The sequence below is a fragment of the Camelus dromedarius genome, chromosome 27, assembly GCF_036321535.1.
Source record: "Camelus dromedarius isolate mCamDro1 chromosome 27, mCamDro1.pat, whole genome shotgun sequence".
Lineage (NCBI taxonomy): Eukaryota > Metazoa > Chordata > Mammalia > Artiodactyla > Camelidae > Camelus > Camelus dromedarius.
In genome coordinates this window covers 8,012,501-8,134,895 of record NC_087462.1, presented here as the reverse complement: position 1 = coordinate 8,134,895, position 122,395 = coordinate 8,012,501, and the positions used below count along the sequence as shown (strand labels likewise).

The window sequence follows — 122,395 nt, the reverse complement described above, 5'->3', positions numbered from 1 at the left end:
GCCTCTTAATTGTAGATTCCACCCTATAGCCCTGCTGACAACAGAGTTTTGGACATGTAGTTCCTAGAGGTGCAGACTTGCTAGCAGATACTTCAGCACACCCAAAAGGGTGAAACGTGGAGATGGTAGCCAGAAGGACTCAGGGCAAGGAGAGGTTGGAAGTGATCTTGAGCCATGGTGGGACTTGGACCCCGCTCCAGATGTCCCAAATAGCCCCCTTATTCCATGAGGTTATCCCTTCCCAGATGTCTCTTAGATTAGGGCCTTCCCTACAAGGCAACAGACGTTAGGTGACAATGTTGAGCCCTGCTGATGAAGGGGATCTTTTAAAGTAAAGGATGGAGCAGTATTCAACAGTCAAAAGAAATGAGCTACAAGAAGACATGGAGGAACCTTAAATGCATGTTGCTGAGTGAAAGAAGCCAGTCCAAGAAGGCTATAGACCGTGATTTCAACTATAGGACATTCTGGAAAAGGCAAAACTATAGAGGCAGTCAAAAGAACCACTGTTGCCAGGAGTGCATAGGGGAGGAGATGGGAAGGAGGGATGAACAGGTGGAGCACAGGGGATTTTCAGGGCAGTGAAACTATTTCGTATGATGCTGTAATGATGATCCACGAAATCTTGCAGGTGTCAAAACCCATGAAACGTGCAACACCACATGAACTCTCCTGTCAACTGTGGATTTCAGTTAGTAATATGGATCAGTGTTGGTCCATCAATTGTAACAAATGTATCACACTAATGCAAGATGTTAATAATAGGAGAAATTGGGGAGGTAGGGAAATTGCGCTATCTGTACTCTGTTCTGTAAACATAAAACTGCTCTAAAAAATAAAATCTACTGATTAAAAAAAAAAGTAACTAGTGGCTGCTTGGGGCTGGATCCTGCTCCAATGTGCAGGTATTCTCTGATGAATAGAATGAGCTGATTGCTTGAGCTGCCATGGGTGTACCAGGCATTGAGCTTCCAGGCCCTACGGCTGGCAGCCATGAACTTCTCATTTTGGGCAAACTTGGGGACTAGCCTGGCCTGCTTCCCTTATCAACCTCAAGGATCTGTCTCCAATACCTGAATGCCCTTGGCAAGAACTACCTTGGTCTCTCCTAGATTAGTAAGCAAACTGGACCTTGGTTTCACCATCTATAAATGGGGATATAATATGTAGTAGTCAGGACAGCTTAGGTTATGCTACATAACAAATAAGCCCAGCTTGCTGAGCTAGAAAAGGCTGTGTTTCCAGGTTCCAGACATGCTGCTTGTCAGTAATCAAGAAAATGGAACTTTTTAAAAATTGAAGTATAATTGATTTATGATGTTGTGTTAGTTTTTGGTGTACAGCATAGTGATTTAGTTATTGTTACAAGCTATTGAATATAGTTCCCTGTGCTGTACAGTAGGACCTTGTTGTTCTATTTTGTATCTAGTAATTTGTATCTGCAAATCCCAAACTCCTAATTTATCCCTCCTCCCCTTTCCCCTTTGGTAACCATAAATTTGTTTTCTGTGACAGTGAGTCTGTTTCTGCTTTGTCAATAAGTTTATTTGTGTCATTTTTTTAGACTCCACAGGTAAGTGGTATCATATGATATTTGTCTTTCTCTGTCTGACTTACTTCACTTAGTATGATAATCTCTAGGTTCATTCATGTTGCTGCAAATGACATTCATTCTTATTTACGGCTAAGTAATATTCCAGGGTGTGTGTGTGTGTGTGTGTGTGTATCACATCTTCTTTACCCAATCATCTGTCAGTGGACATTTAGGTTGCTTCCATGTCTTGGCTGTTGTAAATAGTGCTGCTGTGAACATGGGGGTGTGTGTATCTTTTCACACTGGAGTTTTCTCTGGATGTATGCCCAGGAGTGGGATTGCTGGATCTCATGGTAAGTCTATTTTTAGTTTTTAAAGGAATCTCCAGACCATTTTCCATAGGGGCTGCACCAAATTACTTTCCCACCTACAGTGAAGGAGGGTTCCCTTTTCTCCACACCCTCTCCAGCATTTATCATTTGTGGACTTTTTAATGACCATTCTGGCTGGTGTGAGGAGACACCTCATTGTAGTTCCGATTTGCATTTCTCTGATAATTAGCAATATTGAGCATCTTTTCATGTGCCTATTGGCCATCTGTGTGTCTTCATTGGAGAAATGTCTGTTTAGGTCTTCTGCCCATTTTTTGATTGGGTTGTTTGGGTTTTTTTGTTGTTGAGTTGTATGAGCTGTTTGTATATTCTGGAAGTTAAGCCCTTGTTAGTCGCATCATTTGCAAACAGAAAATGGGACTTTCAAAAGACAGTCAGTTATATGGCAGGTCCAAGTTTACGGCAGGTCAGCGTGACAGGGCAGATATTTCTGAGTCTCCCACTGTAGAAGCAGCAAACCCAGAGCTGCTGAAACTTTTGTAAACACGGCCACCTGCCCCCTGCCTGGCGCCAGAGAAGACAACCGGATTGTTCCCAACCCAGGCTCTCCCAGCATCCACTCTCCCTGTCCCAGAGCAAGCCCTATTCTGTCCTTCTCTCCTCCCTGCCCCACATTTCTTCAGAGCTGGAGGTTAATAAACTCATCACTGAGGAGCAGGGAACACATCTGCAGAGGTTTTAATTATAGCAGAAAATTGGCCCAATTGGTATTTAACGTAGAGTAAGTGTCAAGTTAACTGGTCAGGGCAGGAGTTGCTGAGGTTTGCGTGGAGGCGTCCTGGGCCCTGCCTGGCTAGTCTTCCCTGGGAACCAGCGAGGGCAGGTAAGGGGCATGGTTTTGGCTCTCTGGAGACAGCAGGGGGACCTCAGAGACCCTGGAAGATGAAAGGAAGCAGCCTGGGGTGAAGAGGTGAAAAGACATTTCTGGAACCTCAGCTCAGGGCTCCGCTGTCTGGCCTGGGGGTTTTCCTCCCTTGTCATATTTGACCTCTGGCTCTTAGAGGCAGCAGTGGAGGAGGGGTTGGGACTTCTACAAGGAGGGTGTCAGAGGAGCTGGGAAATGGGGTGGAGGTCTGCAAGGACTTGAGGGACTGGTCTCTCAGAAGGTCAAGGCTGCAATGAATAAATCAAACTTTCTAAGTGAGGATTGCGGGAGGAGAAAGTTTCCTGGTCCCCTCATTCAGCCTGTTGTGTCTCCCCCAGAGGACATGATAGAGAAAAACCTTCCAGGAAAGCCAGTGCTCAAGAGAAAAAGAAATGAGGGGGGAGGGTATAACTGAAATGGTAGAGCTCATGCTCAGCTTGTGTGAGGTCCTGGGTTCAATCCCCAGTACCTCCCCTAAAAAAATAAATAAGTATACCTAATTACCTCCCCACAAAAAATTTTTAAAAAGAGAAAGAAATGAAAAGCCACAAACAAGAAGAGCCCCAGTCAGAGGAAACAGGATAGGAGAAACCCACCACACTCAGAATCCACTGCAGTTTATGAATTTTCCATACATTCCAGGCTCCCAGGTTGACTGTGTCTCACCCAGAGAAAGAGTTTAGAAATAAGAGCAGAGACTCTGGAATCAGACTGCCTAGATTCTAACTCTGACTCTGTCAGAGTCACTAGCTGGGTGCCTGAGGGCTGAGTACCTGTGTCTCAGTTTTCCCATCTGTAAAATGGGTGTGTAATTTCTACTGGTTAGTATGGACCAGGTTGGGCTGCAGAAACAAAGAAACCTAACATCTCAGTGGCTGAAAGTCACAAAGTTTAGTTCTCACTCATGCTTCACATCCCTTTGGGGTTACTGGGGGGAGGCTTTGCTCATCACAGTCACTAGTGAAGCATTCGCATCCTGGAATGTTCTGAATCATTGTTGGCTGTCACGCCAGAAGGAAGTAAGAGTTTGGAAATTTCGTGCACAATTAAATGCTCTAGTGTGGGAATGACAGGAAGTGATGGAGGCAGGATTCAAACCCAGGCTGCTCTGTCTTCAGAGATTTTCAAAATGTCACCCAGTGGCCTCTCTGAGGCTGCCTTTGTGCTCCCCATGTGCTCCCCACCTGTCCCACCCCCCTCTCACAAGCACACTTCCCCCTTGACCCAGCCCACGGGAGCAGGCAGCCCTGCAGAGCTCCCGGTTTTCCCATCACCCAGCCAGAGAGCTCTTCAAAGGTGGGAACAGAGGCCTCCCAGGAACCCAGGGAGCTCTTCACCCCCTGCCAGGAATGATCAACGTCACAAGGGCCCCCAAAGCACTGGCAACTCCAGTGAAAGTCCAGGTGTCCTCCATGGACGCAGCCTAATTCCCCCAGCAGAGTCCAGCCAGGCCCCAGGCCAGGCGGCTTCCTCCCGCAGCTTTGGCTTCTTGCCAGCTCCCAAATCCTCATCCAGCTCCAGTGGGGTTGGTGGGAGGCCACGGCCGGCCTGGCCAGGAAGGCCCAGGGACCTGGGTTCCATAGCCACAATGGCAGATTCCCAAATAGGGGAGAGAAATGGGCAGTGGGGTCCTGGAGCTCTGACAGGCAGTGGGGAAGGAGTGCCAGCCTGGCCCTCACCCCCAGGGGGATGTCCCCGTGTACCCACCACACACTGCCCCTCCTCTGTTACCGGGGGGCCCGAGAAATCCCACGGAGCGCTCCGCTTCCCAGCCCTCATTCCTGTGAGTTAAACCCTGCCTGGGGCTCCCCGCCCAGAAAGGGCAGGAAAGGAGAGTTAAGGAGGATTTAGAGACCCGCCCGCCTGCTGAGAGATTAGATGAGATCAATATTCAGAGGGCTGCTCCAAGATCCCCTCAGAGGGGCTCCTTAAGACCCATGACCCTGAGAGGTAATTAACAGGCTTGCTGGGGTTGGGCCAGAGCCCCCCACCCCCCACCCCCGCCCTGTACCCAGCAGTCCCTCCAAAGCTGGGGCTGGAGTCCTGGCTCCCTCTTCCTCCTCCACACCAGCCCTGCAGGGTTAGAATCTGGGTTCTCTTCTGGCGACTCCCCCGGGAGTCTGGAGGGATCATTGAAATAGTCACTGTCATTTATTGAGTGCTTGCTGTGTGCCGCTAAGCTTTAGTTAGCTGCATAGCTCTCACCACAATTCTGGGAAGCAGGCTGCTCTCACCAGGTCTACTTCTCCGATGGAGAAACCCAGGCCCAGAAAAATAATGCCGCCTGTCTCAGGTCACATCATAAGTAAATGGGGAATCTGGATATAAAATAGATCAACAAGTTTCTTCTGTCTAGCACAGGGAACTATATTCAATATCTTGTAGTAACCTATCATGAAAAAGAATCTGATAACAAATCTATGTATATGTGTTACTGAAACATGATGCTGCACACCAGAAACTGACACATTTTAAACTGACTATACTACAATAAAATTTTTTTTTCTTTAAAGACGAATCTGGGATTCAAATCCAGGCCTTTGGGGTCCAAAGCTTGGGCCCTCACCCTTCAGGACTACAGTTTCTTCTGCTCTCTCCCCACCCCGTGACCTGCCCCAACTCCTAGACAAAGTAACACCCATAACACCACCATATTGTCCCCCATCATTTTTCTGGCACCTTTAACCATCTGGAACTCAACTGAGCATCCCAATGCAAGGAAAAAGCATCTATACACTGAGGCACATTCCACAAAGTCTATGCATCAGCTGTGAGCTCCAGGAAGATGGGGATCCCATTCATATTGTCTGGAGAAGCATTATGTCTGGCATGTATATCTTGGTCAATATATCATGGTCAATATATCTTTGTGTAGTTGAATTGGACTGATGGGTGTGGGCCTTACTTATGGCCTATTTACCCATAGTTTAGACACAATAATAACTACCATAGTAATTGTTTCTGTTAAATGGGTACAGGGAGCTACTCAAGGTGGATAAACCAACAGTGACAAAGGCAAGAGATGGGAAGAAACCCTGCCTGCACCACTTACTAACTGTACCTTGATTCCTCCAGCAATAAAATGGGTTACTATGAGGGTTACAGAAAATTATGTCTGTCAAGAGTTTAACATGGTGCCTGTGCTCAGATAACTTAAGCATTGACTTGAATTTGCGAGGGGGCCAATGGAAAAACTAGAAAAACAGATACAAGTTCTCAGAAAAGCATGGCAGCCTACGAACAACCTTGTGAGGTTTTAGGACTATTGGAATGAGATCAGAACTTGTTTCTGCCACATAAAGGAGGGCTGACATCCCATTAGCTACAGAAAGCCTGAATAGGTATTTGAAAAACTACTGTTGATATACATAATAAGAGCTGACAGGGTATTTGTACCTCCCAGCAATCCAATGAAGTGGGTACTATGATAACCCCATAAATAGATGCTGAAACTGAAGCTCACAGAGGTTAAGAAACTTGCCCGAGATCACATAGCATATAGTAGTCAGGCTGGGACTTAAGCCCAGTTCTGCCTGACCCAAAGTCCTGCCCTGAGAAAGACTAGAAGGATAAACACTTAAAAATCAACAGGGATTTCCTTAAGGCTGGAAATGTGGGCAAACTTTACTGTCTTTGGGTACATACTGAGTGTATTTCCTGCTCTGTATCCTCAGTGGAAAGCCACCAGCCCGTTTCACATCTGAGCTGAAAGCTTGGATAGTTCAAGGGTCCAGAATTTCTGGGATCCTGGAGAATGCTCTCATCTTTGAGGGAACTTGAGCCTCAGTTACCTAATCCATGAAATGGGTATGATAATGGCTCTCCTACAAAGCCATTGTGAAGGTTACATACATTATTACACATGAAAGTGATTGGCACAGGACCAGGAACATAAAAACAATAATAGATTTATCGAGTGACAGTCTCATGCTAGAAGTTGTTTTAAGCGCTTTTCATGTGTTAATCCATTTAAGTCCTCACAGTAATGCTATAAAGTAGAATTATTGTCTTGACTTCATAAAAGAGGAAAAAGAAAGGTTAGGGAATGAACTGAATCCACACAGTGAGGCTGCTGGACCCTTGACCTTTCTTTCCTTCTGACTCCAAATGCAATGCCCTTTCTACCTACACCCACCATCTCCCTTAGGAAAAAAAAAAAAAAAACAGATGAACAAACAGGACGTCAAAGTTGGGAAAAAAATGATATATCTTGAGGGGGTTTTCTAGGACCTACGAGGGCTGGTAAAACCCAGGGATCAGATGTACCCCTTCCCTCTCCATTTTTAACCACTGTCTGGGTTCCACTCAGACCCTTGTCTCCAAACTAGAGGAGTTTTGTGGCAAAACAGGTGGGGGAAGCATCTTCAAGATCAGAGGGAAGGGGTACTCTTCTCTTGGCTCCCATTTCACTTAAAAAAAATCTTTTTCTTCCAGATTTTATTGAGATATAATTGACATACAGCACTGTATACTCTTGGGGGCCGGTGGTAATTAGCTTTTCTTTCTTTCTTCATTTTAATGGAGGTACTGGGGATTGAATCCAGGACCCTGTGCTTGTGAGGCATGCGCTCTACCACTGAGCTATACCCTCCCTGTCCCATTTCACTTTTAAGGGGGAAAAGCTCCCCATGCAAGGACAAGGAGGCTGAGCAGTGGGTTCCTGGGGCCTCACAGCCCCGCTACCATGGCAACCAGACTCACTAACAGTTTCTGGTACAGGAGTTGCCTGGACCCACAGCTTGGGCTGGGAGAGAATGAGGAAGTAGAAGAAAGGAGACCTCAAGAGCTTCCCTTTGCCCTCAGACTGGACCACCTAGGGCCATTGGAGACTAGAGGCTCAAGTCACCGCAGGGACATGGGGGTGGGGCACGCCCACCCTTGGACTTCCCTCCTGAATCTGAGGCAGCTGCTTAAATTTTCCAACTTTTGTCCACACTGGAAGACTGCTGTGAAATGTCTGAGGAGGGAAGTGTCAGGATTGACCCAGCATCTGAGTCACATACTGCTCTAGGGGATGTTTTCTTTTCTCTGTTTTTCCCTTTTATTATTTTTCCTTTGAGTGAGGTATAATTTGCATATGGTAAAGGGCTCAGATTTTAAGTTTCAGCTCAATGAATTTTTGCATGTTATATACCTGTGTACCCACCACCCAGATCAAGAGAGGTCCATCCCACCAGAAAGTTCCCTCGTGTTCTCTCCTAGAAGTCAGTATTCCCCAATCTGACTCTGTCATCACAGATTAGTTTTGTCTGTCCTTGAATTTCATATAAATGGAACCATCCAGTGTGTCCTCTTCTGTGTCTGGTGTCTTTCATGTTACATTAAACCTGTGGGACTCATCCTTGCTGTTGCAAGTTTTATTAGCCTGTTCTTTTTCTTTGTTGTGTAGTATTCTACTGTAGGGATGAATCACAATTTGTTTACATACTCTGCTGTGGATGGAGATTTGAATTGTTTTCAGTGATTGGTTACTGTGATTAAAGCTGCTATGAACATTCTTGCATGTGACTTTTGGGGAACACAAATTCATGTTCTCTGTTGGGTAAATAAATACCCAGGATTGGAACTGCTGGGTCACGAGGCAGGTCTATGTGTAGTTTTACGAAATATTGCCAGTTTTCCAAAGTGGTTGTACCATTTTACGTTCCCACCAGCAGTACATACAAGTTCCAGTTGCTCTTGGCAACACCTGGTATCAGCATCCTTTCACTTTAGCCATTCTGGTGGGTGTGTCTGATAGTTTATTGTGGTTTTATTTGCATTTCTCTGATGACTGATGACACTGAGCTTTTTTTTTTCATGTGCTTATTGGTCATTTTGATAACTGTCCAAGTCTTCTATCATTTTATAAATTTGGCTGTCTTTTTCTTATTCACTTGTAAGTGCTCTTTATATGTTCTGGATGTGACTCCTTTGTCAGATATACCTGTCAGATATATTGCAAACATTTTCCTTCTGAGGGAATATGTCCTACTGCAAATTATCTCCCCAGGTTTTGGACTGGGAATGGCCACAGAGCATGCAGCCAGATTATCCTTTTTAGGTTCCAACCTCACGAAGAAGCAAGGTGCCCTGGTTTATTGAATACCTGTGATATGCCAAGGACTTTACATCAGACATACCCTTACATAGTCACAACACTCAATTATTGAGTCCACTTACTCAACACATATTTGCAAATAGATACCAGATATTGTGGGACACACTGAGAACAAGAATCAGGGTCTAAAAAGAGACTGTCTTCCAGTGGGGAGTGGTGAGGCAGGCAGCAAACATGACACAAAAACAAGGCAATATCAGGGGGTGAGCGTATAGCTCAGCGGTAGAGCACATGCTTAGTATGCACAATGTTAAACTAAATAATAAATAAATAAACCTAATTACCTCCCCCCACAAAAACCAAAACAAAGAAAACAAGGCAATACAGAAGGTGGGAAGTGTTGGAAAGGTGGTGGATGGAAAGTGACCAGGGGTGGTGGGGAAGAGCCCATGGAAGTGACATGGAGCAGGGGCTTGACGAAGGGAGGTAGAACCAGGCATGTGAGATCTAGGGGGAAGGGTGTTCCCAGAGGAGGGAACAGCTAGTGGAAAGGCTCAGTGGCTCTGGAGTGGAGTAAGCAATGGGGAGAGGGGTCCAGAAGAGGCTGAGTGAGGGATCTGGATTGAATCTAAGAGCCATAGGAATGGATGGATCGCAGCATCCTGAATACTCAGCCCTGAGAGGGGTGAAGGCAGAAGGAAGGAGTTCAAGGCAGAGGCAACCTAACCACAGTAATCCAGGTGAGCCATGACGGGGGCAGGACTAGGGTAGAGGCCACAGAAGCGTGTGAATTCAGGTTCTTTTTGCAGATGGTTGTTATCATCCTAAACGTAGAGGAAACAGAATCTCAGAGGGGTTAAGTGACTTGTCCAAGGTCACATAGTTCTGAAACGGGAGAAAAGGCAAGAAAATCCAAGTCTGACTGTTCAGTTGTATGCAAGAGATCCTGTTGTGGGTGGCGTGACCTCAGGAAACCTAGAGATGTGGGGATCCAGAGTGGTGGTAGAGTATTAGGGGGAGGGGGCCTGAGACCCAGAAAAATCCACCGTTCCCTTTGTTGGTCCCTACTGGCCCTTGGACTGCACGGCAGACAAGTGGCAAGCTGCACATTGAACTGAGATCCAGCGGGGAGATGCATCAGAGGTGTCCCAAACTAGCCAGGACCCGGTATACCCAGCGTGGCCCATGCGGAGAGATGACGGGGACCATGGGTCCTCACTGTAGCCTGGAAGCCCTGGCTGGTCTTTGCGTGGGGAGGGGGTGGGGGGTTCCGGCGTTGCGGCTGCCAGCCCCATTAGCACCACCGTCATTATCCCAGGTTTATGTTTATAATTCTCCCCTCCCCAGTCGCTCCAGCATCTCCCCTGGCTGCAAACTCAACTCCCCCGGAAACAGCCGCGGAGTCGCCTGCCACCGGGCCATTAGCACGCAGGGAAGGTGGGGGGGGGGAGGGAGCAGTCAGCAGGGTGGGGGACCGGGAGAGGACGAGAGAGGAGAAGGGAGGCGGAAACTGGAAAGGATGGGAGTGAGGTGGCAAGATGGAAGAGAAGAGGGGAAGAAAACCGGGCTGGGAGGAAGGCGGAGTCACGGCGGATTGAAGGGTGGGGAAGACACGTGTCCCAGATGGCTTGGCCACAGAGAGCGGGCCCCAGGGGCAGCCGAGGGTCTTCTGAGCCCTTTCTGGCCAATGTCAAGGCCGATGCTCGGTGCTCACAGTCCAGGAGTTGCTAGAAAAGCTCAAGCCCGAAACCTCTTCTGGGAACCCCGAGGCTGGCTGCCGCGCTCACGGCGTCCCCCTGCGGAGCGAGTCCACCTGCGGGGGCTGCCCCTCGGAGCTCGGGGATCTGGGGGTGGGAGGGTCCTGGCGGCCGGGCTCTCGGCCTCGAACGACGACTACCGCCACCCCTGGGGTGGCCCCCCTCTCTCCTCCAAGTCCTGCCCCGCCCTCGAGCCCTGGAGTGGGGGGGCCGCGAGGCCCCTCTGTTCCGAGGGAAATCAATGCCGCGTTAATGTAAGACCTCCAGGCGGGGGTGGGGGGACGCCTCATAAAAGATGCATTGTTTCGCCTGCACGCTCGCCGCTCCCTCCCCTGCATCCTGCAAGATGGCGGCGGCCCCAGCGGAGGGCGCGGAGCCGAGCCCGCCGGCCCGGGGAGGGGGTGGGAGGGGGGAAGTGCGGCCCTCTCTCCTGCTGGGGAAAGTGGGATGAGAGGCTGGGATGAAGGAAGGAAGGGAAGGGAGAGAGGGAGGGAGGGAGGGAAGAGGGGGTTGGGAGGCTGGGAGAATGATGGGGAGGCGGGAACCCGTCAGAGGGAGGAGGGGGGGCTGGCGGGGGTTGAGGGGGGCGGCGATGGCTGGGAACCCGGAGGAGGGAAGAGAAAGGCAGCCCAAGGAGGCGGCACTGAGAGAGGCAGGAGCGCAGGCCAGGGGTGGGGGTGGGTGGAAGGGAGGCAGGGGAGAGGTGAGGAGGTGGGAGGGCAGGGAGCCAGGAAGGGAGGCAGGCTGGAGTGGGAGGGGCGAGGGAAGGAGAGAGACAGGGAAAATCGGAGTAAAAGGCAGTGAGGGGAGCCCGGACTGGAGGGAAGGGGCAACTCCGCCCCCAGCTTGCCGCTGGGCTCCACCCCGCCCTCCAGCCGGTTCCCCTCGCTGGCTCCTTCCTGGTTCTTGGGCACCAACCCCGGTGAAGATGAGCAAAGGAACGAGCCCCCACCCCACTCCCAGCCCCGCCCCACATGGAGGTGGCTGCGCCGCATTGGCCTGGCACCCTACCCTCCTTCCCATCCTGGCACCAGGAGTGCCAAACTGAGAGGAAACACCTCTGCATCCAAACCTCCTCCACCCATCCATGCCCGGGGGCTGGCAAGGGACAGTACCCCCAGTGTCTCCCAACTCAAGGTCTCCAGGGATGACCCCAAGGAGCTCCGCCTTCCTTAGCAGGGACTGATGTATGGGTCCATCAGCATCCGTCCTACCTTCAGGAGAGGCATGCCAAGGTTCCAGAAAGGGGAAACTGAGGCAGAAGCGAGCCAAGAACTCAGTATGGTCTCCTTACCCTCCAAGGGTCCTGCCCTTGGTCCCCATACCACCCTCAGTGCCACCTCCCCCTAGCCAACTCCCCCATCCTCCCTGACAACCACGATGAGAGTTGCAAGCCCCCCTTCCCCACTCCAACCTTCCTGCTTCTCCATAGGGGAGCTCCTGAACGCCTGAAAATATCTTTAAATTAGGAAAAAGAGCTAAGCCGCCAGGGTCCTTTGGTCTATTAAAGGAGGAGCAGAGGCCACTGGTGCCCCCACTCCCCCTTTACTCTGGTTTTACATTTGAAGCCCAGACAGCGGATCCGGCTGGAACAATGACGGGTCTGCCCAGCCGGCCCCAGCTGCTTCCTTTTCAGTGTCCCTGTGCCCCCTGCCAGGTGTGCCAAAATTAGGATGGCTCCCTTCTCAGGTCCTTTTCATCCCCCACCCCAGGGGCTCCTGGGGCTTCCAAGGTGCTAATGAAGCTCCTGTCGCTGCCTTTTCTTTAAGCAGAGCCAGCCTAGGGGGACCCGACCATGCCAGAACGTGCCTGGAGATTTGTCCTCGATGAACTGCCCCCGATGGATTCAGGTTCCGTGCTCAGTGGGGGTCCTCATGCAGGACCCTCCCTTCCCCACTCCCTGCTCCTCCTGCCCCTCTGGGTCCTGGTGACGCACACCTCCTCCAAGCAGCCCTCCCAGCCTGCTGTTGGCCCCCAACTGTTTCCCTTGGGGTTTGCCAGTGGGGTCAGGCTACCTGGGTTCAGATCCAGGCCTCCCCTCTTTCTGACTGTGTGCCCCTGGGCAGCTCAGTTAACCACTCAGAGCCTCAGTTTCCCCACCTGTCAAATGAGGATCATTATGAAAACCTATGACATGAGGCTTTTATGATGCCGAAAGGAGGTCATATGTGCAAAGTGGGTACAAGAATCCCTAGGCCTGTTGCTGCAGCCACATCGGCCCGTCACTAAGCCCCAAACACACCCAGCATGCTCCCACCTCTGGGCTTCTCACCCCTGGCTCCTTCTAGATATCCTCACAGCTCGCTCCTCCCTTTATTCACATCTCTGCTAGTCTGCCACCTCTTCAGAAGCCCCTTCCCTGGCCACTTAGTGATCACCACATTGTTTACTGTCACCTATTTTATTGCCACCTGACATTTTATTACTTACCTGAGCTTAGGCCTGGAACGCAAAGGTCTAGCTTCAAATCATGGTTTCACAGTTATTGGCTGTGTGATCTTGGACATGTTACTTAACTTCTCTGAGCCTCAGTTCCCTCATCTATAAAATGGGGACAGTAATAAAACCTACCTCACAGCTGTTGGGATGAATAAGCGACTTAGTAAATGGAAAGCCTTCCGAACAGTGCCTGGCCCACACTAGGTGTTATCCCTAGAACCAATATTGTTTCTATTATTTCTGGGTACCCTCTCCCCTTCCCTCCAATCCCCAGCCCCAACTAGAATGTAGGCCCTCCTGAGGGTTAAAACTTCAGGGCCCAGTATTCCTTTTAGTCACAGCCGTATTCTCACGGTCCAAATGGCCTGGTAGACAACAGATGTTCAATAATTATTTGTTAAAGGGATGGATAAATGAGGTCCTGTCTGAGCCTCAGTTTCCTCATCTGTAAAATGAGATGATAATAGCATGTACTTCAGAGATGCCGATGATTTCATGAAATAAGTACTAGTGTTACTATTTTTAGCAATAATTCACAATGAGCCTACTCCATACTGCCTAGTACCTAGAGGATGCTCAATGTACTTGACCTAGATGTAGAGACAGGGATAATTGTGGGAGACACATTTTATTGCCTCCAACATTCTCTCTTGCTTGCTTCTTTTGCTAATAGAGCACTCGCTCATTGAATGGAGATGTGTCCTTGCTTCTAGTGGTGGCTGAGTGACAGACTTTTGGTCAATGAGATCCACACAGAAGTTGGCTGGGGGATTCAGGGAAGGGTGAGCATGTTATTTGAGACTTGGTTGCTTTATCTATAAAATGGGGATTAAAACCAGTAACCAGCTGGGGTGAGGAGCACACCACTGGTCTCGAGGGATATCTAGGTGACCATGGGGACCTGGGCGGTGCTGGCCTTGATGCCGTCTGACCACTGGCTTGCAGCAGCACCAGGCACCAAACTCCAGATTGTTTAGGAAAAAGCAACCTTTTGGTCTAAGCCTCTGCAGCTCAGGTTATTCTGATACTTGCAGCCCACTGCATTCCCAAATGATGATACTGAATTTTTCTGCATCTCCAAAAATGCTCAGCCTATGGTAGCTGTTCATTAATTTTTTTTTAAGTTAACAAAATGCGGAGTGAGGCTCCGGCACTGCAACATAAAAAAATGGGAAAGTGGATGCATTTAACTGGGCCCCCGTGCAGCCCAGGGAGAGGTGGCTACAGACTGTGTATCAGGGAGGGAGAGTGTTACATGGTGAATTGTGTCCCCCAAAAGAGATATGTTGACTTCCTCACCACCCCCCAGTACCTCAGGATGTGATCTTCTCTGGAGAGAGCCTTCCATGTTGCAGATGTGTTTGGTTAAGATGACATCATACTGCAGAAGGGTGGAACCTTAATCCCATATGTCTGAGCTATAAATTTATTATAAGAAAAGAGACACAGGTACACGACAGGAGAATGCCATGCGGTGATGGAGATGGACTGGAGTGATGTGTCTACAAGCCAAGGACACCAAGGATGGCTGACAACCACCAGAAGCTGAAAGAGGCAGGGAAGGATCCTCCCCTAGAGCCTTCAGAGGGAGCATGTTTCCACCCACGCCTTGATTTCAGACTTCTGGCCTCCAGAGCTGTGAGACAATACACTTCTGTGGTTTGAAGCACCCCCACACACACACCCCCGCACCCTCCATTTGTGGTACTTTGTGATGGCTGGCCCTAGGAAACTAATGCAGGAGGCTCACTCTGGTTTTCAGCTCTGTGACCTGGAGCAAATCATTTGTCCACTCGGGGCATTTGTTATATTTAGCACCCTCTGCAGGCCCAGGACACAAAGAGGGACAACAAGGGTCCTTGGTCCACAGATACAGCATCACTCCACGTGCCTGGAAGCCCTTCCAGACTTCCAGAATCTCCCTAGGCAGAACTAACACATCCCAGGTGCCCTCAGCACAGGTTTAGGTGGCTGCTGTCATTGCTGCAGATTTAAGGTTATCGATGTCCTTGTCTCCCCAGCAAGGTGGGAAGATCCCTGAGGGCAGAGAATGGCCTTTTCATCAATGCAGCCCAGCATGACAGAACCCTCTTCTGGACAAAACCAAGGTATGCAAACCTGCTTAGGTCTCAGGCACTCAGAAATGCCCCATCTGGTGGAAAGCAAGAGCATTCACTTGTGGGACACTTGAGACGAATCTCAATGAAGACTTCACTGAAACTGCCTGGGTTCAAATCTCAGTTTTGCTTCGGACTGGCTGAGTCACCTGTAGGTAAGTGGCTTTGTTGCTCTGTGCCTCAGTTTCTCTGACTGTAAAATGGGGAACAGCCCTACCTTAGAGTGCTATCTCAAAGATTAAGTCTTTAATCCATTTTGAGTTCGTTTTTGCCAGTAGTGTATGTTTCATTCTTTTGCATATGAATACCCAATTTTCCCAGCACCATTTATTGAAGAGATTGTCTTTTCTACCTCGCATCTTTTCAGCTCCCTTGTCAAATATGAGTTGATCCTACCTGCATGGGCTTATTTCTGGGCTCTCGATTCTGTTCCATCGGTCTATGTGTCTTTTTTTTTTTTTAAATACCAGTAACATACTGCTTTGATTACTATAGCTTTGTAATATAGTTTGAAATCAAATAGGGTGATGCCTCCAGCTTTGTTCTTTCTCAGGATTTCTCCAGCTCATTTAAAGAATTAAGTGAGATCATGCCTGTCAGATACTCAGAAGTCAGAGGCACAGAAAGAATTTCTTAGTGAGTGTTGGTGCCACGCACAGGTGGGCAGCACTGGCTGAATGTGTGCATGGAGGAAGATGTAAGGCCAGCAGGCTGCCCCCAGGGGCCAGAAGGGTCACACTAGTGGCCTAAGAACTATCCTTTTATATCATTCCCTTCCTTATGCAGGTGCAGGAAGGCAAAAGGGCTGACTGACCTACGGGTTATGAGAGACCCAGTCTAGCCTGACTTGACACCTGACTTCACTCCATCATTACTGGTGCGCCAGGATCTGACTTATGATTTAAAAGCCCTCTCTGGCTGTGGAGAATCAGCTGGATGGAGACTGGTGGAGAAGAGGGATCCTTGCTTGAATGAAAGGCAAAGACAAGGATAGCTTGGCATGAGCTGGTGGCAGTGCAGATGGAGAAAGGTCTGTGGATTCAAGATAGATGTTGGAGTTGGCAGGGTTTGCTAAAGGACTGGACGTAAGAGGTGAGAGAAAGGGGGAGTCTAGATGGATCAGGTAGATATGGTCTCTGTTTATGTGCCTTCTATGTCCCTGTGGCATTCAGCATTTCTAGTTACTTATCACCATGTAACAAATTACTCCAAAACCCAGTGGCTTAAAGCAACATGCAACTTATTATTTCAGGAATAATAATCCAAATGTGGCTTAACTGGGTGCCTCTGGCTCAGAGTCTCCCACAGAGCTGCAAGCAAGATGGTGGCTGGTGTGTGACTGCATCACTCCAGTCTTTGCCTCCGTCTTCACGTGGCCTTTTCCCGTATGTCTTTGTGTCTGTCTCCCTTCCTCTTCTCTTCCAAGGATGCTTGTCAGTGGATTTAGAGCTCATCCTAACCCAGGATGATCTCATCTCAATATTCTTAATTTAATGATACCTGCAATGACCCTCTTTCCAAATAAGGTCACATCTGCAGGTACTGACAGAAGGAATTTGGACATATCTTTTGGGGGGCCACCATTCAACCCATTACAGGGAGGAAAGGAACAGGGCTGGGGGTGGGTAGGGATGAGGGGGTGACCTAGACAATCCACATGACCTCTCAGAGCTGCTTTTTCCAAATCAGCAAAACAAGGACTGTCACTGGCCTTGAGACTAAGAGGTTGAATAAACATGGAATAGTCACGGCCACGTCTCAATACAAGAGAAGCCCTCTCTGCCCAGAAACAGGGCAAATGCCCCCAGGTCTGTGGCCACTGACCCAGGCCCGAGATACATGCCATTCCTTGGCACCCACCTGGCCCTCACCTACACTGGACCTCATGACTTTTCTCCTGGGTCTGAGCCTGCACCACATTCTTTGAAACCTCAAGATGTTGGCCTAGAAAGTTCCCCAACCTGGATGACATTTCCTCCTGCCAGTTTCAGCTTGAGGGTCTCTTCCTTGGTGGGTGGGGCCTTAGTTATGCCAAGATTCCATTATCCATTCTATCACCCCATACACTCTACCAAACGGTTTCCATAATTGTAATTACCTAGTCTTGCACAACTAAAATTTTTTTTTCACTTCAGAGTTACTTATTTTAGTTGAAGTATAGTCAGTTTACAATGTTGTGTCAATTTCTGGTGTACAGTGTACGGTTTAAGTCATACATACACATACAGATATTCCTTTTCATATTCTTTTCATTATAGGTTACTATAAGATATTGAATATTGTTCTCTGTGCTGTGCAGTATGAACTTATTTATCTATTCTATATATAATAGTTAGTATCTACAGATCTCAAACTGCCAATTTATCCCTTCCCACCCCCTGTGCCCTCAGTAACCATAAGTTTGTTTTCTATGTCTGTGAGTCTATTTCTGTTTTGAAAATAAGTTCATTTGCACAATTATTTTCAGATGTCAATCTCCCCCCTTCTAGAATGTGGGCCTGGGAGACCACTGTGTCGCCTGCACCTAGCTCAGGTGTAACACACACACACACACACACAGCAGGTGCTCAGTAAATGTGCCCAAGTTTCTGAAGGAATGCCTTTGTCCAGGGGGATATGCTGGTCACCACCCAACCAGACAGGTGACTTGGTGTCTCAGTGGATGTTCTGGAGTCTTCTCTGAGGTGATGGGAACATGGGGCGTGCACACATGCGCACACACTCAGAATGAGCCCCTAGTCCCCAATTTCTTGACGGATTCCTCCCCCCACCCGGGGCAGAAAATGAACCATTATTAAAACAGCACGGTGATCGCTGGGGGAACCCATTTGCAGCGATTTATATCGTGTCACCGGCTGCCGACAGGAAATGGGAGGAGAAGCGTGGGGTTTAAGCACTGGGTGAAGAATCGCGTTCCATCAGAGGAAGAACAGATGGGTGGTTTTTTTTCTCTCCTCTCCCCTCCTGCTCAGGCTCCGAGTCAGGAATCCACATCAGCCCTGGGTTTGTTCTCCATGTGATGCGGGCGACTCTGGGAGGAGGCCCTGTCAGGCTGCTGGGCCCCGGGAGCAGAGAGGGGCTTGGGACCCACCCAGGATCCCCTGTCCCTCTGCCCACTTCTTGCTCTGTCACCTGGGTGATTGGGCCGCCGGATCTGAGCCCCTTCCCCCAACCACTTCTTTTAAGCTTTACGTTTTCTTATCACCACCTGGATTTTCCCTCTTCCTTTATTTCCTCCCTCATCCATTGCCCCTTTCCTTGAAGGCAGTATCACATCCTGTGCCTTCATCGCCAGAACGGAACACACAGCAGTTGCTCAAATATCCGCAGACGTGGGCTAACCCGCTATTACTCGGCGCATCGTGTCCTGACATTGGTATTTATGACCCCGCCCTCCCCACCAAGCTGTGAGCACACGCAAAGCAGGGGGCTGTTTCATTTGTTTCACTCATTTATGGATCCACGGTCCTTCTACCCCCTAAAGAAAGCCTGATTCACAGCCAGCTTTGGGGTGGGGGGAGACACGAACGTGACTGAGTCATTTGGCTGTTTAAAAGCCATCAGTGACTTCTCTCCTTCAAAGTTGAAACCTGTTAGCGTGGCTCCAATGGCCCTTCCCAGTGTGGACCCAAAACACCTGTTCAGTTTCATCCCAACACTCCACACCTGCCTGGGCCCCAGGCGCTTTCCAGTCAAACCTGCTGGTTGATCATTGGTCCTCATCTCACTCACAATGCTTTCTTTGTGCAGCCTCCTCTCTGAAGCAAGCAGTTTCGGCACTTGGATGCCCTGACCCCTCCGTGTCCACCTCTGGAGCCTGAGGGTGTGACACCCAGAGCCCAATCCAGCCCACAGAGGTGATTTGTTTGGCCCATGCAGCGTTTTAAAAAATGGTAATGAGTTGTCAGCTTTTAAATATCAGGCGGCTGTTGCATGAAAATCTGTATTCTTGGCTTTCCATCAAGAGTGGCAGCCTCTGCGTAGCTGAGGGCACATGCCCAGTGAGAGGGGCAGCCCACCCTGAGGAGAGGGCACAGCTTTGCCCATTCTCATGTGGTGAGTAGTTAAGGGGACTCTGGACCCACACAGAATCACTCAGCTTTCCTGTTCTGGAATCTTCTGCTTGCGCACCTAGCCTGGTGTCCCGGGAGGCTGGGCTGTGTGGACCCCACCCACAGGCTTCCGGGTCCTCCAGCTCAGGTTGGGTTTAGCCAGTGCAGAGGGTGGGGGTGGGGGACTGAGGGGGATGTTCGTTTCCCAGTTGGACCCCCCACCCTGTGGCCTCTGTGGGCCACCTGCATGCCTGTCAGAGGTCACAGGTCTTCCCATCCACACAGCCTGCGGTGTCTCCAGGTTATGGCAATGGCTCCCTCCCCTTGCGTTTCAGGCCTTGGGGTGCTCAGGACTCCCCACTTTTACTAGCCCAAGGCATGGTATTATTCCTTGTGGTTCCCTACCATCTGTCCCCATTTTGTAAATCCATCCCTTCACTGAACTCTGCTCAAATTACCCAACTTGAATGTACCATCTGTTTCCTGCCTGGGGCCCTGACTGTGATACAGCCTCTCTGCCTCAGTTGACCCACCTCGTAAATGGGAACAATACCTGCCTCTAGAGTTGGTGTGAGGATAAATGAATTAATACGGTGTCAGGAGAGGGCTTAGCAAGTGCTGATCAATGTCAACAATTAGTATGATTCTTTGCCACAGTCCTCACCACTCCTTATTGCCCCCCCACACACCCATCTGAAGGTCACCTGCTCCATTGCTGACATGGTCATCTCCTTGACTTGGCTGCTGTCCTCTCTTGGTTGTGATGTGCCCCAGGCTCAGCTCTGTGTTGTCACCTCTGCTGTCGAGAGTTCCCAGGCCCTCCTCCACCCCACCACATGTCCATCTATCCATGCTGTCCTCCATGAACGGTGACCCCAGCATGCTGAAGTGATCTGTCCATGTATTTGCCTTCCCCACTGGACTGCGAGCCCCTCCAGTGCCTTCATAAATGTTTGGAGAATTGAATATCGGGGCCTGTATTAGCTCCCTAGGGCTGTGTTACAAAGGACTATAAATGGGAGCACTTAAAACAAGGAATTTATTCTCTCACTGTTCTGGAGGCCAAAGCTGAAATCAAGGTGTTGGCCGGGCAGTGCTCCCTTCAAAGGCTCTAAGGGGGGGATCCTTCCTTCCCTCTTCCAGCTTCTGGTGGTTCTTGGCTTGTGGCCTTGTGGCTCCAGTTTCTGCCTCCATCTGCACATGGCCTCCTCTCCTCTGTCCTCGCCCCTTCTCTTCTCAGGACATGTGTCTTTGGATTTAGGAGCCACCCTAATCCAGGGTGATCTCATCGCAAGAGCCCTAATTACTGTTTCCAAATAAGGTCACAGTCCCAGGTTCTCTGTGGACGTATCTTGTGGGGGCCCTCCTTTGGCCCACCAGCTTGCTTTCTCTCTTCACTCATCCAATTTGTGGAAGCCTGTGGAGACTCAGACCCCAGAAGCCCAGCCCCTGGCCCACAGTGGATGGTCCTCCCACCTCCCCACCCGCCCCAAGGCTGGAGGTGGGAATGAGGGGGCAGAACATAGGTCCAAATGTCACCTGATAGCTCTCTATTTCCAGTGCAGGCCGAGCCCTCAGGAAACCTGCTCCTCTGTGAGCTGCCAAAAAGCTGGGGTGAGCCCCCACCTTCCCCCCAGCTCGAAGAGAACCCCCCTTCCTGCTGCAAGCACTGCGGGGGTGTTTATCATCCCTCCGTGGCGTCAGGCTGGGCTGAGCGCTTGTCATTTCTCTTCCACACGTCAGAACTCTGCACTCCCTTCAACAGTTCGCAGGCTGGCCTCTGACCTGCCTGCGATTTCTTTCCAGGGCTGACAGGTTGGGTTAAGAGGGAGCGCTCCCCTGAGCCGAGACATACTTTTTTGCCTCCGAGCTGCTTCAGCCCTCTCCTTGCCAAGAAGGCCCACAGCTCTCCTCTGCACTTTCTCCGGACAGACAGAGGCCCGCCATCACCTCACTTCCCATCATCCCCTCCCTCCGTTGCAAAGTGGCCAAGCTGGCCCAGGGACCAGTCTTGTTCTGCCTGTTTGGGTTAACTCTTTTTTTTTTTTTTTAATGATTTCTTTTTTGAGGTAAAATTCAACTAAGATAAATCTTTTTAAAGTGTACAATTCAGTGCATTTTTATATATTCAAGTGCTATGCAACTCTCACCAGTATCTAATTCCAGAACATTCCCACTACCCCAAAGGAAACCCGTACCCATTAGCAGTCAATCTCCATTACCCACCCCCTCCACCCCCGCCCCCCGGCAACCACTAATCTGCTTTCTGTCTCTATGGATTTGCCTGTTCTGGACATTTCATATCAACGGAGTCATATAATATGTGGCCTTTTGTGTCTGGCTTCTCTCACTCCGCATCATGTTTCTGAGGGTCATCCACTTTGCAAGGTTCACTCTTTTATTGTGAAGCACAGACCTCTTAAGAATACAGCTCTGTGAATTTTTAAAATATGCTCCACCCTGATCACCACCACCTAGCTCAGGATATAGAATATTCCAGTCCCTCAGGACCTTCCCAAGGCCACTTCCTGGTGAGTGTCCTGCCCCAAAATATCACTTTCCCAGTCAGCGGTCCTCACCTGAAGGTGATTGTGCACTGCCCCCTACAAGGGACATTTGTCACAACTGGGCAAATGCTACTGGCATTGAGTGGGGAGAGACCAGGGATGTTTCTCAACATCCTCCATGCAGAGGATAGGCCCCCGACAACAAAGACACGTCTAGTCCTAAATGTCGATGGTCCATAGTTAGGAAACCTTGGGCTCCACAGATTACTTCTGCCCACCTTTGAATGTCATAGGGATGTGATCACGCAGTGCATCCCATCTGTGTCTTGCGTGCATCACGCTTAGCTGCATGGGGCTGTGTATGCGTTCGTACTTTCTCATTGCTGCATCATATTCCATTGAATGAATAGACCCCGATTGATTTCCGTTTGCCAGTTGATGGCCACTTGGCTGGTATCCGGCATCAGGCGACGGTAAAGCTGCTATGAACATCCGTGTACCTGTCTTTTGGTGGCGTAAGTGCCCATTCCCATTGGGAATAAACCCAGGAATGGAATTTCTGGGTCAGAGCAATTGAACTTTAGGTAGATCAGTCTGTGAGAGTTAAAGCTCCAGGAATTTTGCCCCAAACCCCCAACTTCTAGCTTCTCTTAAAGAATCCATGCTGACTATTCCAAGCCTGACTTCCCACATGGTAGCTGTCAGCTGGAGCTGAGTAGTAGCAAGCGGCTGCCGGCTTAAAAGGGGGTGCATCTCCAGCTCCCCACAGCTGTCACCCTGCCTCCTTGCTGCCTCACACCTGCCCCATTTCCAGTTTTGTTCCCTGGATGGCATTTGGCATTGCAGCCCCCATCCTGGGCCCATGCAATGTCAGGAATCACTTTTTACCTTCCTGTTCCCCTGCTGCAGCCTGGGCCCTGCTGGGATTTTTCTTGGAATCCCCTCAGAACCTCTTCTCTGCCGGGATCACCAGGGTCTCCTGTCTTCAGCCGGTGGGTTCCTGCTTTCTGCTTACAAGTCACTTCCCCAGGGCAGCCTTCTTTGAGCCCCTGGCTGGGGAGGACCTCCCGCTTGAACTCTCCAACAGCCACTACCTGTCTTCCACCCCTCACATCGTGGATTCATGCCAGTGTCCAGTCAACCAGACTGCATCTGTCTCGTTCATTGCCACGTGCCCAGCATCCAGCTCAATGCACAGTGACTACTGGCCATGAGGCCTGCGCATGAAGGAGAGAGAGGGGTGAGCCCTCGTGCCAGGTTGCAGAAGCAAGCTGGGCTGCTGGGAGCTTAACACGCACACCTCACTCCCCATAAGCTCTTTCCCCATTGCTGGCGCAACCAGTCAAGGCCTGAGAAACTATCCTCCCAGCACCGCCCCCCACAGTCCTTACCAGCCAAGGCTGGCAAAGTGCAGGGCCCCCTCCCTGGGATCCTCAATTTCCCACAGGCCAGGCCCACCCCCCAAACATCCAAATGTCCCCCAGTCTCATCCCCTTCACGTCCAGGACTCCCCCTGACTCCTCACCTGCTCACCTGTCTTCCCGCCCCCAACTTTGCTCTGTGCCCTCGGTAGTTTCATGCCACCTCCTCTCTCTGCCAGGCCCCTCAGCTCTCCCTCCTCACCCCTTCTCTCTCCCAAGCACCAGCCACCATCTCCTTCTCCTCCTCACCTCTCCAAACTCCGCAGGGCTTTTTTCCTTCTCCCTTTCAGCAGCCCCCACGTCGGACACGTCCAGCTCTCACCCTTCAACCCCACTTCGTCCCCTCACCCCCAACCGCTCACCTAGCCCTGCGCTCTTCCCCCCTACTCCCCTAGCCCCGCGGCCGCACTTCCAGTGCACCTGGGGAGGAAAGAGGCGGGGCCTCCTCACCTGGCGGCCGCAGAGCGGCAGGGCAGCGGCCCCTAGCGGCTGGGGCGGGAAGCGCAGCCCAACTGGGAATGGACCACCATTCATTCCTGCCTGCCTGCTGCTCCTCAGACTGGACCCTGGCGGCTTCTTGGACTCTTGCTTTCTGGGAGTGAGGAGGGTGGAGTGTTTGCAGTTTTCAGTAGTATGATCAAGAGGGGACATTTGAGCAGTCCTGATGGCGGGAGGGGTGCAAAAGTTAAGGGGTCATATTGGCTCTGTCCCTAGGATATGCCTCAAATCTGACCACTTCTCCCCAGCATCCTGTTCCAGGCTTCCATCGCCTCTCACCTGGATTGATTATGGAGGCCATCTCCCCAGTCTCCTGGCTACCTCCCAAATCCTCCCTATAATTTTGTTTTAAATGAGGTAAAATTCACATAACATAAAAATAAAATTAACCATGAACCATTTAAAAGTGAACTATTCAGTAGCATCTAGTACATTCACAATGTTAAAATGTGCAACCACCACCTCTATCTTGTTCCAAGACATTTTCCTCATCCCCAAAGGCCACTCTGTATCCAGTTGCGGTCACTCTTCCTCCCCTCTCCCCAGCCCCTGGCAATCACCAACCTGCTTTCTGTCTTTATGGATTTGCCTATTCTGGACATTTCCTATAAATGGAATCATACAACACATGACCTGTTAGGTCTGATTTCTTTCACTCAGCATAATAATGTTTTCAAGGTTCGTCCACATTGTAGTATGTATCAGAACTTCATTCCTTTTTATGGGTGAATAGTATTTCCTTGTATGATTATACATTTATTTATCTGTTCAACCACTGATGGGTATTTGGGTTGTTACCGTCTTCTAGCTTATGTGAATGGTGGTGTGAACACTGGTGTATGAGTACCCATTTTCAGTTCTTTTAGGGACATAACTAAGAGTGGAATTGCTGGGTCATATGGGTAATTCTGTGTTGTATTTATTGAGGAATTGCTCCTATAATCTGTTAAACATTCAAATAAGAACATGCCATCCCCCTGCTTATAGTCCTCCCTTGGCTCCCCAGGTCACTGAGAATCTAATCCAGACCCTTCCCACAGCTTCTCAGGCTGTGGCTGGTGGTCCCACCAAGCTGGCCCTCTTGCTCTTCAGATATTCCCATCTGTTACAACCACAGGACGTTTGCACATGCTGTTATTTTTTCTTGGAACACCCTTCCCCCAGATTTCACATGCTGAGCTCCATTCAGCTTTCAGGTCCCTGTTCAAATGTCTCCACACACACCCCACCACCACCTCTGGCCATCCTAGCCTAAATCATACTCATCCACATCCTACCTCATGATTCCTCATTGTTTTTCCCTTCATTGATTGATCACACCCTAAAATTTTCTTCTCGTTAATCGTGAATCATCAGCCTCCCCAATAAAGTGTCAGCCCCAGAAGGACGATGACTGTGTCTCTTATTCACTGTCAGACCCTCAGCTTCCAGAACAGAGCTTGGAACCAGGACCAGGGTGAGGCAAAAACCTCAGCCCTTAGGAGAAATCATATTTTAATGCAATACTTAAAAATATCAAAATTCATGTGAAAATTCATGATGAACAACCAAATGTCAAAATCTTCAAGAAAAAGGCAGCATCCGTTTTCCCAACTTTCATTTTCCCCTCAGGCTTCAACGTGGCTCCACACGGCACTCTTATTGATCCTGCCTTTATTTTAAAAGTTGATTATTTTGGTCCATGTGGATTTCTTACATGAAATTTGTGGTTTCTGAAGTATTGCCTTGCAAATAACAATAGAAAATATTGCACTGCAATATCATTTCTCTTGATCACTGAGGTTTTTGGTGTCCTCTTTTTGTGGCCCAGGAAGTGCCTCATTCGCCTCACCCCAGCACCGGCCCTGCCTGGAACCTCGGATTCTCTCCCTCCATCTGTCGGTGTCTGAGGATGAATGGCTGAGCCAGAGGGAAGCTGGGAGCCAGGCAACCGCCAACACTAGCTCAGCAGGGCAGCAGCTCCAAGCGAGGTCCTGGGTCAGGCAGTCCTGGCTCAGAAGCTGACTCCAATTTTAACTACTTGGGCAAGTTATGGAGCCTCAGATTTCCCTCCTATAACATGGGGAGAAAGTAAGCACATCCTGGGGTGATCATAAAGAGTAAATGAGACCCGTAATGTTAACTCGGATCACTTCTCAGCCAGCCTGGGTCTCTCTCCCCAGCCACCAACTTGACACCTCCCCTTGAATATTTGTTAAACCAAGTGGAACTCCTGGATCTAACCTCCACAACCGCCCCTCCCTCCAGGGTCTCCATCCTTCCAAGTGCTTTGACTTGCCTCCTTCCCTCACATCCCACTTCCAATAGATCTGCTCCACCTTCAAAGTACACCCAGAATTCACCTACCCTCGCCTCCACTATCACCTCCCTGGTCCTACCCCAGCATTAAGCACCTGGTCCAGTGCAGTCACCTCCTCCTTGGTCCCCCAGCTTCTGCTCTTGACCCCCACACTCTGTTCCCCTACAATGGCCAAAAGGCACCTGTGAACATCTGAGTCAGGGCATATTCCTCCCTCTGCTCAGAACCTTCCATTTCTCCCAGCTGACTGAGCAAAAACCGGTTCTCCCCACAGCACACCAGGCCATCATGACCTGGCCCATCGCCTCCCGACTCTCATCTCTTCCTCCTTTTGCCCTGACTCACTCCTTCCAGCCACACAGGCCCTCTCACTGATCCTTTGAACACATCAGTTTCTGCCTCAGGACCTTTACATGAGCTATTCCCTCTGTCTGGAACCCCCTTCCCCTAGACCTCCCCACGACTCCTCCCTCGTTGCTTCAGGTCTTTATCCAAATACCATCTTCTCAGAGAGTTTTTCCCTGACCTCCTCTATCTAAATTGCAGCCATCATCACCACGTCTTCTGCCTTCATTCCTTAATTCTCTTCCATAGCACTTATCAACATCTCACATCCTCTATCTTTTGTCTGATTTCTCATCTGTGTTCCTGATTAGAATGTCAGCCCCAGGAACAGAGAAACTCATCTGCTTTGTTCTCTGCTGTGCTCCCAGCATCTAGCACAGTGCCTGGCGCACAGTAGGTGCTCAACACATCACTGACTGCACACCCGCCACTCTGCCCCAAAGGCAGCAGTTGGAATGAATCCCTGCCCACACAGTATCTTCCCAGTTCAGTTCTGAAACTTCTTTACCTGGCTTTTTAATTAGGTTAGGGCATAGGATGGGATGGGGCTGAGACACTGCCCAAGATGGGGATACAGGGAGCCTCCAGGGGAGCCAGGGGCACACAGAACCCCACCAACCCAGCCCTCAAGGCTTGGACAGGCTCACCATCCACTCCCCTAACACCTTGCTCCCTTTCCAGGGCTAATTCCAACATGCTTTCTGCGTCTGCCTTACCCATGAGGACAGGAATGCCTAGTGGGTTCTAGGAAGAATCAGCCGATGGTCAAGGGGAGAAGGGGCCCAGTGGGCCCAGTGGGCAGTGGAGTTCTGGGCAGTAGAGTTGCCCTGGTTTCCTCTAGCCCAGAAACTGTTTCATCCCCACCCCAACTACCCCCCCCCACGTGTTCCAGGTTTCCCCTCCTCCTCAAGACCTAAGGGAACCCAAGGGAGGACACCCGTGACTGAAGGCACCAGGCCTGTGGCAGAGGACTCAGAGCACTGCGGACAGGGGATGAGGCGGGGAGCGTAGCACCAGGACAGTAGCATAGGGGCCTGAAACAGTGGGCACAACACATGGAGGGCACAGGAAGAGGGCAGAGCGCACGGTGAACGGAGCTATCAGGTCTGAGGCCAGGGTGCTCTAGGCGCTAGGCGCTCAGACTGAAGGGTCCCCTTGACGGCGGGGGATCGGTACGTGAGGTGTCCTCGGCGTGTGGCAACCTGGGTGTGGGGGTTTTCTGGCACTGGGTGCACGGAAAGGTGGTATGCACAGGACGCTGGGTTACGCTGGGCGTAGAAATCCCGAGGCATAAGGTAGGATGCTCAAAGCGAGGAGCGCCCCGGGAGTAGGGTGTAGGGCGTCCTGGGCTCGGGTACCGACACGCGCGGCACTGGGCACTCGGGGCGGGGACGAGACTGCGCGCGCGCGGACGTGTTAGTTCCCAGAGCCGAGCTGCTGGCGCGGCCTCCACTGCGGCTGCGCAGCCGAGGGTCTTGGGGAGAAGGGGCGCTGGAGCTCTTTCGCGCAGCCAGCCTCTTACTGATTCTTCGCCTCGTGAGCCCGCGAGGCCAGAGGGCCGGGATAGAATGAAGGCTAGTGAACCGATCCCGGCCATAACCAGGGGCGCTCCGCTGACCACCGGCTCTGGGAGAAAGAGGAGGGGCCGGGAGGGGGTCCTGGCCGGGATTTTTCCAAACTGAGCCGGGTAGGGGGAGGGGAGTCCTTAAAGCATGCTACCCCTTCCCCTCATATAAGTTAAAGACACCCCTCTCGCAGCCACTTAAGAATGCAAGTTAGAACAATCTCCCAGGCACACTCATAGGTTCCTAGGGTCGCTCCACAGAGGGAGGTGGGTGGACTGCTCAGGGCTGGAAGGTGGGGTGGTGGGAAGATGCTTAGAGCCAGAGGACTCTGGAGATGCTCAGCTTTCCCTGAACTGCACATTCTTCCCCCTTTCAATCCTTCTGGGTTTATAGAAGCCTGGCCGTGTGCATATAGGGGAGGGTGTCCTGGTTGCCCCCATGGCACCGCCCTGTCTCCCCAGCATCCCAAAGCCTTCCATGGGTCCTACCAGGTGGTGTCGAGATATCTCAAAATGGGAAATTGAGATGTGAAGAGATGGAACCTCTCCCATCCCCCCACCCCTGTACAGCACCAACCACAGATGGATGGGATCCTTTTTGCACCCACCCACCTCTATTTCATACACATTTGGTCCCTCAGACCCAGCTTATGGGCCTGGTCACCTAGATTAAAGGCCCAAGCTGCAGCCATGGAATCCTGGGCGTGATGAAGGAATGAAGATAGTCCACCCACACTTTCCACCCCTTAAGTTTAGGGGCCGAATTTTGTCCAGGCTGTAAGAATCCCTGCCTAGTCCTGAAATGAAGGCTGTCCACAGAAAGCGGAAAGGGGAGGCCATAGATGTAGCCCCTAGTTACCCAGCCAGCCTAGAAGTCTGGTGTCTTCGCCTTTTCCTAAATTCAGCCACCAGGACCTGCTTCTTGGAAGGACTTCTTAGAGGACAGGTTAATTCACTTCCAGATGTTCAGCGTTCTTAGATATTCACAGTTCCCATCCAAGCATGCCCCAAGTTTTGTGTATTTACCACCCCAACCCTGTTACTTCCACACTTTCCCTACTCGTCACCCATTCTTCAGAGCCAAGTTAGGGGGGCAAGGTATTCCTTCCTTGGAGACCAGAGGACAGGGCTAGCCCCTCTCCCCATCCTCAGCCAGTCTCCTTCTTCTAGAATCCAGATACAGACTTGTCTACCCTCCCTGCCCACCCCACCCCCCAACAATTGCCTCCTCCATGTTGGCCAAGATTCAGCCTGGACTTTGCACGAGCTGGCCGATTTACTGTTTAGGCTGCCCTTGGAGAGACTCCCTTCCCCGCGGATCCAAGCCAGGGATTTGCTCCTCTCCATCCATCAGCCTTAGAGTAGCACCCATCTTTCATCAAATGGAGCCAGGAGCCAGGCTTCCAGATCCGCTCTCCCAAGATCCTCACCGGATCTTACCTCTCAGGACCTGCCTGTACCCGCCCACCCTCCAGGATTCTTGCCCCCTCCCCTCCAATTTTTCCTCAGCCCCCACCCTGCGTTGAGCTATCTATTCTGCTGAAGTGCCTATTTTTGGCCTGGGGCCCAGTTTTATAGCCCCCCACCGTGGGCCTTGGCAGTCATAGCTCTGGCTCCGGGGATCCAAGCCCGGGTCGGACTGCCTTCCCCACCCCAGAGGAGGGGTGCGGAGCTCCCTTCTGTGGCCTCAGCCTGAAACCAGTCCCTCGCCACCCTCAGCCAAGTGCCTAGGAACCCGCTGGTTCCTTGCCCTACTTCTTCAAGTCCACCAGCTGCAGTGTAGTTGCCAGGCTGTGGAAATCCGTACCGGGTTTTTACTCTTGCCGAGAACATAAAATTCAATTTTTTCTCTTCCCCCGCCCCCCTCCCAAAGCGAGACGTTTGAGGCGTTTATAGATACTAACCTCCCCGAACAACTCCCTCCCCGCTCCTCCACCCTAGTGGGCTCCAAGCCCTTGTCCAGTTGCCAGGGATCTTTTGCAGGGGTCTTGTCCCATCCTTCATAGTCCAGTCCTGGCTTTGGAGCCCTCCCTCGCCTTTTATTGTAGGTCTGGTCTCCCAGGGTAGCGGCCTCCTCATCGCATTCCCTTCGCATTGCCCCTGGATCCTGAAACCGCTTTTACCTGCCCGCTTGGGCGCAGCCAGAGCCTCGGATCCCTCCGTGCCCAAGTCCAGCCCTCCTTTTGCCCCTCCTTCTTGCACGTCGCTGCCAGGAAGATGGGGGCAGCTCACGCCGCCTCAGCCACTAAGCAGCCCCCTCCTGGAGCCCCCCCCTTGCGAGTCCAGGTCTAGGAACTCTAGACCAGGTCTTGCTTATTCCCTCTCTATTAGGCATGACGCATTACTCCGTCTCCCGAGGAAGAATCCGGACCGAAATTTGCTTGCCCCGGGTGCATTTGGCCCTGTCGCAACTCCCTTCGTTCGTCGCATCTCTGTCTCATCCAACCCGGGTTTTGCGTACCCCTTCCAGATCTCTCATTTCTCCCCTCACCAGGCTCTGCGCCTTTCCTCTACTTCACTACTGGCAAAATCCGCTCCGGGTCTTCCTTGAGCCCGTCTCCCTTCCCCCACTTCCCGTTCCAACGCCGGGATTCAGCACGTCGCCTTCCCTCTCTCCTTTTTTCCAGGGGGGGCTAAGGGGGCGAAAGGGAGGGAAATCCACCCCGGGTTTTCGGGCCCGCCCCGGTGCGCCCGGGCAGGTTGCGGCGACCAGTCCCGGGCGGCGGCTCCGGGCCGGGTTTTTTGTGCGCCCGCCGCCCCCCTCCCGGAGCGGGTGCGCCGGGGAGAGGGGCGAGCAGGCGGCTTGTCATTGCTGGTGCCCCGCGCCGGCTCGGTCCGCGCGTCCTGCGGTGCCCACGGGCCCGGCCCGGCGCCACTCCTCCGGCCACCCCGGGGGCGCGACACCGCCGCGCCCGCCTACAGCCGCGCCCCCCGCAAGCTCCGCGCCGCCCGCCCCCTACCCGAGCCCCCCGCGGCTACTGCGGGGAGCCCGAGCCGTCGGCACGGGAGCTGTCGGCGCTGCGGCGCCCCCGCCCCGCCGTCTGCCGAGGAGGCCCCGGCGGATGGGACCGCGCGGGCCCTGGAGCGGCGCCGCCGGGCGGCCGGGGACTGCTGGGGCGCCCCAGCTACCCCTTTAACCCCTTGGCTGCTGCCGTCGGAGGGGGCTGGGAAGTCGCCTGGGTGCACACGTGCCGCCTCCGTCGGGGCCGCGGAGCTGCGGGGGAGATGCGGGCCACTGCTGGCGCCGCCTCGGGGGGCTCCGCCTTGCCCCAGCCCCCGGAGCTCTGACGCCGCCCCCGCCCCGCCGCCTCCACCGCCTTCCTCCCCGGGAGGGGCGCGGACCCGCTCACCCCCAGCCCCGAGTCTCCGCTGCCGCGAAGGGGCCGCCTTTGGACCTGTGTAATCCGCTTTTTTTTTTTTTTTTTTTTCAATTTTTGGTTGGTGGCGGCGGTGCTGGGCCCCGCCACCCCTCGCCCGTTTCCCTCCCTCCCCCCACGGCCCCGGTTCCGGGAGATGTGCCGGGCGGGGGGCCTGGGTTCACGGAGCCATAGGAGAGACGCGCACGGTCGACCCCGGAGTGGCGCTGGACAGGTGAGTGTCTGCGGGCCCAGGGCGAGGGGGACGCCGTACCTGGGCCAGGTGTGCCGGCCGAGGTGGGGAGGATGGGAACCGGGGCCTGTCCGGGCCGGGAAGGGGGAGGGGATGCTGAAGCCGCGGGTCACCGCACCTGAACGCGAGGGGAACCAAGGGCGGCCTGCACCTCACCCCCACCGGTGAGGGAACCGGGAGGGGAGACCCCCTCGGAGCTTCGGGGGTGCGGATGAGCGGCCGCGGGGTGCCCGTGGGGGGAGGGGACGGCGAGTGTGCCCGCGCGTGGCTGCGTGTGCCCGCGCGCGCGCCAGCCTTTGTGGGGAAGCGGCGCGGCGGTGCCTGCGTGTCCCCGGTGCGTGTGCGTGCGGGTGCTTGGCGCCCTGTTTGTGTAGGTGTCTGGGTGTGAGCGGAGAGGGTGCGTGTGCGCGCCTCGCGAGGGCCCGGGACTCCGGAGGAGCCGTATCGGGGGCTGGCACCGCAGGATGCTGGGCTGGGGGTTGTTTTTCTCTGGGAGGCAGAGGCGCGGGGGATGGGGAGGCGTCTGTCTCGGTGTCTGGCTGACTGCAGCCACCGAAAGCATCTTCCTCTGCGGTACCAGGTTAGGCATGGGAAGCTGTTGGGTTTGAATCACCCGGATTCGGGCTTTGAGGACAAGCCCTCCCTCTCTTCGAGGTTGTTCATTGGGTAGAACGATGGGGTTTCGATTGTCATCTTTCTATCTGAGGGTCCTGGGACAGGAGTCCGTGCCAGAAGATGGTGGGCGGTGCTGTGTGTGCTCCAGCCGCGGCCCAAAAAGTGGCCCCACGGGCGTTACTCCATTGCACCCCTGGCACCCATCTGAAGACAGCACCCAGCCTGCACACAGCCCCCAAGCACATCCCTGTCCCTGGTCTTACAGTCTCGGTCAGCACCCAGCCCCATCCCTGCCCAGCACCTCCCTATACCTTTGTGGTCCACTTCTCCGCTACACCGCCCCCACCCGAGTCATGGCAGCTGAGTGGGTGTCCCTGCATCCCAGTCTTGAGACAGGGCCTCCTTTCCTCCTGGCTTCTGCAGGACCCAGGGCCTGGGTTTGTCTGCCCACATCCAAACATGTGGTGTTCCGGGGGGAGCAGGGGGAGGGGTTCAAAATGGCTGCCAAGATGGCTGGTTGCCTCTACGCCTCTCTCTCTTTCTCTCTCTCCCTCTCTCGGCTTGCCATGTTCTCTTAGCTGCTTCGGGAGTCACTGAGGAGCAGGGGTTGGACAGTGTGGGGACAGGTGTGGGCAACACTTGAGGGTGGATATCTGCTCTGGGCCAGCCACCCTGGACGCTGCTTGGGGAGAGGCAATTGGTCACTGATCCTCTCTCCAGCACCCAAGGGCTGGCATGAGCCTGTAACCTGACCTCAGACCCAACTTCTTCACCCCGGCTAACAGCCTGGGGGCTCCCTGCCGTCCACCTGGACTCCTAGGCCTGGCTCCCTGAATAGATCATTGGGGTGTCAGGATGCCCCACAGAGGGTCGCCGTCTGTCATCCTCTCCATCTGCTTCATGGCCGGGGGCTGAGGACTCTTGGGTGGGCCTGGGTCAGGCTCCAGCTGTAGGGGCAGGTGACTTCTCCTACCTCCCCACTCCCCTCCCACTAATGCCGAATTTATTACTTAAAAGTAGGATGAAAACAGGGAGAATAAGAGAAGGAATACAACCTTCATTATCATATCGAGAAAATTATCCATGATTTTCCTAACTAGTAATTTGCCTGCCATGCTGTTCAGAACTGACTTGCCCATTAATTACAGAGATGAAAAATCATCTGAAAAGCGGAAAAGGGAACTAATTCGATCCCTGGCTGGCAGCAGTGGCCCCCATGCACCAAACCACAGACGTGTGTGCTCACATGTGAGTGCCCGGGCCTCTTGCTGGCATGGCCACCCTCCTCCTCTCCCTCAGTGACCTCCCACAGGACCTCAGGTCATCCCAAGCTCGCTTGTTCTCCTATGCTCCGCTAAGCCCTCCCTCCCTCCACGGGGTACCCATCCCAACCCCCACTTGTGGGGAGTAGGCCTAAGGCATCAGCAGTGCTGACGCCTGCCCTTGGGCACGGAGATAGTACCCAGGGTTGGGGGAGGGCAGGGAGCTGGGGACCAGCGCACCTGGGCCATGGAGCCTGCAGGGAGGAGGAGGAAGGCAGGAGACTCGAAGCCTGGCTTCTATTCCCAGCCTGCCCTGAGGAGCCCCTTGTCCTGGGGCCCCCAGGGGGAGGGTTCAGGGGGGCCCCCTGGCTGCTCTGGAGTCTGTTTGCGGGTCTGGTCCTGGCCTGGGCTCCACCTGCCTGTGCAGGGCCGCCTGCAGCCTGTGCCTGGCATTTGCATCCTCCCTGGGCGCCCAGCCTGGCAGAAGAGTGAGGCACTTCAGCCCCAGCCTAGGCTTCTGGGGGCCTGGGGGCAGGGGTGCTGATCCCAGGAGGCTGTGCTGCTTGGCCCCAGAGTGGGTACCCCGATGGAGAGCAGGAGGAGTGCTATCCCCGCCGCCGTCCCCTCCCACTGGCCATGGGGAGCTGAAGTTCACTGTCTCGGTCCCCTCCTACATCTCCAGCCAGACGTGTGGCCAAGGACACACAGGAGGCTCTGGTTTCTGTGTGGGCTCCTCTCGAGTATTCAGTTTCCAGACGCCAGACATTTCCCCTCCTCCAGACCCTCCCTGGAGGCAGGAGGGGGAAACTCCTGAGATGGGGGTTCCCTGGGTCTGGAACTGGACCTGACTGCACCATCGTTTCTCCTGGGCCGGGGCTTGGCCATTTGATGAAAGAGGAAGCGGGCTCCCAGATGGGAGGGGGCTGCTGAACAGAAGCCTGGGACTGGGTCCCGCTGCCCCTAGAATCCAGTCCTCTGTTACACATCTGCACCTGTGTGTTCCTGTTCTATGTGATTTGGATGGTGACCTGTGAGTGGCCGTGTATCCACTAGGCTGGTCCTGTATTCATAAGGGTCTCCTGTGTGCTGGTGTTTGTGAGTTTTGCAGAGGGGCTGGCCGTGTGTGTGTGTGTGTGTGTGTGTGTGTGTCCATGTCCGTGTGTGAGCTGCTGTCTGCATCTTGTGTGCACCTGCAAGCATGTGCCCAGGTGTGTGTACATGGGGCTCCTTGGAGCGAGGCTGGGCACACCTCTTGATGCAATCCATGAAAATCTGCCAGGTGTCTTCTCCATTAGTTGCCGTGGGGACAGTGCCCAAGTCCTGTCCTCAGGGAGCTCACAGTCTAGCGACCCAAGCAACTTTAGTCGAGGGGCTCCTATCATAGAAGTTGGGGAGAAGTCTTGTGTCTCCCCATCCAGAGTGGTTGGAGTCCCAGCTGGGGAGGGCAGCCCCTGACTCGGGAGGCAGCAGCCCCTGCGTCTTGGCACCCCAGCTATCCCAAGCACGGGGTGTCCTGGGGTCCAGACCTGCATGATCTTCCCTATCACCTCCTCCCCTCGCCCCCTCTCTCCTCGCTGCTCCTCCAATGTGCTAAGCCTGATTCTACCCCAAGACCTTTGCACTGGCCAGCCCTTCACCTGGGGACCCTCACCCAGACATCTGCAAAGCTTTTTGCCCCCTCACCCACTTCAGATGTCACCTCCTCAGTACCTGTACCCCATGCAGCCTCCCACCAGCCTCCTGACTTTGACAGCATGGATGGCTTTTCACACACTCTGTAATTTCCTGATTGATTGCGCCTGTTTGTTTATTGTCTGTCTCCTGGACCGGGATCCAAGTGCTCAGGGAATTTGCTATTTGGTTTGCTTTTGGACACCAGGTGCCTAGACTCAAGCCTGGACCACACTAGGTGTTTGAGAATTCTTAACTGAATGAATGGGAAGGGGGCTCTCAAAGGGCTGGAGACTCCAGGGGCTCCCCATCAAGCTGGTCCCCTTGGGGGATTGATGGCTCCCCACCTGGGGGGGTGACCAGGCCAGCTCTGCACCTGTCCCACACACACACCTTGAGGACTCTCCCTGAGGTGGCCTCATGGGTGCTGCGATATGTGGGGGTGTACTGTGGGCAGGCGACTTCCCTGCCAGGCTGCGTCCATATAGGAATTAGAGCCTGGAGAGCCATGTCGGGGGCCCCCTGCCCTTGAGGGGGGTAGGAACCCCAGGGACAAGTCCTGAGCAGCTCCTCCTCCAAGGGAACACTGACTCAGTCTCTCACACCCATGTTTCACTGGTCTGCCCTGGCCCTGGGGAACCAGCCAAGCTGAAGCCCCCTGCTACCCTCCTCCCATCTCTAAAATTTGGGGAAGATAAAAATTGTAATCAATAAATGCCCAGGCTAAAAATAACCCTGCCCCCACAAAGCTAAAAACAGCCAGGGCCCCTCCCTCAGAGGCGAAAAATACCCCGCAGGTTAGGAGCAGGCAGGGAGGGAGCCCCGTAGGCACTCCTGTACCGTGTCAGAGAGGTGGTGCCGGTGTCAGAGAGGTGGTGCCGGCAGGGGAGGGGCCCAGGGCAGAGTCTCCCCACTGTGGCGTTTCTATGTTGGGGCCACATCATTCTTTGGGGGTGGGGGCTGACCTGTGCATTGTAGAACTTTCCAGCATCCTTGGCCTCTACCCTCTAGACTCCAGTAGCATCCCCCCACCCAGTTGTGACACCTAAAAGTGTCTCCAGACAATGCCAAATGGCCTGGGGAGGGGGACAGAATTGTGCGCCCTCCCAGGTGAGAGCCGCTGCTCTCTGAAGAGCCAGGTAGTAGGTGCTGGAGACCTTTTCAGGCTTTCTAGCTCTGTTGCACGTTCTTCCTCTGCCTCTTCTTCTTAACCCTTTGAAAGGGGCGAAACCATTCTTAGCTCATTGGCTGTGGGCAGTGCCCAGGCCACAGGTGGCTCACTCTGTCCTGGATCACGCCCCACCCCAGTTGCCTCTGGTGGTGGAGGTCAGGGCACCCATGGATGCACCCCCATCAGATAGTGCAGTCTGTCCCCTTCACCTCCCTGCCCTCACCTCCTCCCACTCCCCCATGCTCACTCCCTCCTGGCCACACAGCCACACTGGCTGCCTCACTGGTCCTCAAACATGCAGGTCTGATTCAGCCCCAGGACCTTTGCACAAACTATGCCCGCCATGTGGAATGCTATTCTCCCTGGGCACCTCTGTGGCTCCTCCTTCACCTTCTCAGAGCTTTGCTGAAGTGTCCGGCCTTTCTCAATCACCCTCCTTAAGATTGCATGACACCCCCCCTACACACACGCACACACACACACAAAACATGAGTTCCTCACGGATTGACATCTTTAATGCTCTGTGTCTGGCTCGTCCAGACTGTCTCTCCAGCACCTAGATCAGTGCCTGGCATCTAGTAGGTGCTCTAAAAGAGACATATAGAATTGCTGAATATTATTTCCAAGCCTCATAACCACCACTGTGAGGCTTTTGTCCCGTTTCCCCCCCGGGGGGAAGAGACAGACTGCAGAGGAGGAACGGCCACGTCACACAGCCTAAAGTGGGCACAGCTGGGATTTGAAACTCGGACCCTGAGAACCAGGGCCTCTTCCCTCCTGCACTGCTGAGCACCGTCTCCCCCTCCGTCTGGTCTCTGCATCCCCACCCTGCCCCTTTACCGCCTGTCTCCTGGGAGCCCAGCACCTTCTCCCATGCCCTCTGCCTCAGGCTCTGGCTCCTGTGACAGTTTTCAGCACTGCTCTCCTGTGCCCATGAGGCATATGGCCGGACTATATACACCTTGGGGTGGAAGTGGACCCCGGGCCACTGTGTTACCAACCTGCCGCAGTGAGGAGCATAGAGGAGGTGCCCGCTGGCCTGTAAGTCAGGGAGAGCTTCCTGGTGGAGGGGGCTTCCCAGCCAAGGCCTGGAGGACAAGGAGGGATGAAATGGAGGGGACGGAGAGCTTATGAGAGGGAGGGGCCCGCCTTGAGGTCAGAAAGAAGGCGGATGGCTTGGAGAGGAAAAGGAAAGACATCTGGCCAGGCATGGAGAGAGGAGGCTTGTCTTAGGGGCCGAAGGACTGTTTGTGGGTTTGCGTTTCTACTTGTCCATGGGGCTGGGGAGGCCTGTGAAGGGGTCAAGACCCATGAGACAGGGTTGGAATGTTCAGCACATGCTCTCTCTGGCTGCTTTGTGGGAGAGAACTGCAGAGGGCAGGGAGGGAGGCCAGGAGGCCGGTGGGGGGAGGAGGCCACTGCGGCTGTCAAGGTGAAGGCTCGGGTGGAGGCCTTGAGACAGTAGAGGTGGACCAGTGTGGAGTTTTCGAGACAGAGTTGATATGATTTAGTGGCTAACAGGCTGGAGGGCAGAGGGAAGGGGGGATGGGGAAACTGCAGGTTTCTGGTTTTGACAGCAGGGTGGACCCAGAGAAACGAAGAAGGTGGGGGTGGGGAGCACCCTCTGCTCTCAGCAACAAGCCTCCTCCACTGCCCCGACATACACACACACACAGTTTAATCTCCCCTTGCCAGCCAGAGTCTGTGAGTACCTGAGTCAGGGCATATCTTTTCCCCACTCAGAACCTCCGCAGCTCCCACCTCACTCCCGCACATTCCCTCACTCGGCGCTCAGGCCCTGCTCGCTTGGCCCTGTAAACCTATCCCCACCCCTTCTCACTCTCCCTTCATTCACTGGGCCAAAGCCACAAGCCAGCACATTCCTACCTCAGGGCCTTTGCATGTGCTGTTCCTGCCACCTAGGATACTCTTTCTCCAGTACCTGGATGACTCACCTCCTTGAGACCTCTGTTAAAATGTTTTTGGTGATGTGTTCCATGACTACCCATCTACATTGGCACCCACACACTCCCCCCCACCCCCATAAGCCTGTTGTTCTCCAAAGCACTTGTGACCAGGTGGGGACCAGATAACTGTCCACCAAATGGAAGACCTATCCTGTGGGTCTGTTTCATCTTTGTTCATTAAACAAATTAACAAGTACCCTCTCCTTGCCCAGGGCTGGGCAGGCAACAGAGAGCCAGGCCAACCTGCGATGGAACTTTCCCTGCAGAGTCTGCAGCTGGTGGATAGAAAGATGTTCAACAGCAGAGCCCAGGTCCAATGAGGGGAGCAAAATGTGGAAGCCAGTATGCTGCTGGTGTGGGTACTGGAGGGACCCACACAGTCCTGTCAGGCAGAGCCTTTTGAAGGAAGAAGGAGCAGAGGGTGGGAATCCTCTGTGTATGTGAGAGAGAGGTGTTGGGGGTGAGGAGAGAACAGGCCCCTTGGGAGGCCAGAGCAGAGAAGATGATGAGAAGGTGGCAGGAGACCAGGACCTGAAATGCTGTGTTGAGGCCTCTTGGGCAATAGGGAGCCATAGAGGACTGTATACAGGAAGGGATGTGATCAGGTTTTCACCTTGCAGAGATCACTATGGCTGCAGGGTGGAGATCAGATTGGGAGGTAGTGGCAGATAGATGAGGAGAGCAGGGAGGAGGCAGCCAGGGAGAAGGGGATGCTTTGAATGGTTCCAGCCCCCTGCAGTCCAGCACCACTTGGCAGCCAGAGTGACCTTTTAAAATTTACAAGACAGACAAACCCCACCCTGTGGCGCCAACAGCTAGTGGGAGAGAGATAATAAGCAAATAAGTAAAAGGCGTGGCTGGCGTGCTAGCGTGAGTTCCGTGGCATACTGAAGCCAGAGCAGGAGTGCTGGGGCCAGAAGGGCTGCCCAGAGACAGCAGCGTCTGAGCAAAGACCGGAAAGGGGCAAGGGAGGAGTTACGCAGGTATGTGGGGAGGAGGGAACAGCCTGTGCAAAGGCCCTGAGAGGGGACTGTGCCTGGTGCTAGTGAGTAAGGAGAAAAGTGGAAGGAGGTGAGGGTAGGGAGGGGGTGGAGCAGAGTGTGCTGGGCCTTGTGTGCTGAGGAAGGACTTCGGCTTTTGCTCTGAGCGAGATGGGAGTCTTGGAGGGTTCTCAGCAGAGGAGGGACGAGCTGGGACTCAGGTGCTCACAGGCGCCCTCTGGCTGCTGTTGGGGGAACAGACTGGGCTGCGAGGATGGAGAGCCAGGAGACAGGCGAGGAGAGGACAGAGCTGGATGAGGGGGAGATGATGGGGCTGGACCAGGGAGGCGACCAGGGAGTAGGGGGAAAGTGAGCAGATTCTGACAGAATCTGCTATAGGGATTCCTACGCAGGAGCTGCTGTAAGGATGAGAGAAGCCGGATCCAGATTAACTGTACGGTTCTAGAGTGCCTGGGAGGACTGGGCTGCCCTCTGCTGAGATGTGGGAAGATGGAGGGACGGAGCTGAGGGTTTGGTGGGGATCCTGCCTTCCTGGAACCCACAGCCCCCTTCCTGAAGGAGTCCTTGTGCCTGACACTCTGAGCACTTGCTTCATCTCTGCAAGGGAAATCTATTAGTCTTAGAGTAGGGATGGGGAAATGGGCTCAGAGAGGCCAAGAGCCTGGCCTGAGGCTGCACAGCAGATTCAAACCCAGGAACCAAGTCTTTGTACCTATCCCAGGGCCTGCCACTTACCCACTTGGCTATGCCCAAGAGTTTCTTGGAGGAGGAGGGCCTGGGGAGCTGGGCTCTCAGGTTGCCAAATTTGGGGAGGACTTAAGGCTGCTGGGGAGGGAGCAAGAGGCAGGAGACTTCTGTGTTGAGGGGCCCAGAACCCCCCTGTTGGTGCCCCCCCAGGCATTCAGACTCCCACCCACTCATGCACAGAGGGTTGCCATGGCAACCTCACTCTAGGGCAGGCTAGCAGCACCCCCTCTCCTCCAGCAGCCGGTTCTCCTCCTGTCACCCTTCCATGCCCCATCCCAGGGCACCTGAGGACAGAGCCTGGGCCAGGCCACCTGCCCCTGGGACCCTCCTGCCCTCACGTCTTGACTTGAGACTGATGTGGGGCTCAGCAGCAGGTGTGGGGCCAGTGGGCAGCCGGCATGACCTGGGGGTCTGACACACCTGGGACCCTGTCCCCCTCCTAGCCCTGTTTCCCATGCGCTCACCCAAATCCACTGAGGCCCGAGATGGGGATGGACGCAGGTGTGGGCTCACCGACTTCTGTGGGTGTGGAACCTCCGAGTGTGTCCACTTCTGAGGACACTCAGTCACACAGGTGCAGTGGGGACCCAGAGGAGGGGGTTCTTCTGGCCCCCCAGGTCTTCCCAGCTCTCTGTGCCCAGCCTGGGGTTTAAAGCCCCCCTTGCCAGTTGGATGCCCCTGGGATCTCACTTTCCTCTTCTGTAAAATGTGGGTACACACCCCCCACCCCTTACTAAGTTCTTATTAGGATTAAATGAGACACAGGCATGCAGTACTCAGAATGGAACAGAGAAGTGTCAGCCACTGTCCCTGGCATTGTGGGCAGTTCTGGCAAACTGGAGGTCCCAGCTGGCCCCCGACACCCCATAGTTTGTGAAAGGTTCCCCTGAAGCCATGTGGTCAGGGCCCTGCCCCCATCTCTGCCTCCACCACCCCCTGCCATGTGTCCTGACCCCTGACCCCAGACTGGGCGGCTTTAACGATGGAAATGTATTGTCTCCCGGTTCTAGAGGCCGCAAGTCCAAGACCAAGGCAGGGGTGGTTCCTCCTGGGCGCTCTGAGGGAGACCCTCTCCTCTGGCCTCTGGTGGTTTCCAGCAGTCCTTGGTCTTCCTTGGCTTGCGGACACATCACCCTGATCTCTGCCTCCGTCCTCATGTGGCATTCTCCTTGAGTGTGTGTGTCCAAATGTCCCCTTTTGATGAGGACACCAGTCATACTGCATTAGGGTCCACCCTAGTGACCTCATTCATTTTAACTTGATTATCTCGTTAAAGACCCTGTCTCCCAGTAAGTCCCCATTCTGAGATGCTGGGGGACGGGACTCCAGTATATGCTCTTTTGTTGGGGGCGGGGCACACTTCCATCCATAAGATGCCTGCCCAAGGCTTCAGGGATGTGCAGGCCTGGGTCTCCCAGGTGGTTCCCACCCACCACGTCCCACCTTCCTCCTCGCCCGGGTGCACACCGGGCGGCGGGTGAAGCTCCCTGGGCCCGGTGGGCCAGGAAGAGAGGGAACACAGACTGCAGTGCCCAGCTCGGCTGACTCCATCTTTGAGGTGGGGACAGTTCTGGGGGTGCCCAGGGCTTCCTGGAGGAGCTGTTCCAGGGAGGGGGCTTCGGGGAGCAGCAGGCAGCCCATGGGGAACACTTTCTGTGCCCCTGAGGCACTGGTGCCCTGAGTGTCCCACGGGTGTGCATTCACCTTGTTGGGCAGCTCCCCTGTGAGTTATCTGCATTTTACCCAGAGGAAAGTGGAGAATTGGGAGGTTATGGGAGTGTAAGTTGCTATGATGTGGGGTGGCGGGGGCCCCATGAGCTGAGATCTAAGGGACACGGGTATGGGGACCCAGGCCAAGACTACACAATGGGACCCGGCGTGGCTGGAGGGGTGGATGGGAGGGGCAGGAGCCAGGCGTGTGTGGCCTCATGAGCCGTGGAGTAGGAGCGGGGGCAGGGATTTCAACAGGAAGCGATGTGTTGAGATTGTCTTGAAAAAGACCGCTCTTCGGAAACAGACCAGGCTGAAGGTGCCTTGGAGACGCAGATGGAAGTGTGGACATGAGGAGAGAGATGGGGCTGGGACTCAGATGTGGCAGTCATCACGGTCTAGATAGTGTCTAAAGCCATGAGTCGGGGGGCGGCGGGTATAGCTCAGTGGTAAAGCACGTGCTTAGCACGCAGAAGGTCCTGGGTTCAATCCCCAGTACCTCCATTAACTAAATAAATAAAGCTATGAGGCTGGTTGGATCCCTGAGGCGGGGATGTGGGTGGGGAGAAGGCCTGGAGTCCAGCATCCCAACATCCCAGGGTGCTTGGACGGATGCTCCCGGGGCCCTGACTCATGCTGTGCTGTGACAGCACCCTCCAGTGGGTCCGATGCTGTGCTGGCCTACTGTGTGTGCAGACTGTTGTCCTTTCCAGAACCCTGGCAGATTTGAGTCCCCGAGGGAACGGAGATGAGGCAGGGGAAAGAACCAGCTCAGGGTCACTGGGCATGAAATGGCAGAGTCAGGCTCCAGACCCACACTGGCCAGCTGCCCCTGGCATCTGGCAGTCTCTCCAGCAGTCACCAGATGCTAACCAGTTTAACTCCCTAAGGGAGAGTGTCCTTCAGCCTAGGGTCAGTGCCTCCCCTGAGCCTGACCATGGCTGGAAGATGAGGTAGGGGGAGAAATGAGTGGTGAAGAACTCCACCACCACCACCACGAAAACTCATAAAACCCCATGGAATGCACTGAAACTGTCGAAGGCCTGACCTGGGCAGGGTTGCGACAGATGAGAGATGCTTGTGGGCTGAGGAAGCAGAGCAGGTAGTTTCCTGAAAGCGGGAAGGTGGTGAGAGGGGGCACAGATTGCTGCTGCGGGGTGGGGTCCGGGAGCAGGTCTGCAGGGCTCACTGGGAAATCACCTTCCCATTTCAAGAGACAGGCCTGGAGGTGTGGATCTTGCCCCGTGGGCAGGCCGCTCACATCTTTATTTCTTGAGAACCTGTGCTGAGTCCTTGCCCTCAGGAGCTCACAGTCTAGTGGGGGAGGCTGACAACATGACCTGCTTATAGAAGAAGGTAATTTCAGGTGCCGTGGATTAAAAATGGGGCTAAAGGGCGAGGTGGCGGGAGTGGTCGGGCTGGTGGGGGTAGGTCACTCCACTGGGGTGACCTTGGTGTTGAGCCCTGAGTGGTGAGAGGCTGCTGCAGGTGTGCGGGGTTGCCGGGAGAGTATTCCAAGTAGAAGAACAGCCCAGGCAAAGGCTCGAGCTGGAAGGAAGCTGGAGCTTCTTGGAACAGGACAGGGGCAGGTTGGAGAGGGTCGTGGCACCAGGGAACCAGAGGCGTCTAGGCCCTGGTGAGGAACAGAGACCTCAGGGGAGAGCAGAGGAGGAGGTTAATACTCAGACCTACATCATTAAGTGATCCCTTAGCACTGAGTGGAGGCAGGGAGGCTGGGAGGAGGAGTCCAGAGCAAGCATCCAGGTGTGGCAGGATGGTGGCTTGGTCCTGATGGTGGCACCGGGGGCTAGAAGTGGGCAGGTTGGAGAGATACTCTGGAGGCAGAGCTCATGGGACTTGCTGATGGAGCGGCTTATGAAGGGGAGGGGAAGAGAGGAGGGAGGAATTGAGGAGGATTCTTAAGTTGAGGGTATGAGATTCATTCAACATTCATTGCTCTGTGTCAGATCTGTTATAAGAAGCTGGGAATGGGGTCAAGAGCAAAACAATGCAATGATCCCTGTCTGTGCAGCGGCCCTTCCATAAAAGAGATAACTAGTTACATTTGAACCAAGGCCTAAAGGAGGTGAGGGAGCTGAGGGAGAAGCCATGCGAATAACTAGCAGGCAGGAGATATATGCAGAGGAAGTAACAAGTGCAAAGGCCCTGGGGCAGGGCCTGGTGGGGTTGAGGAATAGCAGGAGGCAGGAGTGGCTAGAGCAGAGGTGGGGTCAGGAAGCTAACTGGGCTGATAGATAGGCTTTCATTTGAGGGGAAAAAACAGTAGTTGGGGTTCTTTTGAGAGATTCCAAACTGAGATTTGGGAAGTATTGGCCAGTCAGTGGTGCTAAGACCGTGGGACAGGCTAGGGTGAAGGTGAGAGGACAGAGCAGGGGGTTTGCACACTGGAGGGCTGGTTAAAACACAGGGTGCTGGCCCTCCTCAGAGCATGTGTGTTTCTAGCAAGTTCCTGGCCAGGCTGGTGCCACCCTTGGAGAACCCGAGTGTAGACAAAGCAGAGGTCCGAGATTAGAGATCTGGGCTTGCAACCTTGAGAGTATCCAGGGGAGATGGAGGGAACGAGAAGGGAAGGAGAGGCTGTGAGGGAGAGGAAACAGTTCAGAACCAGGCTTTGTCACTCGGAGCCACTATGTCTGGGAACAGACAGACAGCGGGGAAGGACTGCAACTCCCACCCTCCTTCACCCTCCCTGGCTCCCCAGGGGCTGCACCCGCCCCTCGCCCCACCTGCCTGTCTCCAGCTTACCCCGAGGGTCCCCCTGAGAGGAAAGAGGGGACTTGGTTGTCCCTGGTCCCCGATCTGTGGCGCCAGCCAGCTGGATTCTAATGAGCTACCAGAGCCAGAGAGACAGGAAGCAGGGGGCTGGGGGTGGGGACCTGGATTCCTGCCCAAGATCGGGAGACTGCGAGCTGGGGCCAAGATGCCTGGGTCCCCCACCCTGGATGCCTCACTGGGTGAGGACGCAGGGTCTCAATTTCGGGCTGGGGAAGAGGCTTCCAGAGAATTGTCCTCCGTGTTGGGGGGTTTGAGGCCTGCCTGGGTGCAGGGGGGTCCTTCACAGCCCTGACACCCTGATGAGTCACCCGAGGGGGGCGCCAGACCACAGGAGGTGCTTCTAGGAGGTACCGTATTCCCGAGGTGCCCAGGTGGGTGGGTCTGTCTGCCGGAGTGGGGATGGGGAGTGGGCAGTGTGAGCCAGAGGTCTTGGAGGGGGATCAGCCTGTGCCCCCAGGGTGTGGCTTCTGTCAGATACAACTGGCCTGAGGGAATTACATCCACTGGCCCCTCTCGGGATTGCAGGATGGAAGCCTTCGGCGGCCAGCAGGAGGAGAGGGGACCAGCCCAAACACCCCTCTTCCTGGGTTTGCTGGAGGCCCCCCTCAGCTCCCGCCTCACTTTCCCTGTCCTCCCCAGGCTGGTGGGCCAGGTCGTGGTGCCCACCTGGTGATGCGGGGCGAGGCCCCCTGCACAGGCCACTGAGCGCCCGGAACACACCGCTGGCCGCCGCCATGGCCCGCCTGGCTGCCGTGCTCTGGAGTCTCTGCATCACTGCGGTCCTGGTCACCTCGGCCACCCAAGGTAGGTGCTGCTAGGGCTGGGGACGGGCTGCGCCTCCAAAACCGTCCCAGGAGGGTGGATCAAACACTGAAATACCTCCCGACCACTTGTTAAAGAGCCACAGCCCCCACCTGGGCCCGGACAGTGGGGGAACCAGGCCAGAGGAAGACTGGGTGGTTACACCCCCGGCACCACCACGCGGTCCCTGGATCAGCCCCCCACCCCCCAACCCAGAGCACTAGGGGTCATCCCATGGGGGTTCCTGGAGCCTGGGATTTGGGCTGTGGCCTCCTGGGACCGGGACAGGCCTTCCCGGTGAGCAGACGCCTTCTATCTTGTGTGTGTCTCTCTCCGTGTGATTACATCTCCGAGGCTCTCGCTGGGAAGAAGGCTTAATTAAAGCATGCCCGCTGACGTTTATTTAAAAACAACTAATTACCCGGCCCGGCCCTATGCCGGCCCCGGGATCCTGTGCACGCCACAATTAGTGCCCCAAGCCTGCCCGCCCACCCTCGCCAATTACTCAATTATAGTCCCCATGGTAGGCCCAGGTGGGGGCCAGGGCAGTTCGAGAGGAGAGGCAGAGGGAAGAGGCCCATTGGCCTTGCCCTTGCCTTGGGTATGCCCCCTGCCTGCCCCTCCCAGCCCATCTGGAGGGCACTGGTGGTGGACCCTGCCCCCCAGGGCCCCTTCACATAGCCCCATGCTCCAGAAAGCCACAGAGGTGGAGGGGTGTTGTTCAGCCATGCCACAGGGCCTTGGCACTGCCCCGACCAACTGGTACCCTCTGCTCCTGGAGCACCGGTTTTCTCTACCCATCTAGGTCCTGCCCTACAGCCCCAGCTGGGCCAGGATGGGCTGCTTCCACCCCCAGACCCCTCTGAGCCAGCCCTCCACCCCCAGCCTCCTTCCCAAGCCCAGAAAGGGCTAAAATTAGATGTGGAGGCAGATGGAGCTAGAGGAACACATGTAAAACTTTCCCCCCAGCGGGACTCAGCTCACCCCAAAAAACCTCAAGGGCCTAGCTGCCAACTCCGCTGGGCCCCCAGCCGGCACTGGAGGGACCAGATCTCAGAAAAGGGACCCATTTCGCTCTGCTGCCATCATGCAGGGGTACCTTTTCTTCATCTGCAAGTGACAGTCCCTACAATGGTGCCTCGGGGCCACTCTGCACCCCCACTCCCCTCTGGCATCCTGCAAGGTCTGGCTGGGAACAGTGTCTAAGAAGGTGGCCGCCCTGCAGGCATGGACTGAGCCGGCCCTGTCTGACAGAGACTAGCTGCCTTAATACTCTTAATGATAACAGTTAATTAGCGGCCTATTGCCTCACTATGTACTGGGTGCACTGCACCCTCTGCTTGGGTCTACGAGGTAGGAGTTGTCAGCTCCTTAGGGAAGGAAATGGGCCCAGAGTTGATCAGTGACTGGACAAGGCTATCAGCCAGGGAGTGGCCGAGCTGGGATTTAAAGCCTGGCCACCTGGCTCCTGAATCCAAGTTCTCAGTCCCTGAATGGCACAGGATGGGAACTGACATGTCACAGTGCAACCCCTCGGAGAACTGGGCATGCCCATAGCATGTTCTTTCATTGTCAGGGCAACTGTGGGAGGTTTTCCAGGTGAAAGCAAGGAGGCCCCTCCCTGTGGCGCCCTCACTGTGCATGGCACCATACCTCCTTCAGATCATTTTCTATGGGGAAGTTATAGCTCTGGTAGAGCATGTGCTTAGCATGCACAAGGTCATGGGTTCAATCCCCAGCACCTCCATTAAAATAAGTAAATACATAACTTTTTTAAAAATCGCCTTATCTCCCCCCCCAAAAAAGTCTTAAAAAATAAAATAAATTAAAAAACGATTTTTCTAGCACAGCATCCTCTTAGGACAGCACTGGTCTGTGGTGATCCGTTTTATAGATCTGGAAACTGAGGCCTGGTGAGGTTCTGGCAGTGGCCGTCCAAACTAGAGCATGTAGCAGAATTGCTGGTGGGCGCGTCGAAGGTTCCTGGTTTCATCCCCCAGATGCTGAGTCAGCAGGCCTGGGTCAGGGGACACAGAATCTGCATTCTGAACGGGATGCTGATACTGCTGATTTCCAGGCCACACCATGCGTGAGAAGCCCTGGCCCAAAGGACACACCTGGCCTTTCAGCTGGGAAGTGGCAATGCCAGGCTCTGTGGTTTCTTCTAGAACATGAGTGCATCCCCTCTGCCCCCTCTGCTCCTTGCGTGGGGCAGTGTGAAGTTGGGGAAGGGCCCCAGGCTACCCTCCCTTCTGATACCAGTTGCAAGTTTGGGGATCCCCCAGACCACCCTCAGATTTGATGATTCGCCTCAAGGATTCACAGAATTCAGAAACACCATTATACTCGTGGTTACAGTTTATGGCGGTGAACAGACACAGATTAAGATCAGCCAAGAGAAAAGGCGCATGGGGCAGCATCCAGGAAAGTTCCACGCACAGGGCTTCTGCTTGTTCCCCCTCAGTGCAGTCGCGGACAGCGGGAACTCTCCTGGCAGCGACAAGTGACAGCGTGCATGTTGTACTGCCTGCCAATTCGGGAAGCTCCCCTGAGCCTTGGTGTCTAGAGTCTTCACTGGGGCTCAGTTACGTAGACCGGGCTGTCCACCCACGGGCTGGCCTCGGTCTCCAGCCCCTCCAGAAGCCAGCAGAAACCACGCTGTTACTGTATGGGTTTCCTAGGGCTCCTGTAACAAAGTACCACAGAGCTGGGGACTTAAGCAACAGAAAAGTATTCTGTCCCCGTTCTAGAGGCTAGAAGTCCAAGGTCAGGGTGTCAGCAGGCTCGGTTCCTTCCGAGGACCACAAGGGAACGGTCTGTTCCAGGCCCCTCTCCTTGGTTTGTCGGCGGCTGTCTTCTCCCTGTCTCTGCATGTCTTCCTACTGGGCGTCCCTCAGGGTCCAAATTTCCTCTGTTTTCCACCGTTCATATTGGATTAGGGCCCACCTTAATGGCCTCATTTTAATCTGATAACCTCTGTAAAGACCCTATCACCAAATGCAGTCGTGTTCTGAGGTTCTAGGGGTTGGAACTTGGTTTCAGCATATGAATTTTGAGAGGGAGGGAAGACAGAATTCAACCTGTAACACACTGTCCAGCATGGCTCAAAGCCCCCAGGTAAGCAAAGACACTCCAGGGGCTTAGGCAGCACCTCCCAGGAGCTGAGGCCTGGGCCAGACTCTCTTTGGGCCCAGCTAATGGCCTTACTACACAGGTGGGCACCCTTAGAAGCCCATTTTGCAGATGAATAAGCTGAAATTCATATAGCTCACATCGTGATACAGTCAGGCTGGAGGTGGCCCTTCTTCGGCAGGGTCTTCCCTCCCCTCCCAGCCCAGGTGTGACTCCCTCCTCTCCTGCCCTCAGGCCTGAGCCGGGCCGGGCTCCCGTTCGGGCTGATGCGCCGGGAGCTGGCATGTGAAGGCTACCCCATCGAGCTGCGGTGCCCAGGCAGCGACGTCATCATGGTGGAGAACGCCAACTATGGCCGCACCGATGACAAGATCTGCGACGCCGACCCTTTCCAGATGGAGAACGTGCAGTGCTACCTGCCGGACGCCTTCAAGATCATGTCGCAGAGGTGAGGGGCCCCACCCCGCGGGTCTCCCAGGAGAAGGGGTGGCAGCAGTCCCTGGGGTCCCTGAGTAAAGTACATGTCCTCCACGTGACCCCCTGGCCAGCGCACCTCGTTCACCTTCAGTCTTCCTTTTACGCATTCAGCGTGTGTTTCCTGAGCAACCACTAGGTGCTGGGTCCTGTGCAAACAGCAGGTAGGACCCTGCTCATCCCCTCACCAGCCTATCACCTCTCAGCCTGTACCCCCCGCCCCCACCAAGAGCCCATCTCCTCCACAAGCTCACGCCAAGATTAACTGGGGGCTTGCAGAGTAAAAGCCATGGCAGGACAGAGTGAGGTGTCATGGGAGCTGAAGGGACAGCCTGGACGTCTGGTCAGACTTCCCTGAGGCGGTCACATGTGAACACAGGTGACAGAAGTGTATGTGCTTTTGGGTGTCTGAGAGAACGCGTGAGAACGTGAGGGAGCGAGGCGGTGTGAGACTGCTTCTCTGCGTGTCTGTAAGGGGGATGCCAGGCAGAGGCACTGTGTGTGCAAAGCTGCAGAAGCCTCTCTCACAGCCAGACCACCTGGAGCTGGTCAGCTCTTCCTGCAAGTTATACCCAGATTTGACCACTGCTTCCACTGCCAAGCCCCCCAGGCTGCTGCAGTATCTTCCGCCCCGTCTCCTTGCCCTTTCTTGCCTGCTATGGTCTGTTCCCCTCATAGCCACCAGAGGGCGCCTGTGAGCACCGAGTCAGGGCCCTCCTCACCCCAGAGCCCTCCTAGGCTCCCACCTCACTCAGAGCAGAAGCCTGAGTCCTCCCCCAGGCCCACAAAACCCTGCACACTCTGCCCTATCCTCTCCCAGCTCTCACCTCCTCACGCTCCTCCTCACTCAATGGGCTTCAGTTACCTGACACACGTCAGGCATCTTCCACCAAGGGCTCCCTCTAGGCCTTTGCACCGGCTGTTCCCGCTGCCTGGAATGCTGTTCCCCAACACCCGCCTGGCTCCTCCCTCCCCTTACTGAGGGATTTCTTTTTACCTAACCTCTCAGTGAGGACTGCCTGACCACCTTGTAACATCACAGCCCCCCACTTCCCAGCCTCTTCCCTGCATTCTCTCTCCTGGTCCTGACTTCCACGCACAGTTCTGTTGGATATTTGCCTCTTTATCACGTCTATTTTATGTCCTCCTTCACTGGGCTGTCAGCCCCACAGGGAAAGGGAGTTTTGTCTGTCACTGCTATGTCCACAGCCAGCTACACCGCAGGTGCTCCCTGAAGTTTTGCCAAATGCCTGAGAGAGTTCCGGGTTCACTCCAGGACCCTGAGCATAGAGGTGGAAAGGGGAAGGAGGCCTGGGTCCAGCTCTGCAGCTCCTTGGGGATTCTAGGCTATGTCACTTGGTGGGGTCAGTGAAAGCTTCCCAAGAGTTTTGGGCAGGCGTGGGCATGGTCAGGTGGCTCAAATGGGTGGGCCAGAGCCGCCTCATCGCCTCCCTCCCACCGTTCCTCTCTCAGACGTCCATTGCCCTCCAGCAGTCTTGTCCCTCTTCCCCACTTCCTGTCTCCCACCACCCTTGCAGGGACAGTCCCAGACCAGAATCTTTTCCGCCTCCCTCCTGCCTTTCCAGGTTCTCCCTGGCCGCTTTGGTCAGCACGGGCCTCACAGTCCATGGTCTCCCCAAGTGCCCAGCACAGCGACTGGCTCAGTCCTGATGCGCCTGGGTTCTGAGTTCCAGAGAGGGGACACTGAGCAATATGGTCACTGTCGAGGGCTGAGGGAACGTGATGGGCTGCTGCACCCCTGTCTTAAACCCAGAGGCTCTTTATATTAGTTAAGGGTGCAGCTCCACTACTCAGAGACACCCCAGAATAAATACAGAGACTTCCACAAGATCAGAGTTGAAGAGACCCTCAGCTCACACTTCTGTCAGTCTCAGCAGCACAGCCCCCACCCCCCTCTTAAAAGCCACGTAACTCCCACTCCGACCTCCCAGGCCAGAACTCAATCTAAGTGCCCTTCCAGCTTCAGCGGAGGCTGGGACATGCCATCTTCTGCTAAAAGGCCAGAGTTTTTGTGGTTTGGGCTTTGTTTTCATCCTTAAGTTAGGGTGAAATTCACATAACATAAAATCCACTGTTTTAAAGTGAACAATTCAGTGGCGTTAGTTATGTTCACAATGTTGTGCAACCTTCCAGAACATTTTCATCACCTCAAAAGGAAACTCTGTTGCCCTCAGCCATCACTCCCCATTCCATTGGCCACCCCCCCACCCCTAGTCCCTGGCAACCACTAATCTACTTTCTTTCTCTGGACTTGCCTGTTTTGGACATTTCATATAAATAGAATCATGAAACATGTGGCCTTTGTGTCTGGCTTCTTTCACTGAGTGTGATGTTTTCAAGGCTCAGCTACGTTGTGTTAGAGCTTGCTTCCTTTTTATGGCCAAATAATATTCCGTTGCATGGATGTCCTGTGTTTTGTTTATCTACTCATCCATCAATGGACATCTGGGTTGTCTGCTCCTTTTGGTGATTGTGTGAATGATGCTGCTATGAAAAGTCATTTTGAGCACCTGTTTTCAGTGCTTTGGGGACTATAACTAGGGATGTCATGGTTGGGTCATAGGTAACTATCTCTTTGTTTAACCTTCTGAGGTCAGTGTTATATTTTTAAAGAAGGGGTTGAGATGAGTGGGTATGAGTTAAGTACTCACTGGTTAAGGACAGGATTGAAGAGAAGACACAGCAGCCCCTTCTGCCCTGTAGCTGTTGGGAAGCTCCCCCAAACTGCTTCCTACACACCCCTAGTCAGGTTGCTTTCCTGCCCAGCCTGCTCCAGAAAACAGACCTTGATCATGGAAACAGCAGAGAAGAAACATCTTTTTGTTATCAGTAAGAAGGCCTTTCTTGCAGGGAGGGTATAGCTCAGTGGTAGAGTGCATGGGTAGCATGCATGAGGTCCTGGGTTCAATCCCCAGTACCTCCTTTAAACAAACCAACCAACCAACCAAATTCCCTACCCCCACAAAAAAAATTTTTTTAAAAGGAAGAAGAAGAAGAAGGCCTTCCTTTATGTGTTAGCCAGCTTCCTGAGAAGTTGACAGGGATTCGAGGGTGTCCCCGTGGGGAATGGAGGATGCAGAGCCTCACAGCAGCGCTGTCCAGAGGGTGGGGCATGTCAAGATGAGGTCTGAAGGGAACACAGGCAAACACCGTGAGCCTTTCATCAATAGCATGTTTGCATAGACACCAGCTCGCATGTGTAGCTTCACATCTTACTCTTCCATGAACAAAGGAGGGGTTTTACGGTCAACTGAGGAAAAATCACAAGGACGTAATGGCACTGGTGACACTCAGATAGGATGAAAGTGATGAAGGAAGGGTAGCTGAGGAAGCAGCTTATGGGAAGCAGTTTCTGGGGCGACACCTCTGGCCCCACCCTGAACTTCATGCCGTGCCAAGGCTGGAAACAGAAGAATCCTGTCTGGTAATAGAGAGCAGGCAGGGAACAGAAAACAACACCCACACAAGGCCCCTGGTGTGATCTCCATGTTCCTTCTCAATTTTGGGGGTGTCCATTCCTTTCCTGACCCTGGAGTTGCCCCCCCCAGCTCCAGGCCTGTCTTTTCCCAGCTCCCTGTCTCTCCTCCACAGGTGTAACAACCGCACCCAGTGCGTGGTGGTTGCCGGCTCCGACGCCTTTCCTGACCCCTGTCCTGGGACCTACAAGTACCTGGAGGTGCAGTACGACTGTGTCCCCTACAGTGAGTCATCTTGTTCCTCATGCGGACACGGGCCCTTCCCCCTCCCAGAAGCAAGTGAGGAGGAGACACCTTGAAAACACACACACACACACACACACACACACACACACACATGGCCAAGGAGGGGGGCGGCAAGGCACAGGGGACGGCTGGGCCTGCTCCCTCCCTTACACATTCTCTTCTCCCAGACACCCTTGTCCACCCGGTGCTGCCCCACTCCCACCCCCAAAGACTGTCCCCATCCACAGGGCACCTTCTCCATCCCTTGTCACCCTGGCCTGCTCACCCTGCGTCTTCACATGCGCTTGGCTTATTTACACACTTCAAGGCCACGGCCAAGTCCTCCACTTGACACACTTACATCTTTCTCTCCTCTCCCTGGACCTTGACACCCTCTAACCCCTCTGCCACCTTCCTCTTCTCACATCCCTGCCCTTCCTGACCCCCACGTACACGCCTGCTCTCCCCTCTCACTCACCCCACTTCCTCTCAGCTCCCTTTCCTTTCTCTTGTCCCCCTCACCCCTCACATGCCCCTACTCCTGCCCCTTCCCAGTCCTGGAAGCTGAACTCTATACCCACAGAGCGGTGGACCAGCCTCTGAGGCCTAGTGGCAGGTCTGGTGTGAAGGGCTAGGGGCATCTTCCACAGATTCTAACTCCCGGCTGTTTGCCCATTACCACGGCAGTACTTCCTGTCTGCAAAGGAAGTGCCACCATGTTGGGCTAAGGGTGGCACCCAGGAAGCCTGAGGAAGGTGATCCGGGGAGCCAGGGGCCTACCATTCTTGCACCTGGCCAAGGGGAGCAAACAGTGACAGGGTCTCTCCTCCTCAGCACCCAACCCTTAACACAGCCCTTCTTTCCGGCCCTCACTCCTCCCTCCCTTTCCCCTCATCCATTCCCTCCTCTCCACCCCCCAGCTTCCTAGCCAACCTGGAGGTAGGGCCTCCAGGCAGAGGGGGGAGGAGGCAGGGCCACAAGGGTGTCTGAGTGTGGGGGGCAGGGGCGGGGGAGCAAGAGGCCCTGCGACTCTCCCTCCTCTCCCCTCCCACCCCTGCCTTCCCCCACAACCTTTGATTTCTCCGCGCAGGTGACCATGGACGTGTTGGGGGAGACAGGATCTCTTATGTGCTTCCATAACCTTCTTTTACTCCTCACCCTTTCCTTTCAGCGACCAAGACCTCCAACCACTTCCTGAGGGGGCCGCCCATCTGATTCTTGAAGCCTCCCCACAGCACTGGGGACACTGCCCACCCCCGTGGCTGGGGCAGCAGGGAAGCGGGGCAGGAGTTGGGGAGCTTAGCACAGTGGAAGAATCAGGCTGGGTTCAAAGCTCGGCCCCAGCTCTTAGATTTTCTGGCTCTTAAACTTGAGCAAATGACTTCATTTCTCTGCACCGCTGCAGGAAGAGGCAAGAGTCTAGGAGGTCGTGTGTGTGAAGCGCCTAGCCCAGGGCAGAGCCTCCTCTTCACCCCCCAGCGCCCAGACCCAAGCCTGGTTCAGGATGTGCTCAGTAATGGTTTGGGTGCCCTTTCCATCCGGCTGAGCCTATACCTTTCTCTGTGATGGTGGGAGGGAATCAGATGCCTTCCCTGGGAAAGACTTCAGAGAATGTGGATGAAAGCCCCTTGTGTGCACTCAGCCACAGGTGTGAAGGGAGCAGTGCCCGCCTTTGCCAGCTGTGTGGCCTCGGCCTTGTCGCTTCACTTCACTGATCCTGCTTCTTCACCTATAGACAAGATTCTCGAAAGGCTGCCCAGGAGGTGCCTAGAGTGGTCCTGGCACCTAGTAAGCACAGCACTTGGCAGTCATGATTTTTACCAATTATTATCATTGCTATTGGTAATCAAAATAAAACTAGTAACAGATGACGCACCCAATTTCTCCCGAGGCAGGTAAGATAAAGGACAGGAAAAAAGTCCCCTGGTCCAAGTGGCGTCCAAAGCAAGTGGCTACCATGCAGGTAAAGAAGCAGGAAAGTTAGAGGCTGTGGGGAGGAGAGGAGCTTAGAAAGCTTCTGGAGCTGAACCTCCTAGTGTGGGCTGGCGGTCATGGCCCACAGAGACTAGGAGGGCTCAGGGGATGGAGGGCAGGACAGTCCAGGGGATGCACAGCCCCCAGTCTGGTGGAAGAGAGCTACCCTGAGCCCTGGGGAGACAGGGGACACACATACACACTGTCACATACACGGAGGATGTGTTAGGGTGTCTGAGCTAGCTCCTGGTCCCAGAAGAAGAGGGTTGAAGTTACAAAGGTGATGGAAGCCACGCCACAGAACAGGGGCCCCAAACGTTTCGCTGAGCACCTCCTGTGTACCAGGCCCTGGATGAGGCGCTGGGAAGGAAGCCAAACACTGCCCCTCCAGAGAGCAAGGCCCTGGTCAGAGGTTCCTGAGGGGCCAGGGACACAGAGCCTGAAGGGGGAGCAGCCTGGGCAGCCATCTTGCCCTGGGCTTCAGAGGCTGGGGTGACCCCAGTGCTGGTCAGGGGTGGGTGCAGGGGCTGCCGTGGGAAGGGAGCTGTGGGTGTGTGGGACCACCCCCCCACCACACACACCGGACAGGCCCGACTAACGCTGGATTTGCCTTGCAGCTGAGCACAGTCTAACCGTGCCCCCTTCCTCCCCCAGGTGCCGCCCGCCCACCCCAGCCCACCCCAGCAGCGGGCTGGGAACTCCCAGCTCCTGGGCCCCCAGGGGGGAAGCTGGGCAGAGAAACTAAGCCTCGGGCTTGCCCCGGGGGAGCGTGGGAGCGTGTCTGTGCCCCCATCTGCTGTCCTGCCCCATCTGTGATGTCCCCTACCCCAGCCTCTTCCCTCTCTGCCTCTGTCTCCCCCACCGGGCTCTTTTGAGGCCCAGGGGGCGCTGCCTGTCTGCCTCTCCATCATTCCGTGTCTGACGCTGCCACCCTCTCTCTGTGTTGGCTTTTTTTGGGTTCTGGGGGTTTGGGGAAACTCAGCTGGACTCTTGCAAGGCCAGCGCAGAAAGGGGAGTAGTTCAGTGTGCTATCGAAGCTGGGGTTACCAGGCCCCAGGAGGCACTGAACCCCCTCCCCTGGGTCCCTGGTTCTAGGAGGGCAGCAGGCAGGGCTGGAGGGGATCCAAATGGTTCCTCCACCCCCCCATCCCTCCCTGGTGCCCCCACTAAGCAGAGCCGCCTCCCAGCTGGGGCTCCCCTCTCCTCAGCCCCTGCTGCACTGAGGGTGCCCCTTCCACTATGAGGGCTCTGTCCACCTGCCTGCACACCCCAACCTCCCTCTCCCCACCACCCTGTGTCTCTCTTGGTCTCTGTCCTCCCATGTGTCTCCCCCTCCCTGTGACTGTCTCCCCGACACCCTCCCTAGAGGAAAGGACCTGGGGGTGGGGGCTGATGCTACCTTCAGGGTGTGGGGAACCAGGAGTGAGGAAAGAAAGGAAAAGGGGGCGTGTTGCCAGAAAAGAAACAAAAGCAATTTAATCTTTTTTTTTCTCTTTTTTTCTTGCACATTTTTTTTTCAATTTGTTTTCTCTCTCTCTTCCGATGCTTAAAGTAGAAGTGGAGCAGAAAGGTAAACGCACTGTTACCAATGCTAACCCCTAACTCAGACTTTGTTTTACCTGTACCATACTTATGTGACCCGCCCTCCCCTCCGGCCCCTTCTTCTCCCCCACCCCTAACTTGGTCCAGTCGCTATCCCCTACCCTGCTGTCCCCCCCCAGTGGGGCCAGCCCTGGTGCGGCCAGGCAACTCCACCCTCCAGACACCTGAGGAAGCTCTTCTCTGAGCTCGGGCAGGACCTTCTGTCTCTCTCTCTCTTTCTCTCTCCCTGTCCCTCCTCATTCCTAGTCCCTCGCCCTTGCGGGGGGGGGACCTGGCCTTCTCTCATACTTCTTTTGCCTCCTTCAGGAGAAGTGTGTAAGCATCCAGGGCGGGTGGGGAGGGAGGGACCCCCTTCCCTGGCTCCCATTTGGGGGCGGAGGGCACTGGGTGAGCCGTCTCTCTCCTCTCTTCTTCCTGCCCCAACTTTTGTAACATGTGTCTGGTTCCGGGGAGGCAGGGTGGAGGGGACACCTTTGTTTTCCTTTTGGGGAGCAGATTCCTCCTCTCTCTCTCTCTCTCTCTCTCTCTGGCTCCTGGTGGCTTAAGTTCCTTCTGGTTTGGCGTTTCCAAGGCCCAGAGCTGTTTTGGAGCACGGAGCACCAGTTTCCCCCACCCCCAACCCCTGTCCTCCACCAGCTGGGGGCCCAGCCCTGGGGAGGGGTGTAAGCTGTCCCCAGCCCTGGGAGGGCAGCCTGCCAAATCGGGGCAAGGGGGCGGGGGCGGGCCTCACGGTGGGGGGAGCGACGGGCGGGGGAGCATTTTCTCTGGTTCTGAAATACTTGCGAAGCTGCAGTCAGGGTTTCTTCTGGGCTGTTGTGGTTAGAGGACCAGGGAGAGGGGGGTGGGGGAGGTACAGGCTGGGTCTGGGGACTTCCATGAGCACCGTAATTTCTTGCTGCCGCAGGTTAAACCTTCAGCAGAGGAGGGAAGCCCCCCGTGGTGTGCGGGGCTGCAGCCCAAAGGCTTGGAGGACTTGGATGTTGGGGATGGTCACTTCCTCCCCTGAAAGTTTTGGGAAATTGACAGTTCTGAGGCATGGGGCAGGGCTGGAAGAGATGACCTTTCAGGATCACTTTTGCCTTGAAATTACGGTGGTCTATGGAGCATCCCCTTTGAGGGAGGTGGGGCGGGGTCCCTCCGAGCTGCTCCCCTCCCCCTTTCCCCTCCCCCATCTCATAGATGCCTGGGCAGCCAGCCCACCACCCTGCCCCTCACTGCACCCCTCCACTCTCCCCACCTCTCTCTCTCCTGGAGTCTCTCCCACCCAGCACCAGACACTCTTCTTGCAGGCCCGGTGGTGGTTTGGATACGGCAGCCTGGGATCTTTTCTCTTCAAGGGGTGGGTGGGAGGGAACAGGAAGTATTGGGAGCTTGGTGCTGGGGAGGGGTCCTTGCTGGCTAAGGCCCCAAGCAGACCCTTCCTCACCTTCTCCCCTTTCCCCAGGGTAACCTCTAACCACATTTTCCTCCTCCATGCCCTTCCAACCAGGCCAGGTTCTGAGACCTCCCACTGCCCCCCTTACACACACAAACACATCTGCTCAGGCGTCACAAAGCTGGCAGGGGGACTCGGCTTGGGGAGAGGGGAGACCCAGGCACAGGAGGAAAGGGCAGAGGCCAGGTGTGCTGGACGGAAGGTGCAGGTCAACCCTTCACGGCACTGGGGACAGTGAGATGGTGGAGCCCCAGAGCTCAGGCCAGGATCCTTCTGGTTCCTGCCCACCTCTGTGCCCCAGGCTCCCCTATTCTTCCTAAAACAGGGCATGCCCCTGGCTGCTTTGTGCCTGGAGACCCTGGGGTCAAACTGTCCCTTATGCTGTGAAGGGAGGGCTGGGTATCCCCACCCACCCACCTAAGCCTGCTGAAGAGTGAGGCTGAAAGTGAGGGAGTGAGGAGCGGATCCTGCCCTGGCCCCGCTAGCCACTGGGGCTGCCCGCCCCCCAAGTCGGTGCCAAGTCCTGGCCCTCGCTATCCCCTTGGGGCCAGCTGCTTTGATGACAGGCCAAGCAGGAGCAGAGAATTCACTGCAGACTCTCACCCTGGCCTGTCCGTGGGTTCTGCTAGCAGGGAGGTGAGAGGGAGGCCCCAGCCATCCTGGATGGATGGATGCCACCACCGTGGGAGGAACAGGGGAGCCTGGTCACACTGACTGAAAGTCCAGACCCCCACTGGGTCAGTAAGGGGAGGCCAGGAATAGGTGGCACTGGGACGTGACTGGGCAAGGGTGGGCAGGCCATTGGCGGCCAACGAGATGCAGTTGAGGTTTTCCTCCTTTTCAGGGAATGGGGGGGTGGGGCGGGGGCCCCCCACCTTTCTGACATCAGCGCTGCCTTGGTCCCTCCTCCCGAGCCGGGGATGGTTGCAGGTAAATCGGGGTCGGGACAGGGGAGGTGGGGGGGGCCTGTTGGGGGCGGGCTGGGTCTTTATCCTAGCACCTGGTTCCCTCCCTTGCCCCCTGTGAGCTGGACCTGGGACTGCCCCCCCAAGGGACCCTCAGTCGGGCCTGGGCCTTGGAGTGAATTCTCTGCTCACCCCCCTCTCTCCTCGCCAGCACTAACCCTTTCTTCCCAGGTGCTCTCCAGCGTGACTCCCTTGGAGCCAGGACCTCGAGGAGGCCCCCTCCCCCACCTTGTCTCTCTTCCCTCCACACAGCTCTCCTTCCCCCTCCCCAACTCTCCTGGGAGTCCTACCCCTCCCCATGTCCTCCCCCCAACCCCTGTGCACCAGTGTCAGTGTCTGCTGCTGAATAAACCCCATGAGAGACCCTGCCGGCTGGGGGCAGGGCTGGGCACCCTCAGGAGGGGCCAGACTTTTCCAAAAACCCTTCCTCAGCTACTGATTTCATGGCTACTGGGTGTGGGGGTGCCTCTCCCACCCTGGAATAGGAGTGCACTCCTGAAGCCCACCCACAATGGGTACGGAAACATCATTCTACCTTGCAATTTTTGCAGGAGGAAGAAAATGGAGTTTAAAAAAAAAAAATTTGTCCTGGTGTGGTTGGTGAAGGATGGGACCCTTGACCCTAGCTCTTCCATAGGGGGCGCAGACGATGGTGAAGGGGCAGGGCTCTGAGTCCCTGGAACCTCAAAGTCACCAGTGGCTGCAGTGAGGAAATCTTTTCCACCCCCCCCCCCCCGCTTTAGGCACATGAGAACGTCTCTGGGATGGCTCTTGCCAAACCCCTTATCCCCAGCCTGTGGGGTCTCTAGCAGCCAGGGAAGGAAAGAGGGGCACCACCTCCCACCACTAACCCTGCTCTTAATGGCCTCCAGGGTTGACATCTCCAGGGAGAGGGGCAGCTGGGCGGGGCAGGGGTCCCAGCCCAGAAACCCCCTTCCCATCACCAGCCCTACCAAGCAACCGTGACTGCAGCAGCAGGAGGGGACAGCTTGGCTCCCCTCTGGCCTCGTGACCAACTTGCCTCTCTCTCTCCCCCTCCCTCGCCTCTGCTCCTCCTCTCCCCATGTCCGCCCCGCCCACCCGCCTGGCCCAGTCTTCGTGTGCCCAGGGACCCTGCAGAAAGTGCTGGAGCCCACCTCAACGCACGAGTCGGAGCACCAGTCTGGAGCATGGTGCAAAGACCCACTGCAAGCGGGCGACCGCATCTACGTCATGCCCTGGATCCCCTACCGCACGGACACGCTGACCGAGTATGCCTCATGGGAGGACTACGTGGCGGCGCGCCACACTACCACCTACCGCCTGCCCAACCGCGTGGATGGCACGGGCTTTGTGGTCTATGACGGGGCGGTCTTCTACAACAAGGAACGCACGCGCAATATCGTCAAGTACGATCTGCGGACGCGCATCAAGAGTGGGGAGACGGTCATCAACACGGCCAATTACCATGATACCTCCCCCTACCGCTGGGGGGGCAAGACTGACATTGACCTGGCCGTGGATGAGAACGGGCTGTGGGTCATCTACGCTACCGAGGGCAACAACGGGCGGCTGGTGGTGAGCCAGCTCAACCCCTACACGCTGCGCTTCGAGGGCACATGGGAAACCGGCTACGACAAGCGCTCGGCGTCCAACGCCTTCATGGTGTGCGGCGTCCTCTATGTGCTGCGCTCCGTGTACGTGGACGATGACAGCGAGGCGGCCGGCAACCGCGTGGACTATGCCTTCAACACCAACGCCAACCGTGAGGAGCCCGTCAGCCTGGCCTTCCCCAACCCCTACCAGTTCGTCTCTTCTGTCGACTATAACCCCCGCGACAACCAGCTCTATGTCTGGAACAACTACTTCGTGGTGCGCTATAGCCTGGAGTTCGGGCCACCTGACCCCAGTGCTGGTGAGGACTGCTCCAGTTTGCTTCCAACACCCCACCCCCAACCTTGGTCCCAGGGTGAGGAGTGCACTCTGACCTCTGGAGGTGGGTTTGGGGAGGCCCTGGATGGAGGTCAGTCACATAATGGCAATGTGACAGAGGCTGTTCTAAAGGCTTCACAGTTGACTCCTCTGATCTTCCATGAGACAGGGGCAGGGTTGTTATTGTCCCCGTTTTACAGATGAGGAAACCCAGCACTGGATGGCTGGGGAATTAGCTTACTTATTTGAGGATTTGGATCCAGGACTCTGGGCTCCTACTTAAGCTGCACTATGTCTCCCAGAGACCTGTACACTTTGAGCCCTGGAACCCCTTCAACCAAAACCTTGAGTGGAAGCCCAACATAAGTAAAACAGAACAAAGCTGAGCTGCTGATGTTGACTAGAACTGGTGGGGGGGGGGGTCCCTCTACAGTCTTGTTTTGCCCCCTCAGCTGCCCTAATCCAGCTCAGAGCAGCCCCTCAGCTCCAGGGAGCTGGGTCTAACCCAAAAGGAGGAACTGAGGTTCCCCAGAGGGACGTGGCCAGGTAAGAGAGACCAGAGGGTGGAATGCAGATGGGAGGTGGCTGTGTTCAGCAGCACCCAGACACCTCCTTCCTGGCCTCTGTGGTTGCTTTCTCAGATCTCAAGAGTATGAATGAGTAAATTTACCACCTTTTGATGCTTTAGATGGTCCCAGGGGTACAAGGGCCCTCTGTGGGCAGAGAGGCCAAGGGAGGTATCCCAGACCCAGTGCAGACCAGGGTATCTTTTTACTTGAGTAGGCGACGGAGACGCTAAGATGCCAGGGACTGCGTGCCCAGACACACTAGGGCAGCGCCTCAAGCAGGGGAGTAACCCTATCTCGTATCCTCTCTCCCTTCTAGGCCCAGCCACTTCCCCACCGCTCAGCACAACCACCACTGCCCGGCCCACACCCCTGACCAGCACGGCCTCACCCGCAGCCACCACCCCACTCCGCCGGGCGCCTCTCACCACACACCCCGTGGGTGCAATCAACCAGCTGGGACCTGACCTACCTCCAGCCACTGCCCCAGCCCCCAGCACCCGGCGGCCTCCAGCCCCCAATCTGCATGTGTCCCCAGAGCTCTTCTGTGAACCTCGAGAGGTGCGGCGGGTCCAGTGGCCAGCTACCCAGCAGGGCATGCTGGTGGAGAGGCCCTGCCCCAAGGGGACTCGAGGTGAGTACTGAAGCCAAAGTTACCTCCACCGCAGCTGGCTTGGGGAATGGCTACTACTGGTCTGGCCAGGGAAGGGACAGGGGACATGCCCAATCGCTCAGCTTAGCATAGATGCACTTACCTTGTCCATCTCTTGCCAATGTGGGCTTTATGCGGGGTCACATCTGATGTCTGCAGCTGGAGCCTCAGAGCCCCAGAGAGCTCCTAGAACACAGCAGCAGCTCAGACACTGCCCCCTCTCCACCCTGTCCCCTGCCTACAATACTAAGCACCTGCTGTATGCAGAACCTTGGGCGGACCCTGCAGGGAGCCCATGGGAGATGACTTGGGTCCTGGGCTTAGGCTGAAATGGAACAGGCCCAGGAGCAGCTGGTGACAAGACAGAGAGCAGCTGAAGTGACGAGAGGGTGGGGCCGGGCCCACACACTCCAGGGATCTGAGGGGAGGATCAGAAGAGGCTTCATGGGGGAAGTGGTGGGGCTTCCGAGATGGGCCTTGATAGAAGGTTCCAAACATGGTAGGCAAAGATGGAAGGGGAGCCAAGAGGGAGGGGAAGTAGGGGTGGCTTATGTCACCTTAGAGTGACACTTCTCTTGACTGTCTGGCCCACTTCATATCTGGTCTTCCGTGTTCCCCTCACCCACTCATCCCTCTTTGTCATCTCCTTTCTCCCTGCTTTGGCCCATTCTCCTCTCCTTCCCTGTGGCTCCCTTCTCTGTTTCTGTCCGTCTGTCCTTACAGGAATTGCCTCCTTCCAGTGTCTACCAGCCCTGGGGCTCTGGAACCCCCGGGGCCCTGACCTCAGCAACTGCACCTCCCCCTGGGTCAACCAGGTGGCCCAGAAGGTACCAGCAGCAGCTGCCCCTCCTAGGCAGGCCGTGTGCTCACACAGCAGGCCTTGGGCACAGCGGGGACAGTGAACAACTGGCGAGACAAACAGGGGCCAGCAGTTCTGGGAGGCAGGACTGTGGGGTCCACTCCTGAGCCTACAGAGGGAGCAGAGAGAGATGGGGAGGGAGAGGGCAGACAGGGAGAAGGGGCAGCAGAGAGAGGGATGAGAGGGGCTCAGCAGGCTGGGTCTGTGAGGAGGGACTGCGTGGGAAGCCAGATGGTCCCTGACAGAGCGCAGGGGCTGACACTCCCGCCTCACGCAGATCAAGAGCGGGGAGAATGCAGCCAATATTGCCAGCGAGCTGGCCCGCCACACCCGGGGCTCCATCTATGCGGGTGACGTGTCCTCCTCTGTGAAGCTGATGGAGCAACTGCTGGACATCCTGGATGCCCAGCTGCAGGCCCTGCGGCCCATCGAGCGCGAGTCAGCTGGCAAGAACTACAACAAGGTGGGGCCTGGCAGCAGGGCCAAGGGGGCAGGGGGCACTGCCCTGGGCACTTAGGAAATATCTAGCCTGGTACCACAGAGCTGCCACCCATGGTGATCAGAGAGGAAGGATGGACCCCAGGCCTACTAGGTCTCCCTTATGGGCTGCCCTGCACGGTCCTGGGGGTGGGAGATCCCTTAGGAGTGGCTCTTGCTCATGGCCTAGCCCCAGGTCAGTAGCAGAGGCAGAAGAGCAAGCTCCCCAAGGCCCAAACATGAGTGTCGGGGTTGGAGGAGTGGGGCTGGGAGGCCAGGCCTGACAGCACCTCCATCTCTTCCTGTAGATGCACAAGCGGGAGAGAACCTGCAAGGACTACATCAAGGTGAGGCCCAGGGGCTTCTGTCGGCCAAGGGGCATCGCACTGGGAGTGGAGGTTAGGACGGGACACAGACCCCAGCATGAGGAACTGGAGGATTAGGGGCAATCACAGCACTGCCCCCCAACCTTGCAGGCTGTGGTGGAGACAGTGGACAACCTGCTGCGGCCGGAGGCTCTTGAGTCCTGGAAGGACATGAATGCCACAGAGCAGGTGCACACGGCCACCATGCTCCTGGACGTGCTAGAGGAGGGTGCCTTCCTGCTGGCTGACAATGTCAGGGAACCTGCCCGCTTCCTGGCCGCCAAGCAGAATGTGGGTGAGTGCCACAGTTATGGTGGGGCAGGTCTGGACACAAATATTGAACAGGGGGGCCTGCCCGGGCTGGGGACCATGTAGCCCAGGCCCCTGGACTATGGACAGACCCCAACCATGTGTGCCCTGCCATTCCCTGTCCCCACAGTCCTAGAGGTCACAGTTCTGAACACAGAGGGCCAAGTGCAGGAGCTGGTGTTCCCCCAGGAGTACCCGAGCGAGAACTCGATCCAGCTGTCCGCCAACACCATCAAGCAGAACAGCCGCAACGGTCAGTTCGTGGGTCCTGTGCAGGCATCTCTGCTCCTCTTATAGAGAATAGCAGTTCTTAATTTTTATCAGGTTGAAGAATCTGAGAAGAGATCAGGACCCATAGCAACACAGACCTATGGGTCCCAACACACAGAGCCATAGCTGCACTCAAGTTAGTGTAACATACCAAGGGGTTCATGGGGACCCCACCCCCCCACCAAAGCCCCACAGAACCTAAGCCACTTTGGAGTATTTGGGGCTCACTCCTGGGCAGTAGCAGATGATCCTCATAGCTCGGGGAGGATTGTCCCATTTGAGACTAAGGCTCAGAAAGGTTAGGGAATTGCCCAAGGTCACACGGCAAGTGAGAGGTGGGCCAGGGACCCAGCCCTGTGTGTCCTGGTCCACTGCCCTACCATTGGAAATGCCTACAACTGAGCAGTGTTCCCGTGGAAAGGCTACCAAAGCCCCGCTTCCCTGGGCTACAGCCTGGCTTCGGAGGTCCCGAAGTATGGCTAGTATGAGTGGAGCTGTACCAGTCAGGGGCTGATGGCACCCCGCCGTGCCTGTCCTCCCCCAGGAGTGGTCAAAGTTGTCTTCATCCTCTACAACAACCTGGGCCTCTTCCTGTCCACCGAGAACGCCACAGTGAAGCTGGCGGGCGAAGCGGGCACTGGGGGCCCGGGCGGCGCCTCCCTGGTGGTGAACTCGCAGGTCATCGCAGCATCCATCAACAAGGAGTCCAGCCGCGTCTTCCTCATGGACCCTGTCGTCTTCACCGTGGCCCACCTAGAGGTGAGCTGAAGTGCCCCTCCCTCCGTGAGGGTCCCAGCATCCTCCATTTTCCCATGCTGTGTACCCCACCCCCACTGTGTGTTCACCCACCCCAAGAGCAAGTTACAACTCCTCCCTGGGGCACCAGCCTCCCAGCCCTCATCCAGCAGTTTGGGCCATTTATCCCCAGAGATCTTAGACTGTTGCCTGGAGCCCGAAGCCCCAGGCACTTCTCTTGTGATTGCCCCTGTCCCCGTAGCTGGGTTTGGGGGCTGGAGTGGGACTCCCTGGATCTGACCCCCCGGCCACCACCACACAACAGGCCAAGAACCACTTCAATGCTAACTGCTCCTTCTGGAACTACTCGGAGCGTTCCATGCTGGGCTACTGGTCAACCCAGGGCTGCCGCCTGGTGGAGTCCAACAAGACCCATACCACGTGTGCCTGCAGCCACCTCACCAACTTTGCCGTGCTCATGGCTCACCGCGAGATCGTAAGCTGGCCGGCACTCCGCTCCCCCGGGCGGGCCCACTTGCTGGCCCGGCTTTGCATGGCATAGAGAGCGCTGCATGGGCGGTGCCAGGGAAGGCCAGCTTCGTGGGCATGGGGGGCCCGAGTCTTGCCAGGGGCGTGAGGCCATACGTCTGGTTCTCTCTGGTCATGGTCCCACCTTCTCCCAAGGCACCCTGGAGAAGCAAGTTGGTGTCACCTTTGTCATCTCTCCACGAGCCTTCCAGAGCATGAGGAAGTGAGCGTGCCGCCTGCAGAGGGGTGGGGGCTGGCAAGCTAGCCAAGGGTGCAGAAGGCCAGGTGGGCTGCATTGGTGGTGCTTGTGGCCCACAGCCTTGCCCATAGCTGACACCTAAGCTGAGCCCTGGCTGTGTGCAAGGTCAGAGGCTCTAAGCACACCCCCTGCTCCTTCCCCCAGTACCAGGGCCGCATCAATGAGCTGCTGCTGTCGGTCATCACCTGGGTGGGCATCGTCATCTCCCTGGTCTGCCTGGCAATCTGCATCTCCACCTTCTGCTTCCTGCGGGGACTGCAGACTGACCGGAACACCATCCACAAGAACCTGTGCATCAACCTCTTCCTGGCTGAGCTGCTCTTCCTGGTTGGGATAGACAAGACTCAGTATGAGGTGAGCAGGACTCTGGGGCAGGAACAGTTGGGGGAGAGGTGACCCCAGCCGGCCGGGGGCAGCCCCTCACCTGTGGTGCTCCCCACCCCCTTAGATTGCCTGCCCCATCTTCGCTGGCTTGCTGCACTACTTCTTCCTGGCTGCCTTCTCCTGGCTGTGCCTGGAGGGCGTGCACCTCTATCTGCTGCTGGTGGAGGTGTTTGAGAGCGAGTACTCCCGCACCAAGTACTACTACCTGGGCGGGTACTGCTTCCCAGCCCTGGTGGTGGGCATCGCAGCCGCCATCGACTACCGCAGCTACGGCACCGAGAAGGCGTGAGTGCCCCTCACCCCCAAGTCTCTCCTCTTCCTTGGCTCCCTGCTCAGCAGCACTCCTTGGGCCAGGACCTTGGGGCTCTGGGCTCCTGGAGTCAGAGGGGGGAAAGCCCACCCTTTTACCTCTTGCTACCCTGGCCCTGCTTTCTTTACAGCTGCTGGCTCCGAGTGGACAATTATTTCATTTGGAGCTTTATTGGGCCTGTGTCCTTTGTTATCGTGGTAAGTTGTAAGGAAGTATCCCCAGTACTGAATCCCTGTCCTTCACCTAGGCTAGCTTTGACCCCAAGCCCCCCATTCTCCCCAAGCCCTTGAAAACCACCAGAACTGAGCAGCCAACTAAGAAAACGAGCAGAGTGGGTCTGTAGAGTGCCGTCCATCCAGGAGCTGTGACATGAGCCCCTGCTCTGTGTCAGGCCATGGGCCCTGGCCCCCCAGCCCCAGGAGCCACATTAAGAGCTACCGGTCAGCAGGCACCTGGGGACAGGTACACCAGCAGAGGGGGCCCTGAAGAAGGGGGGTTGAGGCTGAGACTTGGCCAGGAGCTGACACCAAGAGGCAGAGCGACCCCGGCCCAGCTCTTCCCCTTGTCCCATCCCCAGGTGAACCTGGTGTTTCTCATGGTGACTCTGCATAAGATGATCCGGAGCTCATCTGTGCTCAAGCCCGACTCCAGTCGCCTCGACAACATTAAGTGAGCACCCCCTCCCCACACCCATGCCCCAAGCCCCCCAAGCTGGGCCATGCCTCTCCCAGGGTTTCCTAAAAGCTAGTGTTCTCACCTCTGGTGTCACATACTGTGATTTTAAGGACAAAATTGTTATTTCATTGTGCTGTTTACGTAGCTATTTAAAAAGTATTAGAAAACGTGGCATTAACACATCCAACAATAGTCTTAGGCACGTAACTGCTTAGGGTGAGGCTGAGTCCCTTTCAGGGCAACTTAAAGAGAAATAGGCAGCAAAAGATGGTTTAAAGGCCTGGAAACATGGCCAAAAGGATGAAGGATGCAGGGGAAGGACTGGCCATTCATGGAACCCTGGCCCCTGACCTCTGCCTGCCCCTCGGGATCAGCCTGGGTCAAAGTGTTGCTGGGCAGGCCCACTCACCCTGAGCGGGTCTTTGCAGGCAGTATCCAGGCCCACCCAAAGCGGGACATGTAGCAAGGCTCTGCAGGAGGGGTCTCTGCTAGTGGGGACTTTGACATTTGACATCCCTGTCCCCTCTCCACTCATCCCCAGATCCTGGGCCCTGGGGGCCATCGCGCTGCTCTTCCTGCTGGGCCTCACCTGGGCTTTCGGCCTCCTCTTCATCAACAAGGAGTCGGTGGTCATGGCCTATCTCTTCACCACCTTCAACGCCTTCCAGGGGGTCTTCATCTTTGTCTTTCACTGCGCCTTACAGAAGAAGGTGAGGTCCGGGGAAGGGGCCCAGGTGCCTGCCTTCTGTGGTGGGACGTGTGTCTGCTGGGAGGGAAGCACGGGCTCAGGGTCAGGGAGGTTTTAGCCAGGGGTGAAGAGGGTTCTGGGAAAGAGCACGATATAGTGGCCTGGAGGAACGAGACCGCAGGACAGATTTGGAGAGTTGGAAGAGCACGACAGGGCCGTGATGACAGACCCTCCCCACAGCGTGGGGCACAGATCAAGCATGTGGAGGGAGATGACTGAGTGCTGCCACCCAGACAGAACATTTCCTGCTGTGATGGGGACAAACTGAGTTTTGTGGTGATAGGAGGTTTCCTTTGTATGTTAAAGTCTGAATCTTAAAAAAAATAAAAAATAAAAAATAAGGAGATAACAGAAGCAGAGGAATGTGGGGAGGGTATACAGGCAGTAGGCTCAAGACTAAAGCCAGGGGGACTGAGCCAAGGCATTTGTAGACTCATCCTGAAGGCAATGGGGAGCCCCAGTCAGACCGTTGTTGCTCTGGGGGAAACAGTGAGGAAGGTAAGGCTAAGGAGGGGATGAAGGAGTCCTCTGCTGCAAGGTTGATTATATCCCTGTTCTGCTCAGAACTGTCCCATGGTCCTCATCACACAGGGACAATGACAGTCTTACATAGCCCTCATGAGGCACACAGTCAAAGCCAGCATCTTTGCATGGCCCCCACCTCACACAGTGCCAGTAGCATCCTTAAAGGAGCCCCCAAGCCCATACGCTCCAACCTGGGCTCCCCTTTTCTTCCCTTCCCTTCCCTCCAGCCATGCCTTCTTCTGCTCCCTTAGACACCTAGACATAGACCCTCCTCAGGGCTTGTCCCCTGCCCTTCCCCAGATATCTGCAGGGTTCACTGCCTTTTTTCTTGTAAGTCTTTGCAGAAACGTCTCAGTGAGGCCTCCCCTGATCTATTTGAAATCACACCCCCCAACCCCTACCCCAGCCTAACCCGCAGCCACGGTTGTCTTGGCAGCACTTCACACCATCAAACACCCAACATCAAGTTCTGATGTTTGCACATATATTCTATCTCTGTCTACTAGAAAATACGAGCTCTGAGAAGTAGGGCTTTGTGTCTGATCTGTGTCTATCCTTGGGGCCTAAACCATGCCGGGTATACAGAGGATGCTTAGTAAAGATCTGCCGAGTGAATAAATGGATGAGAAATTGTTGGTGAAGGTGGAGAAAGGAGGATGGGCCTGGGTGGGAAGAGAGAGCCTGCATGGCTGGCTGTTAGGGGACAGGAGATAGTGAGGTTTCTGATGCCCACCGGGAGCTTGGTCTCTGGAATCCCAAGGCCGGGGCACCCACTGCCAACTGCCTGTCCTCCTCGCCCCTCAGGTGCATAAGGAGTACAGCAAGTGCCTGCGTCACTCCTACTGCTGCATCCGCTCCCCGCCCGGGGGCGCTCATGGCTCACTCAAGACCTCAGCCATGCGGAGCAACACCCGCTACTACACGGGGACCCAGGTATCCGGGCTGGGGCTGGGGCACCAGGCAGGGCTCCCTGGGGCTGAGTGTTGGACCCGAGAGCCCAAGAGGTAGGGCAGTTCTCCACCCAGGTCCCTGGTAGTGCTCATCAGGCAAGTGGTCTCAGAAGGATCCTGGTGGGTAGGCGGCCCAAGAGCCCCCTCACATCTGGGCTGTGTCCCCAGAGCCGAATCCGGAGGATGTGGAATGACACCGTGAGGAAACAGACGGAATCCTCCTTCATGGCAGGCGACATCAACAGCACCCCTACCCTGAACCGAGGTGAGATGGCATCCCCTGCACCAGCTCCAGTCCCTCAAGATTCCCAGGCCTGTGTCTCCTGGCTGCCTTGTGACCTCTGACCTCTTGGGCAGGTACCATGGGGAACCATCTGCTGACCAACCCTGTGCTGCAGCCCCGTGGGGGCACTAGCCCCTACAACACCCTCATTGCTGAGTCAGTGGGCTTCAATCCCTCCTCGCCCCCCGTCTTCAACTCCCCAGGTGAGAGCACGCTGGTGCCAGGAGAGGGTGATGGCCCAGGTCAGGGAGTGTGGGGTCTCCACTTGGGGCAACCTCATGCTTCCTGACCTGGAACCTGGATTTGGCATTCTGAGCTCACCCTCACCTTCTCTTTTCCCTCCTCACTGGCAACTGCAGGGAGCTACCGGGAACCCAGTAAGTGTGACTGTTTCCTAGTAACATTTCCAAGGTCGGGAGGGGAATGCAACGCAACAGTGACCTCCTCAGATGGCTTCACTTAGAGAGAACTCAGGTGCCCCCCACCAAGCACACATACAGTCTCTGGATGGTATTGCATTAGGTGGGGATTGAAGGTGATGGGGGTCAGACCATGGGAAATGGACCTGGTCACTCAGATCTCCTCATACTGCTGAGATTCTGAGCCCCCAGCTAGGAGGGGACCCTGGGGAAACTGGTTACCACACCCACCTCCATTAACAACTGTTGAGCTAGTGTCCCCACTACCAGGGAAGGGAGCAAATACAAGTCCCCAGGGGCAGGGTTCAGCCCAGGGAAAACCAGATGAAAGCAGACAACCCCCTCCACATGGCCTGCGCCCCTCTCACTGCCTGGCTCTCCTTCTGAGCAGCTCCCTTCTGCCTGCAGAGCACCCCTTGGGAGGCCGGGAAGCCTGCGGCATGGACACGCTGCCCCTCAACGGCAACTTCAACAACAGTTACTCCTTGCGAAGTGGGGATTTCCCTCCAGGGGACGGGGGCCCCGAGCCACCTCGAGGCCGGAACCTGGCCGACGCTGCTGCCTTCGAGAAGATGATCATCTCGGAGCTGGTGCACAACAACCTGCGGGGCGGCAGCAGCGGAGCCAAGGGCCCTCCGCCACCTGAGCCCCCTGTGCCCCCTGTGCCGGGGGGCAGCGGCGAGGAAGAGGCAGGTGGGCCCGGGGGTGCTGACCGGGCAGAGATCGAACTTCTCTACAAGGCCCTGGAGGAGCCACTGCTGCTGCCCCGGGCCCAGTCGGTGCTGTACCAGAGCGATCTGGACGAGTCGGAGAGCTGCACGGCGGAGGATGGGGCCACCAGCCGGCCCCTCTCCTCCCCTCCGGGCCGGGACTCCCTCTATGCCAGCGGGGCCAACCTGCGGGACTCGCCCTCCTACCCGGACAGCAGCCCTGAGGGGCCCAGTGAGGCCCTGCCCCCACCCCCACCCGCACCCCCTGGTCCCCCCGAAATCTACTACACCTCGCGCCCGCCGGCCCTGGTGGCCCGGAACCCCCTGCAGGGCTATTACCAGGTGCGGCGGCCCAGCCATGAGGGCTACCTGGCGGCCCCAGGCCTTGAGGGGCCAGGGCCTGATGGGGATGGGCAGATGCAACTGGTTACCAGTCTCTAAGGGACCTCATGGACCAGGGGCTGGTGGCCCAGGCCAGGGAGGGAACCCTGGGCGGGGCTCTGGTGGGAGAGGGAGACTGATGGAGGCAGTGGCCAATGGACCACTCTCTCCAGGCACCCCTTGGCCGTGGGCCCTCCAAGCCCCTCAGGGGCTCTGCTGTGGGGGCCTAAGGTGCAGGGTTCACAGACAGGGTTTCCCACCAGCCATGTGCACCAGCTCAATTTGGGGGAAGTGCGGTGAGGAGCCAAGAGGTCCCCAGGGGAGTGAGGAAGGAAAATTTGGAAGGGTGCAGCCCACTCTTGACCTCCCCCTCCCCCCTACTCTTCCTACTCCCTGGAGGGAAACGAGGGCTCCGGTTTCCCTGGGCCAAAGGCCCTGCTGGATGGAACCTGTCAGCTGCTCCTCTCTTTGCAGCCAGAAGTGCTGCCAGCTGCACCGGGAGGGAGCAGTGGAGGCAGGACAGATGGACAGGTTCCTCTGCACTGCAGTTCCCTGCTCTGAGGAGCCTGGGGCCTCTGGCCGGGGAGAGAACCCTAGGTGGGAGAAAGCCCCAAGGCAAGAGGAATGGGCAGTTGTGGCTGGTGGTTTAAAGGTAGATCTTTCTCCGAAGCTCCTTCTTTCTGCTCTTTGTCCCTGCCTTCCCAGCAAGCCTGCCCCCCTCAGCCCTCCTTGAGTGCACCCAATGACCCCCTCCCTTGGGGCGACTCCTGATGAAGCACAACTCCCCGCAGGGCCCCCAGCCCACAGGGGTGGCCATATTTGAGCAGTTCCCAGTCCTGTGGGCTCGGCTATCTGGGGAGCAGATTTTGGGTCTGGATCTCCCTGGGGAGTGGGTCCTGGGCTTGGATCTTTCCCCAGGGGGCCCTCTTACCCCTTCCTCTCTCCTCCTCTTCCCCCATTGCTGTAAATATTTCAATGAAATGGAAAAGAAAAAAAAAAGAAAAAAAGAAAAAAAAAAGAAAATCTCATCACTTGAAGCCACCGGGAACCTGCGGCCCGGCCAGCCCGGGATTTCTCCGGAGCAGAGCTGCGCCGCCGGGCCCTGGCAGCCAGGACTTCTCCATGTATGTGTGCATCCCCAGCCGGGGTGGGCGGGCCGCCAGAGCAGCTTTTTACAATCCAGAGACAGAAAACAAAATCTAGAAGCAACATCGAAACAAAGAACCCGTTTCCTTCCCGGCACCCATTTCTGTCGCCTCCTTCCCCGCTCCGCCTCTCCCTGGCATCATTCAGCCCTCCTGGGGCGTGTACCTCACTGCCTGCCCCAGGACTCGGGGCCTGTCTCCCCCACCCCTCCCCACTGGCCCGGGGGAGGCACCCTCACACCCAAAGATGCTTTTGCCAAGATGGCTGTGCTTTCCCTTTGAGTTCCTGCTTCTTGTATATTGCTTCTGGGACTCTGGCCTGGGAAGAAGTGGCTGATTTCCTGCCTAGAGAGGTTGACGGGGAAGGAAAAAGAGGGCAGCAGGGTTTGATAGTGGTGGGTATGACTGAGAAGGGAGGGCTGGGAGTGGTGAGGTTGTCTTCTTTCAGGGGGTGGGGAGGCCAAAGGTGAGAAATCACCTTCCCTACCCTACACACTCCCACAGGGGAGGGCAATACCAGGTACCAGGCCTGGCTAGGGTCGGGACACCCACCTTCTGAGGGCTCAACCCCAAACCTGCAGATACCAGAAGTTCCAGGCTTGGGATGTCCCCTGAGTACCTCTCCCAGTCCCCTCCTCTCCAGTCTGTCACCCTGGCCTTCCCAGCAACAACCCCCCAACACTGGGGGTAGCGTAGTCCCATTGCCATACTAGCCCAGCCCCATCATTGCCATTTCCCCAGGGGTGGCCCTCCACCTCTGCTCTGACCTCTCATCTCTGTCCCTCTTTTCTCACAAGTGCCATGAGTTTTCAAACATCTTTGGGTCTTAGCCTGCTGCTGCCATGAATTTCTTTAGGTTAAGGGGGAGGGACTCTAGGGAGGAACTGAGGGAAGGGACAGATAAGTGGCTGGAGGGGCCCTTTTTGCTGCTAGAATGCCCCTCCTCCTGGGGAGCTGGGGCTGGCTTGTCCCCATCAGTTAGGGGAGAAGGGGTCAGACCAAAGATGGTGGTTTGTCCCATTCAGGGGGCTAGGTGTGGGGAGAAAGTAAGGCTGGGTTCCAACTGTTTTTTTCTGGGTAGGAAGGCTTAATTAACCCCTTTCACCAGACCATGGGTGAGTCTGGACAGGGAGATGAAGGATGGGAAAGGTCTTGTCCGGATGGCTTTGTGAGGGAGGCAGGAGACAGATCCATGGCTTTCCTTGGCTTCACTAGGCCAGGAACTCCTCTGTAGGGAGTGGTGGCTAGAGACCTGTGAAGAGTTGGTGGGAGACAAGGGTAAATGGAGGAGATGGCCCAGCCTGGGCATCAACCCAGCTAGTCAGAGGCTGCCTCTGACACTAGCAGAGAGGGCTGGAAGAGAAGGCAGGATGGGAGAGTTCCCAGGGGCACTGGAGGCAAGCAAGGAGTCCTGCTTCCTCTCCCCTGCCCAATCCTCCTTTTATCTCTCCAGACTCCGACAATCAAAGGGAGAGTGAGGGTGCAGGGGGTCCCTTGGTTCCCATTCCAGCCAGAATCACCAAGGTGGATTCCCAGGCCTCAGAGCTGCGTGGCAGGGCCCCCCTGGTAGAGCTGGACACCACTGCAGTCCAGCACAAAGCTACCCCGAGAGCCCAGGTGTCCCCCCACCCCAACCAGACCTGGTGCCTTGATGCCCCCACCCCAGCTGGGACGGTATAGAGAAGGAAGGGTCTTGGTTTCCTCTCCTACTCCCTTCCTTGGGCCCCTGAATTCATTTGCTTTTAAATCTTGTTAATTATTTTTCTCTGGATTTTTTTTTTTTTTTTTTTTTTTTGCTTTTGTTTTTGGTTTTCCTTGCCTTCCTTTTTCTCTGTCTCCACCTCTTTCCCTATCTTTCTCACTGTCTCCGTGTTCCTCTTCTCTCACCCTCAATTTCTCTCTGTCCATTCGGGCCTCCTCCCCCTTCTCCCTTGCCCTCAGTCCCTCCTTGGTCTCCTTTTCGATATGCCAAACCAATTTTGGGTCGAGTGCATTTAACGAGAACAAAACAAAAGGCTCATAACAACAAGAACGTTTCAGAAAAAAACAAAAAGTTAAAAAAAAATTGTTGAGTCAAAAAAAAAATCAAACAATAAAGAAATTAAGATTTCTTGGAATGACAAGAGTGGTGTGACTCATTTGGTGGGGTGGGTGGAGAGGAATGGGTGAGTGGATCTGCACGGAGCATCCCCGTGAGTCTGTGACACAGTGAGGCACCTGTACTGCAGCATTTAGAACACACAGTGGAGAACACACAGTGAACACAAAGTCACAGAATCATTACTGTTTATGGAACCTGGGGGGTTCCTGGGCCTGGCTGAGCAATTAAGGTGCAATTTCTCTTTGAATCCGTATAAATGCTCTGGGTGGAGGTTATCAGAGCTCCATTTTACAGATAGGGAAACTGAGGCTTACAGTGCCTGGATGGACATCCAAGGCTGAATGGGCCAGGGCACTGTGCCATGTGGCTTCTCAGAGAAGCCCTTCTCGGCCTGGACGCCGTCCACAGGCTATATTAAAGCATAGCACAGGAACTGTAAGCTGTGCCTGTATGATTCCCACAGCCGCTCCTAGACTCCCACACATTACTGGAATTGTGTATCTTCAATCATGACAGTGGACTTGCATCATGTGTATTTCACATTCTCAAATAACAATGCCAATGCTCAGAGAGAGAGGAATGACCTAACAGTGCAAACACCTTTCTCCATGCCCCTCTGCCCTCAACACAGGCGTCCAGGATGCCACACTCACCCATTCCTCCTCTCCACCCAAAGCTACTCCTTCCCAGTCTCCATCGCTGGTTCCTTCTCATCTCACCTCTTAATGTTGACAAGCCCAACTTAGCCTTGGACCTTTTCTCTACCAACATCCACTCCCTGGGTGATCTCATCCCACCTCATGGTTTTAAATACAGTTGACCCTCGAGCAACACAGGTTTGAACTGCACAGGTCCACTTAGATGCGAATTTTTTTAAATAAGTATGTTGGAAAAATTTTGGGGAGGTTTGTGACAATTTAAATAAAAACTCACAGATGAACCACGTAGCCTAGAAATATCAAAAAAGTTAAGAAAAAGGTATGTCATGAATACATAAAATATATGTAGATACTAGTCTATTTCATCATTTACTACCATAAAATATACATGAACCTATTATAAAAAGTTAAAATTTATCAAAACTTATGCACAAAAACACAGATGGTACATGGCATCATCAAATTCACTAGGCTGCCATAAAGCAATCATTGCTGCTTCCTCATTATCAATGCATGAATTATTATACCTGTAATAAATATGAATTTATTTTTCACATCATCTTTTCATTTTTGATGTACAGTGTTAAGATGTGTAACATCTACAGTATTTTGTATCATATAAGGCAATACTGATGTAGCTACTGATAGATGATTCATCCTGTAAACAGATGATGTAAACTTACAGTATTGATAAATACAGTACAGTATTGTAAATGTATTTTCTCTTATGACTTTCTTAACATTTTTTCTAGCTTATTTTATTATAAAAATACAGCATCTAATACATATAACATACAAAATATGTGTAACTGATTGCTTATGTTATCAGTAAGTCTCCAGTCAACAGTAGCTATTAATAGTTAAGTTGAGGGGGAGTCAAAACTTCTATGTGGATTTTTGATTGCACAGGCATCAGAATCCCTAACCCTCTGCACTGTTCAAGGGTCAGCTGCACTGTCTATCATGCTGATGACTTCCAAACATAGAGCTCTAGCCAACACTTCTACCTTGAGCTCTGGATTCATTTAGATCCAACTATCTACTCCACATCTCCCCCTGGGTGTCTAGTTAAGATCTCAAACTTAACCTGTCCTAAACCAGTTACATACATACACACACACGTACACAGCTGCTGCTCCAGTTTCTCCCACAGGCTTCTCCACCCCGAGACTGAAGCTAAAACCCTTGGAGCTTCCCTTGAACTCATTTACTGTTTCATATCCCACATCTAACCTGACAGTAGATGCAATGTAGGCTGTAACTTAAAAATATCCAGAATTAACTAGTTCTCACTGCCTTGGTTCAAGCCACTGCTGTCTCTCACCAGGATCACTATAACAGTCCTCTAAGTAGCTCCCTTGTCCCTCTTCAACCTTTTCTCAACACCGAAACCAGAGTGATCTCACTAAGCATATTTTGTCCCTCTTCTGCTCTAAACTCTCCAAAGTCCTCCTCTCTCACCCAGGTGAGAGGCCTGGCCAAGATCAGCAAGGCCCTACAGCATCAGATCTCATCCCCATGGCTCTCCTCCTCCTTCCCGCCACTCCAGCCACACTGGGGTCCTCACTGTCCACAAACATGCAGGCACCCTCCTCCCTGCCTCAGGGCCTTTGCACTGGCTGTTCGTAGGGTTCATTTATTCTTCTACAGGGCTTATGAAAATCAGAGTTTCCCAGCTTCCCAGGCTATTTCATTTAAATTGCAAGTGGCCACTCCAGAATGTCCTAACCCCTGTCTTGTTTTGTCTCCCATAGTACTCCCATCTCACAAACTATCTTTTTTGTTTGTTTATTGTCTGCCTCCCTGACTAGAAGATAATGTGCAATGGTCTATCTTTTTAACTGCTGTTCCCTATTGTCTAGCACAGTGTCTGGCACACAGTAGGTGATCAATAAATATTTGTTAAAGGACATAAAGCTGTATTGAGCATAAGACCCAGAGGCCCTGAGATAGGATTTAAGACCACTCCCTCAGCTGCTCTCAGTTCCCATGCATCTCTCACTGTGGGTAGCTGTTTTTAATTCAGCATGGCCCTGAAACCTAAGCTCAACATTTTAGTTGGTGCCCAACCCAATCCTATGCTGAAGAGGAACTGGTTCTACTGAACTTAATGAGAGATGCTCTGTGAACAAGTGAGGAGCTTTAAGGTAAACGTAACTCATGCTCTGACTCTAAAATTTAATCCTGGCGTAAGATGAGACTCTACAATACGGCCAACTCCTCCGCCTTTGTGTCCTTTACTCTCCCAGCACTGCACACATCCAACTCCTCCACACACACAGTAAAACCTGCTGTGCCTGACAACCTGTGACCTTCAGTGCTTGTTACTGGCACCCGTACACACTTGGGGCAACCATTTGCACGTGCCCAGAAACAATAACTTGTTGAGATTCATTTCAAAGCTCTTTCTTACATTTCATCTTACTTATCACAAGAAGTGTATTATTATCCCCATTTATCAAATGAGGAAACTGAAGTTAGAATGATTAAATAACTTACTCAAATAAGATTACTAAGCAGTTCAAAGAGCCCACACCCTGTAGATGCTTTATGAATGCTGTCCAATTTAATCCTTTCAACTACCTGTGAGGCAGGTTTTACTTAGCCCTGTTTTACAGCTGCAGAAGCTGAAGCTCAGAAAAGTTCGAGAATGTACCCACGTTCACTCAGCTAATAAGAGAAAGCTGGGCCAGGCCTCCATCTTGGTCTTCCGATCCCAGGGGCTGCCTGCCCTCAGCTGCCGTTGCCAGGCCCCCATCACTGCCTGCCAACCCCACTTCAGCTTGGCTCCCTACATCAGAGGAGATGCCCACTAACTGTGTCACAGCCTGATGGTCCCTATGTAGCTAGTATTTTAGGACTGTCCAGAGTAGACCCAGGAGAGTTAAGCCAGAGGGAAAGCATTAAAGCAGAGCAACAGAGTATTCTCTTCAGATCCCCAAAGGACTGAAAGCACTGGCACCTCTGCCCTTGAGAAAACCTCCTCTCTCCCATGAGCCCTTGGGAAGCTCTAGGGCAGCTGTGCTGAGGCTAGTCCTTCATCACTACAATTTCCTCAGGCTTATTCTGCTCCTCTCTTACCCTTTCAAACATCTCAGTCAGTGAGCTGTGATGGCAGGACCTTGCTGGCTTCTTCTTCCCCCATTTATATCCCTTCTTACTTCACTGGGACCTTCTTGACCAAAACCCTTGCAACTCCCACTTTTTTCTATCTGCCTGGCCCCACTGTCTTCCACCACCCTTTGCCTCTGTTCAAGTTATCCCAGCTTCTCACAACTGAAGCCCTCACTTTAAGCCAACCAGTCCTCTCCTGGGAATTGACCCTAAGGAATCACACATGTACATGAAGACAGTGGCAAGAAGGTTAGCTGTAGTCAGGCTTCTGAGGTGAAACAAGAAAGCATCTAAAATTTCAGCATAGAAAATTGTTACATAAATTATAACAACAATTACACACTCATAAGCAGAATACCATGAAGCCATTAAAAATGATAATGCAGAAGAATACTAAATGACATGGAAATATATGCATAATACTAAGGGGAGAAACCTAGATATAAAAACAAGGTAAAATATAACCCCACTTTTGTTTTGATGGCACATATATACAAAAATGTATGTATACATATGTGAAACTGTGTATTGTGCATGTATATGTATGTGTGTATATATATGTAATACATGCAGAATATAAAGCTATACACCAGAATATTAACAGTTTATCTGTAGTGGGTAATTATAACTTTCTCACAACTCTGTATTTTAAAAATTATTTGCATTAAACATATAATACTTTTGTCATAGGAAAAAATATTTCTGCATCCCAATTTCTGTGGAAGAACAAAGGCCAAGAATAACCAACACCAATGGAAGAAGAACAAGATGGGAAACTAGCCTTACCAAGATTGATTATGGTGTGGTAATATTTAAGACAATGTGGTATTGGCACAGGAAGAAACAAAAAGACCAATGGAAGACATGTGACTACATGGAAACCTGCTCTAGGCAGAGATTACAGATCACTAGGAAAAGGATGGATTAATTCAGAGGATCTTACAATTTTTGGTCTTGGGATCACTTTAGCCTTTTAAAAATTAATGAGTGTGGCGGGGGATGACTGGGAAGAGCACAGAGGATTTTTAGGGCAGTGAAAATATTCTGTACAATAATGTAATGATGGATACATGTTCATCAAGAGTGAGCCTTAAGTAAGCTACACACTTTGGGTGATGATGTACAGGCTCATTAATTGCAATAAATTTACCATTTTGGTGGTGGCTGTTCATGCTTGGGGATACTATGCACGTAGGAGGGGGAAAGGGTATATGAAAAGTCTATGTACCTTACTCTCAATTTTGCTATGAACCTAAAACTGCTCTAAAAAATTAAATTAAAAAAAATTAATGTGGACCCTAACGAACTGCTGTTTATGGGGACAGAGACTATATGTATTTATATTTACTGAACTGGAAATTAAAACTCAGGAAACTTTTAAATATTTAACTAAATTAAATTAGCTAATAAATCTACTAAATGTTAATATAAATAACCTATTTATTTTAAAATAACTGTGTACATTTAAAGTAGTGAAAAGAATGGCATTGTTTTACACTTTTGTAAAGCTCCTGTCTGGTGTTAATGAAAGACAGCTGGATTCTCACACAGTTTATTGCAGTCAATCTGTTGCAATATGCTGTTTGGGTTGAAATATATGAAGAAAATCCAGCCTCACATAGATACATAATTGGGAAAGGGAGGAGTGTTAAAGCCTTTTCAGCTAATTGGGGATATTCTACTTTGCTACTATACCAAAACTCAACAAGTAGTGGTGTATTAAAGTTAGTTACAATGTGGAATGTGAAATTGTATCAATAAACTTTTCATACTGTTACAATGAAACCCACTGGCCTATCTTACAATTTTAATTGATCTTTTTACTCATGACTGATTTTGTAACATCATGCATTGGTCTTCTGGAAAATACTGATATACTGAGTTTTTGCATTTCACTATACAGTATTTTTACAATCATATTTGTTAGTATCACCACTGATCTCATCAGGAAAGCCTTTAAATCCTGAAAAGTTGTCAGGCTCACGGTGGTGAATAAGTTTCCCAAATGTCTAAGTTTTGCTTAAAAGTTCGAATATGATTATTGGCAACAAACTGTCAATTGTACTCTAAGTGATCACTCACTTCATGTCTAAGAAACTATATGCCAAATATCCTAATCTGAATAATTAATAACTATTCAAGTAAAAAATGGTGTTCATGAAAAAAGTCAGCAGTTCTACCTAAACTCAAACAACTACACAAGTGCTTTACCTCAACCACCATCCTTCTCCAGCATGCGACAGAACTGCTCTATGCAAACTTCCCATTTCGCCACACAGAATATTAGAAAGACCTGCTGCAGGGCTAAGCTTGAACACAATTACTACTTTCACTGCTTCTTTAAGGATATTCTTAAGTGAAACTGTTTTAACTTTGAGTGTGTGGTGGTGAGGAATACAATGGCAACCGCTACCACATTATGGCGACACTGCACTGATTCCTGCTTGAGGGGTCAGCAGCCTTACCCATCATTACTTTTGTACCAATAGTGCACATGACAACACATAGCGTAAATGAGAAAGGCAAGTGATGCCTTAGAATCATTCTTTTAGTTTATCTCATGAATTCCCTAAAAGGTTCTTGGGGATCCCCAGGGGATCACATTTTAAGAACCACTGGACTCCTCAGTAAATAGAGCTGAGACAACTGGTTACCACATTAAAATTTTTACAACACAGTCCTACCACACATCATAAACAAAAATAAATTCCAGGTAGATTTCTTCTTAAAGCTAAATATGAAAAGTAGAACTTCCAGAAGAAAATACAGTAGGATATCTTACTGACCTCAGAGTGAGATTTTTTAAGCAAGGCACACACACAAAAAAAAACACAAACTGTAAGAAGATTTATAATTCTGATAATAAAATAATAACAATGATAATAATAAGTTCTGAACATCAGAAGATACCACACAAATGAAGAGGAAAGCCTCAGATGTAAGAACTCCTGCACTCAAGAGATGGACAATCCAGTAGGAAAATGGGTAAAGATATGAACAGGCAATTCACAAAAGGCAAATGGCCCAATAAACACATATAAAAGCTCAAGCTCACTCATAATCAGGGTAATACAAACTGAAACCACTAATTCACACCCATCAGAGATACAAACATGTTAAAGTCTGACAATAGCAAGTGTTGATAAGGACACTGAGCAAGAGCAACACTGCCGGTGGTAGTGAGAACTGGAGTGATCATTTTGAAGAACTGGCAATATCAAGTAAAGGTGAATATTCCCCAAACCCAGCAATTCAACTCTTAGATACGTATCCTAGGGAGACTCCTGCATGTGTACACAGAGAGCGTGCACAACAATGAACACTACAGTGCTGTTTGTAAGAGTAGAAAACTGGAAACTAAGTATCAAGCAAGAGGTAAATGGATAAGTAAACACTGTCCAACAAAACTTCCGGTGATCATGGAAGTATTCTTTAAGTTTTCTAATGTGGTAGCCATTAGCCACAGGTGTCTATCAAACATATGAAAAGTAGCTAAGTGGCTGGGGAATTTAATTTTTCATTTAATTTTGATTAACTGAAATACAAATAGCCACATGTAGCTACCACATCAGACAGCACAGCTATGTAGCAGTGAAAATGACTTAGAGCTACACATGTGTCACATATATACATCTCAAAAGCATCATGTTAGACCAAAAAAAGCAAGCTTCAGAAGGTAGGGCTGGGACCAGAGTGAAGCAAGCTAGTTTTCTAGAGTGAAAATTTTAGGAGGCGCTCACCCTCAGGGTCATGCAGGTACAGGCTGGCACTTGTGTGACTGACAATGAGTGCCTCCTTAAATTTTGTGCCCTTGCTTTCCTCCTCCTAGTTCCAGCCCTGTCAGGATATATCCGGTATGATACTGTGTCAGGGGTCCCCAAGATCACCCATCGTTTCAATGATTTACTAGGAGGACTCAAAGGACTTAGCATATAGCCTACTCAGGGCTATGGTTTCTTACAGCGAAAGGTTACAAAGCAAAATCAGCCAAGGGAAAAGGCTCATGGGGCAAAGTCTGAAGGAAACCAGGCACAAGCTTCCAAGAGTCTTCTCCCAGTGGAGTCACACAGGATGTGCTTACTTCCTACAGCTGAGCTGTGATAACATGTGTGAAATGTTGTCCATCAGGAAAGCTCATTAGAGACTCAGTGCCCAGGGTATTCTGGGGGGCTAGTCAAGTACCAAACTTCCAGACTCCAGAAGGAAAGCAGGTGTTCAACACAAACCACACTGTACAGTTTTGGCACCATGAGCCACCTGTATCATTTAGGAAATGGTAGGCACCTCCTGAAATCCAAGTTCCTAGACACCAGCCAAGGGCCAATCTTTCAAACAGGACTTTCTAAGGATAGCAGGCTTAGGCCTGCTCTAGTAGTTCTTCTTTGCACAGATATTATTCATGTAAAAGTGGAGAACATGACATACAATACTATATATAGTTTAAAGGCATATATTAAACATGTACAAACACGCACAGAAGAATACACAAATCCATAATTGTAGTTACATTTGAAAAAAGAAGAGAGGAATGAGTTTGAGGCAGGGGTATAGAAGGCCTTTCAACTGCATCAGTAAGTTTGACTTCTAAGCTGGGTAATGGGTAAGAATGTATTTTGTTACAGCATTTCTTATGCTTTTTTGAGTGTGAGTGCACCTGAAATATTAGATAAGAAAAACGTTGACTTATTACTATGTACTACTAACAGTTCATGTTTATGGAGTAGTTTTCACATTCCAGGTACTATGCTTAGCCCCCCTTCCTTTTTAGTTGTCTTTTTTTGGGGGGGTGGTATTAGGATATTTTATTTTTTTTAATGGAGGTACTGGGGATTGAACCCAGGACTTCGTGCATGCTAAGTATGTGCTGTACCTCTGAGCTATACCTCCCCCTTATGCTAACCCTTTATATACATTTATTCTTTTAAAAAAAAATCACTGAAGACTTCCTATATGTGAAGCCTTGTGCTAAGCTCTGAAAATACAGAGAGGTCAATGTGAGACAGGTGGGATCTCTGCCCTCAGTCAGCTTTCAATCTACTGAAGGATGAAGAGATAATAAGCACAAGTAAAACCAATATATATATACAGATTCTGGTAAGTGTTCCTAAGATAAGAAAGAAGGCTTTTGTGATTAATGAAGGTCTACTTTAACTAGGGTTGTCTGAGAAGGCTCCTTTGGGAGGGACATGTGAGGTGAACCATAAATGATGAGAATGAAACAGCCCCACAATTATGTGAAGGAAGCACACTCCAGGCAGAGGGAACAGCAAGTGCAAAGCCCTGCAGCAGGAATAAATGTGGTGTGTTGAAAGACGGGAAATAAAGCCAGCAGGGCTTGAGAGTGGTGACAAGAGAGAGACTGATAGATGAGGCCTGAGAGGTCAGCTGAGGCCACCATGCAGGGCCTCCTAAGCCACAGTAAAGATCTTAAGTTTCATTCTAGGTATGATAAGCTTTTGAAGGTTTTAAGCAGAGTAATGACATGATCTGGTTTACAACTGAAGATTATTCAGCCAGCTGTAGGGAGAAGGCATTGTAGACAGGGCCACTTTCTTCATTAGCACCACAGACATAATACTCATGGCTGATGAGCTTTTTAGGGGCTATGAAAAGGCTGGGGTGGGGGGATAAAGGAAAAAAAAGTTCCATGATGCAAAAAGAAAACTACAAAGTTGGAATGAATAAATGTTTAATCAAACGTCTAGAAAACATAACATCATAACAATTTCATTCATCATTAAATTTCATATTCATAAACAATCAAATTACATTCGGAAATAATTTGAAAATTAGATTTTCTCAAGTCACAAAAATTCCCAAGTATGCCCAGTGACTGCCAAGAAATCATAGCCAATCATAATGTGAATTTTCTTGCAGCCAAATCTTTTCAATGGGGAAAGCAAAATAATTCTTTCAATTAAAAAACCAAAAAAAAAAATTTTTTTTTTCACTTATTGTGAGATGTAGATACAAAAATGCCTGACATCAAGAGGCCACAGAGGAGGCTGGATAAGAAATGCTAGCGGCTTGAAACTGTTCAGGCTTACACCCTGTGAATCTGAACACTGTCTAGGAGATCCTTGGAAAGGTCTCCCCAGGAGAGGACATTTGAGCAGAGACCTGAATGACAAGAAGGTACCAGCCATGCCAAGAGCTGGGAGAAAAGGAGTGCCATGTCAGATTTTTATGGAACAAAAAGAGGGTCAGTCTGCTGAACTGAAGTTGGAGCTGGGTGGGGAGTAAGAAACAACGCATGTAGGGCCTTGAAGAAAGTACTCTCACACTGACAACAATAGAAAACCACTTACATTTTAAGCAGTTGTGACTGATCCAATCTGTTTCAGAGCTGCACTGCCCAATAATACAGCAGGCACAGGAGGTCATGAGCACCTGAACGTGGCTAGTGCCACTGTGAAACGCGAACATTCCGTGTCACTTAAATCAAGTAACGCTTCAATTTAAAAGCAACCAAAAAAGATTGGGCTCATGAAAAACTTTTAACTATGCTGGGAACAGCTTGGGCGTGTGAACCTATACTTCAGCGGTAAACTATATGAAACCTAAACTATTTCCGGTAAAAATGTAGCACCTGAATCACAGATGCAGTTTAAGTGTAAAACATACACAGGATTTCAGATCCTTACTATTGAGTAATGCAATGTAACATACCCCAGATTTTTTTTTTTTTAATATGGATCACATGTTTAAATGACACTCTGGCTATACTGGGTTACATATATTAAAGTTAATTTAACCTGTTCTTTTTTAACTTTTTTTTTTAACGTGGTTACTATAGAAAAGTGTAAAATTAGGGATGTTGTTGCGTCTGGAAGCAGAGAGACTGAGTGTGGAGGTTCCTGGAGTCTTCCAGACAGGGAGCGACGGTGGTCCGGGCTAGGAGTGTGGATGGAGAGAAGTTTCTATAAGTTTCTATCATGTAGCCATAAGTCATGCCAGTAAAATTTCATGACCCGGTTCAGTCGGCGGGGAAACGTGACCTCGCGCGGTGAGTGGCAGAGGCCAGATTCGAACTCCCATTTACAGGGTTGTCCACCTGAAACCTCCCAGAGGCTCTCGCGGGGGCGAGGGCGGCATTCGAACCAGGCCTGACTCCCTGGTCCCAGGCCCCAGTGAACCGCATTACCGCCGCACTCTCTCCCTTCAGGGGTGAGTTAAACGTTCACAACGTTCACAACGGACTCCCAGGCCGCTGGGCCTTAAGGGCCGGGAGCCCCTTAGAGAAACTTCCGGCAACGCTCACCTGCTGACAGACACCGAGTCCGCAAACGCTCCTCCTTTCTCTGAACACCAGGCTCAACCACGACCGCAGCCAACTTCCGATCGTCTCTCACGAATCCCTAACCGAATCTTACCCCTTCCCGCCCCGCGGCCGACTCAGCCAATCACCTCTCAAAGAACCTGCTTTACCCCCGCCCCACTCCTCCCTGCCAATCACCGCGGGTGAAGCACCGCCCTTCCCGCCCTCTTAAGCGAGCACCGCGCGCCACCGCTCGGCGGTTGGCCGCGTTGCCCACTGCTGGATGCGTCTCCCGGAAGGGCGGGGCTAAGCGCCGAACACGCTAATGCGGGGACCCTCGGGATTGGCCAGGAGGAGCCCCGCGCTCTGACCCCGCCCACCCCGCCCTTGACTTCCGAGTCGGAGACTCTGGGGATTGGTTCCCGGCGGACACCCAAAGAAGCCAAGAAAAGGTCCCACCTCCCTCCCGCATCCTGGAGAGGGAGTTCCATGGATTGGTCCTGGTAGTCAGCGCGCGCCGACCGGCGCTCCAGGATTGGCTGAGGGGGCGCTCGCGCCGTCGGGGAGCGTTGACGGTGATTGGCCAGAGGGTGGGGCCGGCTATTTGAAGGAGGCGCGCGGACAAGATACGCGCTTCAGACCGCGGTCAGAAGAGGCGGGAGTGGATTTGGGCAACGCTGCTCTGCTGACCCTACGGGACCAAGACGCGGGCTCGGCCCCAGCTCTAGCCTCAGCCGCGGCCCGACAAGGCGATGGCCAAGGTGTCGGTGCTGAACGTGGCGGTGCTGGAGAATCCGAGCCCTTTCCACAGCCCCTTCCGGTTCGAGATCAGCTTCGAGTGCAGTGAGGCCCTGGCGGACGGTGAGGCTGGGCCTGTGTGGAGACACCCCCCTCCCCTAGGCCAACCCCGACTTTCCCTTGGAGACTACCCGGAGGCCAACCCTGTGAAACACACTCCTTCTCCCCAAACCCCGATCTCCCGTGAACCAATCCCCCCTCCAGCCCCAACCTCCCTTTGGAGACTACCCCCACTCCCCACCCTCACGACTACTCCCGTTCTCCCCCGTGGAGTCCTCATCATCCTCCTCTTTCTCCTGTGGCGCTCCTCCTGGACACCCGTTTACTATGTTAAGACCTCAGCCTCCTTTCTTTAACCTGAAGAGATCCTCAGCCACCCCGTCTTCCCTGTAGTAAGAAACACCCCCACCTTCTATTTCTGTATGAGCAGATTGCCATTCCAGCCACCCAGTCTTCCCCACCAATTCCTTTTTCCCTGTAACGAGACACTCCGCCTAATTTTTTTTCTATGGTGACCCCAACATCCAGCCCCCTCAAATTTCTCTTACGGAAACCCCAGCCCCCTCCTATTTCCCATATGGAAATCTCAGCCCCCTTCCCCATTTTCCCTGTGAAGACCCTCTCTTCCTATGGCAAGACCACCCCATCTCCCCATTTGTCTCCCCATAATCTCCTCCCCTACCTGCTGATATTTAAACAACCCCAACTTCACCCACTTCTGTTTGTTTTCTACACCTTTAACCAGGCTTCCCTCCTTAGTCTGGCCCCAGCTCCACCTGGGGAGTATGGCCTGGCTTCTGGCTCCAGGCTTTGAAGATAACCGGTCTCCCCAGCTCCTGTTCCTCCCTCCTCTCTGTGGACTTCAATGATCACACTCAAATCTGAGGGGCGGCCTGGCCAGGAGAGCATTAGCAGTTTCCTACTGTTTGCTGGCCAGATTCCTGCTGACCTACTGCAGCAGAATCCCAAAACTTTTGAGGATCTGACCTAGTCTTGGGGGTGGGTGTGCCAGGTTGAGCCCTGACAGGATCAGGCTTTAAACAATCAGCTGGGAGGTCACAACCTTTTGTGCATCTTTTCCGAGGTGCTTTCACAGATGTACTTATTCTTCTGTGCGATAAAGGTGGACATGGCTCTCATCTCACAGATGAGAAGACGGGAGCCACAAAGAGGAAAAGACCTTTCCAGTAAAGGTCTATAAAAATCGAAAAATCTCAGGTCATTGAGCGAGTCTTGGCACCACTTTCAGGAGGAAGTACTCCATTTGACCACTTCACTTGGTGGTTAAAAGAGAAGAGGCAGCAGCCGAGCAGGTGGAGTTCTGTGAGGCCAGGGGGTGCTAACTAGCACCTCTCAGTGGTAGGCAGGTGGTTTGCCCGCAGATCGGCCACTTGGACCAGGCTGGGGTTGATGCAGTTTTGATGTGTGTGTGTGCTTGAGCTGGGCCAATGGATCAGTCTCTCCCTGGTTTCTCTCCTTTTTAAATTAAGGAGCCTACTTGTGACTAACTATAGAATAAGCCCAGTTAAATCCTTTTTGGAACAAGGCAGGGTGTAAATAAATAAATAAAGTATAGAATGACCCTGTGGAATAAGATTTAATTTTAAAGCCAGGAGGAGATGTAAGGAGCTAATAGGTTAAGGGATTCACAGTTCCCAGATGGCAGGAGATCAAGTTTCAATCAGCCTGTTTGTGCTCCCTGCATTTAAAAATGGTTGCATGGTCATTATCTAGCACTTTTATTCCTACAACGCCCCTGCTCTGTTACTTTACTAATTTGTTTATAGAATGAGAGCAGGAAAGACTAAAGTCAACCTGCTGGTCATTATTTTTTAATAGAGAAAAATGGAATGACCTCCAAGGTCGCATAGCCGGTTTGTAGAATTATTGACGCTAGGTCTTGTCTTTGAGTTCTCTGTCCAGGGTTCTTTATCTTTTCTATAACCTGGTAAAGAAAGATTGCATCCCGTATTTTAGAAGTGGAGCATAAATAGGACTGAGCATAGAATTTGTTTCCACATAACACTGTCAAAAGGGGAAAAGGGGGTGCTATTATTAATTATACCTGGACAATAAAGCTTTTGTTCAGAGAAATTCCAGTTGGAAAGCCAACTCTGGCCTGGAAGTTGAGACTCCTTGGCTCTAGCCCTAGGGCTCTCCTTAACTCTGACCTGCCAACTTGCTTTCTGCCTCTTCCCACAGAGCAGAGAGAACTTGTTTCCTGTCTCCCAAACAGATGGAGTGAGCCTGGCTTTAGAAGTCTCTTAGATCTTGGAGAAATCTCAATCAGTCTTGTCACCTTGACACTGGTGACTGAAGCTCTGAACACCCAGCCACCATTCAGTCAGTTGACCAATTATCCCAAGGGCTCCAAACTCCTTTTGCTCTCTCTTCTCAGCATCTGGAAATAGATGCTTCCAACGCGTGGGTCCACGTCAACACATTAGATGTGCTGTTCCCCTATTTAGTTGAGGAATTCAACAGATACTGCTTGAATAAGTCTTGGATCCAGACATTCTGACCCACACCTAACATGCAGTGGTCAGGCCAAGGTTTATCGGTATGATACAAACAAAGGCAAAGTGATAAACAAAAATACCTACTAGATAAGTTTTTTTGTTTTTTTGTGTTTTTTTCTTAAGGCAGGAAACAGATTCTCCAGCTAGTTCAACTACAATAATTTTTTTTACATGTCTTTTATTGTTGGTTTTAGTTTTGTTTTCATACATGGTGGAGGAGCATCTTATGCAGTGGTTAGATTATAAAGCTAAGGCATAAAAACAAAACATAACATAGTCAATTTACCCTTGAAATTGCTTAGAAGGTTAGGTACACAATGTCACGTGTGTGCAATCGTGTCCTGTCCTCACTAGAAATGAGCTTGTGCTGTGTAGGTGATTGATGCCCCATATCTAATTCAAAACTGGAGTCGCTTAAGTACGCTTTTGCTTACAGCTTTAGTAGGTTTAAGGAGATTCCAACTTGTAGGTCCTCATTTCAGTCATCTTCTCTCTTCCATAGACGATTTTATCAGTTCCTCTAACTCTTTGAGTCAGGATTTCTCTGTGGTGCTTGGTTAATTCTCTGGTTTCTTTCCGGCTTGCGCAGAGGGAGCCATTGCAGCCCGTTTACCTGGCCGCCTGCGTTTCTCTCTTCCGGTCTGCATCCACAGTCTTTGTTTAGGTTTTGCCAACTGTATTGAACACTGAGCGCCCATGGCATACACCAGGGCCTGTGTGCTATTTAAATCTTTTTGTTTCCCCCCAGCACATTAGTTAAATGCACATGCATGTTCCGTGACTCCACTGGTGATGGGGGAAAAGGCCAGAAGGAAAGATACCAAATGATAGAATTTGTTGGAAGGGTGAGAACAAAGCTAGCTTGTTTTCTCTTCGTCCAAAAACATGTTGTATCTAGTTTTGTCACTACTTGTAACAAAAACAAATCAATAAACTTAACTCCTCCCTACAAATAAGAGATGAGTTTGACTGAATCCCAGTGAGCCCAGTGGCCACCATATCCTACAGACCTGCTAGGGTCCCTGAGTAGAAGGCCTGGATATAAACTGCAAAGGGATGTGAAGCCAGTGTGTCGAGGAAGAGCTTGGATCTCAGGCGACAAACCTCCCTAGTCATGGCCTGGCATTGCTGTACTTCCAAAGTTGGATGCTCTTATGGGACCAAGGAACAGTTTGCTTCCTGTGAAAATTGCCACTTGTGAAACTTTCCCTGGCTGCTGGAGCCATGGGTTGTGTAATTTCAAAGAACCTAAAATAAGTTTCAGGTCTCTTGCCAAATTTCCCTGTACTAGCGTGACCTTGTCCCTGATACACTTGGACCTCCAGCAAGCAGCCACAGTCACTGGGAATTTCCTGTGATTGATGGGCAGGGTCTCATTAAGCCCTTTTCCTTTTATCTTGCTGGAACATACCCAGGCATGGGGGTCCCCCTACTGGACAGGATGCAAGAGAGTTGGGGTTCAGAGGATTGACTTATGATGCCACATTTGTCGACCGAGTCACTGTTGCCCGAATGTCTGAGAGCAGGCAGGACTTGGTGCTGGGTTTGGAGGACCTGGGAACTGGCCGGCTCCCCCAGCGACCTTGTCTTCCCTCTCCTGCCGGCTGGCTCTCCTGCTGGACTGCAGTCTACTGCCCTGCCCCAGTTGTCGAGGGATCTACTCAGTTCGGTGGCACCGGTCCCTGTGTGTGAAAGAGGATGCTGCTTCCTATCCCAGCACCCAGAGGGCAGGGCCCTGAAATGGCCCAAATCCCTGCCATTCCCTCCTCGGCCCGCCTTTGTGCCTCCATCACGTGGCCCTTAATTCAACCTCTGCCATACGGTTCACCCTCAGGCTCTATGAGGCCCGATTTTCCCCAGAGGTGCAGGGTCAAGGTCATCTGGCAAAGCTAGGCTCACAGGAGAAACTTCCCCACTGGAAATAGAGCTTCGCACCTTCCCCAGTGTTCAGGACCACAGTCCTGGCATATAATGCCCAGTGGATGTCAGGTGTTCTTGGGTATAAAAATCTATGTGTATTAAGGACTTATTCCAAAACTAACACGAGAAGACCCCCTTCCCGACCTTCTTGCTGTCGAGCTTTTTCAATTCCTTAACGCCCTGTGTCCTTGCAGACCTAGAGTGGAAGATCATCTATGTTGGCTCAGCTGAAAGTGAGGAGTTTGATCAAATCCTAGACTCGGTGCTGGTTGGCCCTGTCCCAGCAGGGAGACACATGTTCGTCTTTCAGGTAAGAATCCCTTAGGCCTTGACGCCTAGAAACATCCTCTTCTACCCAGAAGCACACACAGTGGTTCAGTGGTCCAAAGTGCAGGTTCAAATCCTGGCTCTGCTCTCAAGCCCTGTCTGACCTCAAAGGTGCTTCAGATACCTTTCTCTCCTCCACCTCTATGTCACAGCTGTTACCAGGAGCCACTGACTGACAGCTGAGCCTCATTATTCCTGGGAGTTTTGCTCTATAAAGTTGCTGCAAACGCTGAATTAGTGAATACTAGAGGGAATACAGGGTTAGGTTCCTGTGAGTCACATTTTTGTTAGCCAGTCAATACTTAATCTTGTGTGTTTTGCTGTTTAAAGATTCCCTGGCTTAGTAGTATTGTTGGTTTACTCACATTGAACTCATGGCCCACAGCACTATAACTCACGCCTGAACAACGCTTATCTGACACACGGATTTTCTCCGTCAGGTACATCCCCGCCTTCTCGCTCTTGTGGACATTAGACAGCACTCAGCACTATGCTTTGGGGCCCTTTTAAACAGCAAAATTACCAGCAAAACACAAAAAAATGCAAAAAAAACTAAGACCACAAAAAAGGAAGCACGTTTACAGTCTGAGAGCTGGAACAAAAAGGCAGAGTGTTACCTCATTCTACCTCAGCTGGAAACATACACACTGGGCTACTCAAATCCCTTGCTCTGTGCATGTCCTCGAATGATCATGAAAGCCCCGGACTATCGATTGGGGGTTATAAGTACATTTTAGCAAGTAGTCGAATTTACAAATACAGAATCCGTGAATAAGGAGGATCCACTGCAGCTGCTAAATGGCTCTCTAACCCGTCATCACAGGGGTTGTCAGAAAAGCAGATTCAGTGTCATTCTTAGGCACACTAAAGTTTGAGAGCCTCTGCTCAGATCCATTCACTTAACTTCCGCCTTGGCTATTCCAGCCCTAGTCTAAGCAACCTCATCCCATCACCTAAGCCCTCACCCACTTACATCCGGTCCACCAGCCCTGTCTACCCAACAAGCAGGGCCGGCTTCCTGGGCATGCAGTCACACAGCGCCCCACGCTTGCTATAATGTTCTGCTGTCATTGGCTGAAACTTAACAATTTTTGAACAGGAGGCTCCGTGGTCTCATTTTGTATTGGTCTCATTTTGCACCATTTACGTAGCCCATCCTGTCAGTAACAACACACGCCAGATCTGTCCACTTCTGTCTTTCTCTACTGCCTGGTCCAGGCCACTGTCATTCTCTCAGGATGACCTCTGTAGCCTCCTGCTTAGTCTCCTTGACCCCACTGAGCCCTCCTCCTATCACAGCTCCACTGGCCTCCAGAGGCAGCTTTTCAGACAGGAGCAATGCCATACTTACATCTTGCTAAACGTTCTCGGTCTTTTCTAAGCCCTTGAACTGGCCCAGCAGGCCATGATTGCCCTGGTACCCACCTGACCACCTGTTCAGCCTCATTTTATACCAATCTCCCCCTTGCTTACTATACTCCTCCTTAGCACCATATACTTCTCCTGGGTGACATCTGTCACATTTGGCATTTTACAGCCATTTGTATGATTGATTCTGTCTTCCCTACTCGACTGAAAACTCCCAAGGGCAGAAACCATACTTTTGGCTCAGTAAAGATGTGTTGCCTGAGAATCGTTGTATTACCAGTCAAGGCGTGACTGGCAATCAGTGCTAAGGCCCAGCATATGTTCCCCCTAGGCTGATGCCCCCAATCCATCCCTCATCCCGGAGACCGACGCCGTGGGTGTGACTGTGGTTCTCATCACCTGCACCTACCATGGACAGGAGTTCATCCGAGTGGGCTACTATGTCAACAATGAGTACCCCAACCCTGAGCTGCGGGAGAACCCACCCCTGAAGCCAGACTTCTCTCAGGTGGGGCCTGTCGCTGCACTTCCTGCTTCAGATAGGCAGGCTCTTTTGCACCTGGGGTTAGTTGAGTCCTTGGACTTGGAAGCCAACGTCACTTCTTAAAGTTTTCAAGTAGTGCTCAGATCTGGCAGCATGGGGCTGGAACAGGAGAGAGAAAGCTCTTTGTCGAAGTTTGCCTCACAGAATAAAGATTAGATAGGCCCCGGCCCTGAATCACTGCATAGGCATTCCCTTGCATTCTACACGTATTGTTGGTGGTGATGGAATAAGCAAGGTCTGCTCTTCCTGGGCTTGCGGTGGGGGTCTGAGAATGCCCCAGCTTTATGGGAGTAGCTAGACGGTGTGCTAACAAGTGTTGACGTTCCTCTTCCTGCCCCAGCTCCAGCGGAACATCTTGGCCTCAAACCCCCGGGTGACCCGCTTCCATATCAACTGGGACAACAACACAGACAGGCTGGAGGCCATAGAGAACCAGGACCCCACCCTGGGCTGTGGCCTCCCCCTCAGCTGCACTCCCATCAAGGGCTTGGGTCTCTCTGGCTGCATCCCTGGCCTCCTCCCTGAGAACTCCATGGACTGCATCTAACTGTGGGACTCTGGGCCCAGATGGGACCACAGCCAGTCTCCTGGCACATCTGGAGGGGGCAGCCAGGCCTCACGGACAGTCTTGTGGAGGCCATATTGAGGACTTTGGGGCCGTCAGCTGTATCCAAGCCAGTCAAACTTGGCCCCGAGGAAGGAAGGGGCCTCGGGTCTTTCCTAGCCCTGGCCCAGAAGGATCATCTCACCTCTACTGCCCAAGCCTGAAAGAAGCAGGTACTTGAGTTCTTCATTCTTTCTGACTTGTGTTCTTCCTCTCTTCCACACGCACTGTAAACTCCACCTGCAGGCCACTGTGCCACGGTGCTCCCATGAGTACCATTGACCCAAAGCTCTTCCCACAGACCTCGCTGGCCTACCCTGAGGCTTTCTTGGTCAATGCCTGGCAAGGCTCCGGCCCTGTTGTGGGAGGCTCTGTCATTTCTTTCCCTTCCCAAACATCTGAGCAGAACCACCCAGCTTTCTGGAGTCACAGGCCAGGAGTCTTGGTAGAGGTGGATTTGGAATTAACTTCTGTCCCTCTCCTAAGATGATTTTTAGCTCTTTTCAATCAAACAGCCCTCTGGAAAACTGTTCCTGAGGGTGATCAGCAGGATGCTGAGGAAAGATGGTTGACTCTCCTCTCAGTCACAACCACCTTCCTGATACCTCCTAACTGGATGTGGCTTTCCCTGGAGGCTGCCACTGTGACAGGATGGCGTGCTGGAGGGGCCTGCTGTGTTTGGTCTGTCCCAGTGTCGGTATCAGGGCCCCTCTGCTTCTGGCTGCCTTGATCTGCCCTCTGCTAAGAACTCATGCTCTCATAGGCCACAGAGTACAGACAAGGGAAGCAGCAGGGGCCCTGAAAACCTTTCCTCCCGCCGCCATGCTCCCCACCTGCACCCTCGTCCCCTCGCTGCTATGTGGATGCTGTTGTGATTACAGTTTGTATATTAAAGGGTTTTTATATTAAATATGTTTGGTTGGTCTAAAAATAAAAAGCACTTCATCTAGACTGTATCTGCTTTTGTCTCGGGTGGGCTGAGGCAGTTTTGTCCATCTTTCTTCATTAAAGGAGAGCAGGGAGCCTCTTGCCCCAGCCAGCAGGTTGACTACTAGTTGTCTCCTTGTACAGCTTCTTACTCTAGTCTTAATTGTTATAGTTGTATTCCAAACTGAGGTCCAGGGAAGGGTTTTTCTTGTCAAAACTTAAGCAAGCCGGCTGTTCCGTAGATAGAGCATAAACAGTGATTTTTCAGACTTTGACCTTGACCTGCAGGAAGAAATTAACACTGTGCTCCAAGGACACACACAGTAACATTTTTATTAAATTTTACTTAACCTTATTTTGTAACTCCACAGCCCAGATGGAGTGGTTTGGCTGGTGAGCCATTTCCCCATAATTCACAGGAAAACCCTGACTTTTCTCTCCCTGAGACTTTGGTCGCCTTAGGAATGTGGGTCCAGACAGCTGCTGGGTGGGGTGCAGGTTGTACAAGTCTAGAGACAGAGCAGTGAATTGGCTTGTGGACCTGAGGCTAGCTAGCCCCTCCAAGCACAGGAGGACTGGCTCTAGTCTCCCGCCCCTCCCATCACCTCTGGGCCTTCCTCTACTTAAGTAGTTCTCAACTGGAGGCAGTTTTGCCCTCGAGGGCACATGTAACAATGTCTAGAGATGGTTTTGGTTGTCAAAAGTGGCAGAGGAGACAGAGGTTCTACTGGCATCCAGTGGACAGAGAGACTTGGGATGCTGCTAAACACCTGCTGCTGCACAAGATGCCCCCCGCCCCTCGGCAAGGAATGATCCGGCCCCGAACGTCAGTAACGTGGCAATGGGAAACTGACCTCCTCAGGCTGTGTATTAAAAGGGCACCTTAAAGGAAGGGGCATCTTGCTACTCTGCTCTAGGAGGGCAGGTTCCTTTTGCATTGCCCAGACAGGGAATCCTCAGCCTGGCTGCACCCCATATTCCTCATCTGTAAAATGGGAGTGATGATAATAGTACCTATGTGACAGGAGTTCAGTACAAAGTAATGTATTTAACGAGTGCCAGCTCATACTACTGGCATGAGCCCAGGTGGGCGCCCAGCAAAGGGATGGATACTGAGCGCCCCTCTCACAACATCCCCTGGCTCTCGGAACCCAGCATCCTCCTGAAGCTCGGTCTGTGGCTGAGGGAGACCCAGAGTACCCCAGCCCGGACTCAGAGCCTAATACTGCTATCCTGCGCCAGGCCTTATGAATGACGACCGGCGGCCCGACGACCTATGACCCGCGGCGCCTGCCGCGCCCCTCCCCCGCTGGCAGGTGGACAGCGGCTGCGCCGGGTTGGGGGTGGGCCGCGGCGCCAACCTTGGCTGGCCAGCAGCCGCTGCCGCACTGAGCGGGGGCGGGAGACTGCGGCGCGCACGAGGCCGGGCGGACGCCTGCCTGGACCGCCTCCTGGGCCTCGGAGCGCTGCGCGGCCGCCCGCCAGCTTCGGCCGCCCCACCCGGCCGGCCGGGGTAGCAGGCTGCACCTCCGCCCCGCCCTCTCACCCCGGGATTGACACTGAACGTTCTGCGGGGGGCTTGCCGGACAGCGCGCCTCCGCCAATTGGCGGCCTAGCTGGGCGAGCCCCGGGCCCTGTCGGGAACCTCGACCAACCAGGCGCGTCGGCCCGCCTGGCTGAGGCCTTGCGAGAGCGCGAGTGGCCGGGCGTCCTAGGGGCGCGTCACGGGGCCGAGAGCCTATGTCGGCGCGGGAGGGTCGCGGAGGGCCAATGGGCGGCAGCTCAGTGCCGTCAGTCAGGGCAGCCTAGGCCAATGAGCGGCGGGCTGCGGGGGCGTCACGGACAGCAGCAGCGGACTTGGGCTGAGGTTCCCGGGCGGGCGGGCGCGGAGAGACGCGGGAAGCAGGGGCTGGGCGGGGGTCGCGGCGCCGCAGCCAGCGCAGCCAACCCGAGGGGCCGCCGCCGCCGCCGCCCAGCGCGCTCCGGGGCCGCGGGCCGCCTCCAGCACCCTCCGCGCCGCAGCTCCGGGACCGGCCCCGGCCGCCGCAGCCGCGATGGGCAACGCCGCCGCCGCCAAGAAGGGCAGCGAGCAGGAGAGCGGTGAGTGCCGGGGCCGTGACCCCGATCCCGGCCCCGCGCTGCCATCCCCCTCCGTCCATCACCGCCTGGCCCCTCCCCCCACGCGCCCCCCCCCATTTCTCTCTGCTTACCCCCCTGCACTCCTTCGCGCTGTCTGTCCAAGGTTGGGGCCCAAGGCCCGCAGAGGACCCTGTAGGAACCCCCGTGCCAAAGACCTCCCCCCATTGCAAAGACTGTGCCCCCCCAGCTGTCACTGCCAACCATGGCACGTATGACCACTGGAGCCCCACATGGGGCCCTGTCACCACCCCCTCTCCTTTCCTGGCCCTTCTCCCTAGATTCTGATCCCTCTACTTCCTCACTCACCTCTCCCACAGATGGGACCCACTGCCATACCCCCACCCAGGCTTCTGCCAGTCTGGGAGTGCTGTGGGGTCTGCCTCCCACCGGAGGGACCTTGGCCACTTGGTGACCACACCCCTCCCCCCTCCAGCCCCCGCCATCTTTCTCCTGCCCTTCCCCTCTTCACCTTATCACAGCCCCCCTCTAAACCCACTCTGCTCCCCCTGAGCATTTCCCAGAGCTACCTCCAGCGTTGTTTTTTCCTTCTGTGTCCCTTGGCATGGGGGACAGGATCTTTCTGGGTCCCTCTGCCCCGCTCTCATCCTGTCACTCTCTGTCACTCTGCTTCTCTGCTTCTCTGCCTGTGCTCCCTCCTCCAAGCAAGCGTCTGTCCCTGGCTGGGGTAGCAGACTGTTTATGAACCTAGAGAACTGCTTCAGTGCTTCCAAAGCCAAGTTTGGGCCGATCTTGATGGAATTCATTGCGTCCTGTTTCCTAGTTTGCGGGGGGGGGGGGCGGGGGGGGCGGGGGGCGGGGTGGTCAGCAGAGAGCCCCTTCCCATCTCTTGCTATGCAGTGAGCTCTAGGCTCCTTGGAGGGCCCCTCAATAAATGGTTGTTTCACAACTGAGGCTCCGTCATTCACCCAGTCCCCTGGGCTCCTTCACCCACTCCTGGCTTGGGATGGAAAGTAGGAGATGAAGAGTGTCTGGGTTTAGCAAGGCTCATTCAGCTTGAGAAAGAGGGATGGCAGTTGGGAATAGTAGTGAGTGACATCTAATGACTTGCTTTGCCAAGGGACAGATAGATTATGATCATTCCCAGGGTTCAGCCAGAGATGGACCTGTTTCCCCCTCAGCCCCCAAATTATAGTGGCCTTTTCCAGCCAGCCAAAGAAAGAGATTCTGTACCTGGAAATGCCTTCAGAAATGGTCTTGAGCCCCTTCCTTAATTCCTCCAGCTGTTAAATTGTCATCACTCCAGGCCTAAAGCTGGACCTCAGCTAGGATCCCCTTCCAGTTACCCAGAAACAGAGCTGAAAAGGGAAGCCACGTACTTAATGTCCTCACCCGGTTATTGGTCTCAAACCCCAGCATCTGGGTTCCCTGAATGCTCCCCCCAAGAAAGACCCGGGCATGGAAGTCAGGGAACTTTATTCCCACCCGGATTCAAATGGCAGAACTCAGAATCGCCAAGCAGCCATGGAGAGGCCTGACATGTCACCGATGGGCGGGGGACAGGGAGGCAAGTGCCTGTAGCTGAGCGCTTGATGACAGAGGAGCAGGTGGGTAGTGACCAAAAAAGGTCTAGGCATGAGCTTGGAGGGGACTAGGCAGAGGGGGAGGGGCCAGGCCCCCAGCAGGTGAGACTGGCTGGGAGGTGGAAGATGGAGGCAGACAGCTATATATTTCAGTGGCTCAGTTGAAAGTTGGGGAGATGACATAGTCCTGGAAAACTTTCAGGGCGTATCAAACACTTGTAGTGAGGAGGGGGGAAGTGGAAAGCTGCACAGGGAAAAGGATCCCCAAGAAAATGATCAGAGGCTCCAGAAGGAACCGCTAAGTCTCTCAGAGCGCAGGCCGGACACCCAGGAATGGACTATCAAGATGAAATAGAGCCACTAGGTCTTGGGCATCCAGGATGGGCCAGGCTAAATGGTCTCCATTGATCTGTCTGCTCAAGTAATTTTCATAACGGACTGTTAATCCGAATTTTCCAAACGAGCTCTCTGAGTTTGACATAGATGATGCCACAGAGGTAGGATTCACATCAGATCCACCTCCCAGCCAACTTCTGGAACCCCACGATTTCCCAACTCCAACATTCTCAAGCCGCCTCCCTGATTTTTACTCTATTCACTTCTATTTTGTTAACGTAAAATAAAAATTTTGACTCACTTTCGTCCAGATGTAAATTTTGATCCGTCCTAAGCAATAATATAAATGAAATCATGGGATTGCTGTGCCAATTATATTCTCTCTGATACACATTGAAATACAAAGTAACTAGAAAAGTGAAACATCTCTAAAATCATTTCAGGCCCTGCCAATGGGACCTATGTCACATTTTGGGAAACACCCTAAACTGTACTTCCTTCCAAGCCTTGCAGGGGCTCCCAGAGAAGGAAATCGGATGAGGAAGGAAGCCCCTCTTAGCTTCCAAGCTCTGATTCTGAGAGGATGGAGTTAGACAAAATTTGCCCTCTTGTAACTAGGATGGCGTGGGAGCCGGGTGGGGGCGGGGGTAGTAGTCAGGCCAGCCTGCAGGGGGCACCTGAATTTCATCTGCCAGACACGAGCCCGATTAGAGTAAGGAAAATGCCCAAACCTCCGTAGGAACCAGTCTAGCATCCTGCAGCCCCCTGTGCTACTATCTCCATTGCCGGGACAGGACAGCATTGGCCTCCTCCCAAGAAGGCAGGGATGTAGAACACGCCCTGGGGTAGGGTGGGGGAAGTGTATACCCAAAGATTCCACAGCCATTGGCAGGGGCCTGGGTAAGATGCTAAGAAGGCAGAGAAAAAAGACCAAACCCTGGGCCCTGAGCAAGCTGGAGGAATTGAGAGACGGTAGTGGCCCCTAGAGGCCCTGGGGACAGGAGGCTAAATGGGGCTCAGGCCTTAGCTGCCCTGGCCAAAAGCACCCCTGAGAGCTCATAGGAGAAAGGACAGGGCTCGTGAGAGGGAGCCCTCCAGAACCACCCCCCACCCCCAGGCCAGAGGGAAAAGCAGATCCAGGCTCTGAGAGTGAGAATTGTCCCCAAGAGGTCCCTAGATGGGAAGAATTGTGGCCCTCTAACATCCTACAGAGGCCTGAGAGGGCCAAACAGCCTCTGTGCATTGGCAGTTGTATGGGTGCACAAGAGGGTCCTGATAACGCACCTTTTGCCTTAGTCCAACTGGGCCTACAGTAACTTGAAGGTCCCCTCTGCCCCTCCCCTGCAGCCACTGGCCCCCAGGTTGGGTTTCTCTCCCAGCCACTACCCCACAACTCACTGGCTCCCCCTATAGGCAGGGCTCTGGCAATGGGCAGCCAAGCTGGTGCAGCAGGTCTCATGAGCCTTCCCAGACACCGTAGTCCTGGTGCCCAGAGAGGAAGACTGAGCGATGGCTTCCAATACCAACGATGGTGAGGCGGAGCCCTGTTGCTATAGCAACTTCCCAGGCACTCTCTGACCCTCAAGTCAGGGAGAGATTGCAGTAGGGTTTAGGGAGCAGGTGGAGAGGAAAAGACTGTGAGCTCCTGGCTGGCCCTGGAAACCCTCCTTTACTAACAACCCTGGGCTGGGGGGCCTGGGAAAGAGCAGGGGGGATGGGTGGTTCAGTTCAGACAAGGGGGATAGTCCACCCAGAGTCGGGGGTATCCAGCTTAGACCCAGACAGTGGGGTGGTCGAGCTCAGTGTTGGGATTCAGCTCCAAATGGGGATTGGTCCAGCTCAGTGATGGAGTCCAGGTTATAATAGACAGTGGTCCAGTACAGAATGAAGGGGTCCATCACACTGGGGAGTCGTCCAACCCAATGTTGAGATCTAGCTCAAATTGGGGGATTATCCAGTCCAGAATAGGGGTCCAGTTCAGAATGGAGGTTGGTCCAGTCCAGTGTTGGTGTCCAGCTCAGACTGGGGAATGGTCCAGCCAAGAGCAAGGAATCCAAGCTAGACTGGAGGAGTCAGCCAGCCCCGAGTAGGGATCCCAGCCCATACTGGGCATTCCTGCCCCAGAATTTCCAGGACAACCAGGTTTCAGGGAGCAGAGGGTCCTGAAATTGTTGTCTACAGGGGTCTGAGGCTGGGCCCCTGCCTTCTGCTGTGGCCTTGGCTTTTTGAGAGATGTTCTCTCTGTGAGCCCAAATCAAATCCGGACCAGTGTGGAAGCTGGCACCCCTCCCGCAGAAGACATGGACAGGCGGGCAGACTCCAGAAGCCAGCTGGGTTTCCCTTCTCTGCCACTTCCTGTTGTCAGCAGGGGCCATGGGTGCCCGGGCACTCTCAGGAGAAGCTGCCTCTGACCCTCCACTTCTTTTGGGATCTGAAAAGAAGGAGGAAGATGGTCAAGGCTGCTTCCCCTCCCCCACCCCTGGGTTTAGCATTTCGTTTCCGGTTTGGACTTTCATGGCTGAGAGCAGAGCCAAGCACAGGGCAAGGTTTGACAGAGGCCAAGGACATCCTGGGATGCCATTCCCCTCTCCACCCCTGCATACGAGCAAGACAAAGCTAGATGTACCCATCTCTTTCTCGGAGCAGCAAAATTTGGGGGTGCTCCAGGTTCAGAGAGCACTTGGGAGAGAAAATAGGGTGGCTCTCATTCCCCTCCCACCCCTGCCTTTCTCTCCAGCTGCTCTTTCAGCTAATTAACGGAGCTCTGGGGCCTCTGACCTCCAGGGAGCCCCTGGCTGCTGCCTTGGCCTGAGCCTTAACTCCTTCCCCTCTGCCCAGTGGGCTCCGCCCTGGGCACATTGGGTGCCATCCTCTGAGTAGTCCAGCACCCACTGAGAAAGGCAGAGCCTGGCAGCCCAGGAGCAGTGAAGTCCCTGGAAAAGGAAGTTAGCTTTAGCACCCCGCCCCCAGGGCAGGCAGGCCAGCCAGGAGGGACACCCTCAGGAGAATCTTCCCACCGCCTCCTGCCAAGGAGGGCCTTTACAGACCTTGGCCAGCAGGGAGCAGGTACCTATAAATGCTTCCCTGGCAACCAGCTCCTCCTCCCCTGTCCCCCGAGGCCCTCCCAAGGAAGCCAGCTCTGAGGCTCTGTGTATTCCTGGTTTCCCTGCAAAGGGAAGGTTGCAGGGAGAGCTCAGAGCAGCCTGGGATGGATCTGGGCTCAGGCAGGGGCTGGGGTGGGGACTCAGAGACCACCTTCCAGCTGTGGCTGCAGCTGCTCCTCTGGGGCCACCTGATTGTCCGTTTCCTGGGCTACCTGCGCCACACCCTTTTGGCACCTAAGCCTCAGCCAGCACCGTGAGCCTCCCTGGCCAGGGGCAGACAGGCCCCAGATCACCCTATCCCACTGCACCCCTCATTGTACCCTCTGCTGGAAGAGGCAGGAAGCAGAGGTGAGTATGGGGGCTCCTGGCTGGGATTCCCCCCATCAGTATCTCTCTTTATCTGCCCACTCTTCCTGGCACTGCCACACCCTGCATCCCATCCCCAAATCTGGCAAACCGATGGCACCAGAGAGGACACAGCCTGGGCTGTTCTGCACTTTGAAAGGCTAGAGCAGGGCTGTGCTAGGATCAAGGTGCCCTGTGGAGCCTCTCAGTGGGGTACCAGCAGACAGACAGAGGCACCAGCAGACAGACAGAGGCGTAGGCCCACAAGTGGTGGAAAAGCAGGATGTGGCCGTTCTCAGGGACAGCTGCGAACAAAAGGAGAAGCAAGCCCAGGCTTTCTCCTGGGTTCCTCCCAAGCCCACTCCTCTCTGACTTCTTGGGTGGGTGACAGTAGAGCCCCAAAAGGGTACCTCACCCCCACCTCCATCCAGAATGTAGTGTGTACGTTTGGAGATTTCCAAGGAAGGTGATTCTGCTAATGAAAGCATTGGATGTGGTGCAGGCCCCAGGCTTAGAGAGGTCTGACAGTTGGTGGCCCAACCAGGCACCAGCCTAGGATTCCTGGCCATTCCTTGATCACCCCCTCTGCTCAGTCATTCTTTGTAGGGCTTTTCTGGCTAACAGTCTTTCCTGAATCTGCCACTCCTGTAGCCCCATGAAAGGCTCTTAACTTTGAACGCTGAGGGAAAGACTTGGGGACAATTGGGGGGGACAGGGTTGTGGCTACCCATGAGGCTATGTGGGATTCCTGGCACTGTATATGGGTGGGATAAGCCAATGATAGGCAAAGCCAAAGTAAAAGTGTGCAGGACCCCTCAGGATGGCAACTGTCCCAGGAACAACAGGGTTGAGGACAGCTCTGTCCAAGGGCCACCCTGATGCCTGGTGACCAGTCAGAAATAAAGCAGTTAATATCATGGGCATTGGGGCCCGGGAAGTGATCCCAGGCCAGTCTTCTCACCTGTACGATGGGAGTAAGAGCAGCTCTGAGCCATCAGTGTAGGAATTAAGCACAGGAAGCATTCAGCACAGAGCTGGTACACAGGGAGGGTCCCTGAACAACCATGCGCCTGGCCCCAGGTGGCAGTTACAAGGACAGGTCCGTAATGTAAGAATACATCTGGCCACACACTTAAGATTTAAGCACTCAATGCTCCGCCTGTGTTTTATACCTCCATTTTAAAAAATACTTAAAAGCAAAATTAATAGCTAACACTTATATGGCTCTAACCCTGTGCCAGGCACCATCCAACACCCTTTGCGAAGGTTAACTCATTCAGTCCTCACAATCACCCTGCCAGGTCATGATTATTATTGTCCCCATTTTACAGATGAGGAAAACCAAAGCCCAGAGGTGAGATCAGTTCCCTAAGGTCACACAGCTCATCAGGGACCAGGCCAGGATCCGAACCTGATCTCGTCTCAGAATCCTGGTCCTTAACTGCTTTGCTGGGCTACCTCTCCACATTAGCGGGAATGCCTATTTTCAGGCCTCAGTTTCCTGGGATGGTAAATGGGGAGAATGGATAAAAGGAAAGTTGGCAAGTGAAACAAATGAGATAGTGGACACAGAACAGCAAGCCCAGGGTCCCCCAAGAAGGCTTCAGTGTTAGCCAGATGGTGATGTTTGCTTTGGGGTGCAGAGGGGCCTGCAGGGGGCGGACATCAGGCAAAGCTTCCCTTGAACCTGCTCTGGAGTGAGGGCCCCTCTATTGGCAAAGGCGGGAATGGGGCCAGCTGGGGGCCAAGGCAACAGCTGAACCCCCCAAGGGCGCCTGCTACCCGAGCCCCAGAGGCCTCCACCCGGGGCCTGGCCTCCCTAGAGAAGGGGCCAGAGGAGCAGCCAAATCCCGAGGCTATAAATACCTCGGCCGGCGGCGTCGCTGGCTGTGGAATGCTGGTCAGAACTGGGGCGAGGGGGGGTGGGCCGGCCTGGGCGCCGCCCTTTGTCCCCCTGAGAGTGACCCCCAAGTTGCTCTGTCCCCCATTTTGGACAGAGTGCAGGCTGGACCCTACCTCTCTCTGGTAAAGGGAGCCCAGGCCCCAGCCCAGATCAGCCCCCACCCCCCAACAGGCTACCCTCAGACTCAGTCAGGGCATCCGAAGACACTGGGAGAAGGTCAGGCTCTGGGCTGAGACGACTGCACCCCACTATCCACAAATCCGCATCCCCCCAGGAATAGCCCAGGACCAGGCCAACGAGATGGGGTCTCCAACTAACTCTCCTCTCTCCCTTTCAGTGAAAGAGTTTTTAGCCAAAGCCAAAGAAGATTTTCTTAAAAAATGGGAAAATCCTGCTCAGGTAAGCCCCCTGGGTACAGAGCCCTGGGAGGGTTGAGCTGATGTCCCCCCAACCCCCCACCTGCATCACTGTGACATAGCTAGGATTTTAGGGCCCTGGAGGGCTGCAGACCTGCCCTCATTTGCTCCCTAGATACCCAGGTGCTCCTGGGTGGAGGCCCCTGATCACCCTCTGCTGGGCTCCCCCACCCCATAACCCCCTTCCAACTGGCAGCCCCTGCCCCCCAGGCAGCTGCCAGCAGCTCCTGGGCCCCAGGCCAGGGCCGGATCTGGCCCCTGCCACCAGCCTTGAGGAATGCGCCCTCCACCATCTTGTTTTTCCGCCCCGTCCTCACCCGCCTGGCTCCACCTGGTCCTCAGGGCCCCCTCTGCTGGTGTCAGGGGGGATGCCCCAAACTTTGGCCCAGCAGGCTACAGGGAGCCAGGGAGTCCCTGACCCTCCGGACCCCCTCTGCCTACAGAATACAGCCCATTTGGATCAGTTTGAACGAATCAAGACCCTCGGCACGGGCTCCTTCGGACGGGTGATGCTAGTAAAGCACAAGGAGAGCGGAAACCACTTTGCCATGAAGATCCTTGACAAACAGAAGGTGAGGCCAGCCCTCACCACCCAAGAGTGGGAAGGGTACCATGCTGCCTTCAGGAAGCTTCCCCTCCAGGGTAGCCACCGATGCCAGTCCAGGCACTGGACGTAGGGTGAGACACCTTGCCTCATTCGAGGACCCCAGGAATCTTCCTGGGGGAAGTGGCTTTTATACAGACCATCTTTCTGTAAATATTTTTGAGACTCTACTTTTCCCCAGGCACTGGTCTAGAGTAGCACCATCCTGGAGAAATATACACAAGCCACAGACAGTTTTAAATTTTCTAGACCCCTCATTTAAAAGGTTAAAAAAAAAAAGAGGCAGGAACTCATTTTAACAGTGTGTTGTAATTAAGATGCTACATCTGCAACATTATCATTTCAATATATGTAACCAGTGTAGAAATATTAATGAGACATTTTCCATTCTTTTTTTCCTACTAAGTCTTAGAAATCCAGGGTGCATTTTACACTCATAACACATCTCCGTTCAGATGTCAATTTGCACTGGAAAGACAAGGAAAAGTAGAGAAATAGAAAAAGCACTGGGGAGGGTATAGCTCAGTGGTAGAGCATGTGCTTAGCATGCACGAGGTCCTGGGGATTGAACCCAGGACCTCCATTAAAAATAATAAATAAATAAACAAGTAAATAAATCTAATTATCTGCACACACACACACACAAACGAAAAAGTAGATCAACATAGGCCAAATTGTTCCAAAAGGCTTGCAAGTTATCTGGGAACCACATCAAGTATCAGTTTTTAAACTTTCATTTTAGAGGCTTCAAATTTTAAACCCGGTTTCCCAGTCAACCAGCCACATTTCAAGTACTCAGCAGCTAGTGTGAACTCTGCTGGACAGTGCAGGTGTAGACCCAAAGGATACAACTGTCAGCGAAACAGAAAAAGCCCCAATGCAGTGGTTTAGAGCTGGCCGAGGGGCCAGGCTGCCTGCATGTGACAAGCTGGCCTGATGTCGACTAGCTGCATGTGACCCTGGGCAAGTCACTTCCCCTCTCTCATCTAGGCTTCCAGACTGGCATGCTCCCAGTGTGAACAACTCAGGGTGCCTGTCACAGCGCGTAAGACACCTGCTGGGGACAGCTGAGAGCTGATGAGGAATTAGCCTGGGGTTCAGGTGGATGTGTGGGGGTGCTCTAAATGCAGGGAAGGTATTTTTAAGCCTCCCACCCTGCCATCTTTTTTTTTAAGTGGAGGTACTGAGGACTGAACTCAGGACTTTGTGCATGCTAAGCATGCACTCTACCACTGAGCTATTACCCTCCCACAAAAACCCCCACTCCTTGAGTGCTACTCCTGCCTGTCAGTTCAGTTTCAGCTTAGCTGCCTCTTCCTCCAGGAAGCCTTCTCTGACTACCCCTTCCCCCAGACCCTGACTGGCACCTTATCTGGGCATCCATAGGCCCTGAGCTTCCCCTACCATAGTCTGACCCCTGTGGCCCAATGACTCGTGTTCTTGCCCTGAACTGCATGCCATATGAGGTCAGCCACCCAACCCAGGGCCTGACAGGCCCCAGACACTCAAAGGATTCTGGAGGCAGGAACAGGCCTGGCCCTGTCGCCCTTCTTTGTGGGCAGCTGGGAAGACGAGGACCATCTCACACCGCCTCCTCTCCACCCTCCCCTCCCACCCCTGCAGGTGGTGAAGCTGAAACAGATTGAGCATACCCTGAACGAAAAGCGCATCCTGCAGGCGGTCAACTTTCCGTTCCTTGTCAAACTCGAGTTCTCCTTCAAGGTGGGGTCCCAGCGGCCGCGAACCAGGGCCACTGCCAGGTGGAGCAGCCTCTGGGTTCCTAGAGCTGGGGTTGGGCCAACAATAACCAATGGCTGCCTGTGAAGGCGGGCCCACTGATAGGGGAGAAGGAAACCCCCTGGGGGTCAGGGGCAAGTGAGTCTGGGTCTCTGACAGACCCAAGTTCAAGTGGGCTTGCCAACTTCCAGCTTGATAACCTTGGGCAAGTCACCCAACCCAGATAACATCCCTCAAAATCTCTGCTCTGTTTTCAGCAAGAACCTGAAGTGTGGCCAGCTGCACAAACTGTGCCACTCAGCCTGGGTTGAAATCCCAGCCAGGCACTTCCTGGCTATGTGACCCTGGCGAGCAATTTCATTCCCCTAAGCCTCTGTCTCTTCATCTGTAAAATGGAGGTCGTAGCAGTCCCCAACAATCGGGACTGCCATGACAGTTCCGAGCACATCATGAGCACTCTGCGTGAGCTATTTGGGGTGCTGTCCCAAGCAACGGCTGCGAGAGATGGAAAAGGCCACTCTGGGTCTGTGACCCCAGCAGTCACAAGGGCCCCACGCTTGGATTAAGGCTCAGCTGCCACCGTCTTGAAATTCATAATCATTTTTAAAAAGAAGCCTCACACTTTTATTTTGGCGTGGTGCAGGGGGACACAAATTTTGTAGCCCATCCCGGTCCCATTTGTCAGATGACAAAACTATGGCCCCAAGAGCCTTGCTCAAGATAGTCACAGACACGAGCCATCATGGAGTTTTCTCTGCACCCTGGGTACACTGGCCAGGTCCTCTGCGTACCTCGAGCTAGCCCTCACTTTTGGCCCCGGTAAGCAGGATGGCTGCCCCATCTTTCTCACGGGCAAAAGAAAATGAGACAGGTAGTCAGTGAGCAGAGTGCCTGGTGCTTGGAACATGCTTCACATGGGAGCCAAGATTGTTGCCCTCACTTTATTTCTGAACACCTGCCAGGTAAGGTCACCAGGCCATCAGATGGGGCCCCGGGCTGGGGGAGTGGGGCCCTGATCAACTACTGCTTCCCACAGGACAATTCAAATTTATACATGGTCATGGAGTACGTGCCCGGTGGGGAGATGTTCTCACACCTGCGGCGGATCGGGAGATTCAGGTGAGCCAGCCGCGCCCCCTGCCGCACTGGGCTTGGGGGTATCCACAGGTGTCATCCATGGAAGTGGCCTCTCAGGGTCCCTGTGGGTTCTTGTTCCCTCTGGGCTGAGGAATCTGCGATCTCTCAACCACCACAACACAAAACAAACATAGTGACTTAGGTGTCACCATTTAAGTGGGCAATTTTATGTCATTTCTAAATTTGTGCTATCGTTTTATTTTATTTATTTATGTAGATATGCACTTTCCATCCAATAAAATGCACAGGTTTTCACTGTTCTGTTCCATGGGTTTTTGACAGCTGCACACACTTGTGTAACCACCACCCCAGAAAATTCCCTCAAATGTCTTTCTTGGCAAATCACTGCCCCAACAGAGGCAAATGTCCTTTCTGGCTTCAAACACCGTAAATGTGTTTGGTCTGGGTTTGGCCTTGATATAAATGGAATCACACAGTCCATATTCTTTTGTCCCTTTTTTCTCTTGCTTCACATAATCATTTTGAGAGCTCACCACATTGTCGGGTATATTCATCATTTGTCCTGGTGGTGGTGTTGGGTAGGATTCCATTGTATGAATCTAGCACAATCTGTGATTCCAGCCCTCTGTTGATGGACATTTGGGGTGTTTCCAGTTTGGGGCTATATATGAATCAGGCTGTTCTGCTTATGCATTTTGGGTAGCTGGACTGGAGGCAGCTCTACAGGCCCACCTGCTGGACCACTGGGGAGCGGGCAGGCCCTGCTGGTGTGGCCGCCCACACTTACCCATCCCTTCCCTGATTGTCCCCATCAGTGAGCCCCATGCCCGCTTCTATGCGGCCCAGATCGTCCTGACCTTCGAGTACCTGCACTCGCTCGATCTCATCTACCGGGACCTGAAGCCAGAGAACCTCCTCATCGACCAGCAGGGCTACATTCAGGTGCCAACTGGGCCTGGTGAGGGGCGGCCCCCAGTGGCCTTGGCCTGAGCCCTCCCCCACCATCCAGACAACGTCCCATTCTTGTGCCCACAGGTGACGGACTTCGGTTTCGCCAAGCGTGTGAAAGGCCGCACCTGGACCTTGTGTGGGACCCCCGAGTACCTGGCCCCTGAGATCATCCTGAGTAAAGTAGGCGCCTCCCTACCCCTCTTGCTGCCTTGAGGCCTGCTCCACCAGTGCCCCCTCCTTATCCTTCTCCCCTCACCTGCACCCCCATCTCACTCCAGGGCTACAACAAAGCTGTGGACTGGTGGGCCCTGGGGGTTCTCATCTATGAGATGGCTGCAGGCTACCCGCCCTTCTTCGCGGACCAGCCCATCCAGATCTACGAGAAGATTGTCTCTGGGAAGGTGAGGCCCAGATGAGGGGGCTTCACCCTGAGACAGACCCTTCCCTGCTCACTGAGGAGCCCTGCTCGCTGTCAGAACAATCTACAAGTTCATTATGTCAGACCAGGCAGTGAGGCCGGGCATACCCGCCACGCTCGCTGAAGCCACCCCTTCACACAGCCTTGCTGTCTGGTCCTGGACCTATAGTGTCGGAACCCCAAGCCTCATCCAGACTCCTGCCTGGCCTGACATGAGGCTCTTCTCGCTTCTACTCAGCCCCCTTAGCATGAGTTTTCACAAGTTTCACAGCAGAAAAGTGAGTATGTTGGGTTCCCAGGTGCCACCCCAGACCTCTCCCAGGAGTCACATAGGGTGTAGGCCCCTGCCTCCTTTCCCAGATGCAGACTTCCTAACTCAGAGCGGGTGGGGAAGGGGTGGGGAAAACTGTTAGATCCCTGGAGCGCATTAAGTGCCAGCGGCCCCGATGCACCCACCCCACCACTGTACCCCAGCACTCTGAGGGGGTGAGGAATTGGAATAGCAGAGAACAGACATGTCTGGTTCATCCCAAGAGAGGTTGGGAACCCCACCTCTGTCCTCAGCTCACCTACCTCACCAGGAGGAGCAGCCATCCCTCCATCTGGCCCAGGAAATGGGGGAGTAGCTCCTAGCTCAGCCTAGGTGGGCTGACCTGTCTCTGAGTCTCGGCTCTGAAATTTCAGGCAAATGTCTTGGCTTCTCTGAGTTTCATCTATCTCAGAACTGGGGGACCAGCCACTTGCCTCTCAGGGAAGTTGAGAGAATCACCAACTGCAAAGTGGGGCCACTGAGAAAGGAAAGATGGGGCAGGGAGTAGCTCAAGTGGTAGAACACATGCCTAGTATGCACAGCGTCCTGGGTTCAATCCCCAGTACCTCCATTAAAGTAAATAAATAAGTTTAAGAAAACCCTAATTACCTCCCACCTCAAAAAATAAATAAATACATTTTTTTTTTTTAAAAAAAGGGAAGATGAGGTACCTGCCATTTGGCAGAATAGAAATTGCCGAGAAAATGGCCCAGGGGTAGGAGAAACAAGGAAAAGGAAAAGCCACAAAAGTTTCAGGGCGGGAGTGGAGATGAGCATGGCTCCCTTCTTTTTAGCGTTTTCCAGTTCCCATGCACCCTCAGTGGGATTATCTCCTTCATGTAACCCCAGGATATCTGCCCCATGCCAGAGAGGCAGGCACAGGCCCAGAGAGGTTAAGGGCCATGGTCAAGGTCACACAGCATGTTACAGGCAGAGCAATGCTGGAATTCAGTTCTCATGGCTGTAAATCCAGTGACTGCTTGTCTGTAAAGGCTGTGGGCTCAAAGCATTTGGGGAAAGCTTCTGGAAGAGTTGAACTGAGCCTTAAAGAGTAAAAGAGCTGTAGCTATATAGAGATAGAGAGAGAGAAACAGAAAAACAATGATTTCTCTCGGAAGCATGAATATTTCAGAAGTCCCCAGACCCCAGCAGAGCCACCCTAGGAGCCAGTGGCTAAGAATGGAAGTTCTGGAGTCCAACAGACCCAAGATGGAACTACCCGCTCCTGCTCCTCTATGTGATTTTGGGCAAGCTGTTTAACCCTCCCAAGCCTGTTTCCTCTTCTCTAAAATGGGAACCTTAGAGCAGCAGTTCTCAAAGTGGGCCCCTCTCCAGCAGCATCAACATGACCCAGTGAGAAATACAGTTTCTCAGGCCCCACCCAGACCTCCTGAATGAGAATCTCCAGCAGGCCCAAGAAGCTGTTTCAATGGGTTTCCGACGCACACTCCGGTTTAGCATCCTCCACCCAATAAGATTTTGGATGGTAAAGGTAGTGTTCCGGGCTCCCCAAGCTCTGAGCCAGTTTCCCAACTTGTCTGTGTTGCCCCCTCTCCAGGTGCGGTTCCCATCCCATTTCAGCTCTGACCTGAAGGATCTGCTGCGGAATCTTCTGCAGGTTGACCTCACCAAACGCTTTGGGAACCTCAAGAATGGGGTCAATGACATCAAGAACCACAAGTGGTTTGCCACGACTGACTGGATTGCTATCTACCAGAGGAAGGTGGGCCCCCCTCACCCATCCCCCCGTGTACTGAGGGTTCTGAGGGGAAGGCCAAGAGCCAGGGAGTGTTGCCAGTGGAGAGGTGGAAAGGAAAGAGGAGTCTGAAAAAATCCTGCAGGGTCTGGGTCAATCTAGATGAGGCAGTTTAGAGCAATAGGAGTTAAGAAGTGGAATTGTGGAGCCATTTGGCCACTCTGTGACCTTAGGCAGGAGACACCCCCCCGCCCCGAAAGTAATTTCCCCATCAGTGAGTTGGCTATAACAAGGTTCTTGGGCTGTTAAGCTGAGTCCACACCCTAATGCTAAGCTCAGGCCTGGGTCAGAGTAAGTTATCTCATGAATGTTAACCCATTCGCATTTATTGTTGTAGCAATAATTATGTTGACTGCTGAGGTCTGAGTGGTTCTTGACCCCTCTCCAGGTGGAAGCTCCCTTCATACCAAAGTTTAAAGGCCCTGGGGACACAAGTAACTTTGACGACTATGAGGAGGAAGAGATCCGAGTCTCCATCAATGAGAAGTGTGGCAAGGAGTTTTCTGAGTTTTAGGGGTGTGCCTGTACCCCCATGGGTTTTCTTTTTTTTTTTTTTGGTGGGGGGGTGGGAGGGTTGGATTGAACAGCCAGAGGGCCCCAGAGTTCCTTGCATCTAATTTGACCCCCATCCTCCTCCAGGGTAGGGGGAGCAGAAGCCCAGATATTTGGAGGGATGGAAACACCAGCTGCTCCCCCTCATCCCCTTTGCCCTCCTGCCTCTCCCACCGCTTTTGCCTTCCTTCTCCACGGCCCCTAACCCCAGCCCACTTCTGCCTGTTTTAAACGAGTTTCTCAGTTCTTCCAGTCAGACCAGGTCATGCTGCTGTGTCAGGGACAAGGTGTGGAAAGGGGGGCCCAAATTTAACTCCAGCCCCCCACCTCCCCGGCACAAACCACAGGCGCCACTCTCTAAGAGCGAATGAACGAAAAGCCACCCTTCCCTTCAGAGCAATCCTGCCAGGGAAGGAGAGATTTTAGTGACATGTTCAGTGGGCCACTTGCTAGAGTTTTTTTTAAAAAACAATGTACAATCTTATTTAAGTTCCACCAATGCCTCTCTCCCTCCTTCCTCTCCCACCCCTTCCCATGCCCCTCCTCCCCAAATCCATTTTAACAAGGCTGGGAAGCAGACTGTAAAGGAAGGAGCTGGGGTTCTAACCTCCCCCAAGCTGCTAATCTCCCCCATCCCCCTGCTCCCGGGGGTCCCCCTGCCAAGCCAGGAAGGGTCTCAACCCCTTGAGGAAACTCCTACCCCTTTTTGCCCCTACAGACCTGTATTCACCCTTGGGCTTCGGGACCCAGACAAAGCAGCTGCCCCTCTCCCTGCCAAAGAGTTGTCCGCTTAAAAGACAGAGGGGGAGCCCCAAGTCCAGGGTCTTTCCTCCCAGCATCACTCTCCCCAAACTCCTTAATTTTATTCTCAGCGAGATTTTAATGTCCAGCCTCCTCTCAGTTAGGAAGGCAACCCCCCCCCGCCCCCGCAAATGGAGGCAAAGCCCCTCCTCCCCCTGATGGCCCCGGGTTCAAGGCCAGGGTTGTTGGGGAGGGGCTACTTGTTTTATTCACCCAGCAGCCTCCGTCCCCCACTCCCCCATCCTGGGCGCTCCTCCTCTGCTTAGCTGTCAGCTATCAATCACCCCTTCTCCCTCCCTCCCTCCCTCCCCATTTGTGGTTTTTTCTCTCAATAGAAAAGTCGGGAGCCACCCCACTCACCCCCACATTTGTCCCTCTTATATTTTTCTCCCCATCCCAGGAGGAGCTCTCAGGCCTGGGGTGGGGCCCTGGGTGGGCGCGGGGGCGATTCAACCTGTGTGCTGCGAAGGACGCAACTTCCTCTTGAACAGTGTGCTGTTGTAAACATATTTGAAAACTATTATCAATAAAGTTTTGTTTAAAAAAAAGTGTCACTGGTGTTCTCGACTTCGGTCACCCACCCACACACCCCCAGGGGGAGTGAAAGGGAATTTCGGACCCCAGCGTCCAGGCCGATCAGCACCTGGCCTTGAGTCCTGGTAAAACCGGGTTTAGCTGGAATTTCGCCACTGCCCCCGCCCCGCAGGAGAAGGGGGCGCCAAACTGCCCTTTGACCCCGGATTAGGGGTCCCCGCATTTCTGAGGCGCGCCCCCTCTGCGTCCAGCCCGAGGCCGAAAGGGCGGACGCTCTAGGGAGACGCTGGGGCTGGCGCGCCCGGAGGCCGAGCGGCGGCGGGGGCGGCCCTGGCAAGCGGGGTGTAGGGTGGGGGAGACGGTGCGCGCCCCTCCCCGCATCCTCCGAGCGGGGCCAAGCGCGCCCAAGGTGCGCGGGGGCGGCGGAGGTCCGAGGGTCCCCGCCGCCCCCGGTGAGCGCGGTGGGCCGGCCCGAGGGCTGCGAGTTCCCGGTAAGTGCGGTCCCGAGAGCGGAGCGCGCCGGGGAGGCGTGGAGAGGGGGGCTGGGCGCCAGGGACGTCTGGGTCCCGCGCCCAATGGCTGGAGGGCGGCCGAGCACCGCCCGCCCGCCCCGCCTGCCCCCTCTCCCCTCCCCCCGGCTCTCCCCTCCCCCTCCCCCGCCCGCCGCTTTCCCCCGCCCCCGCCCCGGCGCCAACTCCGCGGCGCCTCCTTAAAAAGCGCGCGGGAGTTGTAAGGGGGGGCCGGAGCGAGCCGGAGTGAGCGAGAGCGCAGGGTAAAGGGGGCGGGCGGGGGGCCCGGGCTCCACCTTAAAAGCGGACGCGTGGGGGTGGGAGGGAGGAAGGCGGGCGGCGGGGAGGAGGGAGGGAGGGAAGGAAGGGGGGCCGGAGTGTCCCGGGCGCAGGGCGCGCGTGCGGCGGCGGCGGCGGCGGCGGGGAGGGGCCGGCCGCGCCGCGCTCCCCTCCTCCCTCCTCGCATCCCCGGCCCCGCGCGCGCCCAGCAGAAGCGGGTCTGTGTGTGCGTGCGTGCGAGTGAGTGAGTGTGTGCATATTTTTTTCTCTCTTTTCTTTCTCTCTCACTGTTTTTTCTCTCTCGCTCTCTCTCTCGTTCTTCTTTTTTTTTTTTTTTTTTTGCAAAGAAACAGCAGCGCCGCCGCCGCTCCGCTGAGGCGCTGCGCCCCCCGGGGGGGGGAGGCGGAGGAGGCGGGCAGCGGCGGAGGGAGGGGAGCCGGGGAGGGGGGCGCCGCGCTGGGAGGGAGGCAGCGCGCACGGTGCAGCCGGGCCGGGCGGGAGGCATGGCTGGGCCCCCGGCCCTACCCCCGCCGGAGACGGCGGCGGCCGCCACCACGGCGGCCGCTACCTCGTCGTCCAGCGCTTCCCCGCACTATCAAGAGTGGATCTTGGACACCATCGACTCGCTGCGCTCGCGCAAGGCGCGGCCGGACCTGGAGCGCATCTGCCGGATGGTGCGGCGGCGGCACGGCCCGGAGCCGGAGCGCACGCGCGCCGAGCTCGAGAAACTGATCCAGCAGCGCGCCGTGCTCCGGGTCAGCTACAAGGGGAGCATCTCGTACCGCAACGCGGCGCGCGTCCAGCCGCCCCGGCGCGGAGCCACCCCGCCGGCCCCGCCGCGCGCCCCCCGCGGGGGCCCCGCCGCCACCGCCGCCGCGCCGCCGCCCACGCCCGCCCCGCCGCCACCGCCCGCGCCCGTCGCCGCCGCCGCCCCGGCCCGGGCGCCCCGCGCGGCCGCCGCTGCCGCCGCCACAGCGCCCCCCTCGCCCGGCCCCGCGCAGCCGGGCCCCCGCGCGCAGCGGGCCGCGCCCCTGGCCGCGCCGCCGCCCGCGCCCGCTGCTCCTCCGGCAGTGGCGCCCCCGGCCGGCCCGCGCCGCGCCCCCCCGCCCTCCGTCGCCGCCCGGGAGCCGCCGCTGCCGCCGCCGCCACAGCCGCCGGCGCCGCCACAGCAGCAGCAGCCGCCGCCGCCGCCGCAGCCACAGCAGCCGCCGGAGGGGGGCGCGGCGCGGGCCGGCGGCCCGGCGCGGCCCGTGAGCCTGCGGGAAGTCGTGCGCTACCTCGGGGGCAGCGGCGGGGCCGGCGGCCGTCTGACCCGAGGCCGCGTGCAGGGGCTGCTAGAGGAGGAGGCGGCAGCGCGGGGCCGCCTGGAGCGCACCCGACTCGGTGCGCTTGCACTGCCCCGCGGGGACAGGCCCGGGCGGGCGCCGCCGGCCGCGAGCGCCCGCGCGTCGCGGAGCAAGGTGAGCGCGCCGCGGAGGGGGGCGCCGCGCGGTGGGCAGGTGCGGGCGAAGTTGGTGGCGGGGCGGGAGTCCTGGGAGGAATCTGGCGGCGGGTGGACCGGGTTTTGCGCTGCTTCTCTGCGAGCTCGGAGCGTGGTGACCTTGGCAAGTGACTTAATCTTCCCCAGCCTCAGTTTCCTCGGCTGTAAAGCACGACTTAATAACAGTAGCGACCCCTTGGGGCTGTTGAGTGAGTTTAGTGAGATTTGGCCACTGAGGGCTTTATTAACACAGCCTGGCACCGAGTGAATGTGTAAAAGTTAGTACGTGTTGGTAATAAAGGTGGCGGTTAGGCACACCACTCGGTCCTGGATCCCAGGGATTGGGGCCCAGGGCCAGAACAGCTCCTAACTTTGGGTGCCTCTCTCCCTTACACCAGAGAGGTGGAGAAGAGCGAGTGCTTGAGAAGGAAGAGGAGGAGGAAGATGATGAAGATGAAGACGATGAAGATGAAGTATCTGAGGGCTCCGAGGTGCCCGAGGGTGACCGTCCTGCAGGTGCCCAGCACCACCAGCTTAATGGAGAGCGGGGCCCTCAGAATTCCAAGGAGAGGGTCAAGGAGTGGACGCCTTGTGGCCCCCACCAGGGCCAGGAGGAAGGGCGAGGGCCAGCGCCAGGCAGTGGCTCCCGCCAGGTATTTTCCATGGCTGCCATGAATAAGGAAGGGGGATCAGGTAAGGACCCCTCTGTGTGGGGGAGGGCGCCTGGTGTGAAGGAACCAAGCCCTAAGACAAAACCACAGGCTTATGCGTTTTATTTCCCAGCCTCTGCTGCCACTGGGCCAGACTCCCCATCCCCTGTGCCTTTGCCCCCAGGAAAACCAGCCCTACCTGGGGCAGATGGGACCCCCTTTGGCTGTCCGTAAGTTGGGGTGTTTGAGACATGGGGGTGCTACCCTGGTACGTGTAACAGAACCAGAGGAGCAGCACTGTTCACTGGTTCTTTCTGTTCCGACACAGTTCTGGGCGCAAGGAAAAGCCAGCTGATCCTGTGGAGTGGACGGTGACCGACGTGGTAGAGTACTTCACCGAGGCAGGCTTCCCTGAGCAGGCAACAGCTTTCCAAGAGCAGGTGAGTCCCCAGCCCTCAGCTTAGCCCCTCCGTTCCAGGGCCTCAGCGAGGGTATGCTCTGATCCTGCTTCTCTCTCTCTCTCTTTCTGTCCCACCTAGGAAATTGATGGCAAGTCTTTGCTGCTCATGCAGCGCACAGATGTGCTGACCGGCCTGTCCATCCGCCTTGGCCCAGCGCTGAAAATCTACGAGCACCACATCAAGGTGCTGCAGCAAGGCCACTTTGAGGATGATGACCCTGATGGCTTTCTAGGCTGAGCCCCCAGCCTCACCCCTGCCCCGACCCATTCCAGTCCCTATCTCACCCAAGATCCCCAGAATCCAGGAGCTGGACAGGGACACCCTCAGCCTTCCTAACAGATTCCAATGAGGGGGCATTCCTCCCTACTCATCTCTTCCCTGTGTCTCCCCTACACACACACCTCTGGCCTCCAGCACATCCTGTACTCCATGACAGAGGAGTGTGGGGTGGGACAAGGCCTGCTCATTTCACCCCAGGCGGCCAACCCTCTCCCCAATCTAGGACATTTTTTGGGAAAAAAAAGATTGGGGGTCTTCCCACCTCCCCTGATCCTCTTCAGTTCAGCCAGATGTTTCCTATATAAATGTTTTGTTCTGCCTGTTCATTTTGGTGGGTGGCCTTTCCTCTCTCCCCCACCACCCAGGCCCCTCCCCAGTCTGTCCCTGGCCTCCAGCCCCTGGGAGCAGTTGGGATGGGGTCCCTGGGTCTTCCCTACCCCTACTCTTTCTTTCTGTTTGTTTTCGCTCCAGCTGGCTGTATTGCTTTTTAATATTGCACCGAAGGTTTTTTAAATAAAATTTTAAAAAAAGAGAAGGAAAAATGCTACAGAGTCATTTTATGAATGCAGTCCGGGAAAGGTGATGAACAGCCACACCAGCCTCCTGGGAGTCTAGGCTTAGGACAGGATTGTTTGAGACAGGGAGACAGTGAATGAGGGCTGTGTCAAAGCCAGCTGTGAGTGTAACTGTAACTAATCCAGGAGGACATCTCCTCATTCCCAGGACAGTGCCTGGGCACACACAGTAGGTGCTCAAATATTTGCTAAGTGACTAGCAGTTAACTAGGCTTTACAAGCATTCTCTGGGTTCTCACCATAGCCCCATGAGGCATAGCTCATTAAAAACCCACTTTACAGACGTGGCAACTGGCTCAGCACAGTAAAGATGCTTGCTCAGGGTCACACAGGGTGGAGTTTGACACCTGTCTGAGTTCTTTACCCAGAGTCTTTAATTAATGTATTTCGCTTCATAACTATATATCTGACAACCATTGCCTGCTGTAAAGAACCCAGCCTACAACTATTGGGGGCAGGGATCTGTTCTGGGTCCATAGAAGGGTCTCCAGGCCTCACGGTCCTTTCCATAAAAGGAACAGAAGGGATTGTGGCATCAGATGAGATAAGGGGTGGGAAAATCTTTCCACGTGAAGATTTGTAGTATTGTTAGTAGTAGTAGTAGCTACTACATCACAAGTAGTAGCTACTACATCACATGCTAAGTTCTAATGCAATTTCTCAACTCCAATAGAGTTCTATTTTTTAAAATACAGATTCCGGGGCTTGGGAGTCAAGAGGCTCAGCGAGTGGGGCGGGGCCGTCCTCGCTTTCTATACGTGCGCCCCCCGGGGTTTGGACGCCCGGTAAAGAGACCTCCTCCTCCCTAGGAAACCAACCTCGGAGAGTTAAAGGCACTGACCCCTGGGCCGCACCCCCAGAACACGCCGCCAGCGGCGTCCCAGATCGCTTCCCTTGCACGCGTACCCCACTGCCAGGTTCCGGGAGCGCGCTTGTGCGCGGGGTCCTGCGGGTGCGCAGCTCGGGCCGGAGCGGCTGCGCCCCTCCTGCGTGTTGAAATTCAAATGAGGCGAACTCCCTCCACGCGGCGCGGGCAGAGAGGTCGAGACCAGGGTGAGTTGAAGAGGGACGCGCTCCCAAGCCAGGCAAGTCCGAGGTACCCTGGGCGGGGTCGAACCCGCGGCCAATGTGAGACGCGGAGGCTTAAAGAGCTCCGGTCCCCGCCTCCTGCCGCAGGATGGCTACCGAGCAGTGGTTCGTGGGGCCGCTCCCCGCCGGCTCTGGGGAAACGCCGCTCCTGGACGACTCGCAACCTGGGGCACAGCCTTGCGGAGACCCCTTGCGGTCGCCCCCCTCTGGCCAACCTGGGGACCCACCCGAGGCGGAGCCCGAGGACGTCGACGGGCAGCTGCCCGAGGCCTCCACCTCTTCGCCTTCCCTTGAGCCTCTGGCCCCAGGCCCCGGGCCCGCCCCTCGCCTATCCTTGGACACCATGTTCAGCCCCATCACCGAACAGCTCCGCTACCTGCTCAAGAAGGCAGATGATTTCCAGAGCTACTTGCTCTACAGGTGATGCTGGACAGGGTCCTAGGTTCTACCCATGGATAAGGAGACAGAGGAGGGGGTTACAAGATAGGCGATATACACTAGGTTTGCAAACTCAAGAACATTAAGACAAAACAAAATAAAAACATTACGAACCGGAAGCTAGCTGATTAGGAACCCAATTTCAAAGAGTTATGAGGACTGTAGAAATTCGGGGTTAGAAAAAAAAGAAATTTGGGGTTAGGGAGTGTCTGCTATTATATGGACCCTGGGGATTGCCGAATCACTAGACTAGAACTTTTCTCCCACTTTCTAACCCTTGGCTTAGGTTTTGAACCTTGGGCAGGCTACATAAAACCTATCTGAGCCATATTTGGCCTGCTGACTACCAGTTTGAGACCCCCAAAGGATAATATGATTTACAGACCATGGTAAAGCGGACTGTGATTCTCACATTTCAATGTTCATTGGAATCACCTGGGAGGCTGCTTAAACCTTAGATTTCTGGGCTTCACCAACTGAATCAAAGTCAGTCGCGGGACTCAGGTGCCTGCATTTTAACAAGTCTTTCAAATGTTTTTGATGCTGGTGGTCCTGGAAGATGCTCTGAGAAAGGTCTGACACTGAGGGATTTCGCAATGGGGGTCAGGGCCAGGGATACAGTGGGGGATGAGTAGAAAAGGAGAAATTGGTGGGGGGGCGGGTGAGGGACCTCAGGCAAAGGCCCCCTTCTCCCTTCAGCAGGGACCGAGTGCAGAAGGAACAGCTCGCCAAAGCCATGCCCACCTTCTTGCAGATGTGTGAGCCCTACTTCCTGTACCTGGAGGCAGCTGCTCGGAGTGTTCCCCCCATCTATGGAGCTCTACAGGAGCTGATCCGAAAGGCGGTGTGTGGAACAGGTTTCCTACACCCCGTACCCCTTCATCCCTCAGGCCTGCATAATGGGGAGGATGCTCCTGGCAGGCCAGCTAATCTCATTGTGCCCCATCTTCCATGCAGCTGTTGGAGATTTCCCAACAGCTGACCCTGCGCCTGGAACAGCTGGTCCTCATGTATGCCTCATTTGGGTTTGTGGACCTGGAGGAGACTGACCCCCTAAGGTAAAATGGTAGGAGACTGGGATTGGGGTTGGGGGTGGAGTCCGGGGCACAGCCTCATTCTCCACACTCCCATCTCCTGCCAGCATCTCCTGTTTCTTCTGTGGGAGGTTCTCCATCAGTCCTTCCCACGAGGTGTCCATCTTCAGATACTGTGCCCCTGCTGCCTACACCGCCGGCCGTTTCCCCCGATACCTATATAAGAAGATGCGCTGGAACCTGGAAACCATCCCAGAGCCCAGCAGCCGGGAACAAGATTCCCATGTGGATTAGTGAGTCCCCTTACCAGAATCAGAGTCCTCCCCCTGTCTATGCAGAATGCCAGTATGGCCCTCTGAACCATCACCACAAAAGTGTAGAAAGCCAAGCAGGAAATCAAGGACCTTTGAAAGGTCATTTTCATCTTAAAAAAAATATGCCCCCATCAAAATAAAAGTCTTCATCTTAAAAGGAGGCTGGCAGAGAGAAAAGCCCTCAGTATTAAGTCATATTCCTACCTGAGAACCTGAAGGCAACCTCTGATAAGTTTCCACCTTACCTCCAGAATTAAAGCCCTCACAGCAGAAACTAAGAAACTGTTCACTTTTAATTGCTGCCCCTTTCCTTTCCAGCTACTTCCTGTGCTATCGAGATACATGGGAAGACACAGGCAAGAGTCCAGCCAATTCATGCCCCCAGATTCAGAAGCTGTGGTCCATCGGCCGATGGGTACCCCTAGGACCAGCTGAGGATGACCTTTATTCATGGTACGAGCTAGGGCAATGGCAAAGTGGGTGTGAGGTCTGGAGGGAGGGACAGAACACAACCAAAGACTAACTATCTTCCCCAACACTGTTTCCCTTGGTAATAATGATAGCATTTTATTGGGCCATGAAAAGTGCTTTTATGCAAACTCGTGTAACAACCCACTGAGGTCTATACTACTAGCCCCATTTTACAAAGAACAGGTGCTCAGAGAAGTTAAGTTACCTGCTCAAGGACACACAGCTAGCTGAGTAATTGGCCAGATCAGGGCTAGAGTTGCTCAGCCTCCCAGAGCCATTACCCTCTAGGTTTCTCATCAACAAGGAAACCACTTTCCCCCAGGGTTTTTCCCACCCCCAACTGAAACAAAGGCTCTTTCAGCCACAGCCTCTCGCTCAAGGGGAGGGGCTCCCGAGTAGCAGGGGGCCCTCACGTCCAGGCCTCTCTGTCCCCGGTCCCCAGGATTTTGTGCCCGCAGCCTCCTGGGGACTACCAGCAGCTGCTGACCATCGGCTTCGAGGAGCCGTCGCACATGCTGGCCACCGACCTGCTGGTGCAGATCCTCATGGGCCAAGCAGGAACGGCTCGGCCCGCAAGCGCGGCGGGGCCAGCGGCGTGGGCAGCGCAGGGGTCTTGAACCTGGAGAGGGGGTCCTGGGAGCTGGAGCTTGACAGTTCCAAAGTCCAGGAGAGGGGGTAGGGGAGGGGCTCACTCGTTCTCCTAGTGCAGCTTCGCTTCGCCTTCCAAGGGGCCAGGCCGAACTGACCCGTCCGTACCGGGTCCGGCCCGGCCGCTGCCCTGCGTGTGGACACACCAGTTTCGTGTTAAATAAAAGAAAGAGGTCACAGGCTCAGCGTCCGCTCGGAGCGCCGCGCCCCTCCCCTTGGGGCGAGGAGGCCACGCCCGCTCGCATGACCTTCTGGGAAGTGTAGTCTGGAAACAAAATCATAGTCCACCGACTGGCGGACGGGAGCTCAGAGCATGCGCGGAGGGCGCATGAAGCTAAAAGGGAAGTAGAGGCTCCTGTCAACAACCGGAACCCAGAAAACCGCAAGTTTCGGGTAGCGGGGAAATTCAACACCCACTGTGGGAAGGGACACAGAACCACGCCCACTCATGTTTTGACCCGGAAATTATTTCCCTGTACCAAAAAACTACATTTCCCGACGTGCCCCAGGAAAGGGCCAGCAATCAGTTTCCTAAGAGCTGCGGTTAGATCTTTCTCTTCCAGCTTTGGGGTCATGGGCTGGTGTACCCCCTGGGGTGTCCAGGGCTTCGGCAGGGTGGGAGAGCCGTAAGGCACTTCAAGTTGGGGTCGCTAAGGAGAGGAGACTTGTACTGAGAGGTGAAATTCACCTGTCTAGACCTACTGTGACCAAGTGGCAGAGCCTGGACCTGAACTGGGTTCTTCTGATAGGAACTGGTCACTTGCGAGGGGAGGGGTGTCCTTGTTGGTTTGGCTGTCACTCAGCTGCGAGTTACCCCTCTTTAAACTGAGGGACACCTTTGATTCCCGCTAGCATTTTCAGAGTCGGAGTGACTTGGAGCCTGCTTTCATGACTTTGAGCACAGCACTCGCTTCCTAACAGTCCCTAGCACATAGTATTATCGTAAGTATTATTATCCCAGATTATAAATGACAAAAATGGAAGTGAGACGTGAACTGAATCAGGGTTGGACCAAAACCCTTGTTCTTTTGGGTTGAGGGGGGCCTTCTGGTGACAATTTTTGGCTGCATCAAGGATTTTTTAGTCAACAACCCAAGTCTGAATGAGTCCAAAGGGATTCTGAATTTCCCTAATACTAATTTGAGGGCCTGTGAGTTCACCACCACCGTTTAGCCCAGTCCAATAGAAATTTAAAGTGAGCCACAAATGTGAGTCACATTTGTAATTTCAAATTTTCTAGTAGTGACATTTAAAAAATAAAGAGGTCAGACTAATTTTAGTGAGATTTTTATTTAACCCAATATATCATTTCAACATATAATCATTGTAAGAAGTTGAGATACCCCTCTTTTTTCGTACTTAGTTTTAAAAAATCTTGTGTATTTTACACTTAGAGCACATCTTAGTACGAACGTACTAGCCAGATGCAGCTTTAATCTGTCTCCCTTAAGATAAATCCACAGGCCACTTAAAACTAGATTTCCTGTGGGTGGTAGGAGTACTGGGAGAGGAAGGAAACAGGCTTGATTTCCTGGGTCC

The 122,395-nt window shown here is 54.0% G+C and overlaps 6 protein-coding genes, 1 long non-coding RNA gene and 1 other non-coding gene across 11 annotated transcripts; 6 read left to right on the top strand and 2 right to left on the bottom strand.

Moving 5' to 3' along the window:
* Positions 1-7,310: 7,310 nt before the first annotated feature.
* TRNAV-CAC (transfer RNA valine (anticodon CAC)) lies at positions 7,311-7,383 on the bottom strand. The gene has a single exon. It is a non-coding gene; the product is annotated as a tRNA-Val (tRNA).
* Positions 7,384-30,786: 23,403 nt separating this feature from the next.
* Positions 30,787-74,062, top strand: ADGRL1 (adhesion G protein-coupled receptor L1). Of its 3 annotated transcripts, XM_031437449.2 has the most exons (23): positions 30,788-31,421; positions 45,019-45,183; positions 48,547-48,760; positions 52,399-52,508; positions 59,578-60,378; positions 61,281-61,595; positions 62,337-62,440; positions 62,750-62,935; positions 63,258-63,296; positions 63,426-63,609; positions 63,754-63,876; positions 64,438-64,652; positions 64,954-65,124; positions 65,560-65,769; positions 65,864-66,084; positions 66,240-66,306; positions 66,687-66,778; positions 67,326-67,494; positions 68,862-68,990; positions 69,176-69,272; positions 69,365-69,493; positions 69,650-69,667; positions 70,118-74,062. In XM_031437449.2, the coding sequence occupies exons 2-23, from the start codon at positions 45,114-45,116 to the stop codon at positions 70,858-70,860; spliced, it is 4,407 nt and encodes a 1,468-aa protein (XP_031293309.1). In that variant the 5' UTR covers positions 30,788-31,421; positions 45,019-45,113; the 3' UTR covers positions 70,861-74,062. The 3 variants fall into 3 exon arrangements, with proteins under 3 accessions (XP_064335981.1, XP_031293309.1, XP_064335982.1); XM_064479911.1 differs by lacking the exon at positions 69,650-69,667 and having other exon boundaries at positions 30,787-31,421; XM_064479912.1 differs by lacking the exons at positions 30,788-31,421; positions 45,019-45,183; positions 48,547-48,760; positions 52,399-52,508 and adding an exon at positions 58,384-58,449.
* Positions 65,122-85,260, bottom strand: LOC116148422 (uncharacterized). Of its 2 annotated transcripts, XR_010378078.1 has the most exons (4): positions 85,081-85,260; positions 67,374-67,547; positions 65,601-65,739; positions 65,122-65,317 (listed from the first exon to the last, which is right to left on the bottom strand). It is a non-coding gene; the product is annotated as an uncharacterized LOC116148422 (long non-coding RNA). The 2 variants fall into 2 exon arrangements; XR_004131915.2 differs by lacking the exon at positions 65,122-65,317 and having other exon boundaries at positions 65,602-65,739; positions 67,374-67,550.
* A 228-nt stretch (positions 85,261-85,488) lies between these two features.
* Positions 85,489-94,106, top strand: ASF1B (anti-silencing function 1B histone chaperone). Its single transcript, XM_010993842.3, has 4 exons — positions 85,489-85,938; positions 90,509-90,624; positions 92,341-92,517; positions 92,894-94,106. The coding sequence occupies exons 1-4, from the start codon at positions 85,830-85,832 to the stop codon at positions 93,098-93,100; spliced, it is 609 nt and encodes a 202-aa protein (XP_010992144.1). The 5' UTR covers positions 85,489-85,829; the 3' UTR covers positions 93,101-94,106.
* Positions 94,107-95,927: 1,821 nt separating this feature from the next.
* On the top strand, positions 95,928-112,638 carry PRKACA (protein kinase cAMP-activated catalytic subunit alpha). Its single transcript, XM_031437444.2, has 10 exons — positions 95,928-96,184; positions 103,790-103,851; positions 104,312-104,440; positions 106,096-106,194; positions 107,246-107,328; positions 108,123-108,249; positions 108,343-108,438; positions 108,537-108,659; positions 110,545-110,709; positions 111,131-112,638. Exons 1-10 carry the CDS (start codon positions 96,139-96,141, stop codon positions 111,254-111,256), a joined length of 1,056 nt encoding a protein of 351 aa, XP_031293304.2. The 5' UTR covers positions 95,928-96,138; the 3' UTR covers positions 111,257-112,638.
* Positions 99,815-103,746, top strand: SMIM46 (small integral membrane protein 46). Its single transcript, XM_064479910.1, has one exon. The coding sequence runs from the start codon at positions 101,177-101,179 to the stop codon at positions 101,459-101,461; it is 285 nt and encodes a 94-aa protein (XP_064335980.1). The 5' UTR covers positions 99,815-101,176; the 3' UTR covers positions 101,462-103,746.
* Positions 112,639-113,326: 688 nt separating the features above from the next.
* SAMD1 (sterile alpha motif domain containing 1) lies at positions 113,327-116,823 on the top strand. The gene is made up of 6 exons (XM_064479909.1): positions 113,327-113,401; positions 113,765-114,877; positions 115,296-115,590; positions 115,681-115,777; positions 115,876-115,987; positions 116,087-116,823. Exons 2-6 carry the CDS (start codon positions 113,921-113,923, stop codon positions 116,243-116,245), a joined length of 1,620 nt encoding a protein of 539 aa, XP_064335979.1. The 5' UTR covers positions 113,327-113,401; positions 113,765-113,920; the 3' UTR covers positions 116,246-116,823.
* Positions 116,824-118,039: 1,216 nt separating this feature from the next.
* Positions 118,040-120,847, top strand: C27H19orf67 (chromosome 27 C19orf67 homolog). Its single transcript, XM_010993838.3, has 6 exons — positions 118,040-118,371; positions 119,089-119,233; positions 119,347-119,447; positions 119,531-119,716; positions 120,056-120,190; positions 120,651-120,847. Exons 1-6 carry the CDS (start codon positions 118,040-118,042, stop codon positions 120,823-120,825), a joined length of 1,074 nt encoding a protein of 357 aa, XP_010992140.1. The 3' UTR covers positions 120,826-120,847.
* Positions 120,848-122,395: the final 1,548 nt, after the last annotated feature.

Excerpts from the sequence above, each read along its gene's own strand:
- PRKACA (XM_031437444.2), top strand. The coding sequence starts at position 96,139 with ATGGGCAACGCCGCCGCCGCCAAGAAGGGCAGCGAGCAGGAGAGCG. Across the intron at positions 106,195-107,245 it reads AACTCGAGTTCTCCTTCAAG|GACAATTCAAATTTATACAT; the intron begins GTGGGGTCCCAG and ends TGCTTCCCACAG. Across the intron at positions 108,660-110,544 it reads AGAAGATTGTCTCTGGGAAG|GTGCGGTTCCCATCCCATTT; the intron begins GTGAGGCCCAGA and ends CCCCCTCTCCAG.
- ADGRL1 (XM_031437449.2), top strand. The coding sequence starts at position 45,114 with ATGGCCCGCCTGGCTGCCGTGCTCTGGAGTCTCTGCATCACTGCGGTC. Across the intron at positions 62,936-63,257 it reads CTGGCAAGAACTACAACAAG|ATGCACAAGCGGGAGAGAAC; the intron begins GTGGGGCCTGGC and ends CTCTTCCTGTAG. Across the intron at positions 64,653-64,953 it reads TCACCGTGGCCCACCTAGAG|GCCAAGAACCACTTCAATGC; the intron begins GTGAGCTGAAGT and ends ACCACACAACAG.
- SMIM46 (XM_064479910.1), top strand. The coding sequence starts at position 101,177 with ATGCTTCCCTGGCAACCAGCTCCTCCTCCCCTGTCCCCCGAGGCCCTC.
- SAMD1 (XM_064479909.1), top strand. The coding sequence starts at position 113,921 with ATGGCTGGGCCCCCGGCCCTACCCCCGCCGGAGACGGCGGCGGCCGCC. Across the intron at positions 115,778-115,875 it reads GGGACCCCCTTTGGCTGTCC|TTCTGGGCGCAAGGAAAAGC; the intron begins GTAAGTTGGGGT and ends GTTCCGACACAG. Across the intron at positions 115,988-116,086 it reads CAACAGCTTTCCAAGAGCAG|GAAATTGATGGCAAGTCTTT; the intron begins GTGAGTCCCCAG and ends TGTCCCACCTAG.
- ASF1B (XM_010993842.3), top strand. The coding sequence starts at position 85,830 with ATGGCCAAGGTGTCGGTGCTGAACGTGGCGGTGCTGGAGAATCCGAGC. Across the intron at positions 85,939-90,508 it reads CAGTGAGGCCCTGGCGGACG|ACCTAGAGTGGAAGATCATC; the intron begins GTGAGGCTGGGC and ends GTGTCCTTGCAG. Across the intron at positions 92,518-92,893 it reads TGAAGCCAGACTTCTCTCAG|CTCCAGCGGAACATCTTGGC; the intron begins GTGGGGCCTGTC and ends TTCCTGCCCCAG.
- C27H19orf67 (XM_010993838.3), top strand. The coding sequence starts at position 118,040 with ATGGCTACCGAGCAGTGGTTCGTGGGGCCGCTCCCCGCCGGCTCTGGG. Across the intron at positions 118,372-119,088 it reads CAGAGCTACTTGCTCTACAG|CAGGGACCGAGTGCAGAAGG; the intron begins GTGATGCTGGAC and ends TTCTCCCTTCAG. Across the intron at positions 119,234-119,346 it reads AGGAGCTGATCCGAAAGGCG|CTGTTGGAGATTTCCCAACA; the intron begins GTGTGTGGAACA and ends TCTTCCATGCAG.